This window comes from Lepeophtheirus salmonis, chromosome 5, assembly GCF_016086655.4.
Source record: "Lepeophtheirus salmonis chromosome 5, UVic_Lsal_1.4, whole genome shotgun sequence".
Classification (NCBI taxonomy): domain Eukaryota; kingdom Metazoa; phylum Arthropoda; class Copepoda; order Siphonostomatoida; family Caligidae; genus Lepeophtheirus; species Lepeophtheirus salmonis.
The window spans coordinates 45781320-45925498 of NC_052135.2; the positions used below are offsets into that span (position 1 = coordinate 45781320).

The window sequence follows — 144179 nt, forward strand, 5'->3', positions numbered from 1 at the left end:
ACTTTTTTTGGGGGCTAAAACGGGGGGATTAAAGGACTGCGTGTTCATATTCAAGTAAGGTTGTGTCGACCCTTATTTAGGACTAAAGACTGCAGTCCCGTCCAGTTCAATCTCAGTCCGGTCCAGTTCAGTACTGCATATCAGTTATAAAACTGATAAAGTTCGGTGCTTGACGTAGCCAGTTGACTTTATTTCCTGAGTAGCCAGCAGTTTTAAGGACAGGTACCAAGGACGGATATGGCCGATCTTAACACTGCATTGAACTGGATCAAATAAATAATACTCCCACAACACTATATTCAATTACTCTCGACGCCTTTGGGGTAAAAAAAACCTACAAGCATGTAAAAATGATTTATCAAGTGAACTTCGTTTAGCTACTTTTTTTTAATGTTTTAGTCGCGAAGTGAAAAAATACTGGATAGGGTATACATAACAAGAGAAAATGATCATCACGTCATCTGTGAAGCTTTTACGTAGGTTACTAAAATCGAACACGTGGTAGTCCTTTTGTTTTAAAAGTATGAAAGATAGAATGAAAAAATTAACGTATAGAGATAATTTTTTTCAAAGATGAACGATAGAATGAATTATAAAGTGTAATTAGTTATTAAATTACATATAATCTAATTTGTCCACGAACTAATTTTTAGTTGAGCTACGTAAGAAAAATCGATTTAATAACAATTTGCAGATCGGAATGAATACTAATATATGAATCAAAAGTTGTCAATTTTATCATTCATTTAATTTGAAAGGGAAGAGGATAAAATCAACTAGTAATGTAAATTTTTATGTATTTAATCAACATTATTTGGTTTTTACTCAAAGTTTTAAGGAATGAAAAGTCGGCAGAATAAACAGGATTGTCAACTGTATAATGTATATCCCACTTTTACCAAATCAAAATTACGTAATGGCTGATTGCTTCAAAGATTATTTATATTTTTTATGTATCTCTTATTTATTGTTATGTAGAACATTTATTCTAAATAGTAATTCTCGTTCAAATATGCTTGAATTGAAAGGATGCACTACAGGTAGTCAGAAAAAAGTGCTCAATGGATTATTGCAATTGTTTTCTCTTGAAAATATTCCTCTAGGCAACCTCAGCTTAAATAATAACTAATAGATCTTTCAATCACGTATATCTCGTTTAGTTTTCGTGTGATAATTTTATTTTGTACTTGAAATATGAAATAGCAATATTTCATTTTTAGAAACCTGGATAAACACTTACCATAACCACGAGCGGACTTTTAGACGAAAACATTTTTTTTTTTTTGCCGAAGGGCATTTCGCCAAATGACAATTTGGCGAAAGGACATTTCACAGATGAACCATTTTGTCGAAAAATTATACTGAATCTATAGATATATAAGATTGCAAATTTTCATTCCTTTCGGCGAAATGTCAGTTCGGCAAAAAAAAGATCGGCCAAATGTCCTAGAACCCACAAAAACTATCCTAGGGGATGTGTCTCTTTCCTTGGCACGATTTACAAAAGATGTCCCTTCGAGGTCGTCCTATAAATGGAATTCAACTATTCGTACTATACAGAACTCCTCTGGTAATCGATGTTGTTGGCTTTTTTAACCTCACGATGGTATAATTGAGTGTGATATTGATCATTTTGAAGACCTTTAAGCTCCGTTCACTTATGGGCGCAAAAAAGTATGCGCCCAAGGTCGTAGATAATATTATCAACATACATGTAAATCCGGTGTGTTTTTTAGCTAGCCTGTTAATTTGTAATTGGTAGTATAAAGAACGAATTTTCTTTTCCTTATCAGTTTTCATTATTATTTAATTCCTGAGTAGTGAACATCTTTTTCTAAATATATTCAATTATATTTAAAACCTGATGGAACGTTCGTGTGTGTTCATGAAAGACAGAGCACACCCCAGAGGATTTGTTGCAGACTTATAATTGTAAGTCCTTGTTGGACTTAGAGTAGAATTGGGGATTAAAATCGGAGTAATTCTAGCAAATGTCCTATTTTATATTCTTTTTTCCTTCCTCTCTTGTCACAGCTGATTGTAGCTGATCTAATGAAACGTCATGGTCATTATTCTTTCTCTCCTCCAAGAGATTCTTCAAATTATAGAACTCTTCCATATGATTTTTTTTTTTAATTTGAACACTAATCTCCAGTACAATAGAATGAATGGAAGTTTATGTGTTAACTTCAAGCACAATACTTTGGTTTTATCTGTTACATTACCCTCTCTAAATTCACCTGCAGTACTATTTAGCCTCTAAGAAAAATGTTTGGATGTTTAATTTATTTTTGTTATTATTGACAAAATTCAAACAAACTTTTATTTATTTGAGAACATTGTTCTGATATTATGAAAATAACATAATATTCTATTAATTAGATTCTCATAAGAATTGTGTAGGATTTTGCTACGTTTATACATTTAATGAATTTGCTGCTTATAAACAAAAAACAACTAAAACTGATGCATCTATCACGTAAGAACTGAATCAAGATACATGAAGCTCAAATATGGCAATAATTAGAGTTGGCTAAATTATGATCTTTTTTTATTTAAAAGAAAAAGAATATCAAAATGGTAACCCTGACAATTTGAAGAATGTTTTGGAATAGAGTAGCTTAGCTGTCATGATGTTTCATTAAATTAGCTGCAAGGAGCTTAAAAGCGAGAAAATAAACACAATAGCAAGGCCACTTACAGGAATGACTCCGTTGTGGATCCTTGATTCTACTCGAAGTCCAACAAGGACTTACTCCTATAACTCCCCAACAAATCCTCCGTATTACCATGTATTTTTTTGAGCAAATTCACTATTGATTATTTTATATTTAAATGGTCCTTCTTCAAGAATTAAAGAATAATGATAAAATCTGTAGAAAAAAATGTTTAAGTTGCAATTACAAAAAGTATTGCACGCATATAAGCCATATTTCATTCTACCCTAGTATTAATACATTAACACATTGCCACCCTAAAATATATGGCGGATTCTGTAAGGCAAAACCAAAAATAGAAGTTATATTTGAATAAAAATACTCTTGAGAAATATAATCAAGATGTATTTTTCTAAATGAATAAATAAAAATGACATAACAATAATTAAACTATTTAAAACAGATACACTAACCAATATTAAAAAGTCCACAATTTCTATATATAAGAGATGAAACTATTATCTGCTCATTATTTAAAATACAACGCATTGTCTCACACAACGTTTCTTATTGATCGTCACACAGATATTTCTTCAATATCATTAAAAGTCAGAGGTCTTAAGCTTTTCCTAACATGTCCAAGTCCTTGAATATTTTTATGGAGTCCAGTTCGAATCTTCAGATTTTTTTATATTATTTCCGGTGCATAATTATAATATAGTATCCGTACCCATTGTGCTAAGACTTGTCTTGAGTTCACTTATAATAGCTTTCGAATCGGAGTCGAGAGTCTTAACTGTCGAGCCCAAGTCAAGCCTCTAGTCTCTGATAGTGAGATCGAATTAGAGTCGGAAGTTTTCAAATTATAGACTCAAATCTTGAGTTCAAGTATCCACCGCTAATAAAAACTATTAAATTATAGAAGTTAATCAACTTGCTTGATCCCTTTTATAATCTTCAAAAATTTAACATGAAATACATGTTATTTTACCAATATATTTTAAAAATAGGTAATGTAATAAGGAGGACTATACCATCTATATACTTCAATAAATATCTTTATTGCATTTTAATTTATCTAGGAATTATTTAATTAATTTTTAGGCCTTTAAATCTTTACAATTTATTTTGAAAAATGTTTGCGTACGGAGACGTTTAAAATATACATTACTATAAGTTAACATATGTATAATTGGTCATCAAAAGAAAAAAGAAAATACGACATGAAAAAAAATAATTGATAGACAGGCTTTAATTGATTAGAAGCGTGGCAAATAGATTTTATTTCACATAATAAAATACTATGCTATGTTATTTAACAATCTATTATATTTTTTGTTTTTTGTCGAAAAACAAACAAAATTTAACACAGACGCATTTAAAATAGGATCTAATTTTTTTAAACTCAAAAATCTCTATTTTATTAAATATAGATTCCTTTGAATACAGGGTTCTTTCCATTTAAGGAGGATATTAGTTTGATTTATAATAGATAAATTAAGTTATATTAAACGTATGACTCAATCGTATAATATATGTACTCGAATCATAGGAACTTTCCACATTAAATCTCACGCAACCTCAGCTAACGAATAGTTTTTATTTACCTTAAGTTATAAACTTATACGTACCTACTTCAATTTATGTTTATTTTTTATTGTCTAATTTACACTTAGAGTTGGAAAAAAGGGATAAAAAAGTAAGAGAAACCATGAGTATTAGATTTACACATTAACATACCAATTTTTAACTTCTTCTGAGCACTGCTTTAAATATCAACTGATTAACATTCATAAATAAAAGACGAAAATAAAATGTGTTTCTTCCTAACAAACGCCTGAATTTACATATCAAGTGGGAATGTAGTCACTTATTGGGTACCTATGCTCTATGGGTAAAAACTTTAGCAGAAGATTACGACAAAAAAACCTCCTCAGGGTCGTACTTTACCTAACAAACACGATTACTGGGAAGTTTAATGATTTATAGATGAATAAACAATACGGTAACAATTACAACAATTAATGCAGCTGATTATTATATATTGAGACTCTCAAATTTTTCATCACTGATTGAGTTTTGACAGAATTATACCAACTGACCACGTTGTTACAATAATTCTGTTCCTTTAAAAAATTATCATTACTCCTTAAAATCAGTATTTATCAAATATCTCAAAAAAAGATAGACAAAAATTATTGATTTTTTAACAATTTGTAATGTTAATTATGTAGTAATAGCTTTTAATAGTCTTGAAAAAGAGCTTGATACAACTGTTCCTGATGTTTCATCTCATTTATCGCGTCTCACTTAGATTTTTCGTAATCCATTGCAAATCGTTGAATTTTGCAGTTTTGTTAATATGTGTGGGTTGTCATATTCAGTACATTTAATTGGATTGGGGTTAAAGTTGCTCAAATTATGTACAAATTTCTTTATTAACATCATAAATAGAAGGGATAAATAATTTTTTTTTTTTTTTTTTTTTGAACATTTGTTGGAGCTAAATATATTGTTGCTATCCGGGTTTTCCAACACAGCAGTTCTTCAATAACACAAAAATGTAAGGTGTATTTTGTTGTCAACTCTTGATTTTTCTGCTTTTTTTAAAACCATAATCAGTGGTCTAAACTGTTTCAAGAAAAAATGTAAAGGAAAAGTAACTAAATGGGAAACAAGTGACAAGATTCTTTTTAACTGATATAATACATAGCGGGGGGTTCATGGAAATCTGAACACTTAATAATTCCAGAATTAATGAAGGTCGAGGGATTGAAATGAATTCTTTTTTCGATACATTAAAGCATAAACAGTTAGTTACAAAAAAAGACAAATCCTAAGCTCTCTAGCTTATGTACAATTCGATAAAATTACACTTGAAAGTTGATCGACGAATTTCCATTCACCCACTCCAAGCTGTTGGGTGTTTCCAGGACAACAGTCTACACCGTCAGCTAGTACGAAACGTTGGAGGGATCTGTCTAAAAGGCCAAACTGTATCTGCATGAGTTAAAGGAAATAGCACAGGTCAATCCTCTCAAGTCGACGTGGGCCTATGCAAAAGATCTCGGGGTTTCACACCAGACTCTCCAGAGAGCTTTCAAAAAAGGGAGTGGAAAGAGCATTGTGAGAGAGTAGATGCCACTTTTGACACGTGCAATGAAAGAAACCCATCTCCTCCAACGCAAGACTCTTTTGAATGAGTCTTTTAAACTCTTTATGACACTTTTGGGCCCCTACAGCCCTGATGCCAACCCCTTCGACCGCACCTTTTTGGTGCATGTCGAACAAGCATAAGCATAATATATTAAGAAATATAAGGCACATATAAATATATAGAGTTGTTATATTCATATTTTTTTTGTATCACTGAAGACTATTATTATAAACCTAGTTATATATTCAAATGTCATTGTATCATAATAGAAAAAAACACAGACATTCGTTTAAAGAGCCAATGAATCACTTGTTATACAGGGGCGTCCGCTGGGGGTTGGCTAAAGGTGCTGTAGCCTCTCCCCCCCCACCTAAAAAAGTCGAAATTTCTAAAAAAATTAAATCTTGAAAAATTTCTACAAAGTTTAATTCTTAAAAAAAAAATTCTACAAAATTTAATTTTTCAAATTTTTTCCCAAAAAATTTAATTTTCTGTTAATGGCTATGAATTTTTGAATATTATCTTTCACCGAAAATTAGAATATTTGATTTTTTTTCAGAAAGAATCCAAAAGCCTCCCAAATCCTCCCAAAATATAATCCTGCGGACACCACTGTATGGTTGTCATAACTTGGCTTGATATTCATCGGAAGTATGAATTATACTATATTTCAAATTACACTGGAACAGTTAATATAAAAAGTAGTCGAAATTTTGAAATTCAGGAATACTGGATTTACTTCTTGATATTCATAAATAGAACTTTCATATCTCTATATTATAGATTGATAAACATTGGGATTTCCTAAATTTCTCCCTTTAAGTCGCTAATATGATATATTATAGAATGAGTAATAAAAAACTAATGGCTAACACTTAGAAATAAAATTTGTCTTCCTCCTATCATACTTCAAATACACTAAAATACTTAAAATTATCTTAAATAAATTACATATCTACATGTTTGAATCCATGGAGCATACCCAAGTGTTTAGCCGAAGAAACGGTCCTTAGACAAACACCTTGCACACCATTTGATGCTAAGACCCCCTTTGAGACCATTCAGGCAGTTTTTCTTTATTGTTCGTCAATCCAGATACAACTTAACTTACAACTACGAAAATCAGCGCTTGTATTTTTTTGATGAGGCGATAATACGAAAACTCTTCAGATATATTCTCCAAGATATAAGACCACAGCCAGATAGAGGAAATCGAAGAAAGATACTTTCAACTTGATCATCCATCTCAATAAAGCATATTCGACTCCTTCCTTGCAAAGGAGATTCAAAGATTGCAACATTGAAGAGATTTATTCACTATGAGTAGGTACTTTCAATATTTCAAATATAATTATTATTTACTTTATTTATATGAAGCAGGGTATTATATAGAAATATTAATCATTACGAAGTAGGATGTCTTTACCGTTACATTGAAATAGTAAATATTATTAAGATAATTTATGAAAGTATTATAACGTGTGCTTATAATAGTAAGTTCAAAATTTTCTTTAAAAATACAACTAAAAAAAAAATTATAAGGACAAATGATACGATATAGAAGTTATTAATATATAATAAATAGATTCAACAAATTATTAGTGACACTTTCCATATACAAAATTAAATGAGACATTTTTATACAGAAATAAACATTCTTATTAGCAGAATATAATATGCATTGGAAATACAGACAAAACTATCGAAAAAAAGAGAGGCTCATTACCTTCCACTCGTTTTCGAATGACGAAATAGGCACACATGTAATAAAGAAATCCATGGTCCAGGTTATATAGGTTTGATTATTCGGAATTATCCATATAGATTATACATCACAAAATCCACCTTATAAATGGAATTGTGATTGAGATAAGTTATTTCGACGTTATATAAATCAAGGAAACTGAAGGACTCTTATAAATGAAATATTTTTCTAAGAGTAAGAGACGAAGCAGAGTTGATTGAAGAACAAAAAATCTTCAAAGTTTCAATGAAGGAGTAGTGGATGGAGGATGAGAACTCTTCTGTTCCTTACTTGGGCTTTCAGTGGATTATTCTGTTTTTTTATGGAACTCATTAGTACTTATAGCAGTATACGATTATTCCGTAGAAGATTTGGAGGAATTTATGTATATTTGAACATAGAGGCAATGATTCACGAAATCAGAAGTCACTATCACAGACCTTGAAAGGGAAGAGGCATCTGCAAAATGAACGATCCTTCAATTAAAGAAGATGAGATCTATCGAGTGAGGCACACAAAAACGAGATTCCTTGAACAGAACATGAAGAGAGGATCAGAATGAGTGTTGCTAAGATAGCCAAATGCAAAAATATGAACTCCGAGAAAGATGGAGATCCAATTAAATGAAATCCAAAAAATTAATTATATTCAATATTACTAAGTTATGTGACCAACTATTGTCTTTATTAGAGGTAGATATTGTACAAAAAATATTTAAATCATGAAAGAAAAAAGGGAAATTTACCAACTATTTTCCTTTTCTAATCTCAAAACAGCAATTTATTTGAAAGCCTATCTTTAATAATAATAAGTAACAGCTACCAACAAGAAAAGTACAGCAGGCTAGAAACTATCGTATGTTTTTGTTTTTTTTTACATTTTTTTCCTTTTGACAGTCGAGGGTGCAAGTGGATAAAAAGCTTGACGTAGAAGTTTTATAAAAAATGTAATGTTTAATCGTATTTTTATTTCAATATAATTAAGTTGTTTGTTAAAATACATGTTAACGTATTAATTAATAATAATAATTTATAATATCTATTCAAAGTTATAGACTATGCATATGATTATATATATATTTTTTGAATTTATAAGCAAATTTTAACTGTTTTATCAAAATGTTTTCATTTATAAAAATTAGTTAATAAAATACACATTTCTTTAGGCTTGTAAATATTGACTAAGTATTTCTTTTTCTTTCCTTATAAAAATGAACTCAAAAGAACTTTGAGATAACTTGATTATGCGTGATTAGTCAGTCGACAACTCATTTGGTTAAATATAAATAAATAAATGTAGGGGTCCCTAAATATTTTTTTTTTTTTGGTACCTACAAATCATAATGATATTGTTCGAAAACGATGCATTCAAATATTACATTATTAAATTATCAGGATTTATATATTTTTTTCGTCGTCTTATTAGAGGTCTGATATGATATCCTCCTCTTCTTTCTTGTATTTCATTTGACTTAAAGCGGATTCAATTTCTACTTTGATATTTCTGGGATATGACTGATCAGTAGACAACAACGGTGTCTTTTTAATATCAGAAGTGCGATGAAAAAAGGAGTTTAATGATTCTAAATTAGATCTTAGTCCTGGACTTTGTATATAATTGCACTCATCTAATGATTTTGTTTTCTTCTCTCCTTTCTCGTAAAATCTTTTGATAGTCCCATCTTTCTCAAAAGATGTAATAAGTTGAGTTTCATTTGAGGTAGTAGACCTTCCATTTGAACCACCACCATTAGGAGTTCTTAAAATGGGAGAAAGATTCTCAAAGGAACCACGGGGAGTTGGATCGTCGTCTACAGAAACGTTGTCTTCTGGTTGCACCAGTTCATTTACTTTAATAGTAGTTTTTTGGAAGGAAGATGATGGCGTCTCTGATGTACCAATAGATGATCTCCGAATTGGAGGGGGAGGCTTCCTACTTGACAATGGTGTTTTACATTGAGGAAGAAAACTATGTGATGGACTCAGATATTGATCTAAAAATATATATATAGGAAATAGAAACAGAAGAAGGAGTTGGTTGAAAGACTGTTATTTACCTTGCAATGGATTGGAATTGTTTCTTATGATACAAGGAATTCCGCATTGGGAATTAAGTAAAGTAGTGGTCGTTTTTGGAAGGGATTCGGTGTGATTATGTGAAGGAGATGAATTGGAGGAACATTTGGCTATAAGAAATAATACAAAATTGAAAAATAAAATAAAATTGTATTTAGTGGGGTTAAATCCATGGCAAATCAACAAGTTTAAAATAGCAAACATGGGCATTTTCTTCTGAAATCTAATAAATTCCACATTTTTGAATACTATCACAAAAGTTATAGTTTGTTTTAAAGTGAAGACATACCATTTCATCAAAAATTGCACCTTAAATAACTTTTAAAATATTGATTTTTAAAGATGTTTTGCTTGAAATATTTTGAATATTTATTCTATCAAGGCTTATTGATAGTATATAAAATGTGACTATCTGTAGACCACAAAAACAGGAATTTTGACGAATAAAAATTATTTTCATGTTTTTCTAGTTAAAATCGTTCAGGAACACTCCATCTCAATACAAGGGCAAAATTTGTTGATTAGTAAAATTCTTAATCTTTGATTTCTACATAGTCATAACTTCTACAAAATGAGTTTTTAAAATATTCTTTTAAAAAAAATCCTAAAAAACACTGGATATTTTGTGATAATGGGAGCAAAAGAGGACATTGCCATGATATTTGGTATTTTGAAACATTAATCTTCAGTTTAAAGTGTTCTAATATAAGGATGTAGTTCTCAAGATTGGCCTTGACCTAGTCTGGATTCTTTTGAGAACCGGGTACACAAACTAGATTTAAATTTATGTTAGGTTACCTATATCTTGGTTTAGGGTATAGTGATCGAACATTATTCAACAAATAAATCTTCTTCGGATCAGAAATTTTCTTCAAGAACCCCAAATTCTAATAATTTAATATTTATGACATAGACAATTAGACAAAGTATACTCGTATGTTAAAATAAAGAAAAACTGAAATACTTGTTTCGTAACCTAGGTGATTCGACATGGATGGACCCAGTACATAATTTACGTTTTTGCAATTGAAATTCGAATATAAAGTGACTTTTCAGAAAATTATTTTTTAGGAGTTATGATTACATATCATGCACTGTATGCACATTTCTTAGTTAGTTAAATTGGTAATACAGCTGTCTGAAAATCATAAAAATACTCCTTACCATCGTTTTTGGAATGTTCATCCAATCTGATGATATACTGACTTCCATAACCACTCGATGAACCAAATGAATCTGAACTTGAGCCAGATCCATCTTCTTTAGAAGTAGTAGTAGTAGTCTGATGATAATAATATAATCATTGATTTATAATTAACTTTGCTTATATCAAGTTAATTGATGGAAATTACTCACACCCTCCTGCTTCTCGTTAAATGAAAGCTCTTCTACTGTAGGAGTTTTTAAATCCTCCTCTTCTCCTGCCTCATCGAGAATAAAAGACTCAAATTGTGGTGAACCAGGATCAAGGACACGTGGAATATTATTCTTTGACTTGTGAAGTGGACTAGATGATATTTTCATGCTCTGTAGATTCTTACAATTTACATACACGGGATGTGGAATCACTAGAAATAAATATTAAACAAAACAAACAATCAATTTAAGAATAAATGTATCAAATAACTTGAATTACCCATGTCCTGATTATCGGATATAAAGTTTGGAACCATTTGAAGGTTGTAAGTGGACTTGGGAGTTGCGTAGTGCGAATGATCAGGACTTGTATTAGATAATCGAACATTTTTGACTTCATAAGTCTTTGATTTAGTTGTAGATGAACCACGTGTGGGCAAGGGTGGCCGTTTACCCAGAGAATTTGTATCGTAAGTACGAGGAAGGGGGCTTGGAAAGATAAAATTTGAATGTATCAGCATGAATTATTACAATAATCGTGTTATCAAGTATAGAGATCACGTAACATTTTTTACAAAAAAAAAAATCAGCTCTAACTTTAACTAAAAGGCTCATACCAAAATGACATTAATAATAATTTTATTAAACTACTCTTATTTAAGTTCAGAATCGTTTATATCAAGAATATATATTGACACCGGAAAAAGAGGTCCACGATTTGAAAGCGATTAAATTTCGGTCTACAGTCTAACATCAAGGTCTGGACACAAATATTGGTCCAAATCGATCAAAAAAATTACTTGAGACCGAACCAAAAAAAAAAAAAAAAAAAAGGTCTTGGACTGAGTCTCAACACTAAATTTTCATGGTACTTTCTATTTTTTGTTGGGCTGTGTTCTTATGAAGAAAAAAAAATGAGGGAAAAGTGACGACATATGTACTTTTGGAAAATAATCTAAATTTAATACTCTATATCTACCTATGATTAGTTCTTTTGATAGTTGAATAAGTGCTGTATTGATTTAGTAGAGATGGTGAAGGAATTCTCTGTAAATCGTTTGTGCTCCCGGAGTTACCCAAATTGTCTTTGAAGGTTGAAGCAGATATTGGAGTCCGAGATGTTCGTTGATTAAACGATGAGGAAATAGTGTGAGGACGATTCTGATGCAATTCATTCCAAGAATGAGCAGAAGAGGGTCTCTCTACTTTGTTACCCATGAACTTGATAGGAGAAGCTGTGATTTGATGGGAAAGAGACGAGTTTGGTCTAGAGGGATTTTGTTCTTTGGAGAATTCCTCATAATCAATCTAGAAAGATAATAGAGTAATATAAAGTTTGTATCCTTTGTGATACAAGGAATATTGCCCATGGGAAAATGGTACGACATTTATTCAAATTCTATAATGGTTTGCTCATGTATTTATAAAATTAAAATTATAACTTTGTGATCACAATAGAGAAAATATGGATGTACATAGGGGAGACCTGGCCGAATTTGAATGACGAATGACAACCAAACTCGATTTATTCTAAAACTACCCAGATCAAACTTGTTTATAGTACTGCTAATCCTTCTATGTTCAATGTTTTGAGTGTGAGATGCATGTGCAAGTGCTTATACGTTGATTTTTAACTAGCCCTTGTTTAATAATACTATATTCTACTTATACTACAGTTTTCAAGAATTTCCCTGTATATTTTTAATATTTTTTAGCTACAATATAGGATTTAAATATTAGCATTGTGTTGTGATTTCGTACACAAAATGGGTAGACCAAAAAAATTACTATCATTATCTTCTTACAATACTCATATGGGTAATAAACTAGCAGTTCATCAAAATCGGCTTACAAATTCTATACCTGAGCATTGATGGGTTAAATATTGAAGAGAAGATGATTTTTATGGTTTAAAGATACATACAATACCATACCACCAGACATTTTGAGTTACTGAAAATACTTTACCAAATTTAAAAAAATAATAATGTAAAATAAAAGCAATGATAGTACAAAAATATATTTTTTGATTAAAAGTAGCCAAATAGCTATTCTTTAATATGGATCTAATTTTATCAAATTTGGCTCATAAAAAATACATAAGTGGACAAACTCATCCGGTTCCCCCTATATGGATCTATAATAAAAACATTAAGTGCATCGGAATGTGGCCTGTGCCTCTCATGTTAGACATGCCTTGTATATACCACTTTAATCTGTTCGGGATAATGCCTCAATCAAAATGATTACTTAGGAAATGGTGACCTAAATTTTTTAAAACGTCATTAGAATGGAACATACCTCACTTTGTATTGACCTCCGATGAGGTGATGCTCCGATATAATTAATACCAACTGAAGAATTATTTGCAGTTGAATCAGAAACAAGGGAATTCATTGAACTATTTCTAGACCCCATATAAGGCGTAGATGGTGGAGTAGCCAGATATAAACTTGAAGTTTCCTCTGTACTATTATTTACTTTAGCATTAACGAAGTCCTCAATGATTAGATCCGTAGATTCCTCCAAAGAAGCAGTACGATTTAATTTCTCCATGATGTTTTCAATTTGTTGGATTTCAGTCAGCATAGAAAGCTCCTCATTCAACACAGGTTTAAGGAATGCCACAAAAGTACAGAAGCGATTGTGATCCTCAAGTAGAATACGTCTTACAGCACTTCTCTCCGTTTTTTCAAACGTTCTAAAATTAGAATTGAGATCCTTGGAACATTGATCAAATAAACGTTGAACACTTGGATCCGGCATTCCGCCTTTTTCTTTTTTCAATTTCTTTCTGAGTCTTACAACCTGATCAAATTTTTTCTTAATTTGACTTCGATTCTTCTTATAAGCTAAATATTAAAGTTTTTACTAAAGAAACAAGGTTTATATATTGACACACCAAGAAAAAAACAATCTAAAATGATTTTTCTCAAAATGAAACTTTGAAAACATTTGTATTTTTCGACGGACTATCGTCGATTCCTTTCAACAAACTATCTAATTTGTTTGCAAAGGCACTGCAAATGGTACTTAAAGTAAAAAACATTTCTTGTCACCAAAAAAATAATTAGAAAATGATATACTTTGTTTCAGAGACACTATCGGGCCCAAATTACGATTTACAAACTTAATTAAAGATGCTAAGCTATAGTTATCATCCCAAAAATTTGAATACAAAGTATGTAGTTGACCCAAATATTTCTAAAATATTGAACTATATGTATAGATGATTAAATAAATAAACAGGGCATCTCCTTTTCTTGATTTTTATTCAAAATTGTTTTTTTTTTGTTAACGGATCATATCAAATAGGATTGAAATGTTACTTACTTTTAGAATGTTCTTTATCCAGTATGACAGCAACCTTTTTCCACTCCTCTAGCTTGCCTTGTATAGGAAGTACAAGACAATCCATTAAGGCACTGAAAAAAAAAAAAAAAAAAAAAAGCAATAAACTGATAAAATACCAAAAGATATCGCTTACTCCATCATCTATTATTTATTAAATGAAAATATATTTTCTAATATTCTTCCCCAACATTAAGGGCCCCAAATATTTTATTTCCTTTTTAAATTTATGTATTTATAAGAAAGAAAAAAAATAATATTGTGCACTATTAATGAATAAATAAACTTTAAATACCTAAATATTTAGAAATGCACTCATGATTTATAAAAGTTGTTAACCTATTTACCGTATAATTAAAGAATAAAGATGTCGAGTTTAGTCTAAAAAATAGACCGATTAGATATGATATAATTTTCAGTTTGTATCTCTTTATTTCAAATTCCACTTTTTTCCCCTCCACATAAACCTATAAGTGGCGGAACGTACTTGTTAGCTCGAGTAGATGTTTTGTCTTAAGTAATCCCTTTTCTTCAAGCAACATCTCACTTTTTATGATATCATAGATGAAGCTTCAGATACAAGGTAATTTTTTCACACCAAATGCGCCTATTTCCCCTTCTTAAAATAATTATTTCTTCCCTTCCAAGAATTCACTTTTTTATTTTAGTTATAATGGTGGGCATGACCATTTATATAGCAAAGTTGTAGTCTACTCGGCACCCTAAGCAGACAACAAAGTTATCACTTACCCAAGATATTTGTGCTAATATTGAACAAGTGGTCTTCGTTTTGCAACTTGGTTTATAGCTTCGCCTCAACTTATAGATACAAGTTTGATTTCCATAGTAGACAGTAGATAAAAAGATGACGTCTCTAAATAAAATGAATGGATTTTTAATAAGGTCCTATAAAGACAGGATTTACAATGCTGCATATCAGTTGAAAACAGCAGTGGTTCGTAACCAGGTGGGGGGGGGGGACGATTTTACGAGAAGAGCCAAGGGAAGCAGCTCCCACCCAAAAGAAGACCTATCTATCCATGTTGATAGCCTAAATTATATATATCTTCTCAAATTGTTTAAATGTTTGTGATTATGACAAGTGGCAAATTAAACAAAAAATGAACTTGGATGAGTTAAATAATTTTTTCCCCTCAAATTTAAACTCTTACTCTGAAGACTTTTCCACCTCAGAAAAGTAATAAAAAAATCTTCACAGACTATGAAGGGTGAAAATCCTTTGAGGCAGAGGGCAAACAAAAGGATTTTCAGCAAGTTGGTATGTTATTCTTATAATTCTTAATGAAAAATCCGAAGAAATATCCTTTTAAAAAACAAGATTGAAAATTTGTCTTTTTAGAATAAGGGAGGGGGAACAGATTTATTAATGATGTTTTAAGGGGAGATTCACTCAAAAAGTTTGAGAATTATTTATTGGTTTTGAGCTTCCTGACCAATAACTAAAAATGTATCTCCATGGTCCTACGCTAAGCAGCTTTATCTGGTATTAAGGCTACGAAGATGCAAAATGTTTACGTTGACGATATTGACCAAAAGTGAGGAGACTTATAAATTTATATTCTCTGGTCATTATGTTTTTTTCTTTAAAAAGGGATAAACACGGGAAAAGATATTTATGCAGCATTACATGTCAGCATTTTTTATTCTAGGGGTTTACATAGAGTTTTAACAATGCGTATCTTATTATTATTATTATTTTTTTGCAAAACTATGCTATAATTAACAAATCAATAAAATTATGAAAGTCACGATTTGATTTTTATTGCATCTTTCCCAACCTTTTATTACCTCTCCAAATTAGAAATTGAGGCTGCATTTTGTTGTGAGTTGTCAAGTTTTACTTATATCAAGCAATCAACGTTCAAAATACAGATAACGGAAGATCTGAATATGGTTTTTTCAAGCTGTGAAAAATTCCCAGCAATACTTTTAAAATAATAGTTACATATAACTCAGAAATATTGGCTAACTAACAAATGGTGTTGAGCCTTTTTCTCTTTCTTTTTCGAGGAACGGTTGGGAAATGGAATAAAAGTAGAAATATAACAATTATATGCGACATCCTCATTCTGGAATTCAACCATTATGAAGTCAAGGTAAGCAAACAAATTTATAAGAATAAAACCCTTTTACTATATATATGTTATAATATTTATTTCGCCATAGAATAAATTTAAAAAGTTCTTATTCGAATTAAACAAATTAAAACGGATAAACTTACAAATATTTAAAATTTAATGACTCTAAAAGAGATTACGCTTTTTCTCGAATCATGATTATAAATAACATATTATATGTATATTAAAAAATAAAAATATCACATTGTCTTACTCAACGTTTACAAGTTACAATAACGCAACCTTTGACATTTTTCAACCATTAGATAAAGTTTTCTAAATGTTTATTTTTAATGGCTCATTTTTGTATCAACTATTACACTAATCTCTCGCATAACTTTAGGTCTAGTCCAATGCAGGAATAACTGAATAGTATTAATTTAAAAGGAAGAAACACCTCATTGACGTATAAGGGGATCGAGTTTCCCCCTTTTTTTTTAAACCAATAAATTGGGACAGGGCTTAACTGATCTGTATCATACCCTTATTTGCATTATATATTATTTATCATTTTAGAGTAAAGTCAAATAAGCTTTAAAAAAATAAAATAAAGCAACAGCCCATGAAAGCTCCAATATAAAAAGATAAAGTCACAGAATATAAATTAGATTTTTCTTTCTACGTGGTCAAAATATAGATATATATTCATTTATTTATGTGGCGAAATATGTTTTTCCTTTTACAAAAATGAAATAAAATAATGGAAAATCCTTCATATTACTCTTTTATCGTCAAAATATGAGTTCGTTGACATTTTGAAAATGATTCTACAAAAATGTATGACACCGTGGTACTCGATTATAATTCGTTCAAGAACTTTTACCGATAAACAAATTAGATGTATGAGAATCTTTTATTTTCGCAACTTTCTTTATCATTTAGAGATAGAATTTAAAAAAGAAAAATTTTTCGAGTTTCTTAATTTTGGGAAAATTCAAGAGACAATTAGAAATTCAATTTTGAAGCTGAAAAGCAAATTTTTTGACTTGTGAGTCGTACAAGTACACAAGTACTATTGCCCATAGATATTTGGTGGTCCATTGAGATCTGAACATTTACTAATTCAACTGGTTGAATGAAGGAAGAGTGATTGAAATTTATTAATATTTTCATATGTTAAGAGTATAAATAATTAATTATAAAACAAAACAAATCTGAGCTCTCTAGCTTACGTACAAGTCGAGAAAATGACAATTGAACGTGATCTATGAATTTCCATTTGCGCAATGCAAGCAGTTAGGCGTCTCCAGGACCACCATTTAATCGTCTGTTTGATGGTAAATGTAGCTTTGTTTGAGTAAGCAAAACAACTACGCAGTCTTCGGTTGCATAAATTACATAAATAACACCTGTCCATTCGTCAGTTCATCCTTTTTATAATTTTTTTAATCGTTTATTTGTTCAAGTATTGATAGTCCGTGAATATTCCAACTATTAATCGAATATTCTAACAGTTTTCACTTTTCCTTTCTGTTTTTGTTCATTGTAATCCCCTTATTTTGTTCTAACGTTGCTAGGTGGAGTTTAAATTAACTTTTGCTAAGCTGTGAACAACTCAACAGTTGGAAGAATTGGCTAACGACTAACAGATTTTTGTAATTTTTTGTTTCTTCTGGGACAAAAGTTTGCAAAATACAATCAAGTTAGCTATGTGTGAAATATATTTCAAATATTACTGAACGTATATAATTTGTTAAACTGGAGTACTTAAACATAATATTAGTACATTAAAATTTGGGACTTTTTTCAAGGAACGATAACAAGGACGAGGCATATTTTAAGTGATATTATATAAACCAATACAACTATAATTGTATAAAATATCACTTATTTCTATGTAAAAATACGAGGAACGTTTGGGAGAAAAGAAGCTTTGCTGTCCTGAAGTTTTATTAGATTACCTGCGAGGAGCTATGAGAGGTAAGAAATCAATACAAATACTACTCCATATCTAGAAGGATATTGACTCAAACATCGATCCTCAATTCTACTCTGAGTACAACAAGGACGTCTAAAATGCAACTAGCTCTCCAAAAAATCCTCAGTCTTACTATCCGTCCTTCATTAGCACACATACACACCCCTGGTTACTTTATATTGATATGTTAACTCTTCAAGAATTAGAGAATACTAATGATAATAACTTTGGAAAATAAAAACAATCTTCAAATTGCCAATAAGAAAAAAATATCACTCGCAATAAGGTAATATTTTATACAAGTGTAGATACAAACTTAATTAATCAAATAATCACAACCAATGGATTACTTTTCATTATTTAGTATTTCATGTAGAATCTTAACAATAGAGATGAGGTCTAATATTAATGAATTATAAATTCATTATTAGTAAACAATAATAAAATATAATAACATATTGACCAGAAATCCCAGGATTCACACATAAATGGCACTATTTTTTAGTTCATCTCATTTTCAGCTAGTACTTACCTTCAAAAGACAGCCATCAAATTTTTTGACAACCAGTTCTTTAGTTTGTGTGATATTGTGCTAAGTGTGACGTTAATTTTGTTATTTCCAAAACAGTCGATTAAGAATAATTTTGTGTGTTTTACTTTTAAACTGCTTCTTGATGGTGAAAAAGACAAAAAAAAAAAAAACACCATTAAAGCTAAGCAATGACTTGAAAAGTGTTTTAGGGGCTCTGTCCTATAAAGAGAATAAATAATAATAATAATAGTCTCAAAAAAAAAAAATTGGACAAAAAACGTGTTTTCTTTGTTAAGCCCTGGACTTCTCAGTCCATGTGTTACAGAAATGATTTGGAACAAAAAACTTTAATAAATAATCAGACCATATTATTATTAAAGTCAAAATTGAGTGAATAGAGACTTTTACTTCAATTAAAAAATTGATTCACAATATGGGCCAAGTCGAACCAATAGTAACTTTTCGAGATTTTTTTTTGAAATATAAATTAGCAATTAAAGGGGAAAAATAACTTTAAAAGTTTGTTTTCATGTCTCGAAGAGTAATGAAAATTGATCATAATAATAAAAACTATATCATTAATTTAATAAAAAGTGCTTTGAATTTTTAATGCATATATATTTGTTCTATAAACTTAAATATCATATTTTTATGAAGGGAAATGTCTCAAAGACGGTTTATAAGCTTCTTATGACCCTATTTTTTTCTTTAAAAAAATAAAAGAAAGGAAAAAGCTGTCGTTTGAAGAATGGAACTTGTTGGAACAATTGTTTATGTTTCAGTAGTTAATAGTAATATATATAAATATTTTATGAAATGAACTTTCTTTTTTAAAGTTATGTTATTCTTCTTTGAGGGGAGAGTTCAGCCGTCGAGACTAGTACAAACAAATAAATATAATGATAAATAATATATTATATATGTACTTATAAAAAGTCTCAAAGAAGTTCATTTCCACACTTTTTTGTATACGAATTTAGATCTTCTATTTATTTTCCATTGTTGTTTTTTAGAAAGGAGAAAATTAAATTTTGGTCGGGAAATTAAGTCTGAATATCAACGAGGATATCAAAAAAACAGTGTTTCTCAACTAATGGGTCGGTAGTGGAGAGGTGATCTGATCTATTACTAATAAGATAAATGTTGAAATCTTCGTGAGCATAAATCAAGTCATTACCTTTATTGTAAAAGGTAACCTTTCATACGAAAAGAAAAGATCCGTTGGAAGTTACACGATGGACATTTGGTTACCCTTTAATATTATTATTATTATTAAAATAAATTCTAAAAACAACCTATATTTTAAAGTCCCAGTCACCAAGTTTTTCAACTTATTTGACAAACTAAGTTCAAGTTTTTGAAGCTTTTTAACAAATCCTTCATAAACTGCATAGACTTGTTTTCTACTCTAAGGATAACTGACTCAGTTACAAAATGGAGAAATAGTGTTAGTGAAAAAAAAAAAAAAAAAATCAGAGTAGAGCTTATGTGCAAAAGATAAAGGGGAAAATCTTAATACAAGGGTTTTTATATCTGCAATGAATCACTAACTTTGCATTAGTTGTTTAAAGAAAAGAAACTAGAAATATGCGTTTCTTCATTATAATAAGCATAATTTATATCAAGCGTTATAATGAAATATTATATGAAACATCGAGGTTATACCTATTCTACATTTAAACCCATTCATTTGATGCCCAATTTTTTATAAGGAGCAAAAAGTCTTGAAATAAAAATAATAATTCAATTTAATATGAATATTTTATCGAGTTTTTATACAAGCATTGTCTCACTACGCATGGTAATGTTTCTCCTGATATGCAAAAGTGCGTGATAATGTGAATACAGTCCATATTGTAAAATGAAAGAGAAGTTCGTACCCTAGTTTCTCTATTATTAAAAATGTAAAATAATTGATGTATTTTTAAATCCATCTTTCGAGTACACGTTTTGCTGCCCTATTCTGTACTTTTAGTTAATCAGTCGTCACTGCTAAAGCAATAAACAACAAAAAAAGTAAATGTTTTCGGCAATTAAAATCTGTCTGCATAGGGGGTGATACTTTTTGTCATATATATTTATACAAATTGATCACCTAGGGCAAACTACATCGAAAGTTATTCTTATATGTAATGCTAAGCAAAGTGTTGAATCATTTGGGAATATTATAGCAGACACCTTTGGAGGGGGGAAGGGGAAAGAAATTGCAAAATTGCCGAGGAATTGTAAAATTAACATCATTAATATTATATAAACAAAACGTATTTTAAACTTCATCTCTCCCTTAGTGATATCCCATTTAAAATATAAAATAACATCACCTATTAAAGTAAAAAAATTTATCACAGGAATAAAAAAGTTTTTAATTAAATATATAAAATTAACTTGAATTTTTTTACTAATTGTTAGTACTCTAATTAATGGGTACAGTTTACAATCTTAGCCATGCATCATAATTTATCTTTCTATTTCGATATTGTGAACAACAGCGAGGATTCAATACAGAAAATTGAATATCAATGATTGCAACCTTTTGAATAAAAATAAAGGAGAATTTCAGCTTAACAAAGTTGTCATCATTTACAAGCCTTGAAATAAGAATGGGATCTAAACCTTTTTCGAATTAATCGAACAATTGGCCCTTAAAATGCTTGTCCAAGTAGATCTAAGATTTTTTTATGTGGAGAAGGTTGTATAATTGTTAATAATGAAGTATTTAGGAGTCGATTGATATATTCGATTGATCACGAAGGAGGATCAAATCTCATAAGCGAATGGGAAATATATATTATACAATACATACCTATTAATTAAAGTAAAAGTTGGATATCTCGAACCATGGTGATGAAATATCTTCATTTATCTCCATATTGTTTTAATAGCTGGAATGCATAGATTGTCAACAGTTGACTTGATGAATTTCACCCCTTACTTGACCCATTCATATTAACAATAACATTAATCCAAATATTATTATTTTTTTTTTAACATCTACAATTACATACATCGACACGACATTAAGAGTCACTTGTACATTATCACAATGCTATCTCGAAAACCTCAACAACTTTTAGCCAGCTGTCGATTTTCTACTTCTTTTGCCTCTGACCAGTGTTTTTAATATTCATTGGGTGAACATGAATTAGCAATTTTTCATTTTTGAATAACTCTTTATTATTCTAGGAAGCATTAGATCTCAAATAAATTCTGGTCTTACTTAAATAATTGCATTTTTGGAGAAAGGTTGAGAGATACACTGGATATTGCTATGTTTAAAGAATATATTTTTAAAATATAGGAAAAAACATCAACCTTTTCTAGACTAGAGTTTTCATCAAGTATGAAAAAACAATGCTGAAACGAGTCAATCCGATGGGGGAGGGTATTCAACCATATTTTAAGAGGCCCTAAGCTATTTATCCCCCTCCTTACTAATACTCTCGATCCATTTCTTAGAAGATTGGATTGAATTTAAAAAATTTGCACGGTAAGTATTGCAATAAAATTACTCACACCTGAAAATACTCTCTTAGGGGATGGAACAAACAAATATGTTTAGATATTTACCATAAATAATATTAAGTGAATTTATAATGTAATATCATAAAGTTTGAACAAAATACTGGTAATTTTCTACTGGACAATTGTCCTCCGGGCAGTTTTCGTAGTACCCAAAAAAGGTATATTTTTCATATAAGTTTATTTAGTGAATAAGATATTAGTAAAAACTACATATAAACCTAATACAGGAGTAGTACTATGTCGTCCAAGAACTGCAGTACAGTCCATCACTACTTTTCAGTCCGTAAAAAAGTATGGTTTTTTGATTTTTTTCCCCAAAAATTTAACATTTGAAATTTTTTCCAAAAAATTAAATTTTTGTGAAAAACTGAATTTTGAATTTTTTTCACAATAAAGTTATTATTTGAAATTTCTTTTAAACATTAAACGGCTGTTGATTTTTGAATTTTTTTGCAAAAAATTAAATTTTTTATAAATAGGTATGGATTTTTGAATTTTTTTTTTAAATTTCAATAAACCAATACATATATGTATATTTATAATCCTTCAGACGGCCCTATGTCCATCCAATTAAATCAATTAATAAATATAATTCATGTTACAAATGAGATAATAATAATCTAAAGCAAGGGAGTAGAACCATTATTAGGTTGGTAATATAAATTAAAAGTTTAATGTCAAACTTTATCAGAACTTGATTCGTACTCATATTTGTATATATATTTGTAAATTAAAGTTTGTTTGTGAGTTGCTCTTTATAAAACATTGCCTTGACAACCAAATAGGGTCAGATATGGTTTATAATATTGCTTATAACCATGCATTACTTTCTATTTTTGTGGCTCAATCATTGAGTTATCACAATGGAAAATTGAAGTATAATGATCGAAACCTAATAGAATAAATTTAAAAAAAAAAAAAAAAGGAAGAGGAATATTCTTCAAATACGTTTCATGTAGGAGAAGGAAAGGGATATCGACTCTTTCGAGATACATTCAAATCCAGATAGAAGAAACTGCTATTTTTGAGATGAAAAGTTGACTATCTGGATTTTTCTTATATCCTAAGTATATAATACCATAAAAGAACGATAATTTTTGGATACTTATGTATATAAATAATTTTGAAACTTCCTACTTCGAGGCAAACCATGAGATGTATCCATATTTATTAAAATGCGAAGTAAATGAATTTAAAAAAATAAATACACAGTGTGGACGCAAAAGCGAGTGATCAGGGAAATGTTGAATTAAGTTAGTGTAACTTTTTTATTTTTGTAGGATTTTATTTAACTTTTTTTTTTGGATACTGAGAGGTGTAGTACAGAAGCTTTATCATTCAATATGACCTTCACTGGCCTCAATGAAGGCCTCGATTCTGGCCCTACAGCTGGCGTACGCTATTCTCTTTAGGGTAGTCTGTCCACTCCTTGTCGATGGCAGTTTTGAGGAAGTCCAAAATTGGGTTGGGGTGTCGCATTGGTATTCCTCTCGATAGCACCCCACCAGAAATAGTCAAGGGGGTCGAGGTCTGGGTGGATTTTCTTGCACCTCTACAGTGTCTTCTGGTTTTTTTTTTTTTTGCTGAGGCGGTACCTTGATCTTCGGACATAGTAATTGAGGTCCAAATATTCATTAAAAGCCACACTTAGGGTCTTCAGCTCAACACTGAGGACTCTAGCTAGTCTCTTCATGCTGGTTATTGGGTAGGCATCTACCACGGCCTTCAGGGTATTGAAGGTCTCATTTCTATTTTTTTGTAGTCACCACTTCCAGAGACCTCTCGGTACCCATTCCAGTGTTTTTAACATGCTGGTTACGGAGGACTGTGCTGACATAGATCACGACAACCTTAGAGATGCCCTTTTTGCTTTCTTGGTCATCAAGGTGATAATTTACCCTTTTGTATTTGGCCAGTTGCTTGTTCATTTTTTGTCGTAGTGAGAACTATAAAATACGAAATAAGAACTGTTGGAACGGAGATCAGTTTTTACAAATCAGACTTCTTAACGAGATGAGTCGTTTGTGTACAAGATTTAATAAATAAAACTCTCATTTTTGGCTCCTCACTCTGTACAGTAAAAAAAATGTTGGTCAGCTTTCGAATTGCACCTATAAAAAGGAAACCTCCTGATGAGAATTGTTCATTCTCATGAATTCCTATCAAGTTAATACCAAAAAAGTAAGAAAAAGTTGATTTTATGCAGATTTTTTACTTTGTGTTTTTCAATCCAAATTATTTTATGTAGTAAAGAATTGTTATTTGAGACAAAGGTTTTTCTTATATCAGGTAGGTTTAAACTGAATTTAGATAATTACCTATTAAAGGATCGTGAGAGCGGATTGGAATATTGTTAAAGGTATTATTATATTGAAGAAGTTGTGAATTCGTATCTTAAGGAGTGTCGAAGGGTCTCGGAGTAGATCAATAGATGAGCTCAGAGAAGGATTACCTGGTCTACCTTGAATCATGAGAGCATCATTACTTTATTGCAAATTTTTGGGGAAAATACGAACCCTTTTCTAATTCTGCGAAAAAAACCCAGATTTGTACGATCTCCAAAAAGAAAAAAAAACAAGAAATTTGATGGTAAATCTGGGAGAGGGATTTTGAAATGTGATATGGGACTTCGAAACACGTCAGTTAACACCTTGCATAATTTTATAAAATATTCCATAATCAAGCTGTTGATATTTTCCCTCCATTCTTCCTTACAACAAAGGAGTCAGTATGACAACCACATTCATAGCGTTACTTCAATAGCAAATAAGCTTACTTCCATGGCTACCATATTGTTTTTGATGTAATTAAGAGGATGGGTTTACTGTTAATTGCCAAATGCGTTCAAATATTATTATCTAATCATGAAGTTTAGTAGCGTTTGCCTTTTTTTAAAACCCATAGATTAACAAAATGCATTCTACTAATAAAGCTGTGACTCAAATTGAGTATAAAATTGTCTGGTTCTAGGTACTTATTCGTGGATTTTATTTATTTGGCAAACAGAGCAGTGTTATTTATTCTCTAAAGTTGTAATCATTAGTCTTTAATTCTTGAGGAGAGAATATCCATGTATAAACTGTGTATGGTCATGAATCAAAAAGTGTAATACTGATGATTGGTTCAAAAGCTATAACTGTAAGTGTAGGTTGGTCTTGGGCCGTGTTGGATTTACGGTAGATAACATAGTTACTTTGTTAGAATTAGAGTGGTATTTGCGTTGATTTCATTTCTCTCAAAGCTGCTTGTAGCTAAACTAATAAAACACCTTGACATCTGAAGTGTTCTCCTCTCAAACATACTTCAAATTGTCAGGCTTACCAAGTCCATTTTCAGTTGCTTTTTTTAACAACTGGATGTACTAAAAATATACAATTCTATTTATACCATTACGTTGTCAGGAAATAAGCTGACTTTCATGGTTACTATATTGTTTAAGGGGTTCCTTTTTAATAGCCAAAGACACTCAAATAGCCTTCAATAATCATAGAGTAAAAATAAGGACAAAACCGAAATCGATTTTTTTTCTAGAACCTGACCTAGATAAAACATGTATCAATTGCAAAATGGTGTGCACTTATTCTAGAAGTTATCATTTATTTAATATTAATAAGGACGATACTCAATTAGAATAAAATTATTTGTAGATTTACTTACCCAGCAAAAGATTTCATTCTAGATTCCAAGGCTCGATGTCGTATTACAATCCGTGTCAAACAAGTGCCTATATCTCTTGTGGTACCTAAGATAAATTTAATAATAGAAGTAGGTAATTAATATTCTACAAGGAAAGCATAAAAAAGATGTTTTACATTAAATGAAGTATGTTCCTCATGCAGGAATAAAAAATCTAAATACGCAACAAGAGTAATGAGTAAACATCACAAGTCGACACTCACTTTTACTCAATTTTAAATATGATCAAACTATTTATAAAAATACATAATCTAAGCAAATTTGACATTTTAAGTACAATATTATTGGTAACCATTTATTTTTTAAATACACAAAACATTTACATAAACCTAAAAATATTAACAAGAAATAATCAATTTTTTTAGTCTTTGAAACGAGCAAGTTTGATTTTTAACTGAATATAAATCAACTTGGCATGATAGTAAATAATAATTAAGTCAAGAAGGTTGGTGTACTGACAATTTAAAAACAATCCAATTCAAAACCATTTCCGTTTATTTCTTATTTAATTTCAAATACATGGATGTATGGAGAAGAAACTGGTGACAGAGATTCTAAATAAATACATAGAGGTGACAAGATGCACAACATCTGACAAAGGGGGATTATATTTGTTTGTGTTTCTTACATTAATAATCAGAAAAGAGAAATGATGTTCAACTCTGATTGACTGATTGGCAATAAAAAGTGAACCAATGAACAGCTGGCATGGAAATTATAATACACATTTATACCCAAAGTTAAAATATTATACAGAAATACCTTGACATACGAGTTTCATTTGTTCTTAGACAGAGTTTGCAAGTCATTGCCATTTTTCCCAAAAGAAATAACTAAAAAAAACTTTTGACCAGCTCGTACCCTTAATGAATAGGAGCTTATTTCTTGTGGTGCCCCTATATCAAAGTATTACTACACCTTTGTTTCTACTCTTGCCATAACTGACGCTCATTAGTACAGACTGAAAATTTTAATCTACTTTAAGCTTACTATGCAAAACTGCCAATTGAAACTTCTTTGTCGTCTATATATATTTCAGTTTCTTTGATTGGAATACTTAGCCAATATAATCGCCGCATAACTTATCTTATTATATCTGAATCAATATGTCTTCATTACTGAAGTTATTTCGCTTTCAACACAATGACAAGTCTTGTTATTCTTTCTAGTGTTGTAAATCCTAGACACCATCAAGTGTGCGATTTTGTTGTTGTTGGCAACTTGAATTTAGTATGATTGTGTCATTCTCTAGGAAACAACATTTAAGTATCGAGTGTAATCACGAGTGTGGTGCTTATGAATAACGAAAAGTGATGCTGAGGATTTACTAGGAAGTTGTCTTTATATTAATAAACCAGTCTGCATTTTCGCTTTTGTGTCGAAAACTAATAACTCCGGACAATGCAGGGTAATACTGCTGGTACAATATAAAACTATATTTCATATTTTAAATATAATATGTTTGTTTGAAGCAATATAAGATGTGATATTTCAGATGAGCCAGATATTTTATAAAATGAGCTAAATGGATTGCAGTGATGTGTGAGTTGCCTTTTAGTCTGAGGGTCAGGTTGTGTAAATCACAAAAATACAATATCTAGTTTACCAAAATTAGTTTAATCATCACTTAATATTTAATTTTCTATTTTTTGTGGATAGTATCGGATTACATAATAAAAAAACGAATCCCTCAGACCCTACAAAAACCTGAGTACTATTATTGATAATGATAAATATGAAGAACATTATAATTGATAATATATGGGTATTATTATTTTAAAATGAATTATTTCTACTTAAAATACTTATTATTTAATTATAGGATCCCGTAATTTTAACATTTATTTCCCGGGCTGAAAGATAATTTAACGGGAAATGTGAACCCTCAATACTTATGAAAAAACAAAATATATCCTAATACATTCAAAAAAAGTTACAAACTTGATGTTCAAATAATACATTTTATATCCAAAACAACCTTTTAAATAAGCCTTAGTAATAACAGCCGTCTGGTTTAAAATATAAAAACAAACTTTTTTATTTCATTTGTACACTTTAAAAAGAATCTTAATTTCAAGTGATGTTATTTTTATTACTTCTTGATACAAACAACATTAATTTATAACTTCTCTCCAATGGTAGGGGATATAAAATTAGTAACAATGACTTTAATCATATTAACTTTTAAAATTGATTTTTCTCTAAGAAGCTAAATACATATTAGGGTGATGCTGTGTCCCCAACATTATGAGAATCAGCGAAACCAAATTTTGGTACTGTGGCTAAGTAAGTAGAACACAAATACAAAAGTTTAGCAACTTTAGTTAACGTTTACCTATAGCACAATTGCAATTTCTAAACACGTATGAAGCAAAAAAAATGTTATGCGCGTTACTTAAAAAACTTTTTGTTTTATAATAAAATATTTCTATGAACAATGAAAGTTTATCGTGTTTTATAATTCTTTTGTGACTCTGGTTTCCTTGATTGTAGAGGATAATAAGTTATCGCGCATGAACCGTTTATTAGATCAAGAATACATTATTAAGTCTTCCTTTTATGTCTCAACCCCCCTGAACAATGTTCTGTAAGTTAGCATTTTTTCTAGTTTGGCCCAATAAGTCTTGCACTATCTTTGCCCCTCTTTCTGCTCTATCGTTAACCACAAACAAGTTATCAAGTTTCTTACATCCTCCCTCCTTAATTTCTCTAAGTTTCCCACATAAAATAGCAGAACTTGATTCCATGTTGGGAGTTTAGATCTAGTTATCTTGATATGTTTTGGGTCCTGGCGCCTCAATTAAAATATACAAACGAGAATCCGAACATCTAGTGCAGATATTAAGTAACTAATGCGATACACAACAAAATAATGAGAAAGGCTAAAAACTAGTTTAACTTAATACTCAAATATTGACTAATGCTACTTATGAACAATCCATGCCCTGTGTATACAAATTTGTCACTCAGTAGTAATACATATTTGAAACAAAGGAATATATTTTTATGAACTACACAGTAGAATTTGACATATTTATTTGTAATTGTGTCTGCATATGTGTATGTTAAAATATAAATACAATATTTACATTATAAATTTATATTGATATTATATTCATAGGATAATTAGTAAGAAAAAAAGGAAGACAGGTTGTATATTTTTTTATTTTCTGTACTGAAGTTAAATTATGTCTTCTTTATTTAACTAACGGTCTAAGCGAGATAACTTATTACTTTCTACTATCAAGGAAACTAGAGTCACAATTTTTTTTATAAAAACAAATTTATTTTTATTGTTCATAGAAATATATTATTAAAATACATCTTTTTAAAGTAAAGTTAAGCAAACAGTTTTTGCTTCATACGTATTTATAAATTGCAATTGTGCTAGAGGTAAACAAACGTTAACCAAATTAGCTCAAACTTACTCAACTTACATAGTCGCAGTGCAAAATTAAGTTCTGCAGATTCTGAAAAGGATTTATAATTTCAGGGGGAACTGCATCACTTACATACATATGTGTAGAATATTGAGGGTCATCATGAAAAAAAATAATAATAAGAGATTACGGGTATAAGTATTTAAAAAGTTGCCTTAAAAAAAATATAATAAAACCTTATAAAAACATCGATTAGTCATATATCCCCCACATACTACTCCCAATTTGGTCGAAAGGATTCCCTATCCAGTAAAGCTCTGCTATTATGAACTCCTTCATAAACCACGTGGTTTTATTTTTACATAACTTTTACTCCTACCTTATGTGCAAGGTTAATAGAAATATAAGATTAGAACATCATGTAATCGGTCTTGCTAGAATTTTCAATTGTATGTATCGTACCGACTCCTGGCAAGATATGCAGATTTTGACAAAATACGCAACCACTCAGTCTATGACGTCACTATTGCTAGAATTTTCAATTTAATTTATCGTTCCAACTGCTGGGCCAGAAAAACAGATTTTGAGAAAGCACGTAACCACTCCTCAACGTATACCGAGTAGTCCATTAAAATCTGAACACTTTGAATTTTAAACTTCAACAATATAAAATTAATTAATTAACAATAGAATTATTATAAAATTAATAATATAAATATATGTGTGCCAGAGCTCTCTTAATAAGTAATGTAGCCGTCCTTAGTGGTAATGATAGCTTCTATGTGGAGGCAGAACGCCTAGTACCCACTGCAAATGTAGTCCTCTGTCATGGCATCCCACTGCTGGCTGACTAGGTGTTTGGATTACAGAAACTTCTTCTCGACATGATCCTAAAAGGTGTAGTCGAGAGGGATCCCATCAGGGCTGCAGGGAGCCAAAACGGTAAAAAAGAGATCAGAGTTAGTCTGTTTGTGTTTATAAATACAATCAGAATACTAAACTTCTTGTTGATGCATTGAGTGCTAACTTCACATACAAAGATTTGCTGAAACAATTAGTTTGCTGCATTGATAGCAAAGACTGTATGTCTGGCAGGTGTGAAAATTGCCCAGACCAAGAAAATTTGAATAAATTTCTTACTGACTTTTTTGCCAAGTTTGATGATAATTACGAAGTTTTCTATACTCAATGGACTATACTGCGAGATCAACTCTTTCAAAAATTGTTTCTGATGTGCCATGCTTTATTATGAAGCTAATTGAATCTTTAGAAGAACTAAGACCTCATTCCTTCATTTCTAGGGGACAGTCTATAAATTTTAATCAGCTGAAACAAGATTTAGATAAAGTTAGTGTTGTCTTTTTGGGTGATTTTGCTGAAAATTATTCGTTTGTGGTTCAAGATGAGGTACAGAGTTTTTATTGGAACAACCTCATATGTACACTCCATCCAGTTGTAATTTACTACCGAAATGCAAATAATATTCTTTCTCACATGTCGTACAGCATGCTCTCTGATGACAACATGCATGAATTGCATTTTGTGTACAAGGTTTTAGATATTATCATCAATGATCGCAATACAAAAATTATGTTGAGGATGATTCATTTCTTCACAGATGAGTGTGCTGGACAGTACAAAAATAGAAAAACGCTTTTTAATCTCTGACAGTCTGAACATAAATTTGGGTTGAAAGCTCATTGGTACTTTTTTGCGACATCTCACCGTTTATCTCAATAAGACAACATAGGTGAGACTGTGAAACAACTCATTACAGCAGAAAGTCTAACTAGACATTACAACAACCAGATTTTGGCAGCAGAAGATATGGTTAAGTTTTCTAAAAGTTATATACCTAATGTGATATTTAAGCTTGTTCATCAGAAGGAAATGAACCAACTCCACACTCTTCACACTAATCAGTGTGGAAACATTGAAGATTCCATTCCTGGTACAAGATATTATCGTCATTTCATTCCACTGAGTCGTGAGTAAATTGGAGCTAAACGATGCAGTGAAGATGTTGAATTTGCTCGTACTTACAACTTGAATGAATTGTTCTGTCTGGAAGAAGAGATTGTTGTGGGATCATATGCTGCTGTAATGTATGATTAGTTTTGGTGGATTGCCTTGATCCTTCAGAAAAATTATGCTGAATGTGATGTTTGACCCATCTCAATTCTTTCATTGGCCTGAACGTGAAGATATATGCTTCATACCAAATGATTGTGTGCTTAAGTTGATTGAGGTACTAAAAGTTTTAAACTCATGACGAAACTATTCCATTAATGATAAAGAAAAGTAGGTAATAATCAATAAATTCAACCTAGTTTTAAGAAAACAATAACCTCATTATATTTATCAAATTGTAATTATTCTATAATTTGTTCTATGGTATTAAAAAGTATGAACAAGTTTCATTTAGTTGATACTACACATTGTTGAACTACTTTTTTAGTGTTTTGATTTGAACTTTTTCTTATGAAAACAAATCAAAGATTGCATGAAATGATAAGTTAAAACTTTCTAACAAACTGGTGCTGATCTCCAACTATTATTTACCTATAACATTATATGAAAAATATAATTACTAAGCATAATATATTCATTAAAATATAAATAATGTAATATATGTATATCTTATAACAAGCACATGGCAAGTACATAATTTAGGTCTCAACTTCAATCTTGAATTATGCAATAACTACACATTTCTCCTTCATAATATTTTCCAAACATTTACTTTTGGATTTGAAGATAAAAGTTTCATAAAAAAAACTTAAATTTTTTTAGGGGTGTTTTGAGATAATGACCATAAAAGGGGGTGCGGTCAATAAATCCGAAATCATTAATGACCGATCATTTCCTTTACTTTATAGAGGTAATAATGTAGTTTTTCAAAATCTACATAAAAAACTGATGAGACATGCTTATTTTTCTTTCTTTATGACTATTCCTTGACACAATAATGTCACTTTTAGTTTTTGGCGTACTGTGTAGTCAGACCATAATATTGGAAACCGGCCCTTAACAAAATCGTAAATATCTCTGGAACCGTCCATGCAAATGAACTAAAAATTTGGCTCAGCTATCACCGCATAGTTTCCTAGCACATATTTGAAAATGAAGAAAGTTGGAGAACCTTGGTTCATAACCCTTATTGATTTGACAAGGATTTACTCATTAGTAAGTGCTCAGATTTCAATGCACCATCCGATTTGTTAATGGTGTGCCTGTCCTTATTTAGGACTAAAGACTGAAGTCCCATACAGTTAAGTCCCAGTCTAGTCCTCGATATCAGTCCTAAAACTTATTAAGCTCAGTTATTGATGACGTAACTCCACTTTATTTCTACTTTTTAATCACTTCTAGTACTGACACCCTTACCCCTATATGAACGAAATTAAGATCCACTTTGTGTAAAAAATTGAAAGTTTTATTTTTTTTACATAGTATAAACCTCATTAAAAAAATGTTTATTTGAAAAAATATTTTGATATCCTATCAATGATTTTCAATTGGCTTTCTTTTTAAAAGTACAATTCAATTATAATGAACTCTTGTTGTTTTTTTCATAATATACATGCCTATTAAAAAACTACTCTAAAACTAAAGTTATTTAATTTTCTATTTATTCTGAAAATATATATTAGCAGCTAAATATAAATTTGGTGACTTTAAAAACATTTAGATTTACAATTAAACTATCCACTATGAAATTGAAGGAAGCAAAGCCTTTCTGCTACTAAGCATAATGGGATTTTGCATTAACTGTATTGTCATTTAGTTTTCATGTACATAATATTTCGGTATGTTTATAACACTGTTTTGTAGAAAGGGACTCAGGAAAATGAGATACGAACTTTGGTTTGAGGAATAACTTTGACTCTATTACCAAGTCGTTTCCTTCGATTTGTAAATTGAATTTCCATATTGCTATTTGATGAACGACCGGCTCCTTTTATTTGAAGTATTTCCTTGGAAAAGAAGTCATCCAGCATCTTTGTTTATAAATGTATGAAGATCATTTTGTTGATTGGAAGGAATACTAAGCTTAGCATAATCTCTTCTGTATAGGTGTCAGCAGTTTATAATAGTCACGTCGAGTAAATGAAAAACAGTTTTTAGATATGCCTTCTTTATTCAGACATGGATTCTGTATAGACCTATATGATAATCCATCAAATCGACTCCCCCCATAAATGAATCGTGAGTCTTAATGATGGAGGGGCATGGCACAGTTGCGAACTTTTAGTATTTTCTGATGTACCGGGGTTGACTTTGATAATTGGTTGAGCTGAAGCAAAGGTGGAAATCATGTTTACATATTTATTGTCAAACCATTATAAAAGCCTTAGTTCTGTTTCGCCTCAAAATGAAGACAATTCAACATATGATCCTTTTCTTTCTTCATTATCTCTTTGTTAAATAGTGGAATATGTGCTACATCTGGACCTCGATTGATTCTCACAGTTCACAGATAATATATTTCCTTCTTTGCTAGTTCTAAAATGAGGGGAACACTTGTAATCAATTATCGAAATACAAGAGGTGATTTAGTCCCCTTGGTATATATTTGGCAAGCCTCAAGACAATGTTAGAGCTTGCTCCTAAGTCAGGTTTACCTTTAACCGCTATAATGGATACATAATAAGTTTCAAAATCATATTGAATGACATCAGTTCCGCACAAGGCAAAAAATTTAAATCTCTATTTATGTGGCTTACTTAGAATGTTTATGAATAAGCCTTTCAAAAGGACAAGTACATAAAACAATTTAAGAATGTTAATTATGATATAATTTTAAATTTGAAACTAATTATTCAATCCTTGAGTATTTAGCTACCACTGATAATTTAATTAGGTTAATCACTTACTTGTAAGTATGGATTTACGACCATCAAATTTTTGATATCCCTGACTTCCAAACTCAACACAAAACGAAACACAAATTACGCCATTTCTGAAGATAATCACAACTATCCAACGAAGTACTTTGGATCAAAGAAGTAACTTTGGATCAGAAGTACAGGATGGATTAATCTCGAGAAACAATATTGTTGTAAAATACGTAAAATAAAAAATTCTGTTGTGTACTTTTAAAAGGAAACTCGTCCATATAGGGTTAAGGACTGGTCTCAAGGACTGATAGGATCGATCCGAAGACTGAACTGGACCGAATAAATAAAAAATGGCACAACACAAGTATATGTATGTACCTTCCATAACCGTCATGGTTTCACCTTTTTCTTAAAGCATAACTCTATACACATATGGATCAAAGCACTACGACATACCTATTCTATATATATATATTGTTTGATGTTATATTATTATTGAGGTCAATATAATTTTTTTTTTTTAATTTCATTTAATTTTATTTCAAATAAGTGTACTATTGTCTCTTTTTATTCCTTTGTTGAGCAGTATCAACGTTGTTTCTTTTTTTCTTAAGCCACCAAAGTTGAACGGAGGTTTTGCAATCGCCTCAGTTTTTTGTTTGTCTGTTTGTAAGCAGGATTACAGAAACAATTAACCTTTCGTTGGTCAAGTGGTATATTGTACACCCTTTAAATCTAAATTCTACTGCAAATACTTTTTTGTATGTCCTGAAACCTTAAATTTGATTATATAGAATTCTTTATTTATCTAAATAATACCTTGTTTACTCATTTTTCATTCGAATTCCCTAACTGCGATATAAAAAGGATGTTCACCAATGAGGGTTCATGTTCGATTTTGTTACAACTTTGTAGAAGATTGCGTAAATCAACAGTAAGAGGCTATTAAATTTTGAGTGATCGAGGTCATAATACGTTAAAACGTATAAAAAATAATTTTAGGGGGAGGTTTCCCCTTGTACTGAGAGCTCATTCTAGTTTTCTCATCTTTTCCTCCCTAGAGTACACTTACTAGACTTACTGTAGTGAAGAAAAGCTGTTCACCTGTTTTGAGAGCCAATTCAGGATGTTTTTTTCGGTTCAATCTTAAATAAAATATTTTTAAGAAAGATATAGACCAATATTTTTGTGTCAAGACCACGAACAGAGCTTTAATTGTTCTCTAATTGTAGACCAGTTGTCCCATACCAAGTTTTACACGAAGGAATGTGATTTTTGTAAAAAAAAAGTGCAGCTTTTTGATTAAATTCTACGATTCCACACAAAGTCAAATAGAGTAATTATTGGTTTGATCCTTTCTTGTAGCTATCTGATCTTTTAAAACGTAATGAAAGCAAAGCTGCTCTTCTCCTAAATATTATTTAACTTCTTTGGGTTAACAGGTTAATTTTCGTTTTTTTGTTTCTTTTTTTGTTATTTACCTACTTGTAGGATATATTTTTTTACAACTCTACCTAGGAATGACAGATAATTGAATATAAAATAATATGTTGCAAATTAAAAGTAGAGTCAAAATATTTAATTGAAATGACATTGTATTTAAATTACAATGTTTATGAAGGCATAACACATAAATTTAAAATAATTAAATTTACATATATTATCATTCGTATTGTCAATGAGTCAAGGAATGGATCTTAAGGCAAGAAAAAATAGAATATTATGATTAGCTTGAGAGAAAAATCCTTCTATCCTGCTTTTGTATTGAGGGGAGCCACTACATGGTTTGATTTGTATGTAGATATGAAAAGCAACATAAGATTATGTAGCATAGATACTTAATAATTAATTATTTACGCCCCTCTCTTCTTTCGTTACCATGAAGATGAGATGAAAAAGCTTTCATATATTTTTTATGATTTGTCCAATATGTATGTATTACATCAGATATTCTTATGGGGCTGTATTATGTATGTATGGTACTCAGTTTAATATACCTACATGCTACCATATACCAATACATAGGTATATGCATATCTACTAACATTATGTTTAAACATCCGTTTAATATTTGTTACTGAGGAATTATATATTTTAACACCTTTCCCTTTATTCATATATATTTATAAAAATAGTGTGCGTATTTCGGGCATGCTAAAAAAAAAGAAGTAGAATATCAACATGGTAACCTTAACAATTTGAAAAATGTTATGGAGGATAGCAGCTTAGCACTCTCTCACGCTTTTAATATTGACGCCATAGAAGAAGAGTGGTTGCGTGTTTTGTCCAAATCTGTTTTGCATGCTGAGCAGTCAGTACGATTCATTAACTTGAAAAATATAGCAATAGTGACGCCATAAACTATGACTGGTTGCGTGTTTTGTCAAAATCTGACTGTTTTACCCTGCAGTCGGTACAAACCATAAGATTGAAAATTCTAACAAGCCCGATTACATGATGGTCTAACCTTGTATTTCTAAAACCTTGTTGTACACGTTCTTTTGATATCTTGACGATGTTTACCCATACAAATTCTCTTTCCAATCATTAAAACGATTTTTGGGATGTTTTCTATTGTTAACGCCTCATTTGGACGTTCAACATTGTTATCTCTACGAACGCGTTGGAAGTCAGCAAACAAACATTTAATTGGTGTTTCTGATGGAACGGAGTCCCCTTAACACTTTTCAAGCTATTGCTTTGCTTGAACGGCATTTTTTCGAACAAGAAGCAGTAAATATTAAAACACGATTTATCTTTTGATCCATTGTTTTAGAAATAACAAAATTCGTGTCCCATTTAGCACAGCTACTAACAAACTAATGAACAGATTGTCGTAAAATTTTAACAGCTGTCTTTTGAATGTTGATACTTACTGAGAGTACGGTAAATTTAAAAAAAGCACCATCTACGTGTAAAGACCGGGACTTTTCAGCCCATGTGCTATATACTCACTTTTTTAATTTGGTCAAGGTCAAACATACATTATCTAATTGACAAAAAACCGTGTAAAGTATTTTGTTGCATAACAAAATGGTTATCAAAGGATGAATTAAATTCGTCCATCATATGAAATATGAATAGTTTAAAAACTACAATCCAAAACTTAGATTTTTATTTAAATTAATAATGAAAAGGAGTTCCTAACTCAGAGTTAGATAGAATTGAAATATGATATACGTTATAGGTTATTATAGATCAATTTGAATATTTTTTCTTCTCTAAACCTTATAATCTCCCTGAAAAAGAGTGTGCAAAGATGGAAACAGGTTAGCTGTCATGTCATTGCATTAGATTAGTTGCAAGCAGCTGTATTTGTGGAAGGAAATAAACACAAATCCTATCGTGTATCAAGCAAGGGCATATTCATTTTTCGATCTTCAATTCTACTAGATTCCAACTTCCTCTCACAGCTGCTTGCAACTAATCTAATGCAATGACATGACAGCTAACCTGTTTTCATTCATAACATTCTTCAAATTGTCAGGATTTCCGTTTTAATTCTTGGTTTCTATTTTTTTTTCTATTTTTTCATACCAAAAGTGCTTATGATTACAACGTTTGTCTTATTTATGTAAGAATCTCTTGACTTCGAGCAAAGTTGCGTACTTTTTCACTTCGAGTCCAATTCGAATCTTAGATTGCAATTGAATTAGATTTAAGACCGAATCCCAAGCTTAGTCAGACTGACAATAAATAATGAGCGAAAATTTTTATCTTGGAAGAGACATAAAAAACCAAACCTTAAAAGTAACTCTTGTATTTTCTTCAATTAAAGAAATATTTGGATGTCGAATTACACTGACAAACATAAGGATTTCAGACTTTAGCATATATAACCTTTGTTAAATAAAGTTAATATAAAGTTTCATTCATATATTTTTGGGGAAATTTCTCTATTCTATTTAATAAATAGCACCAACTGACGTCCACAAAATGATAGGAATATGCAACGTCAGTGAAAACAATTTAGTACTTTATTATTACATTTTATCATTTGCAAGAACAGACTTTTTCTCGGCTTATCAATCTATTCGAAATTAATAAATTTATCAACATATATATGAATGGATGTAGTTACTGATGTTTTTGTGTTCAATAAAAGCTTTTTTCGCTTTATGGGTTATTAAAGAACTTATTTAGAACTTTTGTCACGTTTGTAAGTTCATCATCATAAGAAAGGGAGAGTAGGAAGAACCTGAATTATTTCTTTGAAAAAGGCTTTCTGTGTCATTAAGAAAATTGTTTGTATCTAGCTCGAATGCTAATTAAATAAAGAATTTGAGGCTATATTAAGAGTTGTTTTCAATAGAAACAAGAGAAAAAAAAAAAAAAAAATCAATTTCTCTATCAGATCAAATTAGTACGCATTATTCGTTGGAGTGAAACTTTTACTATAAGGTCAGTTGATAGATTTATTACATTTATAAAACTAAATTGAAGTTTAATATTCGGCGCTACAATTTTTTTTAAGGAGAGGTTTTAAATACTTTTTCCCAATTTTCTGACAAAAATCTCAATTTTTACGAATCTAATATGATGTGAATTGAAAATAAGAAAAGAAGATATAGTAATAAAAATGACATTTTGATAAATAACTTGGTTCCTTTCCAGACGAATGACTTCTTTTGTTTTAATAAAGTACGTTTTTTAATGACTGGTTTGCTGTTCCAAGACTACGAGTATGAAGATATTTATTTTAATGATGTTTTTTAAAAAGTAGTATTTTTATCCATTTCTATAAATCCTTCTTCTGGAAATGGGGCTAATTTATACAAAAGCCTTTCATTTATATTTCTTTTTTTTAAGTCACTACAAAAATACTATGGGGATGGATCTGGGAAAGACTTGTATCCTGAAAAACTGATGTCCAGTACTATCACCTTAAACTAATTTCCCTCAAGGTCTTTTGTCTTAAGCCATGTCGCCTTTTAACCATTATTTCTCAAGGATATTTTCCCTTAATATACAAATAATCATATTTATACGTCGTTATTGTTTATTTTGGAATAAAATGGATGTTCCCTCTGAATTTTCAAATCAAAATATGCAATGTGTATTCCTATATAAACAGTAAATTGTTGTTTTATGTTGGAATAATGATCGTATTATAGCCCAAAATGTCAAACCATACTATCCAAATCTCACTAGGTAATGACTTCAAACCAGAGACAAAATAAGAAATACTGTTTAATAAAATGAAACAATTATAACAGCAATTCGAATGAAAAAAGTGATCTTCACTTCTACAGTCTCTGTTATTGATATTCATTCGACAATATTTGATTACTATTACGAATAACTATAATAAGAGGGAAGAAGAGGAATTATCACTTTGTTAAAATTCATGATATCTCGGAAAAAGAGGTGGCTGGAAGTTAATTATGACCCAACTTTTGAGTTCCTTCCAAAATCATCTCAGTGATTTGCTCCACTTTAACCAACCACCTCTCCTTCTGAAAACTTCAAGATCAAAATGAGGTATTTTCTCATAACAATCAATCAATGTTTTTTAAAGTAATATATTTTATATAATGAACAGTAATTTTAACTAAAAATATACAATAATCGCGTATAAATCTCAATTATTTATATATTACGGTCCATGAGGAAAAATAGTTTAAGGCAAAAGTACATAGAAACATAAAAAATACTCCTAGATTAACCGAAAAAAAACGCTACACTACGGGAAATAAATCGTCGGTGGTTAAAATTTAATACCAGTATTCGAATTTTTATTTTTTTTGGCAATAACCAACTTTTATTAGAGTATTGGTAGCTATTGGTGAATATATTTGAATCTTACTATTTTTAAGACTCAATCCCTCGTGATGTCAATGAGTGTGTTTTCAGCAAGATCGACTTCAAAGTCATCTGTCCTCAACTACCTAAGTCACTCATTGAATGCTTTGCAATAGAAACCTCGTCTCCACCCCAAACTTTAAGAAAACAAAGGAATTCTGTCGTGAGCAAAAACAAAGGAATTCTGTCGTGAGCACAAACACTGGACTGCAGATGACTTCTTCAGTTATGAAAGTCCATTTGAGCTATTTCATGCCCCAATCCCCAAACAGATCGGGGTTTGGGCAAAGGATAAGTGAAATGTGGAATCCACTCCAACATTAGGTATTTAAATAATTTTATGTATTTAAAAAATAAAAAAAGTAAAACTTTCAAAAAAAAAAAAATTTTTTTTAAATATTAAGATAAATATTAAACTTACACAAAATTAGTGTAAAATTGTTACTTTTAACTAATGCATTGACATATTTTTATTTAAAATTGTGTACAAAGCTCTAAATAGCCTTCAAACTTTACCTCCATAATTATAGTATGTTCTCAAACGTACTAAGTTCACGAAGTAAGTTATAAAAAACAATACTACTGTTCATTAAATTGTTTTTTAATGACAGAACAACAAAATATAGACAGATTTTTATTAGATTTATACAAAAAAAAACCTAATTCAACAATATTAATATTGAAGGGTTTTGACCGTTTTTTCTGTAGAATAAAGCACTGTGCAACTGCGAGAAAATGTGTTAAAAAATATGTGTGAAATCCAATAAAGGTATAATTCGAGTCCCGGATCTCGGTAGTGCTCGATCAGAGTAAAACTGAAATATTTCTTCAGATAATTTTATCCCTAACAGTGACGCGAGTCAACAACAAACATATTGGAAGGCGTTTGTATTTTCATTTATTTTTCAACTTCAAAATTAAATTCAAATTTTTAAAAAAGAAAAGAAAGAACAGAACCCATATATTTATCTTTGGTTCAAGTGCTGTTCACCCTATAAACAGACCCTGGGTAGAGCTGGGATATTTCAGTATATTTTTTTTAGTATTTTGGAGAATAAATCACAAAAAAAAAAAATAATAATAATTTAAATATTTTCCAAGAACATTACAATTCAATAAAGATCAGCTTTCTAATTACTCTTTAAGCATATGAAATAATAAATAAAAAATATTTTTTAATATTCCAGAATAAAAACTGGGCTTTTCCGATTTATTTATAACTTTTTCCCCAATTTTAATGTTACATGAAGATAATAAGTAGATAAAAAGACAAAACAATTTGTTTACAAGATATAACATAAGGCATAATTAATGCAATTTTTTAACAAGGTTTTTTGATCACAAAGGCTCTTTCAAGTAACCTTGTCAATAAGTAATCTTAATCAAACAAAAAAATATTCGGACACAAGTGTTTTTGAACTTGTTATATTCGATTTACAGAAACTAAATTAAATATTTTAAATAATCGAATTAAGAATACGATTCAAAAAAAAAAATTAAATGTATTTTCTGATAAAAGTCACACTTTACTGCTTGATGTTTCAAATTCTGTCCAAAAAGCTCCCGAGTTCCTTGAAGCAAAATGTAGATTACACCATTTTGCTCATACAAAAAAATACTTTCACTGTCGACCCAAACATCAATTGTACAAATGTCAGTTTTGAGACTTTTATAGATAGACCAGAGAAGGTATCAAACCACAACAAAATATATAACATCCCTCCTGATTGTTAAGGTAATCGCATCCACAGATTACTTCACCCCTAATATGGTTCTCAGACAGATTCAGGCTTTCTACATTAACGTTCTTCGCCATAAAGTCGTTATGTGGCTTTTTTTTATGTTACTTTAATTGGTTAGATGGAGTTGCACTGATTAAGTATAAGTAAACATTATAGTATTACAATTACTCCATCTAATCTAGGAATCTTTTTGTGAAATCCATATACATACATAAATTATTCTATTTTTCTTCCTTTAGGAATCACAAGGGACCGAACACACATTGAGTTCAAGAGAATAATACTTCCCGAGCGCGTTGTCACTGAGCTATGGCGATTCCATGTGGCTTAAAAATGTTACTGGGGACCGTCCATATGTACCCTGTTCACACTTCTAACGCTACATAAGTGTTAATGATTGTAAATCTTAACCCTTTGGTGTACAAAAGGATATGTACCCCTCCCTAAACCCAGATTTGAGACGTGTCACAAAAATGTCTCAGTCAGGAAATACATTGTTAACAAGGTTTGGGTCTACATGTTCGCTGAGTACGTCTGTATCAGCTTTATACGCCCAACTTGAGCAGGTGATTGCCTTAAAATGAAACTATATTAAATAAAACCTTTAGTTCAGGATATTTTTTTGAAATTTTAATAAAAAAATTTTTTGTGTGGAAACTATAAACTTGTCGACAACCATGTATTATCTCTTCACTATAGTTTCCTCAATTTTAATATTCACACTGTATATCTCATATAAGAGTTTCGTCACTTGATCATTATGTTTATTGGTGTCATTAAAATAAGAGTGAGGATCATTAAAGCATATGTAACAACTATGTAACAGGTCATATATCCGTAATTGTATATAATATGTAATATAATGAGCTATTAAAATAATGAGAACTACTTCTTTAATAAGCTATTCCGTGCACCATCAAAAATGCGATCCATAAATAAACTGTGTCCGAAAAAATTCCTTTAAGACATTTTGTTCAAAAAATACTGAATAAATAAAGATATTTACATTTGATTATGAATCATAGTATTCTTAATCAGACCTTATATCATATCATAAACGCGGTGATAATCATTCATAAAATTATTCTCTAATTAAGTACTTCATAAATAATTGATTTTTTTTACGTCAAAAAATTAAAAACATTCATTCTCAATAAGCCATTTCTTTATGACAAGTTTATTCAATGACATACAAATTATAAATACTAATGAATGGAAAGAAAGTAAAGATTGATCTAGGAATACTCAACAAATGGAAAGCACATTTTTTTGATGAATTAATTACAACTTTTTTTATCTTACTAGAAGTATTGGTATAATAGTTATGAAATGAAAGAGTTAATTGAATTAAAAAATCGTGTAATGATGTTCTTAAGGAATTGCATAAAAAGCCTTTTTATTACATATTATGATGATATAAAATAAATAAGTCAAAAAAATATTTTATTTCCTTTAACTATTGTTATAAATAAATTCCCTCTTTCATTTCATAACTACTAGAGTAGGTTTGCCCGGGGTTGACCGGGACATTTAGAAATTTAAATTAATTTTGAACTCTTCTACTTCATTTATAAAAAAATAAAGACTGTAAAATTAAAAAAAAAAAAAATCTCGCAACATGCTTTTATGTTTTTTTTTTGCTCACTTTTTTTAAAGGAGGCTAGATATCAATATGCAGCGAGAATAATTCTTAAAATTTTACAGACTTTATTTTTTGTTTTATTTGAAGTAGTCGTTTATTAGTCAAAAAAAAATATTTATGGAAACATGCTATTTTAAGCTGCCATGGCCTTGAAGGTCAAATTTTTTTTACCAGAACCATCTCTCAAACCGACATGAAAAAATTCAGCAAAATTCATTCATTGGCTTGACCGTGAATCCCGGACAAACACAGACCTTTGCATTTAATATTTATATAGATTCTGCTATCAAAATACCTCTTAGTTGTACAAAAAAAAAAGTACGTAAAAAAAAGAGTGCATGTTCCATATATAAAGTATCCATGGACAGACTAAGGAGATATGAACAGTATAAAACAAGAAAATATACACTGAATTTTATAATGTAAAATAATTTTATCATTGAACAAATATCATCAATCTATCATTTCAATGGAGCCAAAAACTAGGACGGAGACGATTTCGGAAAAATTGGGAAAACATATATACTTTTTTGTAAAATTATCATTCTAAAAAGTTGAAAACCATAATTAAAGAACAATATTTCTCAAAGGCTAGAGTAGGGGAAGAAAGATTTTATTGTAAAAAGTTCATACAAAATATTGTTATGGTAGTTACTTGGAGATCTTGATATTTTCTCAGGTTGTACGAAATGTAAAAATTTAAAAAACTACTGATTTAGACTGATTAATTTACTTTTCTTATGTATTTTACTTAATAAACGTACATAATTATATACATATGCGGCCCGTCAACAAATAAGCAAGTAATAATTGTTTTTCTCAAAATAGAGTATAGATTTCATATATATTCTTCGACGACTTATTGTCTATTTAATTATACATTGATATCTCATTTGAGTGTCCATATTGGGGCCAAAATAAGTCATTAATTAAATGAGGGCTTTAAACTAGTTTTCATTTTTGGTTATTTCAACTTCACCCATAAATTTGAGTGCAAAGTGGTATATTTAGTTTCTATAGACCTTGGAGAACGGGGAAAAAGTCAAATATTAAAAGGTTCGCAAAAAAAAAGTTAAAATTTGAACAGGTTGAAATTAGTAAGATTTTTGTTTGTATTCAAATATTTCAAAAAACTGCTCCCATAAAATTACCCTAAAATTCTTGATCAATGCTATAGACTCTCCTCCCTTGTCACAAATAGTTACATAATTATTTTAATAATTATGCGTCTATAGATAATAACAATATTTGATTAACTATATTTGGCCATTGGATTAAGATGGCGTGTTTCGGATTTATTTTACTCATAGACGCATGAAAATAATCTTTACTATCGGAAACTTCTGCTTCCCTTCAGAGTGTTTTTAGAACATGATTTAGTGTTATTTTTTACGTTGTAGGATCTTTAAAAAAATAGATAAATTATAGTTTGCCGATACTACATTTTTCACCTTCAGTAAATATTTCAGTTCTGTATCTTTTTTTGAATATGAGAAAATGCATTCGGAGTACAAAAAAAATGACTGAAAATTTATTATTTTTTTGAAGTAATTCCATATTTTTGTTCGCAAAAATATTCATTCATTTAAAAATAGTACTATAAAAAATTAGGTTTTTATAGATTGGTTGCTCGGATTTTGTAAATATAAATATTAAACTTTCGAGCTTTTTTGAGCTCATAAAAATGTTGAACTCTGTAGGCTAAAAAGAAAATAAATTCACTTTCATGTTTCTCGAGGTAAAAGCAATCATAAAAATACCGTCTAAATCCAGCAAAAATAGATTTTCCAGATTTTTGATTTTTTTTTAATAACATTAAATAAACATTCATTACTGTTAATAATATAACTCAAACTCTGGATAAATTATTACCCAATTAATAAGTCAAAACTCTTACCTTTAGTATTGGATGCAGAATCGGCAATCTTCTGAAAAGAATCCAAAAAAGATCCAAAAACAAGGATTGTACTCCTAAAATAGAAATATTGGTGTATTGATATTAAAAGTAAATTAATTGTATCACATAAATTCTATAACGAGAAACTTCAATCAACCTTTCAAAATAGATTGCAAAAAAAAAAAAAAAAAAATTAAAACAAAAACAATACAAATGTATCTAGAACTAGGTATAAAATCGTACCAGAGGCGCAATTATTATAAGGATTGGTTAGCTGGGGCCACTTAAAATCTACTCGCTGGTAAGAGTGATGGCTTATGACCAATCAATAGAATAGTGTCCTAGGCCATCCCTTTGGTGGTACCAGTGGGGGAAGAGTATCAAGATTTTCACGAGGGGGGCATTTGTATTTTATATCTCTTACGCAATAGATTGACACTAAAGTCTATTTTTTTATTATCTCTTCGTTAGAGTAATTTCGGATTTTCTTTTGATTAGGTGCCCCATTCCTTTAGGGGAGAGATTTAAAAAAATATTTTCGAAAATATATTTAAATTCTAGATTTACTTGTAAGTTAAATTTTAATTCTTGTATTTTATCATTTATTTGCTTATTTTAAAAAAAATAATTAGGCACCCTCTCTAACTTTTGGCACACTATATAATAGACCCCACATGTCCCTTACACCTTAATATCATATTTATACGAATATTTTTTTTCCAAAAATATTTTATGTAAAAAAAAACTTACCTTAATGTAGAATGTAGTTTTCCAGCTTTGCTAATAAATTCGTCAAAATTCGGAACACCATTCTGAAACACACAAAAGGTCAATTATATTGATATTAGAAATAATAAAATGTAATAATTAAAATCTTTCATATGGACATAAAAAAAGTTATATTTTCATAACCATAAAATAATTAGGTCCTCTTACCCCCTCCCCTAAATAATTTTTGATCAGTAAAAATATGAAAACAAACGTGCATTGCTTCCCAAATGTTTCATTTACCATGTAATACTATATATTATAGTTGAAATAATATTAGAAACCACATCATGTGATTATATTGGCACTAACTAATGTTTACTTAAAGTATGTAATATGTTCTTTTTTGAGCTAAAAAATCGCTCACTAATGACAGAAAACAACTGTGAGTTTTGAAATTAATTTCAAACCAACCATAAACCCTAGCTATAAAACAAATGAGCGAAACACGTATTTTAGCTTGAATACACTCCCTTCTTAGCAACAAAATATTCACCTACCAGGTGTTGTTACTTTATCTTTTATCCATCTGATGTTTGGTGTTTTTTTCCTCCCTTTGCAAAGCTTACAAAGTTAATTCAACTAAAATAGTGTGTCCTTGAGGCAGCATTATTGAATAATATTCATGGCACGGCACTTGCGAGTTGTGAATATATAATTTGGTACTTTAAAGAAATTTGTTCTGGACCGGTCTCATAGAGAAATACAGTAAAAAATGAATTGCACTCTAATTGCCAAACGTCGAACGAGACAAAGAAACCCAAAAATGTCTCTGACTAATACACTCCAGCACAAAATAACAAACTTTTTTCCTCCGAAAATATCTAATGATTTAAAGCCCAATATGGGACTCTCTACAATTTTGTCGTTGAATATAAGGGGAGGTGGAGATAGACGAGTTAGACATGGTCTTATGAAACATCTATTGAATTTCAAACCCAATATAATATGTCTGCAAGATGTTGGGACTCAGGTGTCCTCGTCCTGCTCGGGACCCTGTGTCTGCCATCTTTATTTCATAATTTCTTTTCTGGTTCAGATAAGAGAGGAGTGCTAACTTTCGTTTCCAAAAGAGTTCCAAAGCCAATATTTGCAAAAGAATAAACAATCGACAGTCATTGGCATAAAATTATTGTTACCGTGTCTGGCTGTACTTTTTCAGTAATCAATGCGTATAGGCCAAATTCCAAGTCGTTGACTTTTATCAGTCTATCATTGATCCTCAAACTACTGACAATTTTCCAATGCTTTTGATTGGAGATTTCAATGTAGATCTGGATAAGCCAGCGAGCTCCTATCCAAATGCTGCAGTATTGTGGGAACTTATAAAAAAGTTTAATTTAGTGGATTTGTCGAAAAAGTTCAGTCCAGAGATAATATTGCCTGGAGTAGTGGGGATAGATCTTCAAGAATTGATTTAGCCTTAATATCGTCTATCTCTGTTAAGTAGGTTAAAAATGCTTCATATAGACTAGATCCATCGACCGATCATAAAATTATTGAAAATAACTCTTCATTTTATTCCCCGTAGTCATCAGTTTAAAGTTCCAAAATGGATATTAGAGGATGTAATTTCAAAAAGTTTTTAAAATCCCAATCTATTAAAGGGAGTTAGTTATCTGCCTTCTCGATGTACTTATAAATTATTGTCTCATATTGCTGATAAAACAGTGCAAAAATAGGTTCCAAAAGAGTCTTGAAAAAGTTTTCAATAGCTCCTCTATTTTTTTTTTTAAATACACCACAGATTTATTGAATTCATACAGAATCTTTGACATTGCTGAAACTGAAATGAGAAGAAAAGTAGATCGCGAAACCGATCCCATTCTTAGAACCAAATATTTACCTCGCAAACATAATCATTCATCCACTACGATACAAAAAATTGTTGTTAACAATAGAAAAATTGATGAACCTTCTGCAGTATTGCAATATTTCGGTAAAAGGTAACCCCCCTAACGTTTTTTCAATCCTATCAGAGCTTTACTTGCTAACTGCTCTTCTATAATTTCGTTGGATGGTAAAATGAGTGAATCCATTTTATTAAGAAAGAGCTGTAGACAAGGTCGTCCAGTCGCCCCTTGCAATTTATATCTACCATCGATGAACTAACAAGGACAATTTCGAAAAGGTTTTTGGGATTTGGTGTCTCTTTTTGTGAGACTCCACATCTAATTGACCTATATGCTGATGATGTAATGTTAATGATTGAAGCCAATTCGGAAATTCAACTTTGGTATAGGATCAAAGTTCTTTTGACTTTTTTAACAAAAATTAAGGTCAATTTTGGATTAGAAATGAATCTAAAGAAAACCGTCATCCTTCCCCTTGGATCTTGGAAGACGGATAGTAATCGAATAATACAATAATCAACAATACAATACAATAATCGAAGCTTCTAGGGTTGTACTGAAGGTGAACATCTTAGGTATCGAATACACAACCAATGGTGTATTAGGAGGTAATTGGGTACAATTAAATATGATGGTCAACAAACAGATCCAAAAATGGCGTCATTTATTTCACGTCCTCTAAATATTATGAATTGATCCAAATGGGAACAATCTTAATTAATCGGGATTTGGAAGTTTTTCGCCACTACTAGCGTATATTTAGAGAATTTTATGGAAAGGAAGGCCTACTTATCATTCAGATTCAACAATTGATATAATTCACGAAAATGGGACTAAAGTGCCTTTCGTTAATAAGTTTTGGAATCCGTTCTTATTAGAGAAGACTGCTCTCCATAATAAAATTTTATGTTATCATGACTTAAGTCAGGAATCTATCTTTTGACGTGGGAGATTCCGTCTTCCTCTTGAGAGGTCTCTTGAATATTTACTCCGTCAAAACCGTGGTTTTTAAAAATGAGCTTTTGCCAAAGTTCATCGGTGGAAGTGAAGTCTGTGTCATTTGAATATATGTTACTACTCGATCTTCCTCCTTCATGGGATCAAATAATTCTTCGATCAATTTCGGGAATTTCGGACAGGACCAAATGACGGCACAATTTCCACTGACAATATCAAATTTGATTATCCGTGCAAAGACTGCGGTTTTATGTTCAACTCTACCCACCACACTTTTACTGATTGCCCAGTGTTGAGAGTAGTCAAATATTTTATACAATTCAAAGTTTGTGTGACAGAAAATATTTCTTCTAACTTAATAAAGGTAAGTATATTATTTGGAGCTTATAAGAGAAATAAAAATACTTCTCCTGTTCACAAAGCCGTGGAGTTTGCTTTATTAAATATTAAATCATTGATTCCTAAAAAATTAACTATTGACTCTCCATTACATGTGGAAGAATTAAGAGGTATAATGATAAGCGCAGCTGCTCGATATTCAACCCTTTCTATCAAAATCCCTCTGTCATCATCTTCGTCGTGGGGATGGGCCGGAAGTATCATCAAATTAGTTCCTTCGAGGTCCGTGCAATATTTTAATTTCATCAGGTCAATAATAAGAAGACATCGTCGTTTTTTATTAACCTTAGCTGATGTTTTAAACTTTTTTTTTAATAATATTATGTCAAGTTATTTTACTTCAGGACATTAAATATCAACTATAATGTTCATTTATGTTCTTTTTTAAATATAATTGTCCCGTTGCTTTTTATTTATATGATCTACTTTTATCTTTATGTGTATTCATTATTTACACTGTTTATATTGTAGAATATAAATAAATTATTTAAAAGAAAAAAAGAAAAAAGATCAATAAAAATCGTTCTTGATTAGTCTCATTTAAAATTCGGTCTAGACCAATTTTTTAGAATACTTGTTGATAAATTCATCATGTTGTGTTAACAAATTGTGAACAAAAATAAAATGACGTTATATGAAGATTAAGTATTTCATATGCGTTCCACTTGTATAACTAGGATGGGGAAAATGAGACCATGGAGTGAAACCGAAAAAAAAATCGATCCATAGATCGAGATAGGAAAAAATTGGTCTACAAATAGAAAACGATTAAATTTCGATCCATAGTCGAGATCGCATTCTCGATAAAATATAGGTCCAAAATCAAACTAGAAAAAATTAATTTAGACCGAACCGAACAGAAATCGGTCTTTCACAGAGTCTCATCACTAGTATGAAAGTACTACGTTGAGTTGGTTTCAGTCTGGATATCCTCGAACTAACTGAGACCGATATAGTTTTAACTATATTGGTTGAACTTAACTCTACAAGAAAAAACAGTCTTGATCCGATTCCGTGAGGGAGAAAACTAGGAAGTCTTTTTTTTAGGTAAGTTAAAATATCATTTAAATTATTATTAAAAAGCGGGAGTATCCGACATTGCTCGACAGACAGATAGACAAACTTTGCTATTGTAATATAGATAATATCTTGAACTCTCCTTTTCTTTTAAAATAAGATGCGCTGAGCTTTTGTAGCACGCGTTCGTTGCTACACTGTTATTAATTAGATAAAGTAGCCACACAATTCCAAGATATAAAGCACGCGCTTTTAAATGAGGCTCCCACAGACAAACTTTGCTTCATTAGTGTATATATATATTTATTTGGATCCACGGTTTTAAATACCGGTCTGGATCAAAATATCGATTCAAATTGGTCTAGAATAAAATCGATCCGAATAAAAACCCGTATCGAACAAAGTCTCAACAATAGCATTAAGGTTGAATGTATGCTATTTCCCTACAATTAATCCAATTTGTTTTTCCAGAATGTATATAATAAAAAATGGAGGGAGAGAGGATGAGACGTAGGTTGGCTGCTAGATAATATGTCATATATTTTAATTTACATGTTATTATCCTACTTTTATTGTTGATATTACGACTACTCCTGTTTGTTGTCCATAGACAGTTAATACACATACTTATTATGTACGCTTTACATCAAAGAATAATAATGATTATTTATTAGTATACGACTCTAAGTCCTATAATATATTCATTTATTATCATAATAAAATTAAACCTCAAAACATTGAAAATACATACGTCTTAGTTTTTGTTCGAACCCTGAGCAAAATAACAAACAGTCGTTAGTGGCGTACGCACGGTGTGAATAAATAAAGAAATTTTTACTTTTAACTAGAATTTTGGTTTTGACAGTGGGGCAAATTATGCAGGAGTGCAAAAAATTAATTTTTTTTTTTTAATAGTTATAGATTTTTGAATTTTTTTTTCAAAAAAAAAAAAAATTAACATTTGAAATTTAAAAAATTTTATTTTCTCTAAATAACTATGGATTTTTGAATTATTTTTCAAAAAATTTATTTTTTGTGAATAACTATAGATTTTTGAATTTTTTTTAAAAGAAATCCACTAACACTACCCCTCCCCCCAACATAATCCTGCGGACGCCCCTAGTCATTGATGAAAATAATCTAGGTTTATTCGATATACCGATGCTATACTGACTTTCCTATACAAAATTCACAACTGCGAGAAAAAATTGTTTTTCGTAGCCACTGCATAATAATTGGATCTTCAAAAAAATTATACGACATAAACTTTTGTCATACCAAGTTCCAAAACAAAATTTCCTTGCATAAAACCTTTATTTAGATAATTAGATTAAACTATTATCTTTTTTCTGAAGAAATTAATAAAATACTTCATTTGTAGATGTCTTATAAAGCATCTACTAATCTGTTATTTTTGAAAATTTTGGTAGCTAAAAACTTTTAAAAGGAAACAACGTAGCTCAATGGACAACACACTTGGAATAATTTTTAGAACTCCATGGGCCTAGTTTTGAGTTTCAGTCATTCCTAGAGAAGGAAGTATTCATTATGTATATGGAATTCAACGAAAATTCCTAGGAAAATGGAGTATTACTATAATATTTAGTAGGTATTCTGTATAAGTTTGCCCACACGTCATACTTTCTCTTTTTATCTCGAAATTGGAGACAGTGACAGAGGATAGTTGCAATACAATTCTCGCAACTTTTCAATAGTAAGGAAACAACTTCGGTACGTCAAGCGAAGCGGAAGGGTCTTGACTTTTCCGAGTTGTTCGGTTAATTAGCACTTCGAAGGATCATGGAAATCCTATCTAATTATGTAAAACATTACGACTTTTTCTTATATCTACCATGAATCTTGAGTGTAGAATTCATTTCAGGAATACTTTGCACGGGAGTCGTAGTGTGCAAATTCGTACTTGCGTTTTTCTTTTTGGACATCGATGATCTCAGATAATAGTGAATTCAATGCCTAATTGAAGTATTTTTATCCTGAGTGTAGAGTCTATAATTATGATCCTTATTCAAACTTAATTATTTGTTATCTAATAATAAGTCTTAATATTGTATTACATTAATTGTCATTTGATTTTGTGATGATTTTATCGATCATAATTGTTGGAATAAGTTTACAGGTAGGATTATACAATCATAGGAGCTTTTACTGTATATTTCTATACCTAACAACTATGCAATAATAGTAATTAAGCACGTCTATTATTAATAATGTAATTTAAATTAGGTTCCTATTTAAAAGATATGAACAAACCAAATCTTAGTTTACAGTCTATAATGATGTCCCCTGTTCAAACGTAATTATCTGTTTATTAACTATATGAAGTAATTATATAATTAAGTATCACTGAATTGTGTTATAATTTAATCCATCATCATTGTTCGAATAAGTTTTTACGCGGGATTAAACCATTTTTGGAATTCGTAATGTATATTTGCATCTATGTATGTAGAAGTAGAAGTTTCTAGATATATTGCTTCATCAATCGAATGTGCCGAGCCAGTTAAAACCTTATGTAAAATAATATTTGCCGGGCACATTTTGAATGAGAAATTTCCCATTCACTTGGTCATTTGGAATTTATATTTCAAAGGATGAAGGTCACGGAAATGGCGAAGAACATTGTTTGCGACAAGGATACCATCACCGAATGGCTCCAGAATTGTGGATTGTTGAGAAGAAATATGGATTGCTTGGAATGCCAGAGGTCATGTAGGAAAGAATCACAAAACGGCAATCAATTTTTCGTTGTACGGGAAGTGAGTACCGTAAGAGATTTTCGATTCGGAGGGGTAGTTTCTTTGACAATAGTCATTTAAGCCTCTGCAAATTAGTAGAGTTTACTTGCCGGTGGGCTTCCAAAACCCATGTCTCCGAAACAGTGAGACAAACTGGTACTTCTGTTAAAATAGTTATCGACTGGTAGTATTTTCATAGAAACATTTGTTCTCAATATTTTCTCGATAATCCATTGTTGGGCATGTTCTACCCGGAACAACTGTCCTTTCTGACGATTGGGCAGCCTATCGCAACCTTGGTAATGAATTATATATGGCAAACTTTACTATAGTGCATAACTATAGCTTTAGCATCTCAAGGATATTACTCATTTTTATAGAATTCTTGACGACATTATGAACCAATATCCGATATGAGGTTCTCTTATATTTTTCAACTATTTTTTTAAAGTTTATTTATGTACCACCTTTTTTTTTCTGTTTCATGACTAAGTGGATTTAATGGCATATAGGTTCCTCGCAATAATACCCATTATTTTCATCCAAGAAGGAGAAGAAGTATCTCTGAAATATTCTTGTGATTGCTCTAGTTTGTTACATGTTGATTCATTTGTGTTTAATTTTTAGTAACTCCGATATTTTTTGTTAACTGTTAAATATGTTAGTTATTAAATGTTTATATATTTATTAATATACTACGTTTTTAATATATTTTAAGTTTTTTTAATTTATTAATATACTCATTGTTTTTAATTTATTAATATACTCATTGTTTTTAATTTATTGATATACTCAATGTCTTTAATTTATTATAGTATAAATTATTTTCTTTATTAAAGTATGCCCTTCTACACAATGAGATCTTCCATCTGTTTCGTGAGCCTCCCATGTGCTAATTAACCGAACAACTCAGTAAAGTCGATATCCTTCCGCTTCACTTCACGTCTTCTCTTCTTCTGTCACTAATATTCGTCTTTAACTTCGCATCCCTACGCTTGACGTACCGGAGTTATTTCCTTATTATTGAATGGTTGCGAGAGTTAAATTTCAACTATCCTCTGTAGCTGTCTCCAATTTCGTGATAGAAAGAGAAACTATGACGTGTAGGCAAACTTATACAGTGTACCCATGTTTACTTATATACTTAATCAGTCTAACACCACCTGACCATTAAAGAAACATTAAAAAATGAAACTGTACCAAAATAAATTGAAATAGAGTTTTCACTGACGTTATAATTTGCGTCATAATTAAAGAAAACGCTATTTTGGGGGCACGTAGATGATATTTTTTCAACAAAAAATTTACACATTTCCAATAAATCTTGATGAAACTTCATCAAATGGCGTTAAGAATTAAAATTTACTTAAAGCCTGCATTAAATACTATATGATGTCCATGATAAACAGTGATATTTGAATATAATCAAAGAAATATCTAAATGAGCGCATTTTTTATTTATATTAATCGATTAAGTTGAATAATTAGATAAAAATATCCCATTCTTTTCATTGTAATAATTAATTTTTACCTACAATATGAAAATAAGATTGAATAATGATGTAACAATAGATTTTTAAGGGATATTGTGTATAATATACTACGCAGTAGAAAGATTCATCTTTGATAGATAATTAAGTCATTTTATTTGTTGATCCCATTTTGATATGTAATAGTTAACTATTTTCCTTAATATTAGTGAAAAATAATATTTATTGTAATAAAACTTTGCTATTAACGTTTCCAAAATGGCAGACATCAAAAATGCTGACGTCACATGACAACAAAGCTATGTTATAATTGGTATTTAAAAAGCCATTACGTTATAAAAATATTGGCTCACTATTGGCATAAAAACGTTTTCCTTTGTAGCGGAATTGGAATGCAAATTTTATTATTCTGATAACCCTATTATGTTCCAGAGTGTAAATTTAGTTCGGACATATTTTAGATTCATGCAAACATTTTTGAACTGATCTCTTAAAAAATCAATTTTGACATATCTTACAAAAACTAATATTTTATTCAATACTAAGATGTACCAATTAAAAAGATATTATTAATATTTAACTTGTTTATGTTAAAATTCTAAACTAAAATGATAGGTAAATTTATATTGTAAAAACACCTTGAATACAGTTTTTTTTTAATGTCAATTTAATAATCAATAATCAAACCTACAACCCCCTTTTGACAATCTTGAAAATCCAATATATAATTTACCTTATGAAAATACTGATTTTGGTAAATATAGACAATTTTTTCAAATGTTTGACCTTGTGATTTATTCATTGTCATTGCCAGTTTGCCATGTTCCTTCTTCAACCATAATGAAAATTGAATATACATACTAAGATTAACTTGCTAATCATCTTCTTCCTTCATTAAAATAATTCCCTTTTTTAATTAGTATTCAATATACGTTCTCCCTTTTCCGTTAATACGATAATTTGTTTTTCAGATTTTTAATTTTTTTGGTGCATATTCGAATCTACAATCCATATCTTTAAAAAAACTATGAAACACGGGGAATAGATCTTATTATATGGGGAAAAAAACAACTTATTAGCAAAAAAAAAACTTGCCATCTATAGCCAACGAACCTAGTCTAATCAGAATAAAACCATAGCCTTACATAAGTCACTAAAAATCTTTAATTATTTATGGAATTTATGAAATCTATTAAAAAAGTGTATCATAAATTATGTTAAACAACGGGTATAATACATCACTGTCTTGAATGACAACCTTTAAATAACTTCCTATTTAAATATCAGAATATTAAATTACCAATAGAATATTAAATATATTGTCGATAAACATGTTGTGTGGTCTTTTCAATCATAAGGTACATGCTTTCTCCAATAATTGAAAGTATGTTTTGATCTTAAGTTATAAGGAGTAAATAATTAATATAAGAGAAATATAGTTAAACTGTGCTTACTTGACAGTCATTCGTTACCTTTTTAGCAAATTTAGCAGTTAAATAACGAAACTCCTGCCTTAATAACATATAAAATACAAGACTAGGCCTTGGATAACTCTACACAAATTGGTATACTCTAGCAACCTAGGAATTCATGATTGAACTGTTTGTAAATAAACTTAAGCCCCAAATCAAAGTATCTATCAGATCAACATTAGGTCTAAGATGGTAGAGATTGATGGATGATGAAGTCACTGGCAGGTACTGAAGATTAAGAATAGACTTCAAAATTTTGAAACCACTACTTCCCTGCTATTTATCAGTTAAATGTAAATAAATACAGGGGGGAAAGTATTTATAAAAAAAGGAAACTTTTACAGTCATAAATCCATCCAAATACCTATTGCATTCTGTGAAAAAAGAAGATTTTTACCATAAATAAGCAAAAAGAAGTCTTATTCTTAATCTTTTGTTGCCCTTCTTAGCTCATTGAAATAATATAATATTATATATTAGATTTAGATGAGAGTCTAAATTTTGAGTTTGGTCCAAGGAAGGGGAAACTTAGATTGTTGGAATTATTATGGAACAAAAACCTGTTTCTATATTATGTTTAATCATTCACAGCAAAGCTAAAAACCAAGTTGCAAAAAGAAGACCACATAATCAATATTTGTAAAAACTTGCGACAATTTATTTTGCTGAAGCTTTCATTTACAGACCTCCGATCCAAAAAAAAAATGATAGATTTGTAAAGTGCGAGGAGAATGTAAATATGTGTCTTTACAAAAATCCCATCCCTCCTATGACATGAGTAAGAAGATGAACATAGCCTTATATAAAATTTTAAACCTATTCTAATTCAAGGTGATAACTTTTCCACTGCATTGATATGTTTGTCATTTCTTTTTTTAGAGCACATTTAATTCGGTTGAGTTTGAGAATTTTGAATTTGGCGTCGAATCCGACTGGTGCAAGGACAATATCCATTTTTCGAGAATTTCACATGTTATGGTTCGTGTAGAGATGGGGAAACTGTCGAAATTGCGGTGAGCGTAAACCCAAGCCTGAGAGAATGTTATACAAAATATGGTAACTTTGAGACAGCACTAATATTTTGATCCTACAATCATACACTTTTTGCTGGTAAATGTACACTCACCGCAACGTTGACCACTTTCCCATCCCTAGTAATGTGGTTATTCCTTTTGAATACATTAATTCTTCTTTTAACAAGTATGTAGTAGAAATGTACGCAAACTGGTTTTTTTGAAGCCCCAAAAAGCTTATTCCTTAAGTCAAACAAGTCTAAGCTTTCAGTTGAGTGGGAATGTTCACTTCCAAGCTTGTAGGACACAATCCAAAAATAATAATACATAATTCCTATTATTTGAATACGGAAAGCGAAACTGTTCTTACTCCAAAACACCAAGAAATGTTACACGTTTGAAGATCCGAATGCTTCCTGAAGACACTTATTCCATCTTCTAATGATGAAGAATAGGAAAAATATAGATGATGATGAGATGTGTCTCAAATGATGTCAAACCTTTCTTGTTACAGGAACTTATTTGAATTCCTAACATATAACTATTTCCTTCCTTTTAGTCACATCAGAACCCAGATACCCCTTGTAGCGAAATTAGCTAGGATCAATAAACATTATTAAAAAGACTTGTTTAACATTATTGACATAAGGACTGAAACATAAAGTCACTGAAACTGGGGACAATTCAGCCAGGGACATCGTATCCCCTTACTATTAAATACTATTACTTAAAATAAATTTCAAAAACAAATCTATATTTTAAAGACCTAAGTCAAAGTTTCAAATTAACAACCACGAGCTTTTCAACTTATTTGACAAGCCAAGCCCAAGCTTTTGAAGATTTTTAAAAGCCTAGCCCAAGTATAAGTTTGTTAACGGTTATTTGAGTGCTGGAACTAGAAATATAACATAATCATTGTTTCAATGGTTCGAGTTTTTATAATTCAAGTTCAAGTTAAGTGAAAATTTCCAAAAAAATATTTCGATCGTGTTTGAATAATTAACAGAATATTCCCGGATTGAAGAAAATGGAGTGTCTTTTTTTTTTAATTGGAGCAATATTCGAATCCAACAAAATTATATAACGCAGAATAATGTAAGCAATAAATTTAGGATTTCAACACCACAAAGTACAAACTCGTAAATAACATTTAATGTGCATACTTCAAAATGTACATGTACATAATTGAAAAGCTATATAACTTATTGAGTGACTAAATCAATAAAGTAATTAAACTAAGATCTCTCCCTTAGCCTTACTGCTGTATTATATATAACATCAATTCTTCACATTCCATCATCTGTTACTATCAGAGAAAACAGGGACAGCATGTCCCTTAGTTATCTTGTAATTAAAATAATGGTGTGGAATACATTAAATTCTCCTTTCCTCTAATAAAGCAATGAGAGAAGACTATGTATTTATCTATGGAATGGGAAGATGTTAAGATTCCGATGATTTTATTATAAGTATATCCTAGTACATATTAAACATACCCTAATTTTTTTTTTGTTAGGACTTTATCATTATTGGATACAGCTTGACAAGGCTGTAGGAAAAAACGTCCCATGGAAAAAATATAGAAGGAAGCTCTGAATTGAAAATCTACAAATATTTAATTATTGTATTAGTCCAAGCAAACACTGTTTATACAGCAATATATGGGTATAAATCTTAAGCATTTTTTAACGTGCAATTTTCCTTCTCTCTTGGTAATAAGAACTGTTTTTTATTTTCTCAAGTTGTTATTATTATTCTTTCGATCTTGAGGAGAGAACAACATCTAAGGATACAGTGTAAGTCCTTGTTAGACTTAGAGTAGAATTGATTGAAAACGAAGAAATGCCTGCCTAGATCCTTGCTTGATACAGAGTGAGGCCTTCATTTATTTTCTTCTTCTCACAGCTAATATGATGAAACGTCATGATCGTTTAACTGCTATCTTCTCAAACATTCTTGCCAACTCTAAGGGTTACCAGGTTAATTTTTGTTGTTTTTTTTACATGCTGAAAATGCTTGCAATTTACAACCTTAGCCATATGTATATAGAGTTGCATAATATATGATCCAGAACAACACGTGCCAGTTTTTATATAGTTGCCAATCTAAACAATGTGTGTTTGTTCTTTTTTCCAAATTTATTATTATAACAATTTAACTCCTGAATAGTGAACATCAAAGTATAAATTGCTGATGAATTACAAAGAGTAAAATTAATGATATTTTGGGAGTTATAAGTGTATGTTGGACTCCGAGTAGAATTGTGGATCCACAAATAAATAACTTCTGCCAATGTCCTTGCTAGATATTGAGTGGGATTTGTTTTTATTTCATTATAACTATTAGTAGATAATCTAATGAAGCTTCATTAGATTAATTAAAGCAGCCCTCCTCCCAAACTTTCTTCAGATAGTCAGAGTTACTATTTTGATTTTCAGGTTTTTTTATTTTAAAGCCGGATATGCTTAGAAATTACAACTCTATGTATCATTATTTTTTAAGCTTCTTTATCTTATGAAAATGGATGTATTATATACCTTTAACATCCTTAGGATTGGGACATACTTTGCCAATTAGATTTAAACCAATATTCGAATATGATGAAATTAGGTATCCATTTGAATAAATTAGTCAATCTTTGCTAAATTGATGTCAAATAATAGTTCAACATAATGTTTTAAGGGCTTAGTTTGAAAAGTAATAAGATCTTGGGTTGGGTCTTCAACTGTTTTTCATTTGTGGTACATTTCAATGATTAATTAATAAGAATTTAATTTTTTTTTTAAACTATTTATGTAATGTCTAGTTCAACTTCAATATTGATATTTTTTTCATTAGGCTAAAAGCTAGAGAAATGATATAGATGCTAAAAAAATTCTAATTGAAAATGAGATTGTATACGAAAAAAATTAATACAGGTTCGTAATCAGTGCGTGAAGCACTTTTATAAATAAACTTTTTTTGTTGTTGTTGTTGACTTTTGTTAGTGTCCAATCCATCCCAAAATTTCAAAAAAAAAAATCCAAAAATGTGACCACATAACACAGAATTAGCATATTTCGTCAATAAAAATTAAGTAAGAAAATCCGAAAAGTTTGAGGTTGATCGATTCATTCACTTCAGAGATATGGGTATTTAAAGTTAGCTAAATCAAATATATTTTCCTAAAAAAAATTGACACCGAAATTAACTTATCAATTGATCCCGAATTTGTAGGGGTGTTAAACCTAATTTGTATCAACATTCTGTATTTCAAAAAAAAAAAAAAATCATAGATGTGCGGAATAACATTAGTGGTATTTTTGACCTGCATTGACCCGTCATTAATTAATAAGCTAGGAAACTAAGCATTTATAACTGTAAGAATGGAGTTATAGATACCAAGTGATGAGGAGCCACTGTTTTAAACTAACATTGACACTATATTACTTCAGCCAAGAGTTTTTTAAAGCTTGAAAAAACTTTTTTCTCTATATTTTTCATTATTCTTACACTGTAAATATCAAAAAAGTAAACAATGAAATAAGTAACTAGCACATAGCATATATCGAAAACATTTGTTTTCTTTTGACAGCTAGAAAATTAATATTTGTCGTACATTGAACCATCAATATATTACATATCTATGTAAAAGTAGAACTTAAATATTCAAGTTTTTAACCCCTTCGATACCAACAGAATCTCGTTATAATTAATGCCTTCCGTGACGTAAAATTAGATTTAGTTAATTCCAAACGTACTTACGAATTAATTCCTTAGACATTCCCACTGTGGAGACTTTTAAGTTATATTTTTTTCTTGCAAGGTAGATCAACTCAATAAATCATGTCTCATTGCATCCAATATCTTTGATGAATCCATTAAATGCTCAATTAATCTCCAAAAGGAGTTTCAGGAGTATTTCTCATCTTCATATGGTTTTTAGAAGTAAGAAACTCTTTTATTTCGACAAAACAACTCTTAAAGCCAAAAAGAAAATTTGATTGTGGTGTTCAGTCGATTTGAATATTTTGGAAATAAATAACTATTATCCAAATGTGATTAAATTGTGAACGAAATCATTAATGATAATGAGATTAAGATTAAAATTTTTCCAAATACTCAACTAACCCATCATGATAAAAAGTGATAGCAAGGAGTATTTTTCTATATTACCAGATCAAATAAATTATGATGCCAAGATTTTACATCATTTTTAATAATTTAACTGTAATGCAATAAAAATAAACCAGTTATTCATTTTTAATGAGCTAAAAGATGAGTTTTTGTTTTCTTCAATAAATCAAAATTCATTTATTTTGATTCTAGAAGAGTACTTTAATAGTAGGAAATCGACAACAAAAACTAATTGAAGTTCCAACAATCAAAAGTATGTGTAGAAGAACAACCGACAATATACTGGGGTGGGCAGAAGTATCCAGAAATATGATTATAATTAATTTTTTTTTTATTATGTGCGTTTATCTTGCTAAGTTCTAGAACCACCTGAAAGTACCGTCCATAAACAACATTTTTTGTTTTTATGCTTAATCTGTTCGGTTTTACCATGAAGCAGTAAGATGACAAACGTAAATCCATTGTAGAATTATTTGAAGCAGGAGCACTGTCTATGACGTCTGTAAGTGGCTCATTGCCGGTAAGAGCCTTTCCAATTACATAAAATCAAAAAGCAACTGGTTACTTCTTGGCGCGACTCATGAGGTCCATCAAAGCAAATCCTGCTATCTCAATAGCTACTTAGACTCAGAGGAGGTCTATCAGTAGGAGGACGGTGACCATAGCCATCAAGGACGACATTGGTTTGATGTACTACATGAGGAAAGGCGTCACTTCATACCATGAAGATGAAAGACATCAGATTGCAAAGAGTCAAGAAATTCTGCCAAATTTGTAAAACAAATACAGGCATCAAAAACTATTCAGAGAGGAGTCAAACTTCACCTTGAACGCTGCCTACAACACAAAGAATGCCCCCCGCTGGCTGGCGAAGGACAAAAATAATGTTGCTCCTGTTATAAAGACCAAGTTTCCGTGATGTGAATGTCGTAACGGCTCATATTTTTGACAAAGGTCACAAGTTGACCTCCACAGTGTACTTGGACCTTCTTAAGGTTATCATATTGCATGACACAACAAAAATTGTTCAATTTAAATTTTATATTAAATAAATTTTGTCTTAAAATCATATTTGAGCTAACTAAAAACAATTGTACAGATACTTTCGCCCAACCCTGTATTTGGGTATATATGAGGGATAACATGTTGTATTATTTCCTACTAATAATAATAATGGTGAAATGGAGTTCAACCTAGAGGAATTAGAAGGAAATCCCTTAAGACAAAAGTAGAACACATATTTATCAGTATAAACATTTATACATATATTTTCTCAAAAGAATGTTCCTACCAATACACACAGTACTAAATAAAATAAGTATGAGAGGAAATGCTAAGCTTGTTGTTCTAAGTCTCTTCCATAAACACTAATTGGTAAGAGTAAAATATAGTAGTGTTGTGTTGATCTAAGTCAAGTCGAACTGAGTATTCAAGAATCGACAAAAGTCGATTCTTGAAAAGGAAAATAGATCAAATGAAGCTCATTTATTAATCTATGAAAATAAAACAAACTTTATCTCCTGATTCTCCATTTTTGAGTGTGCACTTAATAAACTAAGAATCCACATCTACATGATCTAAAATAACAATGAAATAACGAGCCTGCAGCTAAAGCTCAGCACGTCACATTAAAAATGAAGAAAAAGGGAGGAAAAACCTCCATATTAATCAAAACGAGGTTTGTCTGTATTTTTCCATGTTCGTCGACGCCTAATAACTCCAAGCAATGTGGGGTAGTTCTGCTAGATAGAAATAATTTTCAAATGTTTATCTACTGTTTTATTATTTTAATGTTTTTAATTTTTATTAATCAAAAATTACTTTATTAATAAGCTAAGAATAGGAACTTATTTACTAAAAGGTTGATTCCTAAATATGAGAGAGGATGAGGAAACACAAAATGCACTAGATCACTAAAAAAGTCACATATCCCTCTTATATTATTCATATATCTTAGAAATTGCATCTTGTCAGGTGTGAGGGTAACAAATTCAGGAACATTTTTTTTACCAAAAGCTCATTATAGCAACAAACACGTAGAAAATGTAAGGAACTCCTTAAATAAAATCGAATTTGGACCTATAAACAAATTAAATATTGATTGATGAGAAATTCAAAATATTTTATAAAAGTTGATTTTTTTCGTTTTGAAAATGGATTTGAGTCGAATCGAACCGAGACAATAATTGCTCTAGTACGCACAACGCTAAAATAGGGAGGCTATTTGTCATAAAGGGTAATACATTTATGATGTCCAGTTGACAGAGGTACCAATTTCAAGATATTTTAGAATAGGGAGGGAGGGATTGTGTATTGGATATTTTGGAGTCCACTACATTGAGAACTGATCACTGTTTCACTTATCAATAAAACCTTTTCAATATAAAGTACCTATATCAATGGTCTTCAAGGTAATCCATATATGTGTGGCGATAACATAAAAGCAAACTGGACTAATTTTTCTCGATATTCCGATAGTATGATGTATCCGTTGATATGAGTACTATAATATATATTAATTCAAAAAAGTAGTAAGTCCTTAGGAGCCGCGTTTTTTAAGGTTATCTGAACCTGATAATTGGTAACACTGATCATAAAAGATTCTGTAGTGTGACGTCATGACGTGAAAGTTATTATTAAAGAAGAGTGAGTAAGTATTCACATTGCGAGAATAACAAAAATAAGAAAGAGATTAGCTTGTTAAGAGCATGCCTCACCAACTGAAATTGATATATCAAAATTCGATTTAAAAAATTAAAAATCAGATTAAAACATATATCTATCATATTAATAACTTGTTAGACAGTTTTTAGTGGTTTAATATTGTATTTGACTCTTTAAAAAATCCTCTTCAGTTTTTCATATATGTAAAAAACTCATAATGTATTTTACTTTGTTTGATCAAAAAATCCCAGCTTCTTTTTATGTTATCGCCACACATATTTTATTCATAAAAGCATACTACTTGTATCAATATAACACACTTTTCTAAGTGGGAACCCATGGTTCATTAAATCTATGAAAACCGAAGAATGAAGGATTCATAGGAGGGAAGGGCTTACGATGCCTGAAGACCAATTACCCCGGGGGAAACAAAGTGTTGACTCTGGACGACGGTCCCCTCACACTTCCGCCAAATGTCAAAAGTTCTGCGCATATAATATGGCTCGATTAGGGTGCAAGAGATATGGCCCCCTTCATCACCAGATTTGAACACAATTGACTTTTCTAAAAGGGGCACATTGGAGAAGGAAACCAACAGGACCTCATTCCAAAATATAGACCCACTGAAGTCCTACATAGTGGCTACAGGGGACAACTTGTCCTATGAGTTTTTCATAAACTCCTACATGGTCTTCAGGCTACGTGTAAAGGCTGTGATTGATAATGAAGGTTGGCCATATTGAATAAAAAAGTTTTGCAAAAACCTTGTCTACATGTTTTTTTTTACATTATTTTTTTGCTTATTATTGAACATATATAATTATTGATTTATTTCTATATCCATCTCTCGACTCCACGTTTTGCTGGCCTACCCTGTATATCTAAAATTTTGCAAAGTTTCATCGAATTTAAATGATTTTTTTAAGTTATTAACGATCCAATACTTCATTGCGGGACCACTCATATTATGTCGTGCACCCTGTAGAGTGTGCATACATTGTACAATTATACATTATCTGTATAACTATTTATCCCATTCCCAATTCAATCAAAACATAAATCATTCTTCAACAATATACACATATTGTATATAAGTCCTGATTAGTGTTGAGACTCGGTCCTCTAAGACTAAATTTATTTAGATACCGATATTTGGGTACAGACCACGATACTAGACCGTCAACCAATATTATATTCTATCCTAAATTTAAAAAATATTATTTATGCAACACATTCAACTTCATATGGCGTTAATGTGCCTATGTTCACAAATTTAGAAACACACATGACATCATAAATAAGTCATCTATATAATGGGTCTAGACCGAATTTTGAAAGACACCCATTCAGACAGGTTTTTTTTTATTTATAGGAACTACATAGATTAAATTTCAAGGACAGAATTAGTTTCTTTCCACTAAAAATCATATCAGTCTAGGATTTTCGGACTGAACCCCAACACTAGTCCTTATCTGTCACCGACAAAGACAGAAACAGAAAACAATAAAATTAATTGATAAGCACTTTTCTGTAGTTACCTTCTTCATCGAAGGTGGGTGCTCATGCAGAGACCTCCCTCCACCAATCAAGAACCTCTGATGAAAATTTATTACTTTTAGTCATGTCAATATACCATAAACAGATAGAGAGAAGGGTTCCTTCATAATTATAATTACAGAAGGTATTCAAAAATATCATATTATGAGTATATATGTGGTATATTACATGGATTAATACGGTTACATAGAAACAATGTAATTAGTTGTGAATCCCTAAAACATTCAGGGAATTATAAATACAATTACTCTTTCCAGATGACAATAACCAGGAATGCGGCAATCATATGATTCGAAAAAACAAAACAATTCGTACTTCTTAATTCATTTTTTGACTTTATTACCTCAATCAACAAAGTAAATGTTTTCGCCTCAGTTTGTTCTTAGTCTGTTTGTCAGAAGGATTACGGAAAAAGTTACCTTCCAATTTTGGTCAAACTTTGTAAAAATATTATAAATATTTAAGAAGCCATTAAATTTTGAGATGTCAAGGTTATACAAAACGTTATAAATACGGAAACGAGTATAACTTTGGAACAAATGTAAATACACCATTCAAAATAATGTCATTTTGTAGGTATAATAAAGGCACTTCTTATACAACGTAAGGCTAAAAAATGCTCAATCCTGCTAAACTTTGACTAATAACATACAGTATAAATGTTAGGGTTACTTCACTCTCAAAATTTAGACTTTGGATCCGATACCGTTCTAAAACTTAAGGACACATCCGAATTGGACGCTAAATGAAAAAATAATTTATATGAGAGATGACGTCATCATCTATCTACAAAGAATTCATTATTAATTAAAAAAAAAAAATAGCGGGAGCACTCCACTTATGATTTTAGGTAAGGAAAAAATGGCTCTTTCGCTCTTAACAATCTTTAAAGAAATCTTAAAAAAAGAATAGTCTTAAAAAAATGGAAACAAAATGAGCTGCCAATGGAGCAAAGGCGGGAGCACGCTCGTGATTTCTTGGGCGGCACACATACTTTGCTAACCTACATTGGCTATCACAACTAGCCTTTTTAAATGAACAAAGATACAATTAACAGTCAAACCATAAAGAATATACAGTGCCACGAAGCTTTTCTTTAGTGGATTACTATTGAATTAACTTCATATCAGCTATTTCTGAATGTTTTACACTACATCTATATAGTTTTTTTTTCTCTCTCTTTTTTTTTTTTTTTTCAAAAATTTTATAAGTATAAAAGTTCCCATAGGGGGACACAACAGTTGATGTGAACTTACGCGACACCAGCGTTATCCTCTATTCCATTATGTATCAACTATTTCAAATTTTGAAATGTTCCAAAATGCCAAACGCGGTTGAAGAGGTCACCTGCACAACTGCACGGACCTCCATGCAGTTGCCTTGCATGATGCTCAATACAAATTTGATTGTATTTTCCTTTCCATTGTTTTTACCAGTTGATTCTTGTATGATTTAAATCAACTGAGTCTACGTATGATAAACTTAAAAAGAGTATAACATATAACTTTTATATTTCTAATAATTGATATAATTCAAGGACTGCCCCGTTTAGAATTTGCGTCATTTCATATTCAATCATTGATTTTTGTACTGAAAAAAATATCCATAGATTGTATAGTATAATTTTATCTAAATAATAAATAATAGTTTGCAACAGGAAAAAAAAAGAAACGAGATATCATAAATTTTTAAGGGTCAATGCAATCCTACTAATAATTTTATCATATTCCATGGAAAAAACACAGGAAATTTTAGAAGACATTCAAAATGTGTTTTACTGCATATAAAATATAAGTATTCATTGAACCTTCACATCAATCAATAACTTATCAAATCCCTCATTTTTTATTAATCGACAATTCATATTTGATTGATCTATTATTATCAATTGATGTAAGGCTAAAATATTGTGCAAAAACAGTATACTTAAAATACCGATACAATTCTTACATTGACATATTTCATATCACAGTTAAGTTTTTCAATCTTGTACATAAGATAATATTAATATGATTTAGAGACTGGAACCCAGGCCTGCGACTTCATTTGATCTCACAATCAAATACATAGGATATGACTTGAATTTGAAAGTTAACACGTTTAAAGTTACTTTTTTGATATTTTTCTTATTGGATTTTAAAGTAATTTTAAACAATTTTTTTTAGTCATTTCAATTTTTTTATCTCTATTCATATAGCAACAAATATACTGATATGGAGTCAAGTCGAAAAAGCGAACAAAATCCAGTGTACATTTTTGTGTTAACAGTGTATCCCTAATCAATCATGAATTGCTTTGTATCTTTTAGCCATCTGTTGATTTAAATAATGAAATCCCCTTCATAGTGTTCAAAACATTGATTGGTTGATCATTAATTAGCTATTTTTAAGTTATTAACAAGTTCCTAATCTTATTGAAAAGTATTACTACAATACCGGGTCGTGCAAAATGGATGTATCACTAATCAATGTGAGCAAACTTTCGGTCCTCCTGAGTCCCCACACAATCACAGATATTATTTATCAGTTTGACCTCCATTGCTCTCGATGACGACCTTCCAGCGGCTATATAAGGTGGTGCATACTCTGGCAATGTAGTCCCTTCTCATGAGCTTCCAATTCTTCTCCACGGACTTCAGGTCGGTGACATTGCTGTGACTTGATCTGCAGGTCTTGGACTCCCCTTGCCACCAGATAGAGTAATCCAAAGGATTCTGATCGGGGATTTGGGGAGGCCAGAAGTTCTTGGGCCAAAACTTCATGTTCTCTTCCTTCCAGGCTTGAGCAACATTGGGTATGTGGGCGGGTGCACCATCTTGCTGGAAGACCTAGGACGTCTTGCCCGACTTCTTGGTGATCTTGAGGTGTGCGGGAGTACCTTGGTCTTCCAGATCTCCAAGTAGTCAGGCAAGGCGTCCTACGTCTTCCAGCAGGAAGGCACTCACCCACCTGTCTTGGACACGTGGCGGAGGTCTTCAAAGGAAATAACCCGATTGATCTGCTTGTTGAAGACGGGGTAGTCAGTGAATGTTTTTTCATCCGAAAATAAAATCACACAGTTGCCATGATGCTCAGGAGGTAGGAGGCACCTGGCCCACTCCAAACGGACATCTTAGTTCTGTCGAGTCATTAATGGTCTTTCTACGTACCTCTTGGACTTTCCCCCGGTTGCCTTGATCGCTCTGGACACGGTGGAGGGAGCCCCCTAACTTCTTATGAACATGGTGGTCTTGTCCTGAAACGCCTTCTTGGAAACTTCTGGGGTCAGTTTGTCAAGCTTTTTACTACTGGGCTCCATTTAAAGAGGTTTTTCCCCTCTATCATGAGCTGTCTAACCCTCTCCATCCTCACGATCTTGACAATTTCAGGTGTGTTCTGGCAGCAGCAAATCAAAACGGCAATCTGGTTTCTTTTTGCTTCAATTTTTTATTACAGAAATGATGGAGGCGATTGCAATAGCTCATTCGAAAGCTTAAAAAGTCAGCTGTTGCGTGAAACATCGGAAATTTACGAATTACAATCACTATACCTCGAAAAATTAATCTATAGTAGTGGCACATCCATTTCACACGACCTGGTATAAAAGAATTCCCTTTATAACATCTTATTTTAAACCTTTTTCCTGGAAAGGTTGAGATATGACGGCATTACCACACTTTTCCCTTTATCAGTTTTTTGAACGTTAATTGGTTGAATTTGAATAAATTCTTGTTAAGACATGAGCAATTTAAACCAATTATTGGACAAAAATTCCGTTATTGAGAAGAAGGTTTGGCTACCAACTGATTCTGCCCATTTTTCTGCAATTGATGCAAAATAAAATACTTTTAGTTACGTGAAATCTGATCATGAGGTGAGCTAACAAGGACTGGGACAGCAAAACAAACAATTAGTCGTGAATACAAACATAGCTATGAGCACTAAATAAATCCTTAAATGTTCTTCTAAATTTTGATATTTTGAAAACTTTTCAAGAAATAAGATTAATAATAGGGTCGATTAGGATTCGTAACAAATCTAAATGACTGGGAAATCAACATTAAAAAAAAAAAATTATTTAACAATATTAAAATTATCAAATATTATAAATTTCAATTTTAATATGTTTCTTTTAATCAATAATACAATCTTTCTTATCAAAGTTTTTTTGCTCATTACATTGCCAAACATGATCCCTCAATTTTAGGTAATAAAAAAATTATCATGAATAAAGAGAGGATTTTCCCTGCAATGATGTTTGCATAGTTACGGAAGTTATTTCCATTTCTTCAAACCTCAACTAAGGCCACGACTATGATTCCTTAACGTGCCACAAGTCGATGAGTCCTTTCGAAATAGACTCAGCATCCCAGATCCGTGATTCCTTACTCCTTCTTCTTATAATATTAAATATGTAAACAGCACAAGATTACAGATTACATATTTATCATTATTCTTTTTTCTTCTTCTCCTATCTATATAATTAATTAGATCGAGATACAACAGTAAAGTTCGAACCGATAATAGAAAAACTTAAAAAGACAGCGAAGATGTCATGCAACAACATCTCCTCGAGAAAAAAATGTAGGCGCAAAAAATGTAGGGGGCAAAATGTTAGGGACAAAATTACCCAGAACCATAATTAGAGTAAGAAGTCATCAAATTTTGAGAGGTAACTTTTAAATATATTGAGGTACAGAGATGTAGGTCTAATAAAGATATTTTGTATAGCAAAAAATTCAACGTTAATAGGTAGAAAAACACGTATTCAGGGGAGTCCACAGGATGGGGTGGAGGGACTGTAGTTTCCCCAAAATTAAGATATTTTTTTTTACAAGAAAATTTAATTTTAATCTTGAATTTTTTTTTCCAAAAACTCAATTTTCGGTGAATAGCTATGGATTTTTCAATTTTTTATCAAGAACTTTTTATATTTGAGACATAATTCTTTTTTAAAGGCTGCAAATTTGGAAATATTTTTCAAAAAATTAAATTCTTTCTGAATAACTGCGAATTTTTTAACTATTTTTTCAAAAAAATTTTTATAAAAAAATTTATTTTTTGTCAACGGCTATGGATTTTTGAAATTTTATTCCATAATATTTAATATTTTAAATGATTTTCGAAAAAACTTAATTTTTGGTTATGGCTGAGGATTTTTGAAATTTATTATCTGTTGTGAAATTACACATAAATGTTTTAGAAATTATATAATGTTTTAGCTGCTTTTATGTTAACAATTGTTTAAAAAAAAGTATATTGTTAGCCTTTTTATTGCTTCTATATTTTGTTGAACGGATTTTATAGCGTTATGTTATTATATTTCTTATTTCTTTTGCCCATCTATTATAAGGATATATCTGTTTATGTTACTCTAGTTAAAAATGTACTTTTTTTGCTCTGCAACTCTTGTTTAGTATTTATATTAAGCACTAACTTTTTAATGGCTTTTATCTATTTGTATCCCCTTATGATTTGATAGAAACTTACGTAAAAATAACATATTCTTTGTTTTATCATAACTCGGATGACCTGTTTTACAAGAACCTGGCATTCTCACAAATATTAAAATTTAATAAATTTTATGAGTGAAACAGCTCTTAACATGAATAGACACTCGGTAGAGTGCAACACGTCCGCCTGAAATCAAATTGAGTTATGTATCTCAATATTTTTGTAAGTTATGTTCGATTATGCAGTTCTTTGGTTTTGTGATACCTAGACCTTGACCTCTAAAATTTAATGGCCTCTTACTCTGAGTATATATATTCCTGGTAGATAGTTTGACCAAAACCAATCTGTAACTTTTGCCGTAACCCTGTTGACTAACAAACAAACAGAGCCAAAAACATAACCTCCGTTCAACTTTGTAGCGCATGTACAAATATTCTCTTAACTTATCGATTCATAGTACGATCAAGGGAGTAATTATATTTAAATTATAGAAAACAAGATAGGCATGTCATGATTATGAATGTATAGTACGTATAATTTTTGTTTCTATTGTTTCCATCCTTCTTTCATGTAATCCATGATGGCTTTTATCTATTTTTCTCTTGTGGAGGTTCATAACCCGCATGACATTTTTTATATCCTAGGGCACTAAAATACCTCCAAAAATTTAAATTTAGTAGTTTTAAGAGTTAAACAGCTCTTACAGATAATAAATAGTTCATCCATTCATATTAAATTCAAGAGAGTAAGTTAAAGAAAAAAAGAAGGGAAATGCTATGACGACTATTGTATGTTACACAGAAAAATATTTTCTCATGTATAATCCATGGATACGATGAAGACTACTATGAGCACAATTGATCAATTGAAAATACTCATATTGAATTGTTAAAAAAATTCAAATATATCATGAAAAAAAAAAAAAAAAATCGGGATTGAGAAGAACTATAATCCGTATTCATAAGACTTCAAAAGTCATAAAATAAGACTCATATTTTGAATACAAAAGACACAAATATAAAATATAAACTTATGTAACCACACATAACCAGATATAACATTACACTTTTATAACATGAAAAAAAATCTACGGTTTTCTCAAAGGAATAGACATATGAATGTAATATATCAGTAGGATAGAATAAGGAAAGGATCTCGCATATATTTCCATCTCACTCGCTTAATTTAAAGAAGGTTTGCTTACATACATAGTCATGTGTGTGTGTATGTGTTATTTATATTCAATTACATGGTTATAAAAGTTTTTTTGTTTTTTTTTCAAGTAAGCTACTCAACACTCTTCAAAATAAGAGAAAAAGTGCTGCCCTGATTATGCTGATTTATATACACCTCACACATCCATGATATAATTCTTAAGTGCCTATGCTTAATCACTCCTTCAAATCGTTGTTATGAATACATTTATTCAATATCCATCTTACGAATTCGTTTTGTACTTAATTAAATATGAATGGTATTTTGTCATGCATGAACAGGCACACAATATCCTGTATATTCTGTGAAGTATAATTTATACACCAGAACATACAAAACATTAGTGAGCACCACTCAAAATTCTTGAGCGAGGCGGGAGTGCACACGCCATGTTAGAAGACCAATAAAATTGCTCGAATTTTACTTATTTATAAAAATTTGTATTACTCTTTCTGTTTCTGCATCTGATAATATCAAAAAAATTGATTTGTCACTAATCATATGGAACACTTTCCACAAGACACACTGTACAACCTATTCGCACTTAATATTATCTTATTTGTATTTAATAATTGCTATTTAAAGGTATTAGAATAATCACAAATGTTACGTCCTGATTTATGCACTGCTGTCCTCAGCTACACTTGAGATATAATTTTCTAAAGGTTGTCAATTATTTAGGGATAGATGGCAGAGTTTAAAAGATGAAAACTTTGAAAAATTAATAAATTTTGTAAATGAATCAAATTATTTTATGGATTTTTTTAATTTTAAATCTTTCAGTTTTATTATATTTGTACCTTATTTCTCTTCATTTTTTGGAATAAGTAGTAAGATGATATAAATTTCTGGAAATTAATCGCAATCATAAGGAGTTGTGAAATTCAAGTACTCCTATACTAGCGAAAAAATGATCACCGCTCATTTTTAATTGAACGCTAGGCGAGAACACAGTCACAAAATTAGTAACTAAGTTCAATAAATGCTCCGGACAAGATGGTTTTCGCATGGAATACTTTAAAAAATATTGTGTTTTGTTGGATATCCTATTTGAAAAAGTTTATAGAGAGGCATTACTTGTAGGGAAACTTTGAAAAACAATATTATTGAGGGACGATTAATCATGATACCTAGAATAAAAAAAAGATTCTAAGTGGATCAAGAATTAGTGCTCAGAATTTCTTGAGCGGACTAATGCTCTGCTAAAATTCGTCTACGAGTCGTACTCTGATAAATCATAAAACTCTGATACTCATAACAACAGAAAGGTATAAATTTTTTTCTCTAAATTGAGTGTGGCTTATATTTTTATTCTTCGAAAAATTATAATCGTTATTTTCTATAATGAAATTATTCTTATGAATACTTTGGAGGCGTCGCAAATTGCAAATGAAGTCGCCAAAAATGACATTAATTATAAGAATGATAAATTTGTAGATATTATTTGAAAGATCTGGGACACTATAAGTTTCTTAAATCAAACGAAGGTTCAGACCTATAACTAAAATTCTTGGGTATATTAAATCATCCAACAAATTTGAATAAAAATCTTATAACTTACTCAAATATATCTACGAACTTATATAGTATTATTATATGTATTTATGAAGTAAAAAAATTAATTGTAGTTTTTTTCTTATGTTCAAGATTGTTTTTATATTGAAGAGCCACATATGTAAACCAATTCAAGTGGCAGATTATTGATTGTTTTAGTATAATAGGTAATTTAATTAAGTTTGGCGATTTCAAAAACTAGGTACTAATTTTCATAAGAATAATAAATACTTGAACTACGTCAAAATGAAGAATAATTGTAAAATATTAACGTGTTTTAAAGATACTTAAAATTATATTAAACATTTTCATATGGTAAACTCAGTTACTTTATTATAATGTTAGTGAAGCGCATTAAAATTAAAGAGGTTTTCTAGGAGTGGTATCAGGGACGAGGCAGATTTTAAATCCCATATTAAGGATTTATACAACTCTAATGTGTGTGATTATCTAACCTTACATCTTCTAATTTAAGTTAGAATCGTTTAACTTCGAGTCCAAATCTAATAGGAAGTATTTTAACTTCAAGTCAATGTCGAATCTAAATCAAATCTAAAAAAACTTAAATGTAACTATAGTCCGAATCATGAGTTCGATTTCCTAGATCTGTTATATTTATAACTAGTAGGAGTACCCGGTCTAGGCATTCCAGACAAAACAACTTCTTTAATATTAAATATATATTCTCCCCTAACTTCTTTCATTTTTTATATGATGAGCTAAGCTTTAGTTATACCTTATTATTTCTTAGATCAAGTAGTCACGGCGTTATAAGATTTTAACAAACGTTCAAAAATTAAGCTTATGCTGACGAGCAAACTTTGCTTTATTAATATTTATAATAAACAATCAAAAGAAATTATTTTTGAAAGTTATAAAATAAAGATTTGATTAAGTTATTTTCAATGATTCTTGTTGAACTTCTTGAGAAAAACCAAGGATATCTATAATTCAAATACACATGGTATACCTTATAATCCATCAGTTTCAGCGTCCTTCAGCTTTTCATTTTTCTAGGATAAAGACTTAAAGCTTCATGTTTCTGACAAAAAAAATAATTAAATACATCAATGTATGTGTGTAAACTAACTAAAAAAAAGGTTTAATTAATATAACAAAACCGTGTGTTAGAAGCAAAACAATCCACAATGAGAACAAATTTTCAAAAAAAACAAAAACATAATCCATATCATGGAATTTATGTAATCTATAGAAAACTAACCTACTTTGAACAAAGGACCTCAGTTCTATCAATCAGCAAAGTGGCCAATTACCAATCACATAAACTATTTTGTAATGCAAGAGTGTTGGCTCGTAGCAGTCGTCAGGAACTTGATATTAATTCTATTTGGAGTCTATGTCTTTGGCAAAATACGATTTTTTGTATTTGATTTTATAAAAGTTTGTTGTTATAATATAAATTGCAAAGAAGTGAGGGGGGTCAACACCCCATGACCCTACCAGCGGCGTGGATCCTGAAGTACAAATTACTTCTTGATTAATAGAATATATATAATTTATCATCAATAGTACAAGGACTAGTGTTGAAATTCGATCCAAGATCGATTTTTTCCCCTTCGATATTACGTTATTTTTTCTATACAGATTTGGACGGATTTTTTTTTTTTTCAAAGTGCTTAGAATCTGCTCTTGCATAAGAAAATCAGGCCTAAAATTTAATCTGATATTAACCTCCTTCCTATTGATATCTGAAGAAGCAAATTTACTTAAGTAACATGACTATAGAAAAGATAAAAATCCAAAACATTTAAAGCCTCAATAGAAGCTTTTGAGCTTCTGTATGCTACTTAGATAATAGCATAAAAATCCCATTACCACTAAAAGAGGGTAGATTTTTTCCCTACGAAACATCTTCATCTATTAAAATATAAGAGTTATTTATGATAAAAAATCTCAAAATTTATTAACCCACTCATCTAACAGCTGTGATTTTTAATTTGGTGAGTATTTGACTAATCAAACTAAATCAATTCATTGACGTCTTGGAAAAATATTGTTCATAAACTTTTCATAGTTACCCTCACCAACAAAGTTGAAAAGAAGTAATGCTTTTAACTCTGTTTATTTATTGCTTTGTTTGTCTGTTTATTAGCAAGGTTACGGACAAAGTGTGCCACATATTTTGGTAAAACTTTGTAGAAAGATTACATATGTCAACACTAAAAAGCCATAACTTTGGAACAAATTGAGATGCATAGCTTATATTAGTGTTATTTATTAAGTAGGTATAACAAAGGCACTTCTTATTCAGCATTCTGAAGAGAGACAAAAAAAACTTTCTCTCTGCAATAGCTGAACTTTAAGTACAGCTAGAGCATCCTTCAGCTCTAGGTAGTCTTTATTGGACATATAATGACTTGAAAACTTAACAAGTTCTTTACTTTTAGATATGGCTTTGGCTCACAATATACCCTCTTTTTATATATATTGAGAAAATCTCGCCAATAAAGAAATGTTAACAATTCTTTTGAGAAAAATGTATTTTATGTAAAAGTTGTTAAAGGGAGTAACAAATTATGAATAGAATGATTGTAAATAAACTTAAAACTATTAACAAAGTAGTCAACAAACTTGCATATACCCCCAAAATTTATTTTCCTACAAATTAAGATTCATTAATATATTTCGTGACTCGAATTACTTTTCTTCCAAGTATTTTCTCTAATCTAAAACAATGATGTTGAAGTCAAAGTTGAGCCTCCAGTCCTTCAAAATTTTGACCAGTCGAGTTAAATTAACAATTTGAAGTTAACTAATGTGTCTCGAACCCTCCTCTCTGTTAACTAATAACTATTGATACATCCTTAAATTACCAAAGTTCTTATGTAAAAAAATTATCAATTGTTAAGTACTCAATATAGTCACTTTTTGTAGTTGAATATCACAAATATTAAAATATTTCATATCATTTTTGACTGTAACTTGAATATTATACAATTTGAATAAGTATCACTTTTTATGATATAAATATATCACTTAATAACTTAGAAAAAACAAATCATTATTGTCTATTCTCAAAAAATCAAACTATAGAGAATAATAAAAGAATATAATAATATCTCAAATACAAGGAAATAGTCGTAAAAATGTCACTTGATAAGATAAATCAAAATATAAGAAAAAGAGCAGGAATAAGATAAGGTTTCTTCACAACATAGATTATAATAAGCCTAAAGCAGTCAAGAAACTTGGGAAAAAGAATAAAAGATCTAATAAGTAATTGCTTTCAGAACAAGATTATTATTAACATCAAACAAAAGAATGTATCAACATTTTCTAAGTAGATTTTTCATATAATATGAGCTTTTACTACCTAATTTACAATACCATAAATGTTGGTAACTTTAATTAAGTAGGATGAATGTACCTTCATTCCTGTCTAATTATGAATAAATTACTATGCGTCTAAAAATAATATATTGCCCCTAAACACAAAAAGCAAGCCACAATGATTTTTCTCAAAAATGGAGTCTGGATTTCATTTTTATTCTAATTATCTGCAACGTATTTGAATAAAAATTTTTGATTAATACTTTGGAGGCGCTGCAAATTTCACTTAAAGTAGCAAAAAAAATTCCTCACAATAAAAGACTGATAAATTAATGTATTGAATTTAAAGGTAATATTGTGACCCAATTAAGTCACATAAATCAAATAAAGGATCTATACACCATAGTTAACATTCTTGGGTATATCAAATCATCCCTTAAATTTGAATACATAGCCTATAATTGCCCGAAATATTGGGCTGACTGTAAACATATACGAGGTAATAAAATTAATTGGACATTCAAACTTTTCTTGATTTTTGTATACGAATGAATGTTTTTGTACTTACTCTCCACATATTGCCTCACAGTTTTTCAGGGGCTATTGGTAGTGGGGCTCCAACAATTTTAACTTTCTGAAAAATATGGATTATTTCATTATTTTTGTAGCATTCAAAACAATATTTGAATAACCGGTCAACATAAATGAGACAAATGTACTAGAATAGGCACTCCAGTCGTTGCATAATTGGCTTCCTTACCATAGCAAAGTAGCTTATCTGCCAAGATTTTAAAACATCCTAGAACTTTTCCATTTATAAAGCTCATTCACATGTTGTAAAATAAAGCTCAAATATGCTGTTTTTAATTGATGGAATAGGGCATGTCTGGGATTTTGTACAAGTTCGTATTTTTTGACAATTTATAATAAATCTTGAAAATAATAATATTTATAGACATGTCACATGCCTTAAAATAAAGATGTTGGTGGAAAGGGAACATTCAGAAATTGCTAGATCAACTATTTCTCAGGTTGGGGTTACAAGAGTTTAATCAATTCAAAACAATAATTTTTTTTTTTTTTTTTTTTTTTAATAAAATTTTTGAATCCTTTTTGATGAAAAAACTATCGGTAATTTTTTCGATTAACGATTATTTTTAAACCGCTTATAATCTATTTATTTAATTGACTTGCAGATATATTTGTGGAACCCTAGTTTAGAGAGTTTTCAAGTGCCATCATGATCTTAGAAGTCGTCCATCTGGGGGAAGGCATATACAAGCATATTCCATAAAAATAAGAAACCTTGCTTCTAATTTATTCAGAATATCCCCAGCTGCTAAATGATGCAATTGCAATACAGTATATGACATTGTTAATTGTATATCTCAACCTTTCATTCTCTAAAAAAGAAGGGGAAAATGCCCAAAATTATATGGTAGCGATCCAATTACGTCAAGATTCCCAACGGCTTTTTAGTTAATAGTAAGGGGTTTTACAATCTAACAAGATTTAACATGGGTTTATCAAGTCAACGTTCCAAACATTACAAGTACATTATAGTCAAATCCCAAGCGAATGAAAAGTACAAAAGAGTTATAAATGCTGTTGTGTCATTGTGGTATAACGCCATTAAATGTACTTATAAGACAGAAATGTTTGCGTAAATGGTTGTGAATTCCTATAAAAGGTATGGGGATCCTTAATGAAAAAATAAATAATAAAAAGAGGTGTATTATGTGGGATTCAATCAATCCATAAAAGGGAAAGAAATTGAAAGAAAAAAAGACAAATTGAATCCTGAGTCAATATATATATATATACTATATATTTATTCAGTAGTAAGAAAGACTCAATCAATTTGACAATTGACCTCCTTGAACCCTAAGTCTTTCTTACTCTAAGAAGACGTTATTTTATGCATGTACAGGGTTCGGAAGCAAAACGTGGACTGAATGACTGATTTTAGAAAAATGTCCATAATTGTATTTTCTAATAAATAATTTTGAAATTTTTTTTTACAAAACTTTGAGACACGACCTTTGTGAAGCTGTTCACTCAATATAGCCTCATTCAGCAGCAATCACAGTCTCCACACGGTGGTGGAAAGCCTTGCAGAAGCCTTCTCGGACAAGTCGTTCCACTCCTTCACAATGGCGGCCTTAACGGAGTCCACGTTCGGATGAAATGTTCGGTTAGTCTCCCTATCCAAAGTGCCCCACACAGCAAAGTCCAACGGGTTCAAATCCGGGGAATATGATGGCCACATTTCCTTGGGCCAAAAATCAGCCATGTTATCGGTGCAGAACTTCTGGCATTTGACCGATGTGTGTGAGGGTGTACCATCTTGGGTCCACACATAGTTGTCCTTTGTTTAGGTGGCCTTGATCCATGGTAGTATGGCAAACCTAGGCACCTTGTTGTAGGCCTCCTGACCTATTGTCTCCCCAGCCTTAAAAAAGAAAGGAGGCAACTTCTTGCCGTTGGACGCCACGACCCCCAGAACCATTGTTTGGGCCGAATGTTTTGTACGGAACACCCCCTTGACCTCCTCTGGTGACCCCACCCCCTTCCCGCCAACAGTTTTTCTGACGTTTGTAGACCTGGTCCACAGTGAAAATCTTCTTGTCAAAGAAATTTTTTACTGTAGATCTATTTGCTTTGATCTACGCACGCACGAACTTAATAATATAATATTAATATATGATAGGTGGCGTGGGGTCTTTGTGTAAGAGGACCACCGCAATTCCTCCTTCACAGCCCTTTTGATTGTCCCCTCGCCCACGTCAAACTTGTTAGAGAGGCGATTCATGGATTTTGTGGGGGCCTCCTTCATCTTCTGTTTCAGGTCCCCAGAAACTCAGAATCCTACTAAGAAAAAAAAAATCCTTTCCAAGTTGTGTCCCACACTTCTTCCTTTCCTTGGTAGGTCTTTTACATCCTTTTTCATCTTGGCAATCTTGAAAATGAGGCTCCTGACAAACAATCAAACAATTGTTCTAAACTATAACTAAAGTCTTGGCTATCTGAACACATCCCTCAAATATGATTCTTGAGTTGTATGTATATAAGAAGTAAAAAAATTATTATAGATTTTCTCTTTTTCTTGGCTTTGGTTCAAGATTGTTTTCATGTTAACGTGCCATATACATGGGCGCTCATAAGTTTTTCTACTAAAATGTATAAGGTCTTGGCATTAAAGTAAGGCAGTTGGATTCCATTTCGAGCTCAAGTAATAAAACGTTCATTTGACGGAAATTGATTAAAAATAAAAGTCATTACATATGTTCAATTCGGCAACAACAGCAGTATGTTATCGATCTATTTATAGATTATATTAGTGATATTTTTTTCAATTGAATACAACTTGTCAGATGTTGCAACTTTTCTCAGGCTATAAAGACAATTTCGACGCATAAAAAATCGATTTAATGTGAGAAATTAAGAATATTAGAATAAATAATATTAATAACATTAATTAATGTCTTACAATATATTGAAATGAAGGTAATCCAGGTGTAAAAACATCTTTATTATGAAATAATAAGATAGATAATACGGCTATCATATTCGCTAAGTGTTGCAATTGCCTCCGGTCTCTCCTACATCAACATATTTGGTGTTAATAAATAAATAAATTACAATAGTTAATGGAATCGTCTTTCTGCAAAATTGTTGCGGTAATATATTGCCACATGTCATATATTTAAAATATATACCAAATGTAGAAAAAGTAATTAGACCTTCTAAAAATACAGTTTTGAATAGGTGTTGTTGATTAAATCGTAAAGTAAAAGTAGAATAGCTGGGATGTTAACTGAAGGCGAACTAGTCCGAAAGGAAGAACTGAGAGCTATTTGTTATTAGGACCGCTGCGAGATATTCAGCATTCACCATCAAAATCACTGATTTGGATGTTATATCGTGTAAATATGTTGGGGATCTTATTAGCAAGGACCCTCCAAGCTCGAATAACAATAAGAAATTTCTACGTCGCCTGATACCAATCCATAGACAGTTTAAAAAGTTCAATAGTTATCTTTTTTTATTGCCATAGAAAGTATAGCTTATAGTTTCTTTTTTTATAATTATTAATATTTTAATGTTTGTTTTATACTTATGGACATATTTTATCAATCCTTCAGAAAAAATGCAAGCAAATATGTATAGTATCGGTTCACCATGTTTATAGTAATCATGTCTTTTTACTTTAGGGATTTAATTATAAACAATAATGTTTATTTTTTATATTATAAAATATATTTAAACCTGTAATTTCATAATGTAAATTTGGGATTATTGAATAATAAGAATACAACATTTCACCATATTCTGTATTTGAAAATGGCGTACAGTTTCAAGGCGTCAAAAAAAAAATCAACAACTTATAAATACCAATAGCTAGTCAAAGATGGTTAGAGATTTCAATATTTGCCCATATGGATTTTTATATTATTCCTATTTTAAACTTCATTGGCGCAGCAAAGAAAAGTTAATCTCATTGAAGGGAAACTTTTGATATACATTATTAAATTCATAATTTAGTCAAATACATAATACTTCAATGACTAAGGATTTTTAATCGCTCTTACACAACATTGAGTAGATAAATGAATTGTAAACATTACTTAGAATATATCGAGTTCGTCTCAGACATTAGGCGTAAGTTAAAGTGAAATTTGAGTTCCGTAGGTACAATAGCTATTGACACTGATTACATAATTTAAAAGAAGTTCATTTATAATTAATTATATCAGGATGGGGAAGTAATAATTTCGTATTTACCGCCCTATTTTTTTAACTTTTTTTTAAAACTAAGTATATCTAGTTCATTATAAGTCACATTGGATTATACGATAAAACGTTGCAAAGGTGTAAGAATATACAACAAACGCTTTTTGAACACTATTGCGCTTGGCCACTTCAGTTTCGAATTATCGTGCATCAAGTATGTAAACCTCAAAGGAAGAAATTCGCCATATTGCACATTTTTACTATATGAAAGGGAAAAACGCGTCATTTCTGAAGCGAATTGTGACTGGAGATGAAAAATGGATTACTTACGTGAATATTAAGCAACAGATATCGTGTTTGAAAGCCAAAGAAGCGATCAAGTCAGGATTCACTGACAGAAAGGTGTTGCTTTGTGTTTGGTGGGATTGGGATGAAATAATCCACTATGAGCTACTGACCTATGGGCAAAGCCTTAATTCTGCCCTTTATTGTTAAAGAACTTGACTGTTTGAAACTTGCAATCAAACAGAAGCAACCAGCATGTGTGAATAGGAGAAGAATCGTGTTTCATCAAGACAACATCAGGTCACACACATCTTTGATGACACGCAAGAAGCTCTGAGAGGTCAGTTAAGAAGTTCTTATGTATCCACCCTACAGTACAGACCACCTGACACTAAGTGACTACCACCTGTTCCTATCTATTACCAATGAGATTGAGTGTACAAATTTTGCATAAATAGATCCATGTGAAAATGAGTTGTCAGTCCCTTCCCTATAGGGACTAGGGAAGGGTATTACGAAGTTGGATTAACCTTGGCAACAAGTTATTAAACAAAAATGAGAAATTATGTATTTCCCCAACCAATTGTATGAACCTCAAATTATAGAATTTGAGGTTATAATTAAAGACTTATTAAAAAAAAAAAAAAAGCTATAACAATGATTTATTTAAAAATAGCAAAAGTTGTCATTATTAAGTTAGTTTTATGTGTATATAATAAATGGTTTATATTTATTTCTATAACAATGTGTACATTGATTAGGATTCAAAATTCGTGATATTAACAGATATGATTTTTTGTATGATAAAAAAGAAACCCTTATCTTCCAATTCCGAATTCAATTCTCAAATTATTTATTTGATTATGTTGATACACAAGTCCACATTGTTTGCATTGTTATTTTGTTTTTGACAGATCTAAAAGGTTGAACGTGTGCTCCACAATTTCCTACTATTGAAAAAAATGAAAACAAAAAACTTTTAAAAGATTTTTAATTTTTACAAATTTTAGTATTTTTTTAAGAAATAACTGTCTTGGAAAAAAACACAATTCTTGAAGAGTGTTTACAGAATTTTCCCCTAAATTGATTTTTCGCCCCTTTTTTTTCAATAGTAAAAACTAAAAGTGAAAAATGGCTGATATTGTCAACGCATGTTATGGATATGTGCACTAACATAATGAAAAAATAAGTCTAAGAATTGAATTAAGAATTAAAAGTTTCACTTTGATAAAAGGGTATACTGAGACTATATATGAAGTATGTATTGCATTTCATTTCCCAATCATTTTTCTATAAGTTTTAAGCTGATATTCGATAACTTTTTGAAAAACTAATTAGCTGATTGTCATCTATCTTTACACACTAAAATTGTTTGATTTGATCAAGAAATGGCAGGGCAATACCTTTCTGCACTTCTCCACGCGGGATCATCTAGAGAGAAACATTTTGAGTGGACTCAAGGTTATTAGAAATACATAATTAAACCATCATGTAATCGGGATTGATAGAATTTTCAATCTGATGTTTTTTACCGGCTGCTGGGCAAGACAGGCAGATTTTGACAAAACATGCAGCCACTCATAGTCTATGACGTCAAATTTAAAAGCATGGTGTAAGTCAAACATGAGTCGCATAACCTTGTATTTCTATTAACATTGAGTAGACTGGATTCTCCACAGCAGGGCTAGCCTCTACTATTACGGGGTCTTACAAGAAACGAGGCACAAATCCCAAGGATAATAACTGATGTTTTCAAAAATTTGAGATTAATTTCGAATCTTATTATCTTTTTCATAAATAAAAGGTAGGCTCTGGGAAGGGTACAAAGTCCAAGGGCATGAAGACTTGGGCTCTTGGAGGGTACAATAATTCATTTTCTTGAGTTCAAGCTTAGCTTAAGTTGATCTTAATGTCATTGTCAGTTTGTAGATGCTTAAGCACATTGTAGATTGTCTTTGAGGACAAAACTTGAAGTTTGACATTGACAATGACATTAAGACCAACAACTTAAGCTAAGCTTGAACTCAAGAAGCAAGAATTATTGTACCCCCCTAAGAGCACAGATTTTCATGCCTTGGACTTTTGAATCTACACGCACATGAAGTAAAAAAGTCTGGAAGTGCTTCCGGGGTTCTGAACATTGATTTGTTGAATTCAAATAATTTCCCGTTATGCTGTAAATACCCCAACTATTAAACAGTTGGAGAGTATGAAGCAATCCGCAAACTATCAGAAACATAACAAAGGCAGAGTTTGTGCATGCCCCCTAGCCCTTACGATGTATTAGATAAACATGTGTGTATATTATATACCTAGTATGAAAATAAAACTTATTTGTGCACCATTTCAAACTCCACCTATGGGGTAGATAGCCAACTTTAACTCAAGGAGGATGGTAAAATATAAAATCATACCCCCTTGTGTGATTTATTTTGCTTTACATCCACAATAATAGTATAAAATGCAGCAAAAACCTGATATGGAAAAAAATGGCCTATTCCTAAATTAACTACGTTATGCATAAGATATCAACGATAAAACTCTATTTGAATAAAGCTTGTGTTATCACTGCATGAGATTAAAACAATTAGATCTTTTTTATACAACGCATAAAGACAAAATAATTTAACAAACATTTATTAGGTTGAGGGTTGATGGGCAACAAATTCGTCAATTCAGAATTTACGAATAGATATCGTCAGATTGAATAGAAACAAATTTAAGATCCGCTCCAAAATTAGAGCTTATATGAAGTCAAAAACAAAAAAACGAAGTTATTATGTATAATAATGAAAATAGTAGAAAAATAATGAGAATAGGGGAAAATATTATTCTTTTTTTTCTAACCATTTTATTATAATCTAGAATATACTAACAAATATTAGATAAATTTAAAACCTCAAAATGGTATGAATTGTTTTGTTTTTGTGGGATTTCTTCCTAAACTTCATCGGCTTTGTGTTCAAGGTAAAAATTAATACGTTTCAATGTATAGGGATAATACTAGTGTTATTAAGAATACCGCCACTATATTGGTACCGGAGTACTGACGCATTTAAAACGGTACCATACATACTGATATTGGAACCGGTACTTACACCTCCATAATGTATAAAAAAATGCCCACCAATAGCGTAACCTCTCAAATATCTAACATGCCAAACAAAATTGTTCTTTATGAAAAACAAATTATTAATTTTCTACTATAAAAAAAGTAGCACAAATTTCTAAGCTGGCCCCATTAAATGCTTGAGGTCGAGGAGGTTGTTATCGTTTAAGTTCGAGTCAACTGTTGTTCTCCTGCAATTTATGATGTATACAGCTATATAAAAAATGTCCTAGAAAGATGGTTTTTTTTTAAGTTGCAACCTAACCAGTATTTTTATTTTCTAAAGCTGTTATCATTATTATTTAATTATTGAAGAGATAATTTTTTCTTGGCTGGGAGAATCAAACATCTATTTTTAAAGATGTTTGATTCTTCCAGTAGTAGTCCCACATAATAAATAACGTGATGGCAGCAAAGTCTCAAACATTCTTCAAAATTTAAGATTACCAAATAAATTTTCGGTTTCTTTTATTTTTTCAACATCTATTTTAATCAATTATTTATAATTAAACGAAGTTTATTGATGAAATAATTAAATGTAGGATTTCTAGGGTAAATCAATAGTTCACAGAAGTATATATTAGTAAACGGGAAAAATCAGAATTGCATAAGCAAATAATAATTTGCCGTCTAAAGCAATATCGTTCTTTCCTATGGAGTACTTACTATGCATTAACTTCAAAAGAAGTAAAAAATAAATAAAATGGTATATCGTATCAACTCCTTTCATTTGAGGTTGGTTTAAAAACTTTTCTGAATAGCAATAACGCTTATAATAATACATAATATATTTTTAAATATGAGAAATAAAATGAAAGTTTTTTTGGGTTGCTTTTAATTTTAAATTCTCTTTGAAGACTAAACTTTTAAGAGAGTTCATGTTCAAAATATATATACAGATAAAGGAACATGAAACCAACTATATATATATATATATATGACCCTGTCAACATAAAAGGATTGATAAGGATTACGTTTGTATTATTAAAAGAATTGTTGTAGATTTCTATCAACAGTTTATCCTTCTTCCCCCTTTGGAGGCGCCACAAACTGGAATTAAAGTAGCCAAAATAGAATGATATGTTGGCATATTTAATCAGAAAGGCCAAATCGGGATCAATATACGTCTTTTAAATAAACAAAAAAGTATTAAACTACTGCCAAAATTCTTGGGTATCTTAACCCATCTCACAAATTTTAAATCTAAGACTCAAATATGCCTATGAAATATTGTGCTGTTTGTATATTAGGATCAAAGAAATAGGAGATTTGTCTTTTTCTGGATTTTCGTTTAAGATTGTTTTTATGTTGATGTACCCCAAGAGTACCTAATATATATATATATATAAATTGTTGTATCTCACCTTTAATTCAGAAGAAGAACAAATAAGGATATTAAAAAAAAAGCAAATAGTGTTTATAAGGACGAAGAAGTGAGGTAATGAAGAAATATAAGAAACTCCATCACTAGAATAAAAGGAAAAATTCAATTGATTTGATTTATAAGTCGTAATTTGTCTTCGATATGTCCAATTAAATACACAACATTAATTAGTTGAGACGAATCATTTTGGATGTAGTTTAATTGCAATTTGCGGTACACGTTAAAGAATACAAGTTTAAGCCTGTCTAAATATTGAGAAAAATCACTCTAGATTGGTTACATATATATTTGTAAGAAAACAAAGTTAATTTAGGAATAATAGCCTTCCTAAAAGGTGGTGTTGCTATGACGTATTTATAAATAAAGCCGCATTTATAAGAACTGTCTTAAAGACGCAATACTTTTTACGATTCAAGTAAAAAAAAAACAGACGAACATAATATATTATTACATAATTTTCAAGCAGACGGGATGGCAAAGACTGTTGGCCTCTCAATTCATGATGAAGAATAAATAAATAAATTCTTAGAGAGAGCAAGTTATTCTAAATATTATCCGTTTTTCAATGCGTAGAGGAACATGGGATATCAAAATGAGGTTATGCATAATATTTATAATTTAATTGTTCTTTTTTGTCAAAATATTCAAAAATATATTATCCAATAGCAAAATTGTGAATTTTCAAGAGGTATAATTAAAAAATTGAAGAAAAATCATAGAATGGAAAAATGATTAATATATTTATTTTATATCATATATATTGAGAGTATACAGTAATGATAAATGGACTGAATTTGTTAGCACTTGATATTTAGTATTTTCTTCATTTAAAAAAGGAAATAATCTTCAAATGTCCATAAAAAGATAATTCATAAACGAGTTTTGTTTGAAAATTAGTTAATTATCGAGATAGAAAATTGATTTTTTCATCTTAAAACATAAATATTAACGACCTGAATCTAGATAAATGATATTAATAAAAATAAGTATTGTAAATTAGAAATACATCTTTCCACAATAATTTAACAACATTACTGTATTTTGCATCACGTTATGAGTATGTTAATTCTACAAAGATGCTTCAAGTAAGTATACATGTATACCTTCTCTTTTGATAACCGGGTATTTGGAACGATATTTTTTTAATTTTTCTTTATTTTTACTACTCGATTCTTGTTTTTTGATAAAAAAAGTTTCAAATAATTAATTCTAAAAATATACTTACAAGCTTATTTAGGTAAATAAAAAACTTTTATCGACCTCTTTATCATTTTGGACTACCAAAACTTTCCTAAATTCTTAAAAATACAAAAAAATATTATCTATTCAACGGTACCCAGTATGTTTGCCTTTAACTACTTTGTTTTTGCCTTAAGATCTTTTGCCTTAAAGCCATTGCACCTCAAGGATATTTTGCCTTAATATATATCTAAATGAGGTTTATACGTCGGTATTGCTTATTTTTGGCTGAAATTGATGTTCCCTTTGAATTTTCTAAACCAAAATATGTAATATTTATTACTATGAAATACATTAAATATGTTTGTTTTCCGTTGGAATAATAATGTCAGGTTCGAATTCATGACATAATAAGATTTTATTATTGTATGAATTGAAATTTAGAGGAATAATTCCATCATTTTTCCAACATAAAACGACTATTTAATGCTTTTTTTATTCATACAGATTACATATTTTGATTAATAAATCCAAAGAAACATCCATTTTAACCAAAAATAATAGAAATGACTAAAAATATCATTTATTTATATATTAAGAGGAAATATAATTGAGGCAAAATTTCCTAAGGCAAAATCTTTCAAAGCAATATTACCTAGCTCCCTAATTAACAGACACAAGGTTTATAACATTGTTACTGAGAACATTCTAAATAAGAAAATTTGACAATCTATCTTTTGATTTATGAGAAACAGGTATATTTCTGAATATTTTCAGAATACATAGTCAAGTCCTAAATAAGGACCGGCACAACACTAGTACTTACTCTTCTGCTACGGGAAGACATCTAACTTTCTCCCTACGATCCAGCTGTTGCGATGGGCGTCGAAAATGAAAACTTCTATAATCTAAGAAAAATCTCAAAGGATACATTTGGTCAATCTTCTACTACCACAAGATCTTGGTGGAGTCCTCCAGACACTTGGCTGTGCCAGCGGACGAAAGGAAGTGAGCCTGAACCTAGACATAGAAAGTGAGTCGTAAGTCCATTTCATCCCAATTGACATTCATCGTGCTCACAAAGAGTATTTGACCAGCTTTGACGTAGGTTTCGTTGGATTCACCTCAATTAACCTCTTCAGGCAGGCCAGAAATGTAAATATCATCTACCTTTGAGACCTTCTGGTAACGTCACCAAAGTTATTCAGAGGCTTATAAACATCATATACAGTCATCTTGGGGTACCCAGTGGAGTAGATTATAGGTATGGCGCTGTTTTCTGCTCAAACTAATTCAGAAATAGTCTCTCTTCGCGTTACTTTCATGGTTGTTGTTGATATTTTCGCCGCCAAATTAAAAACCAAATGGTTTTTAATACCTTGCCCGTTCGCAAATGGCTGATAACTTGACTGCAATGCCCTTGTTATTTATGTATCTGAGTCAAACTTTGTCTGGATGCATCTGTTATAGCTTCTAAATATGATTTTTGATTTTTCAATCTTTAAGTGTAATTTGCATCACTTTTCAAGGATCAATAAGGATAATCTATTAATGAAATATCATTAAGATTAGTTGCAGAATACTGAGTAAATTCAGACCCATGTTTGTGAAAATCATTCTGGATTCTTTTTATATAGACGTGCCACCATTAACATTAACTTTAAAAAAAAAAGGCTTTGGACCAAATATAGTTCAAATGTTTTCTGTTTTTTAAGTTAATTTGAATGGTGGCACGTCTAAGTAAATACTTAAAAAATAAGCATAAAATAAGCCGGCTAACTTTATAATATTTTTTTATGCAAAAACATATTTTGTGTATTTACTGTAAAAACTAATATTTTTTCACCATTTATGTATTCCATTTATCCCTAAGACAAAATGTTATTCTCTATTTTTTTTTCTTTTGTGGAGATAGACCTTAATTATTTGTGTTACTTAGGCAATAAGCAAAAAATAAAGTAATGCAAGGCAGAAAAAGCAATTGAGAGGAGAAAAAATAAGAACATGGCTTTACAAGAGGAAAATCTATTTATTTCTTCATTTCACATCCAATAAATGAGGAGTCATTAAAGAATGGATGAAATCTACAGATCAACAGAGGCAAAAATGTGGTGAGTGTATACAAAATCAGTCTTGAATAAATATCAAGCAAAAAATAAACGACCTTTATTTAATTGTTTACAACATATACGTATACATAGAGGCTCTATAAATATTGCCCTGCGGAATATTACCACCGGAAAATTGACATCAGCGTGAAATTGCTCTCAAGAAAACTTTCTGATGGAAAATCTACCAATGTGAGCCATTTACTGATGGTACTGATCCATCTAAGGATATGTAGGTAATTTTCCCCATCTGTAGAAAAACCATTGAACATAGATAGCGGCCGTTTAAGCTGTCATTGTAAAACTGTTATTGTAAAATAGTCTTTTATTGTTTTGAAGCGGTGGTAGTGGTTTTTTTAATTGCGGGCAATTTTCCATAGATGACAATTTTCCGATGGTAAAACTCCAGATGGAAATCCTCCGCTCCCGATACATTCAAGCCAAACATATTTCGTATCATTTATAGGCTTTGTATTTAAACTTCTAGAATGAGATGAGATACCCAAGAAGGTTAATTATAGTTGGTTTATGATACCTAATTTGACCCAATATGACATTTTATATAAAATATATCCATTTTTATTCTTTCATTGTCACGATGAATGTTTCCTACTTTAAGTGTAATTTGTATCACTTCTAAAGATTAATCAAAATAATTTGTAAATAAAAATTGACGATAATTCGTCAAAGAATACAAATGTAAAACATACACAATTTGATAATGGAGAAAATACATTCTAGTCTGTTTATGTAATCATGGTCTCAAATGGTATATTAGCTCATATTTTTATTTAATTTCAAATTGCAGCAGACTGAATATTTTACCCACTTACAGCCTTAGTATACCGAGCTGCCTCTTAGCATCTATATGTATTTATTTATGAATGGTTTGAGCTATTAACTTCAGTAATTAACTTATTGGGTCAACTATGAGTAGAGTATTAAAATTTGTAAAGCTAGAGTTATTTGAATATCAATATTATTTTGCCAATGAAACTTTGATCCCCACTTTTTTCGTGAATAATTTGAATATATTTGGATAAAAGTGTATGTTATAATTCTTATATTGTAAGTACGGGATTCGAACAACCAAAAATGTATTTTAAGACGTAATCAATATTGTATATCTCAATCTTTCCAACTCCAAAAGTATATGGGAGTTAGCCAATTTTTCCCAACCGTGATACTACTCCCAAAATATTAGTAGGGAATGGGTCATTGCATAACAACAGCTAAATCTCATGCAAACAATTAACATCCAGAACACTAATCAGGGGGCGAGAAAAATATAAACTCGACCACTGATAATAAAATACACATAAATTGTTGGTGTTTTGAAGATAGCACTGAGTCATTTAATAGTAGATAACTGTTCACAGGTTGACAAATAAAATACGGAGTAAATTTTGATGGCAAAGAAGACCAGCCAAGTTCAATTATCTGTCGAATAAAGATGATGCCATTATTATCAACATTTAAAGGCAATTGGGGTCAGAGAGTGCTGTAACATCCGAAAGTACCCAAATATGCACATCTTTTCAATTTCAAGAAATATGTACCAAATGGGAGGATTTTAAATGAACAAAGATAATAATATACATATGAAATACCAAATACGCACGCTCCTATTTGTGTATGCCTCATTTGAGATACACTTATTTGGGAGATCCATGGAGGAAAAGGGTTTAGGGGGTCCCTTTATGGAGGAGCCCACTTACTGTGTTAATGATCAGAGTAATGGAAATTTAACCGAGGAGCACAATATGTATGTACATATATTTATAACTTAATCAAGTTTTTTGGATGGAATATAAAAAGTTCGTTTTTATATTTACTCCCAAAGAAAGACCAGAACACCAAAGCTATAAACCAAGTGACGAAATGAGAACCAGGTGATCCATATTTGTCCAAACATGTTGAGAAAACTTTTTACGAAGTTTACAGTAATAATATTAAAAGTAAAACAAACTATGCAACATACAGTAAGTTAACCCTTTTAACAGAATTAACGAGGTGAATTCTGCGAAGACAGGAAAAAGTTGCATCCGTTTTTAGGTAACATGATATAGTGGCGCCATCTATGATGTCATAAAAAGCGACATCTAGCGTTAAAAAAGATACAAATAAGATATAGAATCTACTCAAGTTAACAGGATTTTTACGCCAATTTGTTTTAAAGCATTAGAGCACACGACAATGGATGGAGCACGACGTTACCTCACTTGCTGCCAGTTGTCGATTTTTCTCCTTTTTTTTCCAAATTAGTGTTCTGAATGTTGAGTGGTTGAATTAGAAATTAGCTTATTTTAAGCAGTGAACAATTTGCAAAAATTATCGAATGTTATCCCCTAGTTGAGAAGAATTGGGTAACTAACAAATTAATTTGAGCCTTTCTTCTGTTTATTTTCCCGAAAAAAAAGTTGCGTGACACAATAAGGTAAACGTCCAAACAACTACATAGCAATCATATGAAAGTAAGAGATGCTGTGAGTTAAACATGAAAAGTACTAAAAAACAAAAAAATATACTACTTTTAGGTGATGTGATCATTGTGGAGGTCTCCCATGTTGAAATAATCGTAAATAATCAAATTATATATATAGGACTTTTATGAGAAGACAGGTCCCTTTTATATGTTATATGAGAACTTTATTGAAATACACTCAGTTTAACTTAGTAATTCTTCGTGGCGTGTTCCTTCATATATATATTTTTTTCTTTTATCAATTAAGAAAAACGGTGAATTATTGCCATGTTGTTAAATTGTATGTCATAATAGGATTTACAAATAAAAGTACTTGAACTTTTACAGTCTATCCAAAATATATATCTCTAAATTACAATTTTATTATAAATCAGGCGATTCGCATGAAAAGACAATTTATATTTTTGCCTTTTTTTTATTATAAAATATCATTTTTGAGTTTGAAAATTTGTGGATGTACATTTTTTCATGACGTAATGGCACCACAAATACGAGTCCCAAAATCAATTTAGTATCGTCCCTTTTTAAAATGCTTCAGTATCCCAGAACCACTAAAGTACAGGTATACCAAATAACACTAGTCGGAGAATTTGTGCAATTTTAACAATATTAGAACAATGTTATCCTTAAAATATTTATTAGTTTTTGAAAATATAAATAACTAATGGAATATTTAATCATTATTCGTAGGAGGTGAATGTCTGAAGGGGTATAAATCATGTTGCAAGTAAAAGTTAGGTGTCCTATTACATGTCAATAATAGACTAATCAACTGCAGATTAAAATTACATTTAGTGAATGTTCAGTGTAGTGGAATATTAAATTGTCATATTTTTCAAATACGTCCCATTTATATATATTGAATAACAATCATAAAAAGGTTATATGCAGGCTGTGAATTGTGATTCCTCACTTTATATAAAATATATTTCCTATACCAACATATTTTAGGGAGAAAACAAAACAAAACTTAACATATGCTTAAATGAGAGGGAAAAAATCAAGTTTGAATAACCTTGAATGTTTCTTTCTTTCTTTTTAACCATTTTCCTGAAAGTGAGTACATAACTTAGATGCAAGTGTTTGTGTCTTGAAAGTAAATTTTAAAGATACATATTATTTAAACATTCTATAGTTATAGACTTTGAACTTGTTAATATAATTGAAATTTTTTATCATAAATATTAATGACATCATTCATCTTGTAATGTTCATTATATGTAAATATCGTCGCAATTAACCTCGCTGAAAAATAAAAAACTCGCTGAAATAAATCCTCCATCGTATAAATACCGCTATGATGACACTCACTGAAAAAAAAACACCTCGTTCAAATGACTTATCAGTTATTAGCCATGCCGTACGTTAGTGTCTAGAGCGAAACCTGCCGGTGCCTCGACGCTACATGCAAAATACCTCTGAGATTTGATTACTATGACTATATTGTTAATTCTTGGATGTAAAATGACTGTTCTTTATTCCGGCAAAACATACAGACAAACTTTGCTTTATTAATAATGAATAATGTTATACACATACATATCTCTTTTTTTCACAATAAACTTTTGTTTCTTTCAAACTTTGACAGAGATAAACGACCAGAAGACATCATAGAACAATGCAATTTTGCATAGGTTATTTTCTTACATATTGACAACTTTTATATTTAGAAAAAAGTTTAAAATCTAAATGCACATATATACATTTGACGTATATAATTTAATTATGCCCATATCTTCAGACTATGGATTTGTATAGTAATAATAGGATCGTACTAGCTGCCGTCATTCTCGCACATTTAACCCCTGTATGGTGATCTATGAAGGGGTGGGTGGGAGGGGAAGGAGTAATAAGACAACAAATCGATAGGTACATAGTAATACTACATACAAAGTAAAAGAGACTGAAAGAAAAATCAATAGTGAATGTCTAGAAATCCCACGATTTTCTTTCCCTATTTCTACTACAATCTACACAGTAAGGAATTGGAGAAGGAACAACAAAACAAAACAAAAACTGAGGGAAATAAGACGCACGTCATTCAGAAATTACCTTTACAATATTTTTAAAATAGAGCCATAGAGTCAGAAAGAATTACGGCTCAAAAATCAATATCAAAAGTATAACAAGGGTTTCTAAGTTCTATAGTTACAATTAGATATCATAATTATTTATATGTATAATCACACGTAGCTACTCAATAATTATAACACGTATATGTCCTCTATTCCAGAATGAAAGGATACTAATAAGAGTTTGAGAAAAAAAAATATGTGATGACGTATTAGTACTTTAGTCTCTAGAACTCTCACTAACAAAAACAGTGCTCCCTGTATCCGAGAGTTAATTCATTTATAGATACCAGTATTTATTGTTGTTTACAATCTTAACATATATGTACTGTAAATGCATATGAGTCAAAAAAGCAAATCCACGTGGCAAAGCTATCAAACAAAGTGACGTAATATGTCCATTCGATTAAAAATATTTCCTTTGCTACATGAAAACTTTTCTCTCCACAAGATGTTGCTTTTCATATACGATCATAAGAAATGAAGTTACTTTATCATACAAAAGTTATTATACCTCTATGGCTGCAATGTGCAAACAGCTTATCATTGTTTAATATGAAATATTAGAGAGAAAAAAAATTACTTAATTATTCTAATTACTGCTTATTCATCCCTATTTTTCAATTATCCTCTACTCCTCTTCTCAATAAGAAATAAAATATTATATGAGAAAAAGAATCTCCTTTTCAATTAATTGTGTTTTTGACAATCAATAAACATGATAGACTCGAGGGAATATAATATATTCATAGATTAAAAAATATGATAAAGGAAGAGGTGAAAAGAAGTTTCATATTTTTCAAAGCTGTTATCATTGTTATTTCCTACTTGAAGAGAGAACAATAATTATAAAGTAATCACAAGTGCGTGAAAGACGAGGAGTAACAGTGAATATTTGTGGCGGAGTTATAAGTATAAGTCCTTGTTGTACTTGAAGTGTAATTGAGGATCGACATCAGAATAATTCCTGCCTACATCATTGCAACATACCAGGAGGAAACATGAAACTTAAGCACTTTGAAAGAAATAATAAAATAGCCTGCCATTCTTTAATTATAAATTTAATATTAAGATTTATTACGATTTTTCTGATACTTAGTTTATGTCAAATTGATTTATTCTATTCGGCCGCCATTGTCCTCATAAATGGCGACAAGCCTCTTGCAATAAGAGTTACAAGTATTGCGAATGAAGATAGGCCCTAGAGCAGCCCACTTTTCGTCGACGGAGGAATTCATGGCTTCAAAGTTCGCGTAAAGGATGGTACTGACCTTGAAAACGTCGATGTAAATGGATTCCGTGAGTCTGTAAACCTCCGGAAACCAGATAAGGGCATTAATAATAGGGTTTCCCCTCTCTTTAGTCTCAGTGCGGTATAGACTCTTCTTAACATTGTAGATGGTCTACGAGCCATTCCTGTCAGCCTGTCCACCTCTTTTGGAGTGAGCCCCGCACGAAGAAGAGTTGATGCACAAAGCCTTGAATCTCGCTGCGAGGACATTTCTCGTCCTATTTAAAGAATGCAAAAAGCAGCAGGTGCTTAAGATACATGGCTACCTAAACAATTACAGACAGTTTTAATGTCCACACATAACCTTTCAAAATCAATTTCATACAAGTTTGTAAGTTTCAATTTTGTATCCGGTATGGAATGGGGTCTATTTCCTATATGTCATAGATGCTAGATGCTAATTTAATGACGTCTAAGCTGCTCTTCCCCCAAACATTCTTTAACTTGTCAAGGTGTCCACGTTAAATTTTGTTTTTTGGCCATACCAACAGATATATTCATCACTGACATATATTCATTTAAGTAACTGAACAAGTGGTGATGAAAAAAAAATTACTAAATATAAAGTAATCTAGTAATTTGAATGTGCCCTACAACATCCACATAGGTTAATATGTGGTCATAATTTTATGATAGTTTGAATTTAAAATCATTATCCATTTCTTAGAAATCAATATTTTTGAATGTTGAGACCATTCTTGCTGGATTAAAAATGAATAATGTGGATCTGTCCTATCTTTCACCAAGAGTTGTTGATATTTTTGGATATCAAAGAATACGTCTAAAAAACCAAAAAAATTGAGATGTGTAACTTAAATTTTTATAAGTTTTTAGACGTATTCTTTGATATCCAAAAATATCAACAACTCTTGGTAAAAGATAGGAGAGATACACCTTTTTTCATATCATCAACTCATTACTATCAACGGTTCTTATTTAAGGCTAAAACACTCTTTGATAGTAATGAGTTGATAATATGCTTATTATAAGTACTTGGATAAGTTAGTGTCTATATGATGACAAAAAAAAGTTATTCGTAGTCCCTTTTCGAGCTTTTTACAAACACTTTAAAGGTAATATAAAAAATAAACAATAATAAAACTGTATAACTTGAAGCCCAATCTGCATAATGTAAAGAAACATTTTCGACCAAATTATATATAAGACCCAAGAAGGGAGGTAACTAATGAATTTAATACCCACTAGAAAACAAATTAAAACTTGAACAATTATCTTAGACAAAAGAACTTTCATGTATCTAAAATTCCATGATAAAACGATGGAAGGAATAACTTCTGAAAAAAAGATTAAGAACCAGTGCTCTAGCCCTTTTTAAGTGTTCTGAATATTGATTTGTTAATATTATTATTTATTTATTTTAAAGCTGCAAACAACTCTTTAACATCAAATGATTGATTGATCCAGCATTTGGAAAGAATGATTTGATTTGGTGTATTAACTGAAAATATGAGATCCATACGCAAAATTAACCAGAAATCTCCAAGAATAGTAATGAAAATTTCATTAGAAAAGATTCGTCATTTTAATTAATTTAAAGAAATATATATATTTGGAATAGAAATCGATCTCTTTATTTTGATACTTCAGCACAGGTTCTGGGTATTTTTCTGCAAAGTCCCACGACAACCGATTATGGTTTGGGACTCCCAATGCTCAGGGCTCATTGCAAATCACTCCTGCAACCTTATGCCATTGTAATCAGTAGTGTTGAGATCAGGTACGGAACCTAATCTTTTTCAGTTCGGTCTCAAGTGATTTAACTCGACGGAGTAGGATTATTTCGGTTGATACGGCAGTCTTATACCGTAGACATATTTTTTTTCGTTTTGAAATAGTCGATCGATTTTTTACAATCGATCGTTTATGGAATGATGTCCTTACAAATCCTGTAAGGCACACAACACTATAAACTTCATTCTACTCATGCAATGATCACAGTTTTGGAACACAAATGACGTCCTTTACAATTCATTTATAAAATTACTCTCTTCAAATTTAAATGAGATCGATCCAGACAATTTTTTAAGAGACCTATTTAAAACCAAAAAATTTCGTCAGGACCATCTAGACAGATTCTTTCTCTGTGAGTCATCAAGAACAAAATGTTGTATGTAACCGATAGAGGCCAAGCCTATTTAGAGAACCAAATATGTTCGGTACAACAATAGTTCTAATAATCTCATATCGGTCTAGGATAGCCAGACTGACACTCAAGACCCAAGTAACAATAGAATAATAATTTTTTTGGGCTTATTTCCTAGTTTTTTAGGAAAGATTGAAAGATATAATAAAGATCACATCACGTCAAAATTGAAGTTTGATGGAACAACTTTTACATCCGCATAAATAGCATCCCTACAATGTGGTTTATAAAATATTCTTCCATTAATTACTGTCAAAGGACCATGATAGATTGTGCTTCAATCCTTTAATGCTAGGACATTATAACAATATCAAAGTAATTACATTTAAAACACTTGTTATTTTTGACATAAATATACTCCAAAATTAATTATTATCCAAAAAATTAAAGAGATAATTTCTTTCCCAGATAGTCATTTATCATCATCCTTTGTACATACAACATTTAATGAGAACGCTTTTGTGAGAATAAAAAAGTATCTTCCAAGTTTTTATTACACACAAGAGGACAGAGGGAAAACAACACAGCAGCTCTAATTATGATGAAATATGAAAAGATTATCTTTCTTCGTTAAGAAAAGTTAAGATGAAGAGGAAGGAGAAAATAAGATTTATACAACAAAGTAATGCGAAGCATATGGCAGTACAAATAATTCCTATCAAATAGGGGTCATCAAGAGTATTTTGCTTGTTTAATATTCGGAAAAGAAGATGCAGTGCATCAGCAATAAAGCAATCTCGAAGAAAAATTAGAAAAATACAAACTTCCCTAAATAATTTTGTGGGTAAGTACTTCATATTAGATGTAGAGTAAACATCTTTGTACGTAAAAAAGAGCGCAGGGAAATTATTATAATTTTATTTAAATTCATATTACATATATTTATTTACTTATGCATTTTAAAACAATTTACACCAAAGATATTCGATAATGCTTACTTCGGAGGGTGAAGTTTACAGTACGTCTATCTTTTAAATAATGATCACAAAAGAAAAAAGAGCACACGCAACAATTTTTTTCCTTTTTAATTTCTAAACTTAGTTTTTCCTAACAAAAACGCTAACTCTAATTATTTGTGGGGATAGCAGGAGCAAAATATGATGTACTACTGAATTAAGACTGAATTAAATGGGCCTGTTTTTTCGTGATTTCATCCTTCAAACGCTCCAACAGTGATATGTAATAACCTCTATTGATATTCTATGCTTATGATGATGATTATTATTATACCATACACATCCCAAAATACTGATGACATAATCTTGCCAGCCAACTGTTGCTTCATTGCACGCTTTGAAATTAGTAGATCGCGTGCAATCCACTTGGATGACTTAGGAGTGTAGTAAAGAAGCCATGTGTCACATATTGTCTAAAATTATATTACTTACGGTTGAATTTCAATAAGAATGGTTCTAAATCATGATCACGTTGTCGTTTTTAATCGATAGTGAGCTCGCAAACATTGACTCAGTACACAGCTTTTTTATGTCCAAATATTCATGGACGATATGTCCAACCCCTTCCTTTGATATTTGTAGAGTATCAGCTACTTTACGAGCAATCAAAATTACTTTTCGGAACTTTTTAATGTTTTCGTCGGTAACGGTCTATTTCAGATGTCCACTGCTTGAATGAAAAATGACTTTACGGAATAAATTAATGCATACATACAAACTTTGAATTATTAATATGGAAGATTTACGGATAATCGAACTGTGGGCACTTGAATTTTATCATTTGTGAACAAATAATCCCAAAAGTCAAATATTATTTATGTAATACAACCAAGAACTTATAGAATTTTCATCGGTGCTAGGTAAGCTTAAACAATTTTTTCTCAGGACATTTTGCCTTAAAGCCACTTTGCCTCAAGGAAATTTCGCCTTAATATATTAATATATTCAGTACAGTTGGAGAAATCTGGAATCGTTACAGAAAGATGAGAACAATGGTTTTTGTCTCCTCATGAACCTTATTTCTTGTCGAAAGAGTACGAAACCGGCTGCACTATTTAGTCATTCAAGAGATTTGAATCCTCCGTGTTGTATATCTAGTACTGTGACTTTATATCTGAGAGTAATAAGATCAAAACTTAGCAATGGCATAATTATACGCCTGATAAAGAAATTAAGCTAAACTTATTATCCCGTCGTATAATTATAAAATAATGAAATGCTTTATTTAGTAATCTTTAAAAAAAAATACAATATGGAATAACATATTTTTTCAAAAAAAAAAAGAATTTACTATTATGACAACCTTTTCCAAATAAAAAGCTGAGTGATTTTTTCGGTTTGGTCTTAAGTTATTTTTTGTAGACTGATATTTCGGTCTGGGCCACCGTCTCGGACCGTGGACAGATTTTTTTCGGTCTCATATTATGAGAGACCAAATTTCTTTTTTATTCTGGATCAACCGTCATTGATTTTTTTTTAATCTCAAAAGTACAAGATATTCTCTAGAATAAATACTGTATATATATAATATAAATTTATTCATTTCGATTATAAAAGCAAATGAGTTGTGTAATACACAATAAGTCAATTAAGTAATAAGCATTAAGAAGACAGATTGTTATATAACATTGTAACCTATTATATTTATTGGATATTGGTATGTACAGAATTCTAATATTTGTATCTATGTTTATAAGTACGAGTAATAGTCACCATTAGGTCATTATTAAATCCAATAAAGATTATTATATATATAAAAGAATTAAGAATCCGGAAAAATCTAGACCGAATTTCTCTATGAGATCGGTGTAGACAGAGTTTTTTTGTTGGACCGAATTAGTTCATTCCAAAAAAAAATGTAATAGTCTCAGACCGGTCTAGGATTTCCAGAACGAAACCCATCACTAGTTATTCCTTTTGGATCCCATACTAATTTTTCGTATAATCATTGAGTATAAAAAAGGTTAAAGCTCTACGAAAAAAATGGTAAAATAGAACTTGCGGCTTGACTGGGGCGCCATGTTTAATATTTCGCAATAATGTCTTAATTGTATTTTTTTGCACAAATACTACTATTTAGAAATATTTAAATTAAAGCACTTGCTCCTCTAAGTACCTTGCAAGTAAATATTTTTGAAATTGGTTAACTGTTAGCGAAGTTTTAACTCACTGAAGTTCAAGGATTCTTCAAAAAGGGCCAAAATTTGAGGGAAGTTGAAATTTTAGACAAAGTGTTTTTTGTTGGGATAAACAACCAGACCAAAAATTATATAAATCGGTGATGATGATGTCGTGAGTGTGTAGACTTCACATGGAATATCCCATATGTATCTTGTTGTTAGTTTTAGATTTTTTTTTACTTATGGTCCTCTTATCCGTATTCTGAACATTGATTGGTTGATTTCAAATGACCTCTAGTTAATGTGCTGCGAACAATTCCAAACTATTATTAAACAATAACTCTGTAGTTAAAAATGATTAGCGAACTACTGAAAACTAGTTTGTGGCCTTGTTTTTCCTTTTTTTATTTACTTGGTAATAGTGGATTAAAAAAGTATTCGCATGGCAAGTTAAATTTGAAGAAAAATTGATAACGTGGAAGGATCAACTGTTTACTAACGGATGTTATTCCTATATTCCAGTTTATTTTTGAAAGAAAGGTTGCTATATACTATCAGGGTGCCAGTAATTTTGACTCAAGACATTTTTCCTCAAACCCAATTTGACTCAAGGATATTTGGCCTCTATATATAAATAAATAAAGTTTATCTGTGGTTATTTTTCATTTTTCGTTGAAAGTGATGTTCGCTTTGGATATTTTTAAGTCAAAATATACAATATAAATAAATGTATGGAATTTTTGTTTGCTGTTGGAATAATCAAGGAATTATACTCTTACCCCATATCATGTTTGTTCGTTAATCCATGAATATTTTCTAGTATGAATAATCCATCATGTCTAATGATAATTACTAACATAGAAGTGATTAGCAATTCTTCAAATTCGAATCGTTGCGTGTTTATTTATTTTTGTTTTTCATGTTATACTAATTTTATTGTCTAATTTGTCTCTTGTTCAAATTCATGAGATAATAAGATTTTATTGGTGTATGCATTTAAATTTTGGGGCATGATTCCATCATTATTCCAACCGGAAACAACCATTTAATGCGTTTTATATTAATACACATTACATATTTTGATAAAAAATTTCAAAAAAAAACATCAATTTGAACCAAAAATAACAAAAAAGGCCTAAAAATCTCATTTATTTTTATGTTAAAGCGATATATTCTTGAAGCTAAATGACTTAAAGGAAAAATAGTTTAAGGCAAAACTAACTAGCGCCTCAATAAAGATAATGACGTGAGGCCAGAAAGATCTCCATTACTACTGTATCATAAACTATTGAGGACATATTTCAGGCAAGGTTTTGCAAGTTAGCCCAAATACATTCACATACATCTAAGTTAAATTGATTATTCGAATATATAGAATATATTTTAACCATATTGTCGTTGATAGAAGAATTCAACCGCATTTGAAATATATGTGCTGTGGTTATCAAAGCACAAAATGCAATATATATATATATATAATGTATGTACTTATAGGATCATTTTATTAGGGTTCACGACAAATCCTTTACGTATTAATGTCCTTTTATCACGAAAAATAAACAGACGGAGTCACACTCTCCGATATTGGCAATATCTAAAAATAAAAAATAAATGGCTTAAAACTGAAAACACTAACCTGTGAGTACATATTAGTGCAGGAGCCGTATAAAAGGGGCGCCAATATTTTAGAATTTAAAATTATCACATAGGTGGACTGACCATATCTTGATTTCCAAAAAAGAAAAAAAGTGGCCTAGGAGCGTTGCTAGCTTTAATCATGGGAGAGGGGGGAGGGGAGATTTAGACCCAAGATTATTAACACTGGTCTAGTATTACTTATATAAATTAGTCTAGTATATATATATATATATACTAGGAGAGGGTACCCGAGTTGCAGAGCTGAATAGAAACAAAAATTGAAGGTAGATAAAAGAGCCAAAAAGAGGGACGTAGAAAGATAAGGAGAGAAAGAGATAGATATTGAAAGAGACAGAGAAAATGAGGTGTTATATCGGTTAAAAACAAGCTCTTAATTACCTCAGAGATCCAAAAAAGTATCATAAGAATATGGTTGGTTATTTTATATGTCTACTTGCTAAATTTCAGAGTGATTTGTTCCACTATTTTGGAGTCCAAGAGTGATAACACCAAAAACAAACTATAATAAAAATGGTCTCTCAAAAAAGGGCTAGCAACACCACTGATGTTATCGAACTAGTGTCTGTTTTAAAAGGGGGATGTAAATATTTTCAAATGAGTAAAATTTAAGACTAAATTTTTATTCTTGTTTATGATCTTGGTTTTTTTTTTTTTGTTTTTACATTGATTATTGATACTATTATTACATAAAATTCCAGTTGTAATAAACTCGTATTAAGGTGATCAACCTTTCTCACTTGCAAGAACATTTAATCTTTCAACATTCTCAAAATCGACTTAATCCATAAAAAACTAAGCATTTTATGAATTTATAAAAAAGTTCTGCTGACGTTCAGGACAGCATGTAAACATAGAACATGTCCAGACAAAATATAGCAATTGCTTAGCTACATATAGCATCAAAAAAAAATTATTTAATGACAGTTTCTGGCCCTTCCAATGAGTGTTATGTTCAATCGCAATTTTCTTGATCACTTAAAAAAAGATAAAAAATAAAATTTCTGCACAGTGTTATGAATTGTTCAACATGTTCAACCTTATTTATGCCAATCTATGAAAAAGTTGCCAGAACCTTTCAATTTGCCAATACCTTAGTGTTTAGATTTCAGCGTCGTACCCGGTATCACGCATAAAATAGCTTAATTAGCATCAAACTTCGCCATTCAGTTTTTTTAGTGTCCCAACAGAAAGAGAGTCTCTGTGCAGAATGTTGGAAATATCAACTCAAAAATGGGACATTATAATATTTACTTTGTACATGTTTCTGTTTACGACACTTAGAATTAGTTTTTTTTTTTTTTTTTTTTTGTATAATTACAAACAAAAAAAAAAATGAAACCATACATAGATGACATGGGCATAACTTGACACATTAATTTTAGGGCGGAGTGATCAATTTGTAAAATACTTCACTTTTCAACAGAATAATAAATACAAAAATAGAATAAAGATAATTATTTTTGTGTCAAACGAGGTGAAAAAAACGTTTTTAAATTCATGAATCAGCATATAATTTAAAGCATTCATAGATGTTCAAACCGTTTTTGCACTTACAATCATCCTAAATAAGTACTCTAAATCCATGCCAAATCATTAAGGATTTTCCTCAAGTTGATACCATATCTATTTTGTACTAACGAGAGTTCCTAGTATTGTTCGGAGTTATTAGGAGTCCACAAACATGCAAAAAGACAGACATATTGTTTTAATAAAACCGAATATAATCCTAAATTGATCTTTTTTATGACACGCTGAGCATTAGGTACAAATTCTTGTTGAAAAATTGTTATTTTTTAGATCACGCAGTTTTAAGTTCTCACTCCAAAATAAGGCGTCCACCGACAAAATTTGCTATCTTAATATAGATTGTGAGCCACATATCTTTAAAATATGATTTTTATTTAGAGGGAGGTTAATATATATATTTTTTTTAATTTTCACACTTACAATTCATTTTTTCACATGGACATTTCAATCAGATATGTGCCTTTTCAAAGCAAAAATAAAGAAACTTTCTTATTATTAATCGAAAGATTATGGTCCATTTTATTTTTGTTGAATGGCCTTTTTTGAGGAAAAAGATCAAGCTTTTTGGATTATTTTTCCTAGACTGTTTCAATGTTTAATTTGATGGCGGGTTTTTTGAGAAAGTAATCTTTTTCCTATTTTTTAAACAGTCATTTTTGTAGAAAAGGGTATAAAGTTACTGCATACAAAATCAAATAATTATGAGAGAATTCGAAGTTTTCCGAACTTTAATCATCTATGGGGCCCACCCTTCCTTAACTATTATCATTAAGTCTCAAAAAGTGTTAACTTTTGTTTAAAGATATATAGAATATGTGAGACAAAGACTTATCAGTTTATGATATAGGATTCGCAAATATATATTAAAAATCATCCTGAAAAATAATATTAAAACCATCATAAAATGTTTGCAATAAATAAAATATATAGGATTTTAATCAAATTTTCTTTTAAAACAATTACATTTGTAGAAAGTCAAGATACAATTGACCTAGGTAAATAAATAAACAAAGAAGAAAACTCGATTTATATTTTTACTTCTAAAAATAACCAATACATTTATTAATCTAAAATATTGACAAGGCGGCTCAAAAAATTTCAAATACAATGATATACTTTTTTTATTTTGATTGAATTTATTTTTCATTACAGTTCATTTTCAAAGTGATTGGTTCTTTCATTTTTGCTCTAAAATTATAACTCAGTTATTTATATATTTGCCATAGCTATGAAAATAAAAAAGTTTTATAAAAAATTGATACTACATAATGTTGTTCTGTCATTTTATTTAAATCAGTGAAATATTTTTTTTTTCTTTTTGATATAATATACTTATCACAGCAGTTCCAATTTTTAGTAGAAGTTGCAGGAAACTAATTCTTGTTAACATCAAAAAGCTACAGTCATAAAATTAACATTGGTTATTGTGGCAAAAATCAATATTTTTTGTAACTTTTCTTATAGATATTGACTAAAAACTAATTTTGAGAGTTAAATGTAATTTTTTTAAAGGAACCATATTTTGGTAATAATAGAGTCATTTTTTTAATATTTGTGTTGTAATATATATTGCCCGTCAACATAAAAGCAAACTAGAATTATTTTTATCAAAATTGAGTGTGGATGACATTTATATTCTTCGAAAAATTATCCATAGGATTTTTTCTTAAGGTGGAGGTTATTGAAAATAATTTATATTCTTGCTTTTATTATAAAGGATATCTTTATTGTGGTGAGGAAGGAGTTAGAAATTTAAGGGGTTATGTCACCGACAGGTAATTTTTTTTATGTCGTAGTAGAACTACGAGTATCAGCTCCAAAATCAGTTAAGTATAGTACCATTTGAAATGTGTCGGTATACCAATAATACTAGTCTAAGTCAAACTAGCTCAAAAAAAAAACTAGGGCAAAAAATTATAATTGTGACGTCATGGTCACACAACCTTTCATTACAAATGAAACACTTATTCTAAAAATGTGATGGTACAATGGACCCTAAGGTTCCAGCGCCAATGTAAAGATTTCCTCTTCTCTTTATTGCAAAACAGAGATGAAGTTTTTTTAAACTCATCTTTTGGGAGTGAAACCCCATTCTCAAGAATATATAATAAGGAAAAAATGTATTTTTTAAAGAATTGGATTTAGTAAAAAATTATTAACACATCTCGAATAAAAAATGGTTTCTTAAATTCAGAAGAATTAAATGCGGTGGCCTATTCTCAATATAATAATCAATCAATCGATCATATTTTACTTTATCGGCGTAAATACATGTCTACACGGTAATTGGGTGACTCATGCATCTGAGAAAAAGTAACACTATAATATTAAATAAATTAATTGAAAGGCATAATGGGATCAAAGAAGATTAAAGAAGTGAAATAGAAAAAAAATCTTTTCGGAATAATTATTATCATTATCTTCCTCATTTTGATGAATGACGCACATGGAAAATATTTATTTGAAGTTTGTGGGAAGACACTATTTAAATATAGAGGATTCCATTGCTAGTGATTATTCAAAAAATGGTATAAATTAGGATTGTGTTGACTAGAAAAATTATCGAAATCCGAAAACTTGTGAATTAATTGGGCTGAAATACTTTTTCGTGATATCCTGAAGTTTCAAAAAATATATGTATGTGGGATATTAAAGATAGTTAATATTAATTTAAAAATAAAATAATAAATTAGTGTGTTTTTACGAAGTCGAATTTATAATTTAATAAGTATATTGAGTTACGAGAATTAATTAAATGAGTCTTGCAATATTAAAAATACATCGAATCTTGGAATACATGATAGATACTTCCCAAATAATCACGTTTGGAGTATGTAATAGCGTAAATACAGTATGAACGTACATATTGAATCAATACAATGTTCGGCCTCTTGGTATGGCGAGATGTGATTACTAACAATGATGAAGAATGTATGGAATGACGTAGGTATGTATTTACTCGCATTGGGACCTAATAATAATTCTGACAAGAGGGACTATTTGATGAACAAGAATAGCTACTTGGGCCACCTCTATTCTGTCAAAACCTCAAAATATCTTTCTTATTATATATACTTTGCATTAAGATTGGATTTTTCACATTCCCGATTGTTTTCAGTCATGATTATCATTTACAATCCTATTGTGTTTTGTCCCCATACTAACGATCTGCAGAAGTCCTTATAAAGAGTTCATTTTTAGATACGCTTTATTGATTTTACCCCTCTGTGTGTCGGTTCGGTTTTAATTACTTAACCACAAAAATAATACTATACATAGTGGAAACAATATTATATTGTGTGGTGAAATTGAATGCGAGTAACCGGGACCATCACAAAACTTCATCGTGTCCAATAAACACTGGAAGTATTTATTCTGTGATAAATAAAAACAAAGATTAGTTTTTATTAACCATGCTAAAAAATATCCTACGCATTATATTTTGTTAACTACTGCCAATTCAGGGTAATGTTTATTTAATCCCTTAAATTACTATTTTGTTTACTTATATGTATTTTGTAACTCCTACTTACATTGTAGACACTGAATTCAATTGAGTTACTTGAGACAACATTTTGGTCTCTAAATCTCTCATTATTTAACAAATATTATAGAAATCATTGAGGATGCTAGAGATTATTCGAGAATGGCATACACTAATTTTGTGTTAAATTTTGTATTTGCCAATATAATTTTATAATTGAAACATAATTTAAATCAGGAAACTCAGGGCCTTATACTTGTACTGTGACTGCTTGAGTCAAGTCATTAATGAGTGTACAACATTATTTAATAAATTAAATAATTAAGTTAAGAAAAATTGCATATTATAATGTCACCAAAAGATTCGTCTATTGTCTGTGTCCACCATAAGCCTAATTTATTTACGAATTGTATTCAAAAGTTAAATTGGTATATTTTTAAATAAATTTTTGGTAAAGTTATTCTTATTTATAACAGAAAATATGGAGGGAAATGACACTCATCTTCATATAATAAAGAAACTTTTAAGTGACGTCATTATTATAGAAAACTACTCTCTTGGAAAAGGCTTAAACAACCCAATTTTATAACAAGAATTCATTTATAAAGTCATTAGATGATGATTTCTCAATATTTCGTTGAGAATTGTGTCCATTTTTGTTTCATAACTAAGTTAATCAACAACTATGCCTTCAGCATAATTTTTATCTTTATGTACAATCTGTGATGTAATTGAAAAATCTCTACCTGTGGTTTAGTCAGGACAAAAGCAAGCAATAATGACTTTTCTCAAAATTATTTGTGGATTATACTTGTATTATTATGGGACAAATTATTGTCAACTTCCATCATCAAACTATAATTATTATTATAAATCCTTTAGAAGCGCAGAAAAATACACTTGAAATAGCCGAAATTGACCGTTACAATCAAGAGCAGAAATTTACAGATTCTATTGCAGCCGATATAAGACTCTTAAATCAAATAAATTTTCAAAACTACAGCTAAAATTCTTATCAATTAAATTTGGATGCAATGCCTAACCTAACCTAAATATGAATATGAAATTTGGGACAGTAGATATGAAGTAAAACCTAAATTGGGATTTCCCCTTCTCTTTTTTTTTATCAAAATTATTTTCATGTTGATACTCCACATATTTTAATATAATATCAACCATTTCTACGCAATATTTTATCTCACCGTCACTATCTGAACGCTTATTTTGAGAAAGAAGAAGGAAGGAGCGAAACTTGTGGTATTCCTGAATTAAGACCGTTGTTAAAATCAGCTATTTGTCAAACGAGTATGACTTAGGAGGGAGAAAATTTATTACTACTAAAGAAAAAAGAACTTTCAATATTTAAAATTGTATCAGTGCAGGGAAAATAGACTGTTAGGTTGTTTTTTTTTAATAATCCAAAAATGGGCCGGAACCCATGATTTAGAGGGAGATGTTAACACCCCAATCATTTATTCAAAAATGAAAAAAAAAGAACGATAGTAGTACCATCGCATTTTCCTTATCTAATATTTAAAAATATTATTTTCCTCTACATTTTTCCCATTCGTAGGAATAATTAAAAAGATCAATTATATTTTGTGCTTACGAACATATACTTTTTTTAACTTAAAGCTCATCTAAATTTCGTCAATATTCTTATCCCTGACTTTAAGGTTTACTTATACTTAATCGGAACAATTTTATGTGAACAATTAGAGGAAAATAAAAACTTATTTTGGCCCTTGATCAGGACCGCCATAGCCTAATAATAGGCCGCAGAGCTGAGAAGATTTCTAAGTTCTACCAAGTAATGGTAAAAATACAATTTGTTAGCTCATCAGAGGGCCACTCAACTTTGTAGACTCCTAGACTTCATCTCAGGTTATGAAGCCCTCAAAGGAACTACCTCCTTTCCCAGGTTTTGAAGGATATTATGTAAATGATGGAAAAGGAGAATATTTCCTCATTTTCAATAGGAAGTACAATTCATATAATCCTTTCTCTATTGGTATATTAATCCTATTTGAAAAGTACATACATATATCGAAGATGACGTATAGGGAATTAGTAGATCGCTCAGATTATATTAGAGCTTTATGGATATTGAATATTTTATACACTACAGAAAGTGCTGGTTTTAGAATGGGATATGAAGGACAAATCTATAAGCAACTCAAAAAATGTAAAAATAAATATCCCTGTATTTTTAAGGTTTTGAACATCGACTGATTTGATTTATTCGAATATATTCCTATGTGGACCGTCAACACAAAAGCAAGCAAAAAAATTCAGCCTGGATTACATTAGAATTCTTCCACGAATTATTGTCGATTTCTATCAATGAATTATTCGAATGGCGGAGTATTTAATAGGTGTTAACATCTCCCTCCGATAAAAGAAATCTTGCTTATCTGATGTAAATTATTTTAAAAAATACATAATAAAATTAATAATTAGTATTTAAATACAATCATTATATTTTCTTTTCACTAATGCTACTTTAAATGTTGAAGGTTCTTGCGTTGAAAGCAGTTATTCATTTGCTATACCCAAAATCACATAAAAAGGCAGCTGATGTTATCAAGGATTTTAATTAAGTAATAACATAAGTCTTACTCCTGCCTTCTTCTCGTGCTCTCCTAAAATCACATCCTTAGCCATAACTTAATACATTGCCATGAATTCAACCTTATAACTAGATTAACAAAGTAAAATCCTTGATGGGAAGAAATAATTGTTTAAGGCAATAGGGAAAATGAGAAAACATTATAAAGTGACGTCAACCATAGAAAGCGACATCCTATGTGGGGAAAAGTATATCGGAACGACCATGAATCTATTCAAGCTAACAGGCGCGTTTCGCTATTTTGTTTTAAAACTGTAGGACTTACCGCATCAAGCAACTTATGTTTAAGTAGCAAAAGTGCGATAACGACCTTAATTTAAGGATAATGGAAATTTCCTACAAATTTAACCATTTATCAATTTCAATTTATAAGATTTTTTCCCCCATTCCAAAAGCAAAAAAAAAAAAAATCTACATAGATCATAAACTAACAACATTGCAACACTATTAAGGATTTATTCACCTACAAAAGTTTTCCTGAAGAAACTTCATCTTCAACCATTAGTAAATGGTTGTATGAATGTTGTATATCCTACAGACACATATTATTCAAATGTAAACAAGCAACTCAGATAGGGGGAAGGTGGGGGGACTGTTGATGGGTTAAAAATAGAACGAGAGAAGTGGGGAGGGAAAATCATAATAAAAATAATAATACTCTATACTTTAAAGTATTCAAACAAAAATATTTCTCCTGCTGGAGAAAGTGTTTCCCTTAAAATGAAATGAAATATAATTAATAGACTGACTTTAAAATCAAATTGGATTTTAGGAAATTTACAATAAGTCAAGTTATATTATTCGTTTTTTTTATTATTATTGTTCCTTGGGAAAGGTTGCAGCCACGAATAATCAAACCCATAGATGTTGGGTACTAGTCGAATATTGAAGTGAACACTAGACGTCGCTACCTCTGTTGTATCCATTAAAAAGAAACAGAAAAAAGGGCTAAAAATCAGTTAGCATTAGTTAGTCAATTCTTTCAAACTACGTTGGAAATGATTCATAGCTTAACGAGAGCTAATTCAAATTCAATCAATCAACGTCGTTGAGGTAGAACACTAATAAGAGGGAGGAAACAGTAAAATCGACGGCTGACACCAAAATATATTCTATGTAAATGTGTGTTTTGGTGATGTAATGACATGATGAAGGTTTAAGGATGTGAGTAAGGATTCAGATATCAAAATCTTGAAATTGAATTATGTGGATGCGAACATATTAAACATGCGGATTATTTCAGATGTAATTGAAAGTATTTGTGGCATCAATAGTCACGTCATAACCTTTATTGTATCTCGCATTTGTTTATTCGTATAAGAAACATAAAAAAGCGCCAAACCTAGTTTCTAGTAATGATATTCCGTATACTGGTATTATGTTGTGACCGAGGTACTGACACATTTGAAACGTTACTATAATAAAATTGATATACTGAACCAGAACTTGTGATAACATTATTGAACCACCATTTATGTAACCCAAAAATTTCTCTCCAATAATGAAGAAATAAAATGGAAAAGGAGGTTTTGTGACAATTCAAATTAAATCCCTATGATAGATAAAATTCAAGTAGGCTTTAATACCAAAAAATTACTCGTCAATATAACTATATTTTCAGAGTTAAACAAAAAGTCAATCAAATTTGCTACGATATCAACTTCAAACGCCTTTTATTATACAAATGCTACTGAAATAGGGATATTTATCTATAATAAAACAAACGAATCAACTGGCAATTAATTAGAGAGAGAAGATATGTATATCACAGCATTATCTCACCAACATAAAAATTTAATTTGTATTTTATTGTCCTGTGTCAGTTTTTCTACTTCTTTTGCCTAATCAGTGTTCTGAACGTTAATTGGTTGTATTGGTCATTTTTAATTCGTAGCTCATATTATGTTGTGAAAACTCCATAATTCAGCAGAAGAGCTAAATAATTTTGGGTATTTTACAGTATACAGTACAGGTACTGACATAATAAGTTAGACTCGAGTACAAGTCATCCATCCGAGCCCCCAGTACTGATTACATCCTCAATATTATTAATATAATTTTATAGAAATATCGTTTAAATAATATAACTTTTAATAAAGGATGTTTGTTTGAGGTGTAGCGGTCCCAAATTTGTGACGTTCCGTCCTAAATCTGAAGAAGGCGTCCGAACTACATGCAAAAGTTTTCCAATTGAAATTTTTTATCTAAACAACGCCATCATATAAATGAGTCAGTGGCATCATCATCGATAAATTTGAACAATTTAGGATCCAATGTTTATAAAAAAAAAGGTTGGAAGATACAATCAACTTGCTTTATAATATTGATTTGTACTCTTAATAAATCAGCGAATTACTCCTTTTCTTCATTACTGATTTAAAAATCACTTCAGCTATCAATAGTTGTTTTGTTTTTTTCCTATTGGTAACAAAAAAAAAAAAGGTTAACCCATTCCCTTGTATTGAGATTGAATGAATGAATTGCATTGTTTTTGTTGAAGGTATTTCGTAACTCCAACAAGAGATGAGATTGTTGCTCAAACATTGAGGATGTGTTATGACGTTATTGCTTATAGTGTATTAGAAAGAGTAAGCAATAGTCTCTCGAGAATGACATAACAAATATCAGAGTAGATCCATGTTTAAAGTTGTGTTTTCATTGAATAATTTATTTCATATGTTTACCTTAGAATGTAGATAAGCTATATGCATACATAACATAAAATAATCATGTTAAATACACGTATATGTTAGTAAATACGCAAGATGATAAGTGATCTATTATTACATAAATCAATCGCAATTGATTGGGATCAGAGATGATTAATACTGCATAGTAGTAGAGTCAAATGGAATAAGCAGCAATTAAGTTGATACATCATGTCACATGTGGAATAATTGAAAAAACCTTCTTTTTTTTTTTTTTAAACAAACTTGTCATTGAATTGATACATTATTATTCTGAACGAAGAAAAGTTTTATATCTATTATTCAATTTCCATTTTATAATAATTTTTGATTAATGTGGTTGCCGTTGCTAAAGGGAGTGTGACACCCAACATGGAGTATCTTAGTCGAAAAAATGGGATGCCACTGGGGATATTTGATTATTTAGGATTGTGGTCTGATTGAAAAAAAATGAAATTGTGAAATTAGATGACTGTCGGAAAATATGAAAAAAATACTTAAGGCCTACCCAAAGTAAAATAGCACAGTAGTGTTCATCTAGTATTTACTTGTTTCATAATCTAAGTTACCTTTATGTAATTCATTCAATGAAAAGCTGTTCGAATACATATTGAAGAATCACTTGAGCTAATTTTTTTAACAGTGCAAATTAGATGTATCAGCAAATATTAATGCCCAACGAAAAAAACAATAATAAACAAAAATATGAATATTAAACTATAACTTCATTCACCTTCTAACGTACAAGAGATTGATTAATTTTGGATCTTTCACATTTCTAAGATAGGTTGGGATACCCAAGATAGCTGAGGCTTAATCTATTATTGACATCATCCACATAACACTAAAGGGAGTTCATGGTGGCCAATCGCCCGTCGGAGATTTCACAAAGGGTATTATCCTTTTTCGTTTGCTAAGAAGAAATCCCTCGACCATTTTAAGAAATCACCAAAGAGGTGGATTTGCTTCTTGAACTCAAAATTTAAGTTGCATAGTACCACTGACACCAGATTTAAAAGAACTGGTCATTGAATGTTTCAACAACCCTACTTCATTTAACCCTCTGAGGGATCTGCTATTAAAGGATGTTGTGTGTACTTATAATAACAGAAAGGTAGAGGGACATAATAATCCTTCTAAAATCTCACAAGTAAAAGGCTATAGTGTCAAGAAAAAAAAACATTAATGGGGATATTATGGATGATGTCGTGGATAATAATGAAGAGAGTCTCTTTGAGAGTAGCCAGGTATCTTATAACATCTTAAATGAATGGAAACTCGAATTAAAAACAGTCTTAGTCATTAATGAAAGATCATCTACACTTGATATATCCTATCTCGATAGCTGAGGTTCAAGAATGCTTGCTAACCACTGGTTTAGAGCTTTAAATTGGTCCAAATATTGTTTAGTTACAACATTTTAACGCAATTTGCGACCCATCTAAATGGACTAATCAGAAAATTTATTAATAAGAATAGTAGGTCATAATTAGATTCTTGAAGAAAACGAACAAAAAATGAAACATTTTTGTTTAGAACTCATCCTTCCTTGAATCTGTGTTGACGGGCTACATTCAAGGATTTATTTAATGAAGAAACTGCTCTTGATGACATTGTATCATATACCCACACGAGCAAGCAAGTCCTTCTTACCTTCATTTCCGTGATGATTTGCTGAAATAAGCCTCCGAGTGCACTACACTCCTTATCTAAATTATTCTCTATGATAATAGACTCCATGATTGATGAACTAAAGACTTGTATAAAATTGCAAATGCTCAAAATTTATAATATTATATCACTCAGTGGGTACATTTCATTTTTAAACACTACCACATACACTGACTCTACTCGTCACACAACACTCAGAGAGGAACTAACAAACACTGGGAGTTGAGACTCAAGAAAACACGAAGAGACGTTACAACATGAAAAGAAAAAATTGCGTACACGATTGAGGGCCGGAGCGAGAGAAAGAGAAGAGAGAAGTCGGGCTCCGAGAGGAAGGATATGAATTGATGAATCTAAAGGGGAGCAACGTATGAAGTGACAAGTAAAAAGGGATCTACTTGCTTTTTAGAGGAACTGAACACTTAAAAGAGCTAAAAAAAGGAAGTGTTTCCTTTTGCTTCTAGCTTCGAATTTGTTTGCAAATTCAACATGTGTTATCATTGAGTATATTATTAATTGTATGAATCATATTAGGATTTTTCATACTTATACTTATTTAAATACAATATTATGGCCTCAAGATCATATTTTAAACATTTAACAATAAATCAACAATGAAAAACAATCATTTTCTTCACTATAAGTTTGCTAATTTAAATCTTATATTTTGATAATTAATTATACATGGGCCAGCAATGGTCAAAACAAATTAAAAGAATTATATAAACAAGTTTTATCATTGAAATAAAAATATTTTTACAAGTAAAATGAAATAAAATATTACAAATGTGTTGTAATTGATGGCTACAGAAGGCGAACACTTGTAGACATTAAGTACCTATTCATAGCATAAAACCATTTGAACTGATATACACATGGCATATTGGTCTTAAATCCTAGGTCAATGATTTCCTGTTTGGCACATAGCATAAAATAACCAGGGCTGGTTTTACCGTAAGCAGGGTCTAGGGTGAAAATAAATGTTCTGTCCCTTGTTTTCTATTGTTAAATATGAATATGTTTTCGTATAATGTTTTTTTTTATTAAACTTTTTATAGAAAAGAGAATATTTTGATAACTTCAATAAAAAAAAGTAGAAATTTTGTAAAAATTAAATTATATTTTGAAAAATATCCTTATTTTTATAATAAAGCACAAGGCTCGTAAAAATACCCTTAATGCTTAGGGAACGTAAAAGGGATTTTGGGTATGTTAAAAAAAGAAAAAAAGAAATAAAAATGGTAACCCTTGCAATTTGAAGAATGTTTGGAAGCCTTCATGACGTTACACTTATTAGATAAACTGCAAACAGCTTTGAGAGGAAGGAAATAAACACAAGTCCGTTTTCGATCTTCAATTCTACTTTGAGTCCAACAGAGACTTACACTTATCCAGGGATGGTATTTTTGTGGAGAAAATGTTTTACAGATTAGAATAGAAACATAGTTTGGTGAGTTTGCTTCTATTACTTATTACTCTCTTATTTAATAAAGCACTAACGTGTTAAAATCTTTCTCTGGATAATATATTCCCGCTTACTTTTGGCGTTATTTAAAAATATAATAATATGATATGTTTAAATACATTTTTACAATATTTTCACTCTATTAATACAATTTCAAATATAGACGGTTCTTCTGTTTATAGCAGTCATTAATTTTTTCACCCTAAACTTATAGAACAAGCAGCTGATAATAACAAGTGCCTGAATTCAGTCATAAGTACTGCTCACGCTTTCTCCTCATGCTCTCCAAAAATCCCTCCCTAATTATAGGAGTTGATGTTAGTAAAACTCTCATTGTTCTAAGACATAGGTTCTCAACTTTTTTCCAGAAGGAATTCCTCAATGCTGATTCTTCATAATTATATATTTTTATCATTAAGGGTCTCAGAGCAATGCTTTCAAAGAACCGTGGACTTATCTTAAATTATGATTTAATGTTAAAAAAATAGCTATCAATAATAATAATAACCATCAACTCTGGTATACAACAATTTCAAAAAAGATAGTTGTATTGGATTAATATCAAGAAGTTATGATAAGTGAATCAGAAAATATGTAAAATCTAATCTAAATTGATGTTTTAAATATAATCTCGGTGGCAACGAAAATATTGCTCTTATCCGAAGTACATCTAAAACTCAATTTGGAACAAAACTATATTTCTAAGTGGATTAGCTTTGTCCCTAGGGTTTTCAATCCTAAGTATTTTTTTATCCTTCTAGTTTGTTTTTGGTTATAATTTCCTTCTTCAGAAGAGAACATCATCTAAGTATAAAGTAAAGCCACAAGTAGGTGTGCTCATATAAGACTGAAAGTACCTACAACTGAGGAGCTGTGGGAGAGTTTATAATGGCAAGTCCCTGTTGGACTAAGAGTAGAATTGTGGAGCGAAAACGGAATAATTATTCCCTATGCTCAGCTTGATGTGAAGTAGAGGTTGTGTTTATTGACTTACTCTTACATCTGCTGTGTGTTGCTAATCTAATGAAACGACATGATAGTTAAGCTGCTCTTCTTCAAAATATTCTTCAAATTATTATGTTGATTTTTGTTTCTACATAACCAAAATGCTCACTATTTATAACTTTAGTTGTCACGATAAAATAATATCTTTTTAATTGATTTCGTTACCCAAATTATATATTGGTATTGGTGCTTTGATATTTTTTTACTTAAAAAATACAACAAAAATATCACAAAAGACCTGGACTCAGGGCCGATTTTGGGGGTTATTTCTAATTTTTTTATATATATAAAAACATGGTTTTTTCTAAAATACAAAATTAGGAATTAAATTCACATTTCAAAAGAGTAAGAAATTGGTCTACACATTTTAGGGCCTAGGCGCCGCTTCCAGTAAAACCAGTACTAAGGAACTAGCTCAGAATGTTGATAATGAAATAGAAGGCAATTTGCCTTCTTGCTTTGTTTTACAAAAGACAATCGTTTAGCTCTTGCATCTTTTGTCGGTCTACGACTTATGTTTTATGTGCGCCTTTTTTATGACGTAATAATATTGGAGATAGTAGGGGTTCCAATATAAATTTAGTATAGCACCGTTTTAAATACGTCAGTACCCTGGTAATAATTTGCAAGCTTCTGAACAGAATGCAAAATTCACTGGCGTCCAGCGGAACCCACGTTCTTACTAATTCGCGCGACATTTACTATTAAAATTGAATCCCTTGCACGATCAGTGTTTCTTCTCAGGAAAGAAAAATAATGTCTATCAAGGATACTTTCAGATTTCTTTTGAAATTTTCTCTAAAATTAACAGTAGACAATAATCGAACACATATTTTTATGTTTTGATTTGTATGTGATCAACTCATAATTTTTATAGTTATTATTTTCTTTTAAATGCAAATATATCATTTTTAAATAAGTTAAAATGTGGCCTTCATTAAGATTGAATTAAAAGATCAGCACATAGCATTAGTATTATTTATGAGTTAATTGATGGTTTTAAAAGTCCAAACATGGGGCATTTAGACATTAAAGGCATCTCTATACAGCTATAAATACGTTATCTCATGTTTATTTACATTGTATTTAAGTATAAATAATTTTATACTTTTTAATAAGTAGCAATGATATCGAAAAAAATTGTACCAAAAAAATGTATCTCAATTATTTTTATAATTATTAATTTTATAAGTATGCTAAAAAGCATAAGATACTTTTGAAATATTGAACCCGATTTGAAGTGAATTCAATCCAGTTATTGAAATTTCTAAAATCAGATTTAGAGTCATTAAAATATTCTCCGACTTCCTACATTTTAAAACGGGAGTATATCTGATCCGTTGTTATTTCAGCGAAGTAGCTTAACACTAACTAGAACGAATGCATTGAATTGGTGTTAAACATTTAATTTTCTGGAGTTGGGCTCGGACCCAATCTATAATTACCTTAATATATAAAATTAGATTATATCAAAATCTGTATTATCAATCAACCATACAAATAGAAGCATGATTCCTAAATCCTAACACCATATTTGAACCAAATAAATCAAAGCTAACCTATTAATTCTCTTCATAAAATTATAGCAACTTGGATTTGTTTGGATCATTCCAAATTGTTCCAAAAAATGACTTTTCCTAAAATAAAAACTTACTAACAGCTGTATAGTTTTTAAAAGAGAATATACCTCAACCTAGCAACTCAGTCTTACATATAGTTTGTAGCCCCAAATTATTTTTATACTTTACGAATTCAACGGGGAATTTAATCGCTGAACGGAACGCTAAAAATGGTTGAATATTTACAAACCTGCTAATAAATATATTGACCAGTATAACGGAGAACACAAATGTGGATATTAATTTACACAGTTAATAATTCAATTTTAGAAATATAGGCTACTAGCAAAGGCTTACCCAGTGTTGCTTGGGGGAAAGTTGGGCTATTTTTACAGGCATTAAAATATAGCAACTGTACACTATATGAAACGAACTATTAAAGAGTTTCCTAGCATTACTCGGGATAAGGAAGGAGCGGGAAATCACTCTAACAATAGTAAATGCAAATTTACTATTGTTTCAAACCCCTTCGGTGTAGGCGAGGGTTAGGGTATTTTATAATGCATTATAATATACCGCCTAAATGTTATTTAAAATCATTTATTATGTAATTTAAAAAAATTGTATTATAATCTCCAAATTATAAACATACCAATATAAATACATGAAAAAAAATTTTTTTTGTGAAAAAACTGCAAAATCGAAATTTACGAAGAAAATGGCAAAGAAACTGTTTTGGACTAATTTTGAAAAAAAAATAAATAACAGAATTTAATGGAATTGCAAATATACCAAGATTTTTTTTGTTCTTCTAAAACCAAAAAAAAAAAAAATAGGATATTAATATCGTTGAAAAAATTTCCCTCGATAAATGGTTCATTTTTATAAATACTGCAAAAATTATGTAATTGAATTTTCCAACAATTGAAAATACTATAATTTAATGTTTATTTCTGTAAATGTATGTTCAAAATGCATCGTTTTGTTGCATTTCTCCTTAAAAATTGAAAATTGACGTTTGATGAAAAAAGAGAAACAAATTGAAAAAATATTCAGAAAATGACAGAACATTGAAAGTTGAACATCAGTTTTTATGTGACAAATTTATATACCAACGAATTTCCAGAATTTTTTTTACAAGCCTTATTTGTTCTACGAGTCTAATATTCTATTGGAAACTCATCTTTTGCACCTAAAAAAAGTAAACAAAACTGTAATTTTCATCATTTTTTATTTTTGCCCAAAACTTCTTTGATTTTGAACAAATATAGAAAACGTCCTTTTTCGTATAGGTTTTTTTTTTTTTGAAACGCCAGTTTCTTTTGGATTTATAGCTTAATCTAGTCTCTTTCAGTTCTAAAAAACAATTTTTGTATAGGATAAGCCAACTTAAATGACCCCTCCCCCATCAAAAAACAACAACAACTGGGCACTGATCAAGTTCAAAAGAGCTATCAATACAAAGTTTCAAAGTTTTAATCTATTAGGACAACGGTGTGGGCACCCATAAAAGACAAATACACAGACAAACTGTATTGTATATATTTATGTATACAGATTAAATCCATCATTTTTCTTTATTTTTATGAGTTTTCTATGTAGATGTTTTGTAATTTACTATGAAGTAACATTAATACCACTTTAGCACCAACTCGTTGAAATTTAGTGGAGGAATTTGTTATGCCACTGCATTTAAGCTGAATAAAATTTAATGTGAGTGGATACCTTCTAAATACTGTATAAACCAAGTTGCAAAACCAAGACCATTATTTGCCCAAAATATATTTGGCTACGCAACAACTTTTGTGTACTGGGGCCTTTGAGAACATAGGATACACTAACAATGGATAACACAGTAAAAATTAACAAATACATTACCCGTCATAACAAACATAGCTACGTGCACTGAATAAATCTTCTCCTTTTTTTTCAAATTTGGATGTTTTGAAAGCTCTTCGTAAAATTAGATCAATAATAAGATCAATCGGGATTAGACATAAATAGACAAATATAAATGACTGAAAAAAACAACTGGGAAAACAACATTAATTCAAAATATTATATATTAAATAGTATCATACTTATCTTTCATAAAGTAAGAAATATTGATAATGCATCATTAAATAATGATATATATATATATTTAATAAATAATACAATTTTTCTTATCGAAGTTTTTGTTTAATGTTCCTGTAATTGATCAGATGAAGTTGCATTGATTAAGTATAAGTAACATTATAGCATTCCAATTACCCCCATCTGACCCAGGAATTGTATTCGGAGTCCATATTCATACACAGTGTATATTTTCTTATCTAGGAGAGATCGAACCTATGTACCTCGTATATAATAGCATAATTTCTCCCGAGCACGTTGTCCACTGATCTACGCAACTCATAGTTTTTCCTCTTATTACTTAGCTGAACATGACCTCTCTTTTCTGTAACAAAATTGATGATGAATACACTGAGCATTTTTCCAGAAATGATGTTTTTCCGATATTATATTTATTAAGTCTTCCACCTCTATATGCTGAGTTATGGCTGCTGCAATAAAGATTGATTACTTCTAACTATTTTTTCGAAGATACGGTTTTTGCAAATGTCTCCATAGAAAAGGTTTACAAATTTAACTACTAGTACAATATATACCATTTTTGATGATGTAGAGAGTCCACCCACCTCCATTACATATTCTAAGGAATTCAGCATTAGAGGTTTCTTTGTATTTTGAAGGATAAATCTAATAGAGCATACATACTTCAATTAACATTATTCTTTATTTTTTCTCCAGGAGGATCAATAGGAACTTATATAAACATAACATATTCTCCGTTTTTTGATAGGCTGTATGACTTACAACGATTTGAAATTCACACAAAAATTGAAATTTTAAGAGTGAAACAGCTATTAAAAAATATATTAAACTTATCCATTATTACTTATTAGTTACAGAAAAGAAGAAAATGACGACTAGTGCTGTTTCGATCCTTATTTAGGACTACAGTCCAGTCCAATCCCACTTGTCGGTCCTTAAAGAAGGTAAGATGGATCCCTTGTGACGTCATTAAGAGTATTATTCCTTTTTTAATTATTCTGTTAAATTAAATAATAAATTACATAACTAAGTAATGTTAGTATTACATTACATTTTAATGAAAATATGATTATTTTCTCAAGATATGTGCACTGCTCTTAATACATATCTTATTTGACTTAATAGACCATCGAAATTTGTAGGAAACATTTCAAGGGCCGACAGTTAATGACCGATTCAACGACCACAGGGTCAATAGGACGAATCCTAAGACTGGACTGTTCCAAGCAAATAAGGACCCATCCAACACTTAGGATGACTAACGGGTAGGACGGGGAAAACATTTTCTCTTGTGTAATCCATCTATGAATATTAATCAACAAGTAACTACGCAACCTCACGAATTCTCCTTTTAATTTAATTGACTAGGTCAATTCCGTGAAGGGAAGAAAAATTGCATGCGTCATGACGAAAAATGATAAAACATAAAAAAGATTTGTAGTATATCTAGATTAACATTTTGCAGAGGAAAAAGTTTTTGCGTAGCCAATATCTAGAATGAAGTTATATCAGAGACACTGTCTGAAAGAAAACATATTTAGAAGCACCCCCAATTTACAATAAGAATAAACCTTACAAATATTAAAAAAAGAACTACACAATATATCGTCGGCCATTGGACAATCAAAGTAGAGGAGATGAAGATAAATTAAATTTATCTATCTTACGTCAAATTTGTCTACCGTCGTAGAAAAATTGATGACTAATATACCTTGTTTCTGAGTATATTGCTAGTGGCTAGGAAAATCTCATCACATTTCGCCACTATGTCCCATATTAGTTTGGTGCAACTGCCCATTAATGCTGTTCTTATCCAAAAAAGTTTATATTCATTTTAATTTTATATAAAGTAATTCATGGATTCAAAAATGTTTTTCTTATCCGTATTTCTCTTATCTGGATTGGATTTAACATGTGTATAGTTATCAAAGAGTATCAATTTTCTTTCTACACAAGCTACTTCAAGTCTTTAATAAATCATTCCAGTATTTAAAAAAAATATATAATATTCATTGATAATATTTAAATTAATATTATATTAAATTAAAGTGAAACGGTGAAAATCGAAATACTGCATTTTGTAATATGTTATTTTCAACAAAGAACCCAAACATAATGAGTAATTGCAGGTATAAGGGTCTCTCTAAATAAAATATACCCACCTAAGATATGATGTTAAAGTTGATAAATTTATTTTGTGTGAGAGTCTCCATACAATCTGGAATTAGCAGGAATTCAATCGGAAAATGTGCGCCGTTTATGCTTGCCGTTCATTTTTGAACACCTGATCAAGAAAAAATCTATGAACAGCTTTGATATAGTCATTCATTTCTTCATTACTTTTTTATTTGTTTGCAAAGATGTCCAAGATCAAAGCTAGAATCAAGTGTAAAAATTACATAACATGATCTATTTTAGTTGACTCCTAGAACATTTTCACCGCTAGAGGGCATTGATGATATAATTAATTATCATCATTGTTATGAATTCACCTCTTGAATTGAATTCAAAATGTGGATTCTTCAAAGCGAAGATTACATAAATTACATTTGTAAAGAATTAGATTGCGTCATCTGTGATACCTCAAAATGGACATCTCATTGGAAATAAAGTAAATTTGGACACACAATGGTCATCATAATTTTTTTGTAATGACGAAAAAGCCTGAAAAATGAATATAAATATATTAACAAATTAGCGTCTTTAAAACTTTAATAACGTAGCAAAAATATTGGGAGAGTTTTGGAGAAATATTTGTCTTGTGCACACAAAATCAATTAAGAATAATTTCATCACTAATGAGTCTAAATTACAATTGTATTCTTTGACGATTAATCATCTATTATTTCTATCTTCAAACTATTTTAGTATAGAATATAAGTACATGTATCTATACAGTATAGAACTATTGGAACTATTTGTTCAAGGGAGAAAAAAAAATAAAAAGGATTATATTCTTAGAATTGGATGCCCAAGGCTTTCGTGGTGATAGTGTTTTAGTAGAAGTCTGAACACATGAGATGAATAAAAAATCCTATTCTTTAAATAAAAAAAGGAATCTTTTTTAAAACTCCAAATAAGTTGTATGTTCTATATATGTACTCTTATTCCTTATGGTTATCTTTATATATTTTTTTAATACAATATTCTTAAATAATATGTACGATCTAGTTTGTACATGTCATGTAAAATACATACGTGCATACACTTAAATTACAGTCTAATCTTGGAATACAATGGTTTTGGACAGTTAGGATCATTCAATATGCCTTGGACTCTAGATAAGTCTAGTTGTCAAAATATAAACATAGCATAAAAAAAAAAACTAGAGTGGACACACAGTAGAGCTTAAATATGGTACTTAAATCATTTTCCCTACAAATTAACAATGCATTATACTAATTTGAGTTATGTATCTCAATTTTTGTAGTGTTACCTACCCTTTGAGCTTTGACCTCTAAAATTTAATTTGAGTAATCAATTTGATTAAAAGTTATGGGCAATCTTGATTTTACAACATTTGTGTGACCTTGAACTTTGCCCTTGCCTTTCAAAATGACCTCTTACTGTAAATATATATATATATATGTAACAAATATTTACCAAAATTGCTTTGTAATTTTATGTATAATCCTACTTTTTTTAAATAAATTTTGGTGTAACCAATCAAAACTTAATGGGGGTAAACTGTTATAATATACAACTAGTGATGAAAATCATCTTTATTTTGGGTATGTTAAGAAAAACGAAAATCAACTTGGTAACCCTTATAATTTGAAGGATGTTGATAAATACACATGATTTACATCACTATATATAACCTTCCTACAAAGCTTCATCAAAATCGATCTTTAACTTTTTATGTAATACTGACTACACACAAATCAAGGCGCAAACAAAACCCTTCTTTGTTGGTGCTGGTACAGAGTGGTCCATTAAAATCTGAACACTTTGAATTTTAAACTTTAACAAGATATAATTTATTAATTAACAATAGAATTTCAACAAAATTAATGCTATAAATATATATGTGTATCTGAGCTCTCTTAATCATTCATGGGCATCCCTTAGCAGCACTGATGGATTCAAGGTGGCGGCGGAAGGCCTGGCAACCACTGCAGATATAGTACTCAGATATGGGATCCCAGTGCCAGCTGACAGAGGCTTTGAGGGCCTCAGTTTTCGAATGATGGGCACTGCAGGCCTTCCCCTCGACATGCACCCAAAAAGTGTAGTCGGTGGTGTTACCATCAGGGCCAAAAGTATCGGAAAATAGTTCAAAAGACTCATTCAAAAGAGTTTTGCAACGGATGATATGGATTTTTTTAACTGATGGTGTCAAAAGTTACCTCTTATCCTCACAAATCTCTTTCTATTGACTTTTTTGATAGCTCCTTGTACAGTTTCCTGTGAAAACTCAAGATCTCTTGCACTGGCGATTATGGACTTGAGGGAATAGACCTGTTATGTTTTGTTTAACTCCTCTAGGTCTAGTTTGGTATTTTTGACAGAGTCCTTCTTCTTTTCCAACGTTTCAGACTTGCTGAAGGGTTTAGTGGTGGTCCCAGAGACGCCCAACTGCTTGAAATGCGTGATAGATATTTGTCGATCACATGCAAAGGTCATTTTCTCGAGCTAACAATGAACCTTCATTAACTATTGAATGACTAAGTGATCAGATTTTAATGAACCACCCGGTAAATATAGATAAAACTGGGGAACACAAAGTTTCTACCATTGAAATAAAGCCAAAAATATTATTTTATCTTTGAGCGCAGAATCCAAAGCTGATCTCAGTTTTTACCTAGGTTGTCAAATTTCAGAAATATCTGAGATTATAGTAATTCGGGACTATTATGTAAAGGATTTCTTAAGATTATAAAAATATTTTTATGGAGTTTGTATCCACTTCTGAGCTCGATATATTTCCATTTTTAGGCTAAAAAATGATGAATGTCGAAGATGTAAGTTCAACAATTGACGCAGGTAGAAGAGAAATCTTTTAGTAAAAATGACAGAGTTACATTTAGATCATAGAGTGTTAGAAAGTTATCCGGAATTGCAATATTTTCCAACTGAATCACCGAAATTCTTCTAAAAAGTTTTTTGTTAGAGTGTTGGCGAAAAATGTCTACAGTACTATTAGAGTCAAACGAAGGTTTTTTACTTCATATCATTCTATGAGCAGCTGCCTATTCACTAGAGAAATTCATAATTACATCATTTGATAGATCTGAACCAACTAATAAAAATTTATAAAAAGGAGACCCTGTAATACCATTCCTCTATTCATAATGTGATTCAGCCACAATGTTTGTAAATTTTTGGCAGAATATTAGACAAAAGAACCAGTCCTCCTTCTAATTGTTTGCGAAATCTCTTTAAGGTATTAATGTAGCTGTGATCAAATAACAGCTTGAACCATGTTTCCCCTTCACTTAACACTTTTTTAGCTATAGAAGGCAGGGCTCTAGCCACATATAATACTTATGCAATTAATTTAGTATTATAGAAATCAATTCTTTACATAAGTTGTAGATCTTCAACTTAAGTTCAACACCCCTTTTGAGACTGGGAGTTTAACTTTTGCCAATTGGAGAAGGCAGGGCCGTTGCCCTCCCACTCAATTCCCAAGATCTTTACTTTATTCAAAACCTTGCACCCAATAACTTTATCAGAAGGTAACACTGACCTACAGGTAGAATATAAGTTTTTTCGATATTAATTTTGAGTCCTGAAATATTTGAAATTTTTCCCAAATAGGACAAAAGTATTTCAATTCTTCTTGACAGTTGTTTATCAGAACTCCCACCTATCATTGGAGTAACATTATCCGCGGATATATACATAAAGTATATTTTGTCACCTAAATAGTTCCAAAGTCTCCATACTTGCGTTTCAAGGAGTAATTTAAGTACTTCATGAATACAATTACAAATATATAACCAATGGATCATTAATTTGAAATACATTTCCAGTGTTCCAGAAATAATTTCGTGAGGGAGAAAAGAAAATGAAAATATTACAAAATATATATCACCTCGTTTCAATTAATATAGAACAAGAGTGTCTGCAAGGGTGGGCTGGAGGGGTTGTAGCTCTCCCCAACTTCAGGAATTTTTGCTTTTTACAAGAAAATTAAATTTTTGAAATTTAAAATAATAATAATAATATTTTAAGTTTAGTTTTTGAATCTTTTTCCAAAAAATTTCATTTTTTGTGGATATCTTTGAATTTTTTCCCCAAAAAGTTTATTATTTTAATTTCTTTTCAAAAAAAATTAAGTTTTTTGTCAATAGCTGTGTATTTTCAAGTTTGTTTTCAAAAAATTTAATATTAGAAATTAAATTTTTGAAAGTTTTTGTAAACATCAGTAATTTTTTTTCCAAAAATTGAATTATTTGTGAATAGCTGAGTATTTTCGAATTATTTTTTACAATAAATTATTAATACGAGGTTTAATTTTCGGAATTTTTTTTCATAAATTTAATTTCTGACATTTTTTTTCAAAAAATTTAATATAAAATATATAAATTTTGATTTTTTTCCCCTAAAACTTAATTTTTGGATTTCTTCAAAAAAAAAAAAAAAATCCAAAAACCAAGGTATAACCCTGCGGACTCCCCAGTAGATACATTTATTTTTAAATAATTTTGGTTTACCATAAATTTAGATCATGCTCATTTCTTCGATAGAGATTTTGTTCGTAATCCAGGGTGTGACTGTAATTTTTGCAAAACTGAGGTATATATTATCTATATTTCTTCTTCAATGAGAGGAAATTGCATAATTATCAATAAATATTCAATACAGTGTTTTATTGATTTATTGGATATTTTATTATTTATCCTTTTGCAGGAAAGGTAGAGAGACGGAATCAAGATCATTATACAAGGGTCTCCTCAGGTGGTGGGCTGGAAGGGCTGTAGAACCCTCACCCAAATAAAGGAATTCTTGCTTTTTAATAGAAAATTTAATTTTTTTATAAAGTATTTTAGATTTGAAAAATAATGAAAAACTTCAAATTTTTTTCATCAAGTTTAATTTTTTGTAAAGAGCAGTAAATTTTTGGAATTTAGTTTTAAAAAAAAGCTGTGAATTTGTGAAATGTTTTCGAAAAAAATTAATATTTGAAATTGAAATTTTGTAATTTTTTGACAAAACAATCCAAAAACCAAGTCCCCCTAAAATTTAATCCTGCGGACCCCTCTGCTACAGGTAATTATGATCTCACTTACATACAATTTTGTTTTTTTATTTTATGTTAAATGTCGATTTTTCTGCTATTTATTCTCCATATTATTTTTCGGAGGATATACAACCAAGCGGCGAAATGTAAGCCCCACGAGCAAGATTTCTATAAATTTTGTTAATATAAAAATAATATTTGGTCTTCTGGGTTTGCTGAGGGTATCATGAACGACTCAAAGTGAGCATAAAGTGACAAAAAAAGTTCATCTTGCAACACCTGATATGAAATTATGCGTTTTTATCAGCCTTAACCCGAATAAATATAATTTTTTTTTTGTTCTGAAAGTGTATTTTCTGGGAGTTATCCGTAAATTTTGAAATTTTTCATCAAGGTTTGATGAATTTATTCACTTATAAGTCGTTCCTTTGGTTTTGTTTTTCTTCCCTTAAATTTAATAACGTATACGTATTATTACTGATATAATTTCAACTGTTATTCTATATATCACACTCAACCTCATCAAAATTGATGAGTACATTTTTGGTTCCTAAAGTTCGTTAAGTGTATCTTTTTTATCAAAAATGATGTTATAATGTTTTTAAAAAATTATAACAAATTATATTTTGTTGATAGCCCAAATGTCAGGTTGTTAATATTAGTTTTTAAAAAAAATAATGTTTTTCTCTTTATATAAAACTCATCCATATATTTTTAATATTTTGATTGATATTTACAAGTGCAAAATGATGAAATAGGTAGTTTGGAAAATATTACGAATTTATATAATCTATGAAATCGCTAATTACTTCACTTCTATTACTTAACCTTAATTGATTGAATTAATAAGGTAAACTCTGAGAAGGGAAGACAAAAGTCATAAAATAAGGAAAGGCAAGCTTTCCTGACACAAAAATAAATCCTCTGTGGCTTCTCGAAAGGGGAAACTTTTTCATGTAGCTCAGAATAACTCCTCAATCTGTGTATTACCACTTTGTAATGTTCTAAACATTGATTAGTTGTAATCAAATGAGCTCTTGTTCTTCAACAGTCAACAGTTTTCTACTATTTTTGAAAAAAATAATAATTCAGTTGGTAAGAATTGATTAACTAATATCAACTGATTTTGTGTCATTTTTATTTTTGTGATAGGGAGTTTACTCGACTAAACCCTGGAACTCTAGATATCTGTAATAAAGATGCCATCTTTCCTTTTCCCCTATAAGTCAATTTTTCATTATTTCTAATATTTTTAATGAAGTAAAATAAGGCTTGTATTATATTGTATTGTATTATAAAATGTCAACATCCAAACATCATAACCATGATTTTATTCAAAAGAATTAATTTTCCTTAATTGAAACGGATATTGTTAAATGTATTTAAATCCAAAGAATTATAAACGAAAGAGGTATTTTAATACCAATTATGCACTAAGCAGTGTTGTAAGTTTATAAGACAAGAAGAATCTATGACTCAAGTGCAAAGAAAAGCTGGGAAAATGAAGTCGTTAGACTTCCATATACCTAGAATTACATAACTAGACATAAAAACGCTCCCTTCAATCTTGCATCCAGGAGACTAACTCAAATAAGTTTGTACGTGAAGAGCAAGATGATGAAGTGATCATTGTAATACTTAATTGGATATCTTTATAAAAGATTGATTTGAGCTATTATAGACATGAATAGATTTAGTTGACAGCTAAATGATGCCTTTTATTATTATATTCATATAAAAGGACATAAATTTCAATTATAGCATATCTTTATTTAGAAAAAACATTTTTTTTAAGTAGGGCCATCCCAAAATAAGACTGAAGTGTAGATTCTTATTGAACTGTCCTAAAAATGCATGTAACAGTTTTGGATTTTGGTCAGAAAACCATTATGATTTTAAGTTGACCAAACTAAAGAATTTCGGTCTGGACATCTCTTAATGAAAAATTCGGTCTGGACAAATTCTATAGATGACCTTTTTATGACGTCAATTGTGTTTCAAAATTGTGAATATCTCTACAATGACATCATATGAAGTTAGACGTGTTGTATAAATGATATTTGTGCAACTCCCAAATAAGGAGTCGGGAGAACATTCGTCTACAGATTGAGAACAAATAAAATCAGTCCATATATTGAACATCAGTTAATGAAAATATGTAAATTGAATGATTAACAATGATTATACCATCAGAGTCAATCAGGGCTGAATACCATTTTTCTATTTGGAATTGGAAATTATTATGTCAATAAATGTTTTAATCATTTAATGGAAGGTAGCAAACAAGTGTGAAATGATCAACTTTTTATGTCAGCTGATATCTTTGTTTAATCATTCACGTATTTTGTCGTCTCTAAGTATTTATTTCTTTTATGTATGAAGGTGGAACTGAATATAGCTCGTCGACAATTTAGAAATAAATAGGGAGTTGTGAAGGATAAAAGTTTATTCTCGAGAAAAAAGCAATTATGTACTAAAAGGATAAAATGATTACGGACGTATAAAAAGGATTACATTTATAAAAACAAAACAAAAAATATAAAACGGGATAATCATCCCATCAATCGAATCAGGGTATCATAAATAAAATAAATGACAATTTGTTTATAATTTAGATCCATATATACGTAATCATGGAATTATCCTAAGAGTTGGTATTGAATAAACATACTTTTTCTGATATTATTTGACTAAAAAAACTTTTTCCATTTTAAATAACATTATAAAGTTACTCAACTTTCCAAAAAAATAATTATAAAGCATTAAACTAAATTCATATTACGAAAAAACCTCATGAATATTTTTTTTTTTTTTTTAAAGTAATCGAAAAAAACCTTTAAAGAAGGGTATATTTTAAAATAATATGATATCTACATATTTTGACTAATTGAAGGTGTATAATATACTTTCATAACACGATGTGATCTTTAGAGTAGTAGTAAATATAACCTAATACGCATCAGATAATTTTTTTAGTTTACAATCTGGGTGTGTTTTTCTATTTTCTAAAGCTGTTATCATTATTGTTCCATTCTTGAAAAGAGAACATCGAAGTAGAGAGTCATCAATAGTGTGTGTGCTCATAAATGATGGAGCGCAACTCGATACATTATCGACCATAACTTTTGAAGATACTGAGGTCAAATTGCACAGAAAAAAAAATTCAAATTAGGAAAAATGATCTTAGGCAAAGACCCGTTATAGATTAATTCTTTTTTGAAAGGAGAGGTTGAGCGTGTATAAAAAAGCTCGTTTTGTGTAGAAGTCCTAAAAAATTTATTAAGTGATACAGTTTTACTTGAGGGCACCGTCTTTGCCTGATTTCTTGTAGTTGTTGTAGTGTGAATTTATGATTTTTTGTCTTGTGTAATATTGTTTGATTTTGAAGCTTATATATGCATAAACCGACAAGAAAACAAGCAATAACAGCATCCTCAAGCAAAGTATTCTATGTCAGAGTGTTACCTCGCCAACACAAAATGTAAAGTATATTTCCATGCTAGCTGTGGATATTTCTTCTTCTTTTCTCCTCATCAGTACGTTGATTGATTGAATTAGAATGAGCTCCTTTAAAGCTGTGAACAATTCTCAGCAATTACTGAATATAATTCGATAGTTGGACAGGAATGACTAACAACCAAATGATTTTGGGCTTTTGTTTTAAAGGTTGCATGATGATATAAAGGTAAGGATGTGATGGTTAAAATAGACATTGACTATTGGCAAAGAAATGCAAAGTAGTTTTTATGATATATGAGTGGATAACAAAGTCATCAGTTTAAAAATCATCATTTTTTCAGAATTTTGGATAAGTTCCGATTGGATGTCTTTTTTTACTACTAAGGAGAGTATGAACTTAACATTTTGTTAGTTTACCAGAGATCCACCAGAACATACATGGATGTTTGTGATCATTTTATGAGATTCAAACATGACGTGTTATTTTTTTCCACAATTTATGTTTAATATTTATCCATGATGCTCTTGTCAATATTTTTGTGATATATTATCTTATAGGTTCTAAAAATAAACATATTTCCCCTCTTCCTTGGTCCTATACTCTATCCTATAGTACCTTACTTCATGATTAATGAAAAAGGATCCCCAGTTCTTGATTATGATGATTGCCTCCTCCTGATATTATGAAGGGTTGGTTGAAAGCATGTGTTTGTATGTGGCTACCTACTGTACACATACAAAATAAGCTCTTGGTGATATTTCTATTCATTATGTGTATTAAAGCTATGTACATATGTATAGATAAATGCGTTTATTTATACCTTTAATGACATCATTACATCTCTTAAAATGGAGTCTACATCTGCTTACACTTATGCACACGAACTAGGGTGATGACTTTTCAACCTTATTCTTTACAAAATTGTTTCCTGTAATGCTAAAAAATGAATATTTTTATATTACAACTAATAAACTCAGAGTTTTATCATTAAATGGAAAAAAATTACGCATAAACTATTTTAAGGGTAATTGATACGAAAAAATTAATAAAATATCAACAAAATATTTTAGCGCGAAGCGATTTATATTTTCTGACCCCCAAATATATTTATTTTGTATTTGGTAGTTTAAAAAAAATAGTACCCTGTAGGGCTATTGTGGGAGCCCGAGCCCTGGTTCCTTCACATACGTAATACATACATACAGAACTGTATTCGAGTCCACCTTTTCCGAATTGAATGTCAATCTAAGTCATCATACTCAAATATAAGCACTACTACTCGGAGTCGATACAAAATAATGGAATAAATGTAGCTTTCTGAATTTCCCACAACATTTATGGGTTAAAATGAAAGCTTTTTAAAAACAACATTGACCCCATGAGCCTAATGGCTGGCATTGGGAGTTCATAAAGACGTAGTCCAATGCAATTTCAGATCATCAAGGTAACTAACCACGTCAAGTCCAAGTATATACGAAATGTCTAAATATTTTTAGAGGTTATTTTCCACATAAAATATATTAAATAAATGTTATAAAAAATAACACTCATACATAAGAGGAATATTAGTGACCCCCCCAATACATCTAGGGCCTCCGTAGTGATAAAAGTTTTGGAATCAATAGATGAGTCATTTTATGCGTGACATCTTTTGCTCAAATCACTTTAAAAATTATATTTGATTCAAGCTCTATATAAAACTCATCCAGGAATGGGAGATTGTAAAAAAGAAATCACCCTAAATTGTACACATTATTTTAGATTGCATTACTCATATAAAGAGATGAGGAGCACCAAATAGCTTATTATCTTTGACATATCTATTGAAATGGCAAGGATACAAGTGCATAATAAAGGACTATCACTAATGAAATCCGGTTTTTTATGGTGTTATGATTTGGTCAAGATTCAGTTCAAGATCAAAATTCTGGTTTCATTTGTGAATATTGTGTTATATTACTTATATTACATAATTTCAATTCCTTTAAAAAGGTTTAATGATACATACATTAAATCCAAGTTTATCGGATTATAATTTCCAATGTTATCTTTGATATACATATTACAACATAGATTCCTGTGGCTTCTTATAATATCTACAAGCAGAAATGTCAAAATGCGATGGAGTAAGTCTTGGACTTGGAGTAAACTTGGACTCTTTCACACTTTTTCCGTTCATCCATGAATTACATTCAGTTAATGTATTCATTTTTTAAACAAAATGGCCGCCATGTAATAAATTTTTGTATACAATTTATTTGGCTACAAAAATTATATGGTCGCTGTTTCGACAAAATATAACTTTTTTCTAAGAATTCAACTTCTAAAGTTATAGAAGTTGTGTGGTTTTGCTTTAGAAAAATTCATTATACATTTATCATCCTATAGGGACAAAAAAGTATTCTTGAAGCCAATTCAAGTTACACAAAAGCGATGTGGTTGTTGCTTCGCCAATTAGTACTAACTTTGGTCATGGGGTAAAATATATATTGTGTTTAAGATAACAATAAAAAAGATGCGAAAAATAAGAAGTGAAGGACTAAATGAACAGCGTCCAAAAAATTCCATCAATCGTTCAATTTTTTAATATTCAGGCGTTCATAAATGAACAGAATACACCTTTTTGTTCATTTAAAAGGGATAATTCATAGAGATTGCGTAGTTAGTTACTTATAGAGTAATATTCACAACGCACCTAGTGGACTAAAAAGGTTGTGTGGGCAACTATACAAATATTGCTCACGCAGTCTTCCTTACGTCTGTTGGCTTATATTTTTGGGTTGGACTTACTTGATTTAAATTTAAGTTCACTTAAATAAAGTGATGTATAAGTTTTTTGGTTAAAATAAAGTCGATTTAGTATGTTTTAGCATGAAAATTTTTACTCAAAGGACTTTTGAGATACCCTTTATGTACACGCGTACAATGTACATACATGTGTATATCTTTATCAAGTCCTTTATTGGCAAAAGGCCAGGATATTTTATAATAAAATGTTTTTACGGAATGAGAAAACATGGTTCTATTATAATGTCATTGTACAAGATATTTGTTATTTTATGCTGTCAAAATAATATTACAAGAACATAGTATATGGTTCATTTAAACATAACAAATATTTTATTACATTTCTAGGACCAAGGGTTTCCAACCTTTTTCTATTCATGTATCCACAGTAAAATGGTAGTACGTTCTGGCTTCTATAGAATTTAACTTTCATAACTCATATTAAAAAATCACTATCCTCCTACGACAGGAATGGGGAATCTTTCACGCATTGAGCGGATGAGATCATTTTAATGGTGCTATGGTACTGTTGTCGAAAAATAATAAATATATTTGATGATGATTCAGGCAGCAATAATATAAAATTGCCATTCATTTTACTCTCATTTTAAATAATAAAATAATAAATAATTTATTAAGAATTGTTATTCATGAAGTTTTTATTAGTTAGTCATAATTAAATCATCTAATTAAGTGGATGCTTCACGAGTTGGCTCAATCTCTATTAGAACCGTTGTAACAAAGAACTTGCCAATTTTCTTAACCTAGCACTTAATAAAACAAAGTTCCACTCCTGGGTATTTATAACAACATCAGCTCTTGCTTCCTTCCATCTAAAAGGATGTTCCATTAAAGGAATTTGGGCGTTTTGTTATGTGACCATAACATACAATTTTAGTATTCAGAGAGTTGATACAATTTGACTGAATTGAGTGAAACATCGGTTCTTTTGCAAAACAATCTTGCTTTTTTGTCGTGAAAACAACATGAAGGTATGAAAATATGTTTACAGTGCTCTCATTATGCATTATAAAGAAAAAAAGGAGTATAATTAAGGGTGATAATTTTGGTAAGAATAGAAAAGCGTGCGAGGAGAAGAGAAGAAATACTTATGGCATCATTGATTAAATAATATACATCTTCTTCTATTAAGCAAGAACGTTATCATTCCCGCCTTTATTATTCAATATTAATATAATAATATTAGATGGGGATAGTCGATAGAGAACTGAATTAAATGCCTAAAATAACGTCGCCTTCTGTCTGGATTTCTGAAAATGGAGGCCTAGGAATTTGGAAAATACTTACCGGATGAGAAACAGATGGTTTGTTGGATTTGTCGATATAAATGTGCCTTTAGTCCCCTGTCTAGAATTACACGCCACTCATTATCCTCATCTCATAACTAGAGTATGGATATTCATCTATAAAATCAATTTAACGATGAATACATCAAGTCAGACTTTAACTCTGATCTCACAACGATGCTTATTGCATGTACCTTATCCATTGATAATTATCTACGCTCAAAAAATTTATGGAGAAATACAAGGGTAAACATATCCCTTCCCAAGGAACCATCATTAAATTAATAGAGGATGTTGGTACTGATGTCATTTATAGAAATACATATAAAAATGTTTTGAGTCATCCACACCAAATGACGATCAAGTTATCAGTAAAAAGTATTTGCGAATATCGAAATGGAACTCTGAATTTTGTACTATCTCACAGTAAGTATGCAATTTTTTTTAAATCTAACGATAAAATATGATTCTATTTTAGCTAAACATATCAAGAATTATGATACACAACTCAGTAAAGGGCAAAAACAACTGCTTAAATGGTCACAACAACGGGGGTAGTAGCTTTGGATGGTTTGCAAATAGTTTGTCTGAGACTACTTACTTCGCTTTAAGACTTGGGTATGATAATTAGGTTTTCCAATATTACATAGTCAATAAATATTACTTTTTTATCACTTAAGGCTTAGCTATGGTTGATGGGCTCCCAGAAATGGTGCTCAGAAAACTCATAAAAGGCAAAAACAACTGTTTAAATGGTCACAACAACGAGGGTAGTTACATTGGGTGTTGCATTATAATTAACAATTGTGTATATCCTTCATGATAATAGTATGTTGTTATATAAGCATACCTAAATAACGGGGAAAAATCTTTTTTGATGCTCTTAATAGGGAGTAATATCGCCGGACATTACTACATAATTAGCTTTTGCTCTAAATCTTTACGATGAATTTATTTCTAACATTTTTTTATTGATATATTTATTGTCTAATTTTATGATTTTGACATTTACTTTATTATTAATAATTAGTTAGATCTCATCGGTAGAGATATATCTATCCTGTGCACAATTGTATATAGCAACTTCCACATGAAGAAGAGGGGTGATTATCTTTTTGATTAAACTCCACGTCTCGCTTGTGTATTGCAACCTAAAGTTATGACATATTTAACTGAATCGTTGTTAGAACAAGAAAAAATTATCTGGATCAATCTATTATTTCAATATTCTGTATTTATAATTTATTATTATTAATAGTTATATGATTCCAATTGTTTAATTTTGTATATTTAACTTTAATGTGTAATGGTTTATTTTTTAGCATGTAGATTATATTTAATTAAAGCCTTCTTTTTTAAATCTGGAACTTTAAATATATTTCGAAATACTCTACTTTGTCGTTTCATTAGTTATTATTCTGAGAATATGATTATTAATTAATTACAATTTCATGGAGTGTGACGTTTTCAAATCTACTGTAACGGATAAAAAACGTCGAAGTCAATTATACGTAGTATATCTTCATTAAATTTTTTCTAATAAATACATTCGATATACCCTCAAAAATCATAATAAAGCAGGGAGATGATAATCACATCAGTATTTTAAACAATGATACCATATGTCTTTTTTTCCCCCTCCTCCTTGCACGCGTTTTTCTCTACAATATTATCAACTATAAGTATAATATACTGAGTGAACTTATGAATGAAAACTTGCAGGCATTTAGTTCAACTCATGTTAAAAAGGAAAATGAGGGAAGTACTTTTATACAATTTAAAAAAAAAATGGAGCAACTTTAAATGAGGTTTAGCAACGAACTAAAGCCAGATTTTTTTCCCTCAAACTGTTATTATTATTTTTTGAGTGTGTTTATGAAAAACGGAGAATGGCATCAAGGATCTTGTATATTATTAAAACAAAATTTGAATGTTCGTCAATACATGATAACTCCGGATAATGCCGGGCACTACCGCGAGTAAAAAAATACATTAGAAATAGAATTTTTTTGATTAAAATTGGAGTTACATGAAGGGAAATCATTATTAAATTGTATTGTATCCTGAATCATAATCAACATTGTTTATTTTTTTTGGTAAAGTGTCAGTGAGGAGGACATTTTAATAAGTTGGCCAGCCAGAGGAAACTTTAGAATATAATACCTACTATCATTTCTACATTTTTGCATCGTGGGCAAAATTAATTAGAAGTTAGCAGGTCGGATTTGTTACTATGGTAGAGTGCGAAGAGAAGGTGGGAAACTTATGGTACTGCTGAATTAGGGTCTTGTTCATATTGTATAACGAATAAATATCGTCAAAAATTGTTCATCAAACTATTATGTTTTCTTTTTAAAAAAATGTCACCTCGGAAATACAAAAATGGGCATACTTTTATTTTTAAATAAAGTTTCCTAAATTATTAAATATTCAATCAACAGAACTTAAGATAATTTTTTTTTTTTTTTGATAATTCAATATCCCCAATAGACTATTAGTAATATCTCATTTTTTATATAATGATTTTTATTAGGGAAAGGGGTTACTGCTATCGGGAGAATAACTTTCTATATTAAAAATAACATTACTGCGTTGATAATGTAGTTATATTAGTCCGCTCAAGAAATCCTGAGTGCCCTTCCACTCAGTCACTAATTTTGTGATTGCGCTCTCGCTCATTTTGTAAAACAATGAGCGCGTTTCCGCTCAATGAAAAATGAGTGGAGCTCATTTTTCGCTCGTATTTGAACTTGACAACTCTTTATGTATGTATATTACAAAAAAAAACACATCAATTTTTCCCTTTTTAAACCTGTTTTATCTAATAAATAATGTTAAAAAAGACATTTTGATACCAAAGGCATGCCTTTACTTTCTATATTAAGGAAGTTATGACCAATTTATCATCGGAATTTCACGGCATTTTTTCGAAGTGTTAAATCTGTTAATGTTATAACCTACACCAAAATCCGTAATATAATAAAATATGATATTTCTATAAAACACCACAACTTTCTTAAACATCAAGATAATTGAATGAAATTTTCATGACTTACAGAATACTGTACTGTGCAAAAGATGATATTTTTAAATACCTGAAATTGAATTGTGCAATATGAAATTTGAGTATATGTATACCACGCTCTTCATACAATTAACAATAGTTATTGAAAAAAAAGGAGAGGTTAAAAATTAAAAAAAAGTACCTTCATATTGCACAATAAAGATTGATAGTAAAAATGTCTGGTTTAAATTTATCTACTTTGCATAATCAAATAGAATAAACTTTTTAGAAAATATAAGATTGTTTAATGCATTAACGTCCATTGTACCTTTTGTTTGATCCATTATACTTTATTTGTAATTTTGAAAGCTATCTTGAAATGACTTATTTTATATCGAATAGTGAAATGTAAGTACAAGGTATCGTACAATTTCCTGATAATCAAGCCTGATAATTAGTTTGAGATTAAAAACAGGATTCTGAAGTTTTTTAACTTAGGCTTGCGTGAGATTTTGAGATCTAATATCAATTTACAACATAGAAATATTAGAAAATCGTATTTCAGTTGGGAAAATTCGTTTAACAAAAAAGAAAGACTTATCTTCCAATGTAATTTCCACACACGAAGGAGATGGCAGTGTCTCTGAGGGAACTGATGTCATCAACTTGTTGTTGGCAACATGAACAGTGGTTCTAAAACTGTTAAAATATTTCTTTCATCCTTGAATTCCATAAGTATTATGTGTAAGTCCCTGTTGGACTTGGAGTAGAATTGAGTATCGACAACGGAATAATTCCTCCCTTTGTCTTTGCTTAATACTGAATAGGACTTGTGTCGATTTTATTCCTGTTTTATCTGCTTACAAATGACCTAATAAAACGTCATGACAGCTAACCTGCTCTATTTTAAAACATTATTGAAATTGTGTATAATAACCACTTCATTTTTTTTTACATACCAAAAGTGTTTACAATTTACAACCCCAGACATAAAGCTATAACTGATTTTAGATTATTTGGACCCAACGAAGTAAAATAATTGAGATGATAATTGCATGCTTCTTTTTTATTTTGAGAGTGTAATCAATCATTGCAGCCCAGATTATTCATATATGAATGTAAGCATCAATTGATGTAATTGGCTAACTACAATATAACTTCGGAGAAGTATTATTGAAGGAATGGTTGAGAGATCTATGGTGAAGATCTTTTATTTTTTTAAAAGCAAAAACAAAGGGATAATTAATCAAAAACGATGTATTACATAGTAGTATTAATATGTCGCTTGTCGCTTGTCCATCATACGTAGGCGATCCTTATCGATCTAAAAAAAACTTTTGTTGTCTTTTAACAAAGTGATTCTGAATCTTTTCATCACTGCAGATGCCCTCGTTGTTTTTTTAGGGATTTTTAATATATAAACTTTTATAAAAATACATTTATTGATGACCTCCATGGATCCCTTTTACGAATCACTGTTCTAACCTAACCCATTCGTAGATTACTTCAATCATAACGAAAATATAAATATATCCATCTCCCAAAGCGTTATCTCAAAACGTGAAAGTGTACAGAGTACTTATTTGTCAGCTGTTGTTTTATCTAATGCTCTGAATGTTTTCAAACTTGTCTTAAATTTTATTGAGCTGAAAGCAATGACCATATCCCTACTATTATATGAAAAATAGTCCACCATATGTCACATTTTTTTATGGCAGGGAAATACGCAATTAAGTAACAAAATTTAACCAATTAATTTCTGAATTTTTCCTTCTTTTTTGCAGAAAAGTTGAAAAGATTTCTATCTGTCTAACAAAAGGAAAAATTAATAAATGATGTCACATATAATAATTTAGCTGAGTGGCCGAGAAAGTCTGAACCCGGATGTCTACCAAGCACCCAGTATAGGTGATGAGCTAGGAATGGTTGTATCCAATTGACTGGCAATGCAACATATTTGGTTTAAAACAGGGTACAAGCTCAACGCCACTGACTATGTCGACATGTTGAAGATGTAGTTGATCTCCTTCATCAGCAATAACTTTTCGGTCGAGAATGTGGTACTTAAACAAGAATCTCAAGACTTCTGTTGATGAGCATTGGAACTATATTAACCCTGATTACATTATTAATACCTTTCAAATCTTCCGGCGGTGCATCAAGGCCATTATCTAAGTTGGTGGATGCTACATTAAAGATTACAAATAGGAACACATGTGCCAATATCAGAACAAATTTTAGTACATGTAGCTCCCCTAGTTTCTAAAAATAATTTGTTAAAATTTCAGATTCAAAGTGTCTGGTATTCTGGTATATTTGAAATAACATTAAATTTTTTCAATTTGGAAAATGTTCAACTTAAATTAGGTTTTTGTTTGATTGGTTGTTTACGTGACTCCAGTTCTCTTCCCCATCTTACGGCTATACACTTTTTTGTAAGTTTGATTATGCCCAATTTTAATTATATATTACTGTTTTCGACGGCTGAATATATAAAAAAAGCATATGATTTCAAATATACTTATGTGCAATATTGTCCAATGCCAATGAAGTACCCTCAGGAAGTTCCCCATGTTTTTCTTTCTCGGTCTAACACCTATTTAAATTTTTGTTCTTTTTGGATCCTTTTATGTATATATTGATATTGATATCCAAAGAAGTTACATTCAATTAAAAATTATATTTTAAATTCAATTCTTCGAAGGATTCATACCCCGACATTGAATAATAACTGGTTACAAGGCCATCAGATATTCAAACAAAAATTTAAAAATTAAATATAATGTTCTTTCTCTTTTAAAATAAAGTTTCAGAGATACAAGTAAAATATTTAGATATTCTACCAATGACAAAAAAAAACTTTTCAATTGTTTGTAATAATAGTGCATCCTTAAAAATAAAAAGAGATTAATAATAATAATAAAAGCCTTAAAATACAGCTTTACCTAAAACTAAGTTTGTATCAAACTAATTGCACAATCATAGGACACAAGAGTAAAATACTTAATGATATACTTATTTGATCTCAATCTTCCATGTTGGGGAATTGGAATTTTTTTTTGAAGGAAATTGTGCTATCACATATAACGGTCTCGGTTCACTAATTTTTGAGAGGATTTTTCTTAAAAAAAGTCATAAAATCGTTGTCCCAAATATTCAAGATCCATTTGACCTCCTAAAAAATGATAATTGGGACAAATAAAAATTTGAACCAATTGCTAAACCAAGACCGGGACCATACAATCTGAATGGAGACACTGAGGAACACGAATTTTGTAAAAATGAATTCAAGAAAATCATCATATATATCTTTGGGCGCATAATCCAAAACTGATCTCAGATTTCTCTGAGTTATCTGAATTCTGAAATATTTGAGATTTTAGTAATTGTGACTATTATTGTTCAGAGTAATTTTTTTACCCTAAAACAATCACTAAATTAAAAGTAAGATTAATAAAATTTATGTAAAAGTGTTTCTTATGATTATAAAAGTATTTTTATTGATTCTGTATTTTATTCTAAACTCTACATATTTTTATTTTAGGCTGAAAAATAATGAAAAACGACACTCTTCTTTAGACTCTAATAACTTATTTATTTATTATTATTTACAGTGATAAGGAATATCATAGCTTATATTTTAGAAAAAAATTCAAGGTTTAATTTAAAAAAATAATTCAATAGAATAAGAGACTAAATGTGGTATATTTAAATATAATAAGGTAAAATATTAGGTACTATCACAACATGAATATTGAACATAAGCTATAGTCATAAAATGTATATCTATTAAAAACATTTGGGTAAATGTTGGGATAGATTATAGATTTAGTTGTCCTTTTAATTTGCTAAGATCGATTTTTATTAATTAAAGACGGAAAGAATTTAAGTTCCATAAGAATTAGGACTAAAGCAAAGATCCAAGATACTTTATCTTCAATAAGAGATGTTCGGTTTCAGATTTATAGATCAAACCAAGCTACTTCATAAGAGAGGAAAATCGACTCCTTCCTCGAGTAAGAATATATCCATGTATATATATATATAAAATGATGAATATATTCGAGGGTTGAAACTATGACGGGATCCATTCACTTTCAGATCAATATAAAAGGCTATGGGTGTGAAATATAAAATAACGATAAGTTAATTACAATTAGGTACTACAACATTATCAAGTTATTACCATAAAATTAAGATATATATAAACAAAGCATTTAAATAATTGAAGCATTCTAACTGAGATAAATTTGATATTTAGATGTGCTTTAAATTTAACAATTGCTAACATAATTTTCCCTTCATTAAGACCTAAAGAATTGGACATCTATGTTTTCCAAAAGTTAAAACCAAAAGAAGATAGAGGAAATCGAAGGAAGATACATACTTCTATCTTGATCACCCATGTCGAGAGATGTTCGGATTCCATATTCCATGATAGACGACGGAAAGAAAATTCATCCAAAGAAAAACTTCTAGGCTTCCCAAGGGAGTAGAGTGGACTCCTTCCTTGGGACTGAGATTCCAGGATCGAAACAATGAAGATATCCATTCACGATGAGTAGGGAATTGTAGTATTTCAAATATAATTATTATATTTGAATTCGTAGTGATATGATGTTAATTATTATTATTTATTACGGAATATGACGTCATGGAGTTGACATTGTAATCGTACTCATTATTAAGATAAAGCAATAATAACAAAACAAGAGTTTATGTATTCATTGGATAATGTTCAATGATGAAAGTCCAGTGTAGAATGGGCATGTTAAAAAAAGAACCGAAAATCAACATGGTAACCCTGACAATTTGAAGGAAGTTTCGGAGGAGAGAAAGAATAATGCTCATGACGCTTGATTAGATAAGTTACAATCAGTTGTGACAAGAGAGGAAGGAGAAAAGGATATAAAATAATGATATTTGCTAGAATTAATTCAATTTTGATCCCCAATTCTACCATGAGTCCAACAAGGACTTACAATATTTACTCTGCATCAAATCCTCAGGGTTACACTCAGTCTTTTATGAGCACACACAAATGTCCAATTATGATTTGAATATAATTGAATCTATTTAGGAAAAGATTTTCACTACTCAGGAATAAAATAATAACGACAACTGCTAAGCAATGGAAATTCCTTCTTTATATTACCAATTACAAATTAACGGGCCAGCTAAGAAACACAACGGATTCACGTAATTGATAAGGTTGTTTATTTGCTACTACACACCCACAAAAAATGGGATCACTTAAAAAATACAAAATAGAACAAAAATCCTTGGAGATGCATATTTTTAAAAAGATCTTGGAATATTTTTCTGTAATATAAACTATGATACTCCTTATCACTATGTATTATGAATAAGTTATAAGGATCTAAAGAAGAGTGTCGTTTTTACCCCTAAAAATGGAAATATGTCCAGTTCAAAATAAGATATAGAATAAAAAAACACTTTCTAATCATAAAAACACTTTTACATACGTTTTATGAGCCCTTCTTTAAATTTGATGATTGATTTAAGGGTAAAATTGACTTTGAACGATAATAGTCCCGAATTACTAAAATCCCATATATTTCCGAAGTTAGACGACTAAGAGAAAAACTGAGATTAGTTTTGGATTCTGTAGTCAAAGATAAATTCAATTATTTGCTTCTATTCATTTGTACAATTGCTTTTTTGTAACATTTTACGGCTCTTAACTTTTTTTCTTCTTAATATATTATACTATTTAACAACAGTTATCACATGGAAA

General features: G+C 30.2%; 1 protein-coding gene and 2 long non-coding RNA genes across 3 annotated transcripts; 1 reads left to right on the forward strand and 2 right to left on the reverse strand.

Moving 5' to 3' along the window:
• Nucleotides 1–8505: 8505 nt before the first annotated feature.
• Nucleotides 8506–114918, reverse strand: LOC121117722 (uncharacterized). Its single transcript, XM_040712203.2, has 12 exons — nt 114531–114918; nt 46201–46262; nt 45451–45524; nt 26108–26192; nt 14323–14414; nt 13291–13841; nt 11969–12297; nt 11270–11478; nt 10990–11201; nt 10798–10915; nt 9615–9743; nt 8506–9551 (listed from the first exon to the last, which is right to left on the reverse strand). Exons 1-12 carry the CDS (start codon nt 114615–114617, stop codon nt 8980–8982), a joined length of 2520 nt encoding a protein of 839 aa, XP_040568137.1. The 5' UTR covers nt 114618–114918; the 3' UTR covers nt 8506–8979.
• Nucleotides 114919–120198: 5280 nt separating this feature from the next.
• LOC121119127 (uncharacterized) lies at nt 120199–121504 on the reverse strand. Its single transcript, XR_005864682.2, has 4 exons — nt 121338–121504; nt 121229–121272; nt 120456–121123; nt 120199–120394 (listed from the first exon to the last, which is right to left on the reverse strand). It is a non-coding gene; the product is annotated as an uncharacterized lncRNA (long non-coding RNA).
• Nucleotides 121505–134959: 13455 nt separating this feature from the next.
• LOC139905475 (uncharacterized) lies at nt 134960–136221 on the forward strand. Its single transcript, XR_011780253.1, has 3 exons — nt 134960–135843; nt 135896–136035; nt 136098–136221. It is a non-coding gene; the product is annotated as an uncharacterized lncRNA (long non-coding RNA).
• The last annotated feature ends 7958 nt before the right edge of the window (nt 136222–144179 follow it).

Coding starts and splice junctions, on each gene's coding strand:
- LOC121117722 (XM_040712203.2), bottom strand. CDS start 114,617: ATGGAGTCTATTATCATAGAGAATAATTTAGATAAGGAGTGTAGTGCA. Junction 11,479..11,968: donor ATCAAAAGAACTAATCATAG/GTAGATATAGAG, acceptor TATCTTTCCAAG/CCCCCTTCCTCGTACTTACG. Junction 11,202..11,269: donor ATCCGATAATCAGGACATGG/GTAATTCAAGTT, acceptor ATTTATTTCTAG/TGATTCCACATCCCGTGTAT.